The sequence below is a fragment of the Myotis lucifugus genome, unplaced genomic scaffold (assembly GCF_000147115.1).
Source record: "Myotis lucifugus unplaced genomic scaffold, Myoluc2.0 scaffold_2, whole genome shotgun sequence".
NCBI classification, from domain to species: domain Eukaryota; kingdom Metazoa; phylum Chordata; class Mammalia; order Chiroptera; family Vespertilionidae; genus Myotis; species Myotis lucifugus.
Window position 1 is genome coordinate 7,314,549 of NW_005871050.1, and position 103,607 is coordinate 7,418,155.

The 103,607-nt window shown below is 37.0% G+C and overlaps 2 protein-coding genes across 5 annotated transcripts in view; one reads left to right on the forward strand and one right to left on the reverse strand.

Annotated features, from left to right (window-relative positions):
* Nucleotides 1–32,989, forward strand: part of FRMD7 (FERM domain containing 7) — a 62,455-nt gene extending 29,466 nt beyond the window's left edge. The window contains exons 2-12 of one of the 2 annotated variants that reach the window (XM_006082088.3): nt 9,725–9,829; nt 10,787–10,829; nt 13,682–13,760; nt 16,683–16,780; nt 24,700–24,814; nt 25,000–25,147; nt 26,803–26,898; nt 28,270–28,433; nt 29,755–29,823; nt 29,949–30,024; nt 31,027–32,989. In XM_006082088.3, coding sequence (XP_006082150.1) covers nt 9,725–9,829; nt 10,787–10,829; nt 13,682–13,760; nt 16,683–16,780; nt 24,700–24,814; nt 25,000–25,147; nt 26,803–26,898; nt 28,270–28,433; nt 29,755–29,823; nt 29,949–30,024; nt 31,027–32,112 — 2,079 coding nt within the window. In that variant the 3' untranslated portion in view covers nt 32,113–32,989. The remainder of the gene's footprint in view (nt 1–9,724; nt 9,830–10,786; nt 10,830–13,681; nt 13,761–16,682; nt 16,781–24,699; nt 24,815–24,999; nt 25,148–26,802; nt 26,899–28,269; nt 28,434–29,754; nt 29,824–29,948; nt 30,025–31,026) is intronic. The other variant, XM_006082089.3, reaches the window with a different exon arrangement.
* Nucleotides 32,990–34,358: 1,369 nt separating this feature from the next.
* STK26 (serine/threonine kinase 26) lies at nt 34,359–89,141 on the reverse strand. 3 transcript variants are annotated; one of them, XM_006082090.1, is made up of 12 exons: nt 88,946–89,141; nt 88,695–88,845; nt 55,354–55,584; nt 47,580–47,636; nt 42,517–42,625; nt 42,270–42,427; nt 41,240–41,425; nt 40,025–40,173; nt 37,763–37,856; nt 37,263–37,325; nt 37,047–37,183; nt 34,359–36,110 (listed from the first exon to the last, which is right to left on the reverse strand). In XM_006082090.1, exons 2-12 carry the CDS (start codon nt 88,734–88,736, stop codon nt 36,086–36,088), a joined length of 1,251 nt encoding a protein of 416 aa, XP_006082152.1. In that variant the 5' UTR covers nt 88,737–88,845; nt 88,946–89,141; the 3' UTR covers nt 34,359–36,085. The 3 variants fall into 3 exon arrangements, with proteins under 3 accessions (XP_006082152.1, XP_023613703.1, XP_023613701.1); XM_023757935.1 differs by lacking the exon at nt 41,240–41,425 and having other exon boundaries at nt 88,946–89,113; XM_023757933.1 differs by lacking the exon at nt 47,580–47,636 and having other exon boundaries at nt 88,946–89,112.
* Between the last annotated feature and the right edge of the window lie 14,466 nt (nt 89,142–103,607).

The following is a 103,607-nucleotide window of genomic DNA, read 5'->3' on the forward strand; positions in this document are numbered from 1 at the left end:
CAGTTTTGAGAACAGTGGATTTGTAATACAGCTTGATATCTAGTACTGTGATCCCTCCTATTTTGTTCTTCTTTCTCAGGATTCCTGAGGCTATTCGGGGTCTTTTTTTATTATTCAAAATGAATTATTGGAGAGCTTGTTCTAGAACTGTGAACTATGACATTAGTATTTTAATGGGGATTGCATTGAATCAATAGATTGCTTTAGGTAGTATGGACATTTTAATGATGTTGACTTCACCAATCCATGAATATGGTATATTCTTCAATTTATTTATGTCTTCCTCTATCTCTTTTTTCAATGTCCTGTAGATTTCCAGTACAGGTCATTTACCTCTTTAATTAAGTTTATTCCTAGGTATCTTAAATTTTTTGTTGTAAGGTAAATGGGATTTTTTTTTTTTTTTTTAGTTTTTCTTTCTGGGAGTTCATTATTGGTGTATAAAAATCCATAGATTTCTGGGTGTTAATTTTGTATCCTGCTACATTTCCGAAAAAAATTATTACGTCTAGTAGTTTTTTGATGGAGTCTTTAAGGTTTTTTATATACAATATCATGTCATCTGTGAATAATGACAGTTTTACTTCTTCTTTTCCAATTTGGATGCCTTTTATTTCTTCTTCTTGTCTGATTGCTATGGCTAGCACTTCCAGTACTATGTTGAACAGGAGTGGTGAAAGTGGGCATCCCTGTCTTGTTCCTGTTCTTAGGGGAAATGGTTTTAGTTTTTGCCCATTGAGTACGATGTTGGCTTTATGTTTGTCATATAAGGCTTTTATTATGTTGAGTTATGATCCCTCTGTTTCCATTTTGCTGAGAGTTTTTATCAAGAAAGGGTGTTGGATTTTGCCAAATGCTTTTTCTGCATCAATTGATATGTTTATGTGATTTTTTTTTCTCTCAATTTGTTTATGTGATGTATCACATTTATTGATTTGTGGATATTTTACCATCCTTTCATCCCTAGAATAAATCCTACTTGGTCATGGTGTATGATCTTTCTAATGTAATGCTGGATTCAATTTGCTAGAATTTTTTTAAGGATTTTAGCATCTATGTTCGTCAGGGATATTGGCCTGTAATTCTCTTTCTTTGTAGTGTCTTTATCTAGGTTTGGGATTAGGGTAATGCTGGCTTCATAGAAAGAGCTTGGAAGTGTTCCTTCCTCTTGAATTTTTTGAAATAGTTTGAGGGGTATAGTTTTTAGTTCTTTTAATGTTTGGTAAAACTCCCCCGTGACTCTGTCTGGATCAGGGCTTTTGTTTGCTGGAAGTTTTTTGATTACTTCTCCAATTTCCTCCATAGTTATTGGCCTATTCAAAATTTTTTATTTTTGAAAAAAAGTAAACTGCCTGATTGAGTTTTCGAAGGTCATATTTTTCTAGGAATATGTCCATTTCTTCTAGGTTGACCAATTTGTTGGAATAGGGTTGTTCATAGTATTTTTTACAATCCTTTGTATTTCTGTGGAGTTTGTTGTTCACCTCTTTCATTTCTGATTTTGTTTATTTGAGTCCTCCCTCTTTGCATCTTGGTGAGCCTGACTAGAGGTTCATCAATCTTGTTTATCTTTTCAAAGAACCAGCTCATGATTTTATTGGTCTGTTGTATTATTGTTTTTTATCTCTATGCCATTTATTTCCACTCTGATCTTTATTACTTCCTTCCTTCTGCTCACTCTGGGCTTTTCTTGTTGCTCTCTTTCTAATTCTTTAAGTTGTAGAGTTAGATAATTCATTACCAGTTTTTCTTGTGTTTTTTCTTTCTTTGTTTGTTTTTTGTTTTTTGAGGTAGGCCTGTAATGCTATGAACTCCCCTCTCAGGACTGCTTTCACTGTGTCCCATGCATTTTGGATTGTTGTGTTTTCATTGTCATTTGTTACCAGGCTGCTTTTTATTTCTTCTTTGATCTCCTTGGTAACCCAATCATTGTTTAATAACATGCTATTTAGCCTCCAAGTGTTTGAATTTTTTAATTGTTTTTATTGTAATTGATTTCTAATATTATACCATTGTGATCTGAGAAGATCCTTAATATGATTTCAGTCTTCTTGAATTTGAAGAGATTTTTACTGTGACCCAATATGTGGTCTTTCTTTGAAAATGTTCCATATGCACTTGAGAAGAATGTATATTCTGTAGCTTTGGGTAAATGTTCTGAAGATGTCAATTAAGTCCACTGATCTAGTGAGTCATTTAGGATTGCTGTTTTCTTTGGTTGATTTTTTGGGTCCTAGAGGCAGGGGTTCGCCAAACTTGTGGCTCCCCCAAAACCCCGGGCCGCAGCCACTGCCGCTCTTTGGCCCCTTGAGTGTGGCTCTTCCACAAAATACCGGGTCTTCCACAAAATACCGACTTCTGCGCATGGGCCATGAAGTTTCAATTGCACTGTACGTGCACACCTGCACGTGGTATTTTGTGGAAGAGCCACACTCAAGGGGCCAAAGAGCTGCATGTGGCTCACGAGCTGTGGTTTGCCGACCATGGGTCTAGAGGATTTATCCAGTGATGTCAATGTGGTGTTAAAGTCCCCTACTATGATTGTATTGCTGTTGATCTCTGTCTTGATATCTTCCAGAAGTTTTTTTTTAATGTATTTAGGTGCTCCTGCATTGAGTGCATATATTCTTACCAGAGTTATATCCTCTTGTATCAATCCCTTTAGTATTATGAAGTGGCCTTTTTTATCTTTTGTATGGCCTTCACTTTGAGGTCTATGTTGTCAGATATAAGTATTGCTACCCCAGGGTTGTTTTTTTTTTTCATTTCAATTTGCCTGAAAATTATTTTTCCATCCCTTCACTTTCAGTCTGTGTGAGTCCCTTGTTCTGAGGTCAGTCTCTTATAGACAGCATATATATGGATCATGTTTTCTTTTTTAAAAAAATATATTTTATTGATTTCTTACAGAGAGGAAGCTAGAGGGATAGAGAGTTAGAAACATCGATGAGAGAGAAACATTGATCAGCTGCCTCCTGCACACTCCCTACTGGGGATGTGCCCACAACCAAGGTACATGCCCTTGACCGGAATCGAACCTGGGACCCTTGAGTTCACAGATTGACACTCTATCCACTGAGCCAAACCAGTTAGGGCTGGATCATGTTTTCTTATTCATTCAGCCACTCAATGTCTTTTGATTGGAGCATGTAACCATTTATGTTTAAGGTTATTTTTAATAGGTTCTTGTATGTACCCATTTTTATTCTTTATGCCTATGTTCCTTCTTCAGTTTCTATTTTTTTTATTTTTACAACAGTCCCTTTAGCATTTTTTGCATTGCTGGCTTGGTATGATAAACTCCCTTAGCTTTTTTTTTTTTTTTTTTTGTCTGTAATGCTCCTGAATTTTCCCTTCAATTTTGAAGAGGATAGAGTATCCCTTACTGGGTATAGTATTCTTGGATTCAGTCCCTTGATTCAGTCCCTTTATTTATTTTTATTGTTTAAAGTATTACAAATAGTAGTACATATATCTCCTTTTTTTCCCCAATTGACCTTCCCCCAGCCTCCCCTACCACAAGGTACATGCCCTCACCCCCTTCCCAGTGTCTTGCGTCCATTGGTTATGCTTATATGCATACATGCAAGTTCTTTGGTTGATCTGTTACCCCCCCTGCCCCCCTACCCTCCCCAGCCTTCCCGCTGTTGTTTGACAGTCTGTTTTATGCTTCTCTGCCACTGTATCTATTTTTGTTCATCAGTTTATAATATTCTTTATTATCCATAAATGAGTGAGATCATGTGGTATTTACTTTCACTGACTGGCTTATTTCACTTAGCATAATGCTCTCCAGTTTCATCCATGCTGCTGCAAATGGTAAGAATTCCTTCTTTTTTTATAGCAACATAGTATTCCATTGTGTAAATGTACTACTGTTTTCTAATCCACTCATCTGCTGATGGGCACTTAGGCTGTTTCCAAATCTTAGCTATTGTAAATTGTGCTGCTATGAACATAGGGGTGCATATATCCTTTCTGATTGGTGTTTCTTGGGATATATTCCTAGAAGTGGTATTACTGGGTCAAATGGCAGTTCCACTTTTAATTTTTTGAGGAAACTCCATACTATTTTCCACAGTGGCTGCACCAGTCTGCATTCCCACCAGCAGTGAAGGAGGGTTATTTTTTCTCCGCATCCTCTCCAGCACTTGTCATTTCATTTCCCCTTGATTCTTACCTAAGTTGTTGATTTTCAATCCCACCAGTTTAGAAACTGTATGACCCTTACTCTGAATTCTTTTTCTGACATATTGCATGCCTCCATTTCATTTAGTTTCTCTTCTGGTGACCCCCCCTCCTTTTCTTTCCTTTTGGGGTTGTTTCTTTGTCTTCCTATTTTTGCTGTCTTTTTTTGGCCCTGGGCTCCCTGCTTGGGGTCTGAGGTGTTGCAGCCCCTAGCGGTTCAATGATCTGGGACTGGCTAGACTGGAGCCTGGGTGTGCCTTGAGTTTTACACCTTTGTTATCTCTGCTCTGAGTTGTACCCCCTTCTCCCCCAGTTCTGGTCCATTACTAGTCCATTTCAGAATCTTGAGGTCAGTGGGGGCACATGTACAATTCCTTTGGTTTGCAATTCCCTGTGAGGTCCCAGAGCCCTCTGGCATGCAATGCACTGTGAAGCCCAGCACCCAAGGCAGGATGGCATCCTAGGTCCCTCTGGCAGCACACATGCAGCATAGTCCCATGACCTGTGGCTGGGCTCACTAGGTCCCACCAGCAGCTCTGACTTGGTCCAGGGGTAGGGCATGCACCAGGTGACAGCTTTGTCTGTGTGGTGGATGGAGGGAGGTGGAGCCTGCACTAGCCCGAAGGCTCTGACCAAGCCGGGGAGTGGAGCCTGTGGCCTGCTTGGCAGTAGGAGTCCCCAGTCCAAGTCTCACCAAGGGGTCCAGTTGCCAAGTCGCATGGGGCCTATGGCTGAACCAGTGTGGTTGTAAGGAGGAGTGCACTCCAAGACTCACCAAAGGGTCTAGTTGCCAAGTCTCGCGGGGCCTGTGGTGAAGCTGCGGGCTTGGCAGGAGAGTCCCACACTCCAAGACTCATAGATGGGTCCAGGCACGGAGTTGCCTGGGACCTGTGTCTGAAGCAGCGGGCTTGGTGGGAGGGAAGCACACTCCAGTGCTCACAGGAGTCTGCAGCTGGGGAGGCTGGAGTCCCAGAGTCTGTGAGTCTGCAGATGAGGTAGCAGGTCTTTGGCCAGAGTGGCTGAAGGGTCCAGGATGGTGTCTGAGGCCAGTGTGGGTGGAGATGAGGCTGGGCTCCTAGTCACAGCAGCTTTCCCCTTCAAGATGGCATGGTTTCTGTGCCAGAGCCAGCCACCCAGGAGTGCTTACAGTGGTAGCAGGGGCTCCCCATTTAGGAGAGCCTGGTCTGCCATCCCCAGAGACTCTTGTGGGATCTAACTGTCCCTCCCTCCCTCACACACACACACACACACCACACAAGTCTACATATTCCCCTTTTGCTCCCTCACTCACTCACACTCTCCCCATCACTGCCATCCCGCCGGCTGCCATCTTCAAATCCTCCCATCAGCCAATGTTTTAGAGGGGTAATGGAATGCATTATCTGTGCCTTGTTGAGCAGAAATTGGTTAAGATGTTACAGAGAACTGGAATAAATCAAACAATGCTCAGAGAGTTTGGAGTTACACTTTACTCATCGCTGTGGGCTTAGAGAAAATGAATTCAAATTCTAAGCTGAGCAAGCAGAATTTCCCTTTTTATGAAAGAGCCAGCCCTATGTGTGCTTAGTGGTTATCTCTCTGGTAGCCTTGAAAACTACACAGTTCTATCCAATTAAAAAATGCACCTGGCATGGCATTGAGAGTATGGGGTTATCTAGTCTCTGGCCTACAAGGTCAGACAGCTAAGTTTATCTTCCTCATTATTCAAGCAGGCTAAAGCAGGCTAGAAAGCAAAGTTATTTTTTTTTTAGAATAAGAGGCCGTCTAAAGAATAGCAGAGAATTCCAAACAGTAGTTTTACAAAATAGGGGTTAACTTTCTCAAAGAGAGTTTTTACATCCTTGCTCATTTAAAAAATAAATCTAGATATGTACAGAATAAAAAGTTAAAGTTCCCTTTAACTTATCCCCTCTGCAGGGAAAATGCTCTTAACATTTGGAATGTCAGTCCAGACTCTTCTATGCATTTATCTTTACATGTGCATGCCTTAAGTTATATGATTTGCCAGGCACTGTACTAAGACGTTGATGTGAATTATCTTGTTTAATCCTTACAACACCTTTATGAGAATACTACTGTTACCTTCATTCTATAGATTCATAAACCTAGGCTCAGAAAGGTTCAGTAAATTGCTCTAGGCCACATAGTGACTAATTTATTCTTCCTCCTGAGAGAACTGTCTTAATTAATGTATATTAATCAAGTTGAATGTTTGGATCCATTACTTTCTTTTTAAAAATATGTTTTTTATTGATTGTTAGAAAGAGACAAAGGGAGAGGCAGAAAGAGAGAGAGAGAGAAAGAGAGAGAAACATTTATGGAATAGAAACATTGGTCAGCTGCCTCCTGCACACGCCTTACTGGGGACTGAGCCTGAAACCGGGCATGTGCCCTGACTGGGAATTGAACTGGCAACCTCTCAGTGCATGGGACGATGCTCAACCAACTAAACCACAAGGGCCAGGGCCCATTCATTTCTTCAGTAAACATTTATTGAGAATGGCCATTCTTGGCCAGGTACTGAACATAAAGCCAGGTATTCAAACACATGGTTTCTGTCTTAAGGTGTCTGAAAAAGGTGGGTGAATCTGTGACCTAAAAGATTCCCCCCAATCTTAGTAAATAGATAGAGCAGGATTATAATTCAGGTTTTTAAAAACAATTGCTTTATATGATTCCTCTAAGTGCACAGACATTTTGGTAGATTGTTGTTTGTTTGTTTTTTGTTTTGTTTTTTAATTTTTTTTAGAGGTGGTCAATTTGAATATTATTGTTTTCATGAGAAGATAAGTTTGGAGCTCCCAGAAATCAGTGTCCAATTGTGAAGATCCAGTTTGTAAATTGCAGACCATAAATACACATTGTGAAACGTTTTATATATATAACGCTCTACTATAATCCAAGGATGATTGGGATATGATGGGATGCAAGCTTGGAGTTCTAATTCCCTAAGTGGGAGGACTGTGGTAAAGAGTTTAGATCCACTAAGGAGCTTGATTAAAATATTGAAAAGTGGTAGCTTAAACAAGAACAAGCAATTGAAAAGAGAATCGGAAGTCCAGAAAAGAGAAAATAAGAAAGTTGTATATAAAGAGATATTATGAGGAAAAGAATCATAACATAAAAATTGAGGAATTGGATCATAATGTTTGAAAAAATTTAAAGGCTACATGTTGAGACAGAACCAAGACCTTACCTATTATGCAACACATTCCACAATGCTGACCAATTTCAATGTACATTATGGAGGACTAAAGGGAAATGTCTCTCCCCAAGATGGGGGTGGAGAAATTGAGTCACATGAGTGTCTGACCTTCAAATGCATAAATGCCAAAGGCTTTTAAAGCCAGTTGGCAACATGTACTGGGATGGAAGAATCAGGGGATTATTCTTATAAACATATTATGGGATCTTACATAAGGGAGCAAAAAGGAAGCCTTGATTGGAAACCTTACAAGAATGGTTATATATTCTTTGTGACTGCTGAAACATTTACATGTACAAACACATGGAATGTGGTGGCTATGATGGAGAGGATTAAGCACCAGGATGGGGAAAAAATAATAAAAAATGAGGAAGAAAATGAAAAATGTTGAATTTCTTAAATTGTTTGCAAAGAAACTGGAGCCTGTGACGGAATTTAGTTCACATGACTGAAGTGTTTCTTTGGTGTAGGAAAAAATATTGCTGTCATATCTGTCTTTAGAAAAAATTTTTAATAAGAAAAATTTTGTGGTAGCTCCTTGCCTGGAGGACTTTAAAAATAGAAGTGATTTCATCTGTCTGGAATGGTCTGTGTCAGCACTTGCCCTAGGCAAAAACTTCTCCTCCCTCCTCCCTACCAGACGACCCCTCCCCCACTGCCCCTTTCCATGCCCTACAACTTCTGCCATGACACCTTTTTCCTGGACCATAGTTCTAATGTGACCTGCCACATAAAATCAAACCCTTTTTCTTCAGCTCACTCAAGGCGCTAGGGATGCAGTAGGTTTCACCCTTTGTGGCCTATTTGCATTTAAAAATAGGACCTTGGCTAACCCACAGGAATACCCAGTTGGTGGAACTTGGGACAGAATAACCAAGTGGAGAGAAGTCCAGGGGAGAGGGGAGTATTTTTGGTTGCTGGGGGAAGGGGGAGGGGTACCCCGCCTTCCTGGAAGCTATTAAATCCCAGATGTGGGCTTAGTTCAGTGTGGTACTGTCTTGAGGGGAGCCGGCAGGGGGAGGAGAGAGGGTAGCTGGACTTTTTGACCTCTCAAGGTTGCTGTTAATTCTATGGGTCAGTGATTTCCAACTACATTTTCTTGCACTCGGCTTTCTTTGCAGCACTCTAGCACCGTGTGACTTGGCTTTAACTAGGGATTTTCAGCATCGTCTTTGTGGCTAATAGCCTGTGCCCAAATGTGCCATCACAGTCCTCCCTGCAAACATCAACCCCGGGGTTCAGCAGCCACACTCAGCTCAGAGAGATTTTCACAGAGAATTCTTCAAAGCTCCAGTTCTCAGAGAAGCATAAGAAATGGGCTGTTTTGTGCCCACAGTGTGTGTGGGCTTCATGAAAAACAAAAAACAAAAAGCAACAAAACAAAACAAAACATGTGGCTTTCTGTGAATGAAATGAAAAGCTGCAAAAAGAAATCTACTCAAGGAGTTCATATGAATAATTTGGTAAACTTCATATTGGATCAACAAACATTCAGGAGCTCCTACTATGTGCCTGGCTCTGTTAGACCTGGTGCATACCAAGAAAGAAAAAAAAAACAAGGTCCCTTTATGAAGGAATTCAGTCTAACAGACATCCTGTGTAAGAAATGACACATTTGAGGTAAGCAAGTGTGCTCTTGGCTCAACCTGTTGCTGATAGGTTCCAGAGAAGGCTGCCTATCCCAGGGAGATGACATCTGAGCAGAGTAGGAGTAAGCCAAACCAAAGAAATGTGGGAAGTGTGGTCTGTGTAGAAGGAACGATATGAGCAGAAGCATAGAGGAATGAAACTACTTGACATGCGTGGGGAACTAGGAGCAGGCTGTAATTATTAGAGGAAAGTGTTGGGGAGGGGGAGGGGCAGGCGGAGCTGCCTTAGGGAGAGAGGGCCAGCTTATGATGTTAAGGAGAATAGATTTTATCCTGAGGGGAGTCACTGAAGGATTTTAAGCAGGTCAGATCTGCATCTTGATTAAACTGTCAATTTCGGGAAAATCATTCAAATTGCCTGTGTGATGAATTGATTAAAGAATTCTATTGAAAGGGTAGATTTTCAGGTCTAGCCATAGTTAAGTTCAAGGCTCTGTTTTTCCAAGAGGATTTATCATTAGTCTGAGACCTTTTAAGGTATACCCCTAAAACAATTTATAGATAGATGCATGGATCTACCTGTAAAACTCAACATCTTTTGGGGGTGGGGGGTGCAGCACTTCTAAATAGTGCTCAAGGGAAACAGTGTTTGAAGAGTCTTATCACTTCTACCATTTATGCACACTGCAGTGATATCAGGTTAGGAATGCAAATTGTGCTATGGTCTCTTTGTTTTGTTCAGCAAAAGTCATCTGGGAAGGCGCTGTTTAACCTGAGTTGCAGCCATCTAAACCTTGCTGAAAAGGAATATTTTGGACTAGAATTCTGTAGCCATTCTGGAAATAATGTAAGTTGGTTCTTCGTGTCTACAATTGCTTCTAAATGCAGTTTGTAGCTAGGTATATAAGGCTCAAACCGCTGACTGAAAAATGGAAAAAAAGTTAAACCCTTGCAAAATAACTTCTCTCTTAAGTCACCTCAGTTTGCCAAACACAAACTCTTCTGCCCCATGCTCCTCTTTTGTCACTCAGTGAACAGCTATCTATGCTTTGTCTATTTTGACTTTCCAGAGGCTGAACCTCAACCTCCAGAATTGACTCCTAAACTCTCTAATGCAGTGGTTCTCAACCTGTGGGTTGCGACCCCTTTGGCTGTCGAACGACCCTTTCACAGGAGTCGCTAAGACCATCCTGCATATCAGATATTTACATTACGATTCGTAACAGTAGCAACATTACAGTTATGAAGTAGCAACGAAAATAATGTTATGGTTGGGTCACAACATGAGGAACTGTATTTAAAGGGCCAGAAGGTTGAGAACCACTGCTCTAATGAGTCTTCAGGGGACTTTCCTTTCCCCTCTCTAAAGTCTTAATATTCCCTATATTCTTCCTGCTGTGTCCTCCCTGTTATCTGGCACCTTCCCAGAAAGGCTCATTATACCTGTTAAGCTGGCATTTGGGGGCTGTAGGATTCAAACATGGAGCCAAATGCCTTCATTAGTTTTTATAGCTACTAATGAGCCTTGTATATGACACCTCTGTCATCCGACAGGCAGGGGAGCAGTGATTCAAATGTCAACAACAAAGAGGTTATAGATCAATAATGTTCACTGTCATTGAGAAAATACAAGGGGCAGATTGAGTGTGGTGGAGGTACCTCAGCTCAGTCATTGTTTTTCTATTTTTAGAAGTCTAAATAGTCTTGGTATTTATTTATTTCATGTTTACTTTTATCTGGTACCAAAAAAGAAAGATGAATTCAATGCCATGTTCTACCAATTTTTTCATTGATATTATTGCAGGTCTGGTTGGAACTTCTGAAGCCTATTACAAAACAAGTAAAAAGTAAGTATGGAAAATAATTTAAGGAATATAATTCCCAGCTAAAACTTCAAAATATTTCAGTAGTGCCACACTATTCCTCACATTAATATAAGGGAAGAAAATGGCTTTGATGTATTATTTTAATCCTTCATACGTCTAGTAAATTCAGCAATTTAGAAAATCATTTTAACTTTCCCTGAGATGAAGAAAATCATGCTGCTGGATCTTTGATTGAATTTGAAGAAGCCTGGTAATTATAGCACTCCGTGGATTGGCTCTGGGAATATATTTCAGGTTCTAGCATTACAAACCTTTGAGCATCCTTGATGTTAATCTGCAATGCCACTCACCTTCTGCCTGAAGATGTTTTTGTTTTATCCTGTCACAGACATTATTCATTCATTTCAGTTCATATTTGAGTGCCTACAATTATGAAATACACCTCCCCTGTATATCACAATCTAGTGTGGTGGTTCTCAAATTTTAGTGTGTATTAGGATTATTTGGAGTTCTTGTTAAAATACAGATTATTTGGCCTCATTACTGCATTTTCAACAAATTCCACTGGTGTTTCTGATGCTGGTGGATTTCAGTCAACACTTTGTGAAACATTCTCTTATAGTGTCTCTTCTCTCACCTGTTCTTTACATGTTGGTGCTTTCCACAGCTCAGTCTCTTTCCCACCGCAAAATGATAATGTCACATTATTCCAACAGCTTCTGAACTGATTCCCCCTAACTCATCATGTACACTACTCCCAAAGGGAACTATTGAAAATACCAGTCTGACCATATCACTGTTCTGTTTACAAAGCTTCCATGGCTCCATATTGCCCTTAGAATAAAGTATAAACTCATTAGAATGATCCATAAAACACTGAACTCTGCCTGCATTTCTAGCTTTACTTCTGCCACTGATCACTTTGTATCATATTCCTACCCCTCCTGATTTTGGCTAAACTAACTTCATCTGTAGGCTTCTCAGATAAAATAAAGGATGCCAAACTAAGTTGGAATTTCCAATAAACAAAAGATAATTTCCTTGTATATGTATGTCCCATGCAATCACTTATCTGAGATTCAAATTTAACTGGGAATCCTGTATTTTATTTGGTAAATCTAGCAACCCTACTCAGATTTCAATTCTTATAGGAAGCTTTCCTTGACCTTCTCCAAACTCTTTTGTTTCCCTCATGTGCTTCCCCAGTACTCAGTGCTTACAACACTTGGTGGCACTGTAATTGTCTGTCTAGATGTCTGTCTCTTATACCAGAATATGAGTGCTTTATTGTCATTTTATTTCCAACTAGAGGCCCAGTGCACGAAATTGTATGGATAGGGTCCCTAGAGCAGGGGTTCTCAAACTTTTTAAACAGGGGGCCAGTTCACTGTCCCTTAGACCGTTGGAGGGCCGGACTATAGTTTAAAAAAACACACACTATGAACAAATTCCTATGCACACTGCACATATCTTATTTTGAAGTAAAAAAACAAAACGGGAACAAATACAATATTTGTATTTGCATGTGGCCCGCGGGCCGTAGTTCGAGGACCCCTACCCTAGGGCCTAGCCTCCTGCCATCAGGGCCATCTTCTCCCCGATTACCAGTGCCCAGGCTGAACGCCACCTCCGCCACCAGGCTGTCAGGCCTTTGGGATCACCAGCTCATCCCCGGCTGCTTGGGGGCTCTGGCTTGTGGGAAAGCAGGTGCTGGTGACTTCACCTCCATGCGTGTACACTGGGCCGACCACTGATGGAACGTGCTGCCCAGTCGGGGCTGCTCATGCTGCTGCCACCACTGCTGCTGCTGCTGGGGCTTGAGGTGCTGAGGGAAGCTGCGGGGCATGTCCCCGACCTACCTGCCTCAGAGTGAGCGGCCCCGAGCGGGCAGCACACATCAACAGCAGGCCGGGCGCACATGCATGGAAGTGAATTCGCTGGTGCCTGCTTTCCCGCAGGCCTGAGCCCCTGAACAGCTGTAGATGAGCTGGTGATTCCAACTGCCTGACAGCCAGCCTGGTCCTCCCGCCACCCATTCCGATTCCCCTGTTCACCATCGCTGATCCATCAGAGCCTGCAGGCCAGGGGCAGGGACCAAGAGGTCAGCTGTTCAGACCACTCGCCAGTCCCCAGTCCTGCCTGGCCCCGCTTGTGGGCCAGGGGGGAGAGACCGAGAGGTGCTCAATGCACCTCATGGTGACCAGTCATTTGGTCATCATGGTCATCACAGACACTGGCTATATATATATATATATATATATATATATATATATATCTGTCTAGTACAGTGCTTGGCTTAAAAAATATTTGCTGAATGATGCTAAATTCTGCAAGCTGCAGAGTTTCTGATTTTCAATGCAAGTAGGAATGAAGGCAAGCAGATAGATATGTTTTAATGTAGATTTTAAGATACATAGAGGCATCAGACCATACTTCTTCTGGTTCCCTTTATGAGATCCTTCAACTAGGTGATACTCACCTGCTTTTAAAGCAGGATACTTCTCTCAACCAGGAATGCAGAATTCAAAGAAGCAAGTGGGACATTTTTCAAAATGAGGCACTTCTTAAGAGAGGACACAGTAGGCCCCTAAGAGGCACATCTTTAGGAAAAGAAACTCAAAGGGAAGGAGGATAGGAAGAGGGTCAGGAGAATATTCTTAATTGCTATTCACATAGAGACACAATAGAGAAATAGCAGCATCTTACAAATGTGAAAAATTAAAAGTCTGTGAGGGAGTGATGGGGAGAGGAGGGAAGATAGAGGGGAATATGTGTGTGTGTGTGTGTGTGTGTGTGTGTGTGTGTGTGTGTAAACACCTATACCTGTTGTGATGGACATGTAAATAAAACTTATGGAGATATTGTGTTTTAAGATCCTAAGGAGGTTGTTTTCAAATTTATGGTGAAATTTTTCCCAGTGGACCCTGGACATCTACAAGAAGAGCTTACAAGGTTAGTACTTACCTGTGTGTCTGTTGTATGATGTTACTTAAGAATTATTATTCTCCATTTACCAGGGAAGGGGCTTATTGTCTTTGGATGGCTTGGCTCTCAATGTCACTCTCTGGAAGATGGTGAGGAGCTGGAGAGAAGAAGGGCTTGGCTAGTACCCAAAATGTTACTCTTCCAAAGCATGGGGACTTCACAGAGAAGGGGGGTGTTCTAGAAGTGGTAGCTAGCATGGGTGCCCACTTGCGGGTTATGCCATTAACTGCTGCAACAGAGTGCTTGCCTTCATTGCATCTGTGCTCAAATCAGAGGGCAGCTTGACAGCACAAGTGTAATGCCAGCTGATTTTATGGATATTAAAAAGTGTGTGTGTGTGTGTGTGTGTGTATCCCATAGGTAGAAAATGATGATACTATATACTTATAAAAAATTTAAAAAGTAAAAAGTATACATTTTTATAAATTATTTATAATGTTTAATATACATTATTGGCAATTTTATTATTATTATTTAATAATTAAATATTATTAACATTTTACTATAATTCACTTATAATTTATAATGATAAATTTTTAAACTTTATAAAAGTAAAATATTTTTACTTATAAAAATTAAAAAGTTAAAATGTATAAAACATTTTATTTGTTTGTTTGTTTATTTTTTATTTATTTATTTCCTCACCCAAGAACATTATCATTGAATTTTAGAGGGAGGAGAAGGGAGAGAAGGAGAGAAAGGGAGGGAGAAACATCAATATGAGAGAGAAATATTGATCAGTTGCCTCCTGACAGCTCCCAACTGGGGCGAGGGATTGAACCTGCAACCTAGGCATGTGCCCTGACTTGGAAATGAACCCAACCCAGTCCTACTGACTGAGCCACCCGGCCCAGGGCTAAAACATTTTAAAAAGTGTTTTAGTACTTATTTAAAATGCCCTTTAAAATTATAATGTAAATCTACTTCTTCAAAGATACATTTTCAACATAACACTTCCCAAAACCTTACTCTGCTTTCCAGTCCTTAGACTTTTACATGTAGAAGTGATATAACAGATATATGAGATAATCTAGTCCAGTCCTCTTTGTTTACAGATGAGAAACAGGTCCTGGGAGCTAGAGTGACTTAGTTGGCAGTTATTCTCCCTGAATTCTCTGTTTCACCCCTTTTCTACAGGGATGCTTCTTTTATGAGGGGTCTTTGCAGAAGTCACCTTTCACAAATCAGTCTCTCTCTCTCTCTCTCTCTCTCTCTCTGCTAATTCTCTCCACATTTGTGAGTTGTAGGCCACTTTCCTAGATAGCTTGATTTCTTGGTAACTATATTAATTGCCCATAACCTATTTCAGTTGAGTCTCAAATTGTGAACAGTTTTGATGGAGATAAACTTTCTCCCCCCCACCAAAAAAGAATGAGAAAATCAATGTGATGATAAATGATTCATCAGCTGTTCAGAGCAAGGATTTGGTATTTGTAGCAGACAGCTGCCTTCTTAACAGCAATGAACGTGTCAAATGACGAGAAGTTTCATTTTCTTTTCTTGCTAGGAGCAAAATGAAATTCACTTTCCCTTTAGCAATTGAGGCTGATTATTGTATTTACATCTATATTTGAAATCAGGCAGTGGCAAAAGTTAGAATTCCTTTATTTTATCCTCATTGGTCCACCTAAGAATACTTAACTATAAATGACTTGATAAGGATGCTTTGTTTAGGTCCAATACATAAGTTCTGACACTTGTGTGCAGATAATAATTTCTAATTGAATCATCTCTAACTCATTTGGGGAGCACACAGTAGGAAAGATTATAATAACAAATGCTTTTGTAAATTGAATAATTACCTGCTAATTTACTTGTATGTTTTCTAATCTGAGTTGTCATCTATCACCTGAAATTAATTTTGATTCTCCACATTGCCTTCAAGGCTTAATTGGTTTTAAATAAAAGTCCAGGCAGAGCTTTATATAAATAAAGGGAAATGCCCACAGCAGATACAATAAATGTTTTAATGTATAAAATAAAATATTGGAACCAATTTTGGACTATGAGATAAAGCAATCAGTGGTAGAATCTTAATTATATACATCTTTTCAAAAGTTGATTCTCCTTTGATAATGGCTTAAAAGTGTGAGACAAATGCTATCTGTTTGGCAAAGCTCTGGATACCAACCAGCACTTTATGGGTCCCTGATGATCTGTTGGTGGAAAAAGGGCAGTTTGTCTTCCTTCCATTCAGTATATAGTAATTCCTTACCTGCTCTGTACAGAGTGCTACCTTGGCTGTGGTGACACAGAGAAGGTGATCCAGCCCAGCACTCTGCACAGAGCAAAAGAGTGGTCTCAAGTCTTTGATTTCTGAAACACGATCTTTAGAATAGGAGGAGGCCTAAATTCAGTGGCAGATCTGAGTTCTGGCCACAGTTTCACTATCTTTGGGTGATTTAACCTTGCCCAAATCACCTAGTCTCTGTCTTCCCATAATTGTGAAATGGGGTGATTGCCCTGCCAACCTCTTAAATAGTTTTGATAGTGAGTGCTTGATTGTATTTTGTAAACAGAGCAGTACTGGCTTCCTGAGCAGGCTGATTCTTGCTGATTTCCCTTTCTCTCTGGCTGGGTATGTGGCTTTGCTACGTGGCAGAAACCACCAGAGGATGATTGGCCAACTCCTTCAAGTTGGCAGGAGGATTTGGCTAGGGTGATTCCTAATGGCTGTTAGTCCTGCCAAAGTGCTGGATCAACCAAGTTGTGGTCTAGTACTGGTTTGGGGCTGAAGCAAAGCCTGTGCATTACTCACCACCCCCAAAAACATCCTACTGACTGGGGGTGCCGTTTCATTCTTGAAACATATTGGATCTGGGAGAAGGGATATGCTTCTTTTTTGTTTCTGTTTCTTTCTCAAGAGATTTTTCCCCAACTTCCTTGCAGGTATCTTTTTACTCTTCAAATAAAGGAGGATTTGGCTCTAGGAAGGCTTCCATGCAGTGACAACTGTACAGCGTTGATGGTATCTCACATCTTACAATGTAAGTAGCAAATGTTGGCTTTGGGGCATATCAACCAGGCAGAGAACCAAGCAAAGGAGCTGAGCACACTCAGCGTGCCCACCATTATGTTAGGAGAGAAAGCCTAGATAAAATATATGAAAACAGCATGATCCAGTAGAAAGAGGCTGTCATTGTAGTCATGGAAATTTAGATTCAAATACTGTCTCTACTACACTGTAACTGTTGTATGTAGCCTTGGGTAAAGTCCTCTCACCTGACTGTGCCTGAGATTCTTAGAGTTTAAAATAGTGACAAAACTATGTTCTCACAAAGTGGTTGTGTTCATGTAGATTAAAAGTAAAGGCTGATTTTCTTCTGTCTGGGTCTAACTTTCCCCTCCCACTGCCTGGGGCTTACTGTCCAGGAACTGGTTAGGACTAATCCAGGCATGGACTTTGCCAGGCAGGCCCCACTCTCTCTGCTTGCCCCAGGATACATTTCTGCTATGTGCTTTCTGTGGCACATTGTCACGTTTGATGTGATTTCTGTGTTGCTCTGTATCATGATTACAGAGAACAAAGCACAGAGTATATCAGGTAGAGAGAGGCTAAAAAGGAAAAAGGCCCCAGGCATCTGTTAGAGCTCTCCATCTATTAGCAGCTAAGTAGTTGGATTAGGCTGAATAATGAAGGCTGGGAGAAAGAGCCTGGGAAACAGTGGGGGGCATGCTTGGGAGTGGGTGAATCTGGGCAGACCAGGCTGCTCAGAATAGGAGGAGGGCAGGGTTGAGGCAACTAGAGATAGCATTTCTTCTTCTAGGGCTGTATGTTCTTTCTCTTTGAGAGAGGCCTTCCAAGAATAGTCTGTTCCTTACCATTCCTGCAGGATCATACATTCATTTTTTGTTTGTTTCAGAAGTTCATCTGTTTGCCTCTATCCCTTACATCATGACAGTCCATAATGGGTAGATTTCTGTTCTCACTGGGAACTTCAAAATGAAGTGCTTGGATAGGGACAGTTTCTGAATCAGTATTTATCAGTCAGTGACTTCTGACTGGGATAGGTAATGATAGCCCCAGGATCTCAGGAAGGCAGTGAGCAGTGAGGGCAATAGTAATCAGGGAAGGCTTATGGAGGACGTGGCTTTTGTGCTGGTTCTTAAAGGGACACATAGGTATTGGATAGGTAGTAATAGGAAGAGGAAAGAGCATGGAAAAAAATGTAGTAGGACAAGAAGTCATGTATATAGAGGATGCAACTCAAGTAAAGCTCAAGCATACGGTCTGTTTAGGAGAGGTGGCAGAAAGGGCCTTGAATGTCAAGGACACTAACAGTATGTTCACTATTGTGCTTTGCTTGGCGGGGGTCACAGGGTAAGGCAAATAGGGAAAACAGTGTTGAGAGACATCCTTCTCCATTAACTATTAAGGTAGCAATCAGGGGATTGAAGCTCAGTGACAGCCTCTAATGGGGGAGCCCAGTGTCATTCTTAATGGTGCAGCATTATAGATTTGGGCATTCCCTAGTGGCCATTTCAGGCATAGCATGGAACACTTCAGCTTTTGTCAATAGATGCTGTTTCCATAGAAAAAGGCTAAAGTTTCAAGGAGTCAGCTCTTTACAATCCATCCATGTCAGACAATTTCACTGGATGCTTAGGCAGTAAGCAGAACACAACCAGATTTCTCAGTCATTTGCTAATTTATTAATTCATCCAATATTTATGTTCTACACATTCAAGAACCTCCATATTCTGACCTCATCACTTAAGTCTCTCTTACACAACCTTCTGGCTCTAGCCAGACACTCCCTCCCAAACACAATCTGTACATTTCAAATGAAGCCTCATTTTTAATGAATGCCTTTAGTTACTCTTCTTTGTCATTTATTCAACAAAAATTTCTTGAGTACCTACTACATGCCAGGTATTGTTAGAGGCACTGGGAACATAGCAGTAAACTAAGCAGACAATAATTCTTGCCTTTTAGAACTCACATTTTGGCAGTGGAAGAGAATCAGACAATAACCAAAATAAGGAAATATGTTATGCATATTAAAAGGTGATAAAAATGCAGGAGAAAATAAAGTATGAAAAGGAGATGGGGAAATCTGGGGGTGGGTACTGATTTTTTCAATAAAGTGGTCAGGATAGGATTCACTATGAAGGTGACAGTTGAACAAAGAATTAAAGGAGGTGAGAGAGGAAGCCATGTAGAAACCGGGTGGAAGGAACATGCTGGAATGTTCAAGAAATATCAAGCAGACTTTGTGGCTGCCTGGAACTGAGAGAGGGAGAGAATAATCATGGGGTACTTTAAAAGCATGTTAAGACCTAGTACATGACTCTGAGATGGGAAGCCATCAAAGCATTAAAGCAGAGGAGTGAAATGATGTCAATTAGATTTTAACAAGATCATCTTGGCTGCTATGGTAAAAATAGAAACTTGTAATGAGTAGTAAATAAGCCATAGAATTCTAACACACGGTATAATTAATAGAGACCATAAATTGTACTATAATTATGTAATGTGATAATATTGCTACACCACCAATCATATTACAATATATAAGTATATCAAAGTAATAGCCTGTACATCTTAAATTTATGCAATGTTACATGTCAAATTTATTCAATAAAAAGGGAAAGAAAATAGAAATTTGTGAAGGAATGGTGGAAGTGGGGAAACCAGATAAGAGACTATTGCAGAAGAGAGGGATAATGGTAGCTTGGACCCGCGTGGTAACAGTGAGGGTGCTCCTAACATTTGTTACCTTCTGTTACTGATGACATTTACTCATTTGTATGTCATAGATCTCTTCCTAGATTGTCATAGTCTTACATTGAGAGAAAAACAAGCAGTCTCACGTGTTCTTATGTTTTCCATAGGGTCAATATAGGGTCCTACAACTCTGAATTTACAGAGTTGTGCAACCATTAGCACAATCTAGTTTTAGAACATTTCCATCATGCCAAAAGAGATCTCTCATGCCAATTTTCACTCACTCGTTGTTCCCATGTTCAACCTCTGCAACCACTAACTTACTTTATGTTTAAATATATTTGCCTTTTCTGGACATTTCATGTAATTGGAATGATAAAATATGCAGTCTTTTTTATCTGTCTTTTTTCACTCAGCATAATATTTTTTAAATTCATGTATGTTCTAGCATGAATCATAGCAGTTTATTTCTTTCTATTGCTGAGTAGTATTTCATTTTATGGATATAACACATTTTATTTATCTATTTACCTGGTCATGGACATTTGGATTGTTTGTAGTTTAACTAATATGAATAATGTTTTGAACATTCATGTGGACACATGTTTTTATTTCCCTTGGGTAGATTCCTGGGAGTGCAACTGATTGTTTAATCTTATAGTAATTTATGATTAACATTTTAAGACACTGCCAAACTGTTCTTCAAATTATGACACTATAATCAGAAATGTATGTGGTTTCCAATTTCTCCACATCTTCTTCAGTACTTGGCGGTGTCTATTTTTTGTTATTATTGCCATTCTAGTGGATATGAAGAGGTAACTCATTGTAATTATAATTAGCATTTTTATTGACTAATGATGTTGAGCATCTTTACATCTGCTCATTAACAATATCTGTTTCCTTTGTTAAAATGCCTATTCAAATCTTTTGCCCATTTTAAAATAGATTGTCTTCTTATTGAATTTTAAAAGATTTTTATATATTCTGATTAAAATTCTTTATGAGATATGTAATTTCCTATTTTCTCCAAATCTGTGGCTTGACTTTTCATTTTCTTGATGCTGTATTTTTTAGTGGAATAGTTTTTAATTTTGATGGAATTCTACTTTCTCAATATGTTTTAATGGATCATGCTTTTGGTGTAATATCTAAGAACCATTTGCCTAACCTAAGGTCACAAAGATTTTCTCTTAAGTTTTCTTCTAGAACTTTTATAGGTTTACCTCTTAGATTTAGGTCTATGATTTATTTTGAATTATTTTTGTATGCTTACATGGTATATGTTGAGAGATAGGAATCTAACTTCATTTTTTTTTCTTTTTGCATTTGGATGTCTATTCATCCTATTTGTTGAAAAGAGTATTATTATTTCTCCATTAAATTGTCTTGACAACTTTGTCAAAAACCAATTGTCAATAAATGTAAGGGCTTATTTCTGGATTTTCAACTATGTTCCATTAATATATATGTTCTATACTGTATTATTTATATGCCCTATTCTCTTATTCATTCCTATACTATCTTATTTATTGTAGCTTTGCATTAAGCTTTGAAATGGGGATGTGTACATCCTCCAGTTTTGTTCTTTTACAAAATTGTTTTGTTATTTTGCATCCTGTGCATTTCCATGTAAATTTTAAGATCATTTGCTAATTTCTACAAAATGCTGGTGGGGATTACATTGAATTTGTGCATCAATTTTGGAAGAATTAAAATTCTTACAATGCCGAGTCTTGTAATCCATGAACCAGAAATGTCTTTCAATTTATACAGATCTCTTAGAAATTTATCTTGGCAATGTTTTGTACTTTTCAGTATATAAGTCTTATACATATTTTGTTAAATTTATTCCCAAGTATTTTATTCTTTATATATGTTATTGTAAATGACATTGTTTTCCTAGTTTCGTTTTTTGAATTGGTTGGTTGCTAGTATATGCAAATATAATGATGTTTTGTATATTGATCTTCTATTTTGCTACCTTGCTGAACTCATACATTAGTTCTAGTAGGGTATTCTTGTGTGGATTCTTTAGGATTTTCTACACATAGGACCATGTTGACAATAAGTAAAGACAGTTTTATTTCTTTATTTTCAGTACAAATATTTTCTATTTCTTCTTGTTGCCTGATTGCACTGACTAGATCCACCAGTACAATGTTGGGTAGAAGTCTCAAGAGTAGACATCCTTGTCTTGTTCCTGGTCTTAAAGGAGAGCATTCATTTTGACACCATTTAGTGTAATTATAATGTTAGCTGTAGATTTTTAATTGTTAACCTATTTCAGGTTTAAGAAGCTCCCTTCTATTTCTTGTTTGTTGAACTTTTTTTTTTTTTATCATGAATTGGTGTTGGGTTTTGCCCAATGCTTTTACTGTATCTATTAAAATGATAATGTATTTTTGTCCTTTATCCTTTTAACATAGTATGTTACATTAATTAATCTTCACATGTTGAACTGATCTTGCAATCTTGGGATAAATCCCCTTTGGTAAAGATGTGCAATCTTTTTATAATCTTTTTTTATATGTTGCTGAATTCATTTTACTAAAGTTTTGTTGAGGATTTTTGCCTCTGTCTCCATGAGAGTTATTGATCTATGTGTAGTTTTTTTGTTTTTCTTGTGATGCCTTTGTCTGGTTTTGGTATCAGAGTAATACTGGCCTCATAGAATGAGTTAATAAGTATTTGTTCATTTATTTTCTGGAAGAGTTTGTGAAGAATTGGTATTTATATCTTTTTTTAATATTTGATATAATTACTCAGTGAGACAATATGTGCCTGATTGATTTTTAAAGAGATTTGTACATTTATCAGTTTTGCCAATAAATAAATAAAGTCATTGATTTGGTCTTTTGAAAAACTTGTTAGGGATTTTCATTGTAATGTGATTTTGAAATACACATACACATATACCTCACCTGTCTAAAAATGAGTATGCCTTCTGTCTAAAACACAATAGAAAGCCAAGACAAAAAAAAATAATAACTTCCTAGCACCCAATATGGGTGCCCCCATGTCCATGTATTTTATCAAATAAGAGAGCACCACAGGGTTCCATGGAAAGTCTATTTATTCTTACAATTCATAAACTGCTAACAGGTTTGAATATCTGTATTCCAATTTTTAAATGTTACAATGTGAATTTTAATTGGAAGATTAGTTTTGGGTTCCCATTTTATGGCAGATTAGAAGTCACAATTTATTTATTTATTTTTATCTTTTAAAAATATATTTTATTGATTTTTTACAGAGAAGAAGGGAGAGGGATAGAGAGCTAGAAACATCGATGAGAGAGATCGATCAGCTGCCTCCTGCACGCCCCCCAGTGGGGATGTGCCCGCAACCAAGGTACATGCCTTTGACCGGAATCGAACCTGGGACCCTTCAGTCCGCAGGCCGATGCTCTATCCACTGAGCCAAACCGGTTCGGCTAGAAGTCACAATTTAGAACCAAGTGGAGACCTAACTCTTTAGGTCTGAAGCCAATGACCAGGAAGTGATTCATATCAATCTGACAGAGAGGGAGAAGGCATAAAAATTATAAAGAAGACACAAGAATTCAAAAGCAAAATAGTTTGAAGCCATTCACTGTCAGGGCAAATAGTCCTATATGCCTCAATTGCCTTTGTAGACATAGTGCTATAATATAAGTTTCTAACAATAAACTGGAGACATCTAGAAAAGAGTGCACTATGATTAGAGATAAACTGCAAGTGAGTTGAAAAAGCTAGAATGATTCCCAGTATGATTTATCTACCTGGGATTACAGATAGCTCAGGTTTTACTAGATTCCCAGAGTAACGGATTGCTGTGACTGACTTACATCATAGTTAGGAGGCTGAATTAGTTTGCTGGGCTGCCATAACAAAATACCAGAGACTAGTTTGGTTAAATGACAGAAATTTAGTTTCTCACAGCCTGGAGCCTGGAATTCCAAGACTGAAGTTTTGGTTTCTTCTGAAGCCTCTCTCCGTGACTTGCAGGTTGTTACCCTCGTGATGCATCCTTACTTGGTCTTCCCTCTGTGCACCTGCATTCCTGGTGTCTCTCTGTGTGACTAAATTTCCTCTTTTTATAAGGACACAAGTCAGATTGGATTAGTGGACACACATCTGACTCATCTAACTTAAATCACTCCTTTATAGAGCCTATCTCTAAACACAGTTGCATTCTGAGGTGCTGGGGAATGGCATATCAACATATGCTGGGAGCCGGTCCATCCTTGCTGCTTGACACAGTCGCTGCAGGGAAGAAACATCTGCACAGCATATGTTTCAAGGGACCTGGCGTATATGGCATACTGTTCTTAATATGTTTGCTCCCCTTCTTGGCGCTATGTGTTTTAACCAAGGTCACCTCTCCGAGAAAGGTTGTTTCCCCAGGTAGGGATTTTTCCCTGAAGTTAGGGAGGGAATAAAACCCCTTAACTAAGTGCCAGGTGGGTAGTTAATCACTTTAACTAAGAACAATCACGCTTAAGCCACACAATCTTTACTCCCTGGAATGGACATAAGAAACGCCCTAACCTTTGGAATAGAAATTGATAGGATTAAAATCAACTGGTATAAATACATATGTAACAAGACAACAGAACACAGAACCTAGAGACAGAACCTAGCGAGAGAACATGGCAAAAGATCCTGGACAGAACCTGGCTACAGAACTTGGCTGGAGAACCTAGACAGAACTTGGCTGGAGATCCTGGACAGAACTTGGCTGGAGAACTTGGCTAGAGATCCTGGCTAGGCTGCTGATCAACTGAACGCTGTCTCTGTGTCATTCCTTCTTCGCCGACTCCGTCCATACCTTTGGGAACCCCTGGACCTGCTGGGGCTGGACCCCAACAAACGTATGAATTTGAGAGGGGGGTGGGATACAATTCAACTCATAAAGGGATTGATCAGATGTAAAAGAAACCATAAACAGAATGTAGGAGAAGAAAATAACAAAATATTCATCTGTGATCCTGTAGCCTTTAAGACTTACCTTGTGTCTGTGAGTTATTATACAGGGACTTCATAACAACCCACTGCTTCTGATTTGAAAAAAGAATCAGTTAGACACCCTGCCTCCCCCCAAAAATAGACATAAAGCATGGGATGGGAGGCCTCGGCCTGCATTGGCTGCAAAGAAAGGGCTGTTTGTGGGAGGTCAGGGAGTCTTCTGAGTGCTCCATTGCTTAACTCCTCAATGGTAATGTGGGGAAAAAAATGTCACTTTTCTATTATGCAGCAGAATTGGGAGACTTTCATGAAGAAACAGATAGGAAACATCTGTCACAAACCCGGTACTTACCGAACCAAGACTGTTTAGAGAGCAAGATTGTGCACTTTCATCAGAAGCACATGTAAGTACTTTTGGCACCTGTTTTCACCAGCAGGGAGCACTGCAGCTGAGGACAGATTTAAAAGCAAACCCCTCAGTCAGAGAAGCTTGAGGCCCAAGAAAACACTGAACTCGTCATGGAACTCTCAGGGTGAAGTTGTCATTCTTGCCACATTTATTAGGCTCATAAATTCTTTCCCCTTGCAGTGGCAGGAGCCCAGCTGAATCTGACATTCTGCTACTGGACATAGCAAGGAAGTTGGATATGTATGGCATCAGGCCTCACCCTGCCAGTGATGGTGAAGGGATGCAAATCCACCTGGCTGTTGCTCACATGGGAATACTGGTGTTACGGGTAACAACTGTTTCCTTTGAAGTCCTTTAGCTGTGGGAGTTATCTTGATTCAAATTTTAGTGTTTGTTCCCAAGGTAATCCAGCCCCTTAGTCTTACTACCAGTAAGAAAGAGAGGTGATGCTTAGAAGTGTTTTGGGTCAGGCTTCTCCCTTCAATGTGGTTTGCTTCCATTTGCAGTCTATACTTGTTTTGATTCTGAGAAACTCTCATATTAGATCAGGCCAGCATGGTTGAGAGAGGAAGTCAAGAGCGTCTTTGGAACTTTTAGACTCTAAGTAAAGAATATGCATATTGGCATCCTAAAACCTTAGGCTGCGACAAATTCACCAAAAACAACTCAAAGGTTCCAAAATGTGGTGTTCTCATTCAGTTACTGGTTTTATTGGAGGCACCCAGTGTCAGCCAATAGGGAATTGGTGCCCAGTCCTGTCAGCAATTGTTGCTGTTTACTGGCTCATCTTTACCCAGAACTTTGTTTTTTAGGCTAGAAACAAATTCATGGCTCTCTTTGTCATTAATCCTCACTCCACAGAACTTGGACAAAAGCTATTTTTTTTCAGCGTATTTTTTAATCTATTAGGTCTACTCACATCTGTGAATATTCAATGAATTTAGATCTATGTTAAGCTTCAAGAACACTTGCCTAAACTTCGAAATGAAAAGCAGATACCTAGGAGGGTTTGGGAATGAATCACATTTGAGAGAGGAAGGGCTAACTACAGACCTACTGACCCTAAGGACCAAATTAGACACCGAATTAAGTCACAAAGCAGGTCAGGCACAGATTCAGCTAAAAGAATCTTTGCCTTCTCATTTATTTGGTTGTAAACTTTAGAATACAAGGGTCACATTGATGGGCAAAAGACTAATGGATTACAGGCATACCTGTTCACCCAGGAAGGAATTTTACCCATTCCACTCTAACCCCTGATCTTTGGTATTTTCTATTGTATAGGAGCAGATGGGGAGGGTAGGTGTGCATGGCCGTAATGTTAGTTGTGATGTCTTTCAGTGTGAATACTTCTGTGGATAGCTGGGAACAATATAGCTGGTCTATTTTGTCTTACTCAAATCCAGTCAAATAATACTTAGTATTGAGTACCTTCCGTGTGTTCTTCATTGAATTATTCTTTCTTAAAAAAACAAAAACAAAAAACACCCTGTCTTTATCAATATATAATTTTCATACAACAAAAATTCACATGTTTTAACTATACAATTAAATGGATTTGAGTGTATTTATGGAGTCGGAAAGCAATCTATTTATTCATCCTTCTATCAGTATATTTATTGTGCATTCACTCTGTGCCAGGGACTAGAGCTACAGAGGTAAATAGTAATGATCCTGACCTTGTGGAACTTGCATTCTAATAGATGGAAGACAGATAATGAAGCAAGTAATTTTAAGTGAACATGATGTGCTTTGTGCTAGAAGTATGGGGTGCTAAGTAACATGTGAAAAGGGCTTGTGTCCCACCTGTAATGCCTTCATTGGCTATAGCTTCTATCAAGTATAGCAGGATCAGTCTGTGTAAGAAATAGATCAAGGGTAGTCTCATTCATGACATACATTTTCTAACAGGTTTGCATTGTCTTACAAACCAACTTGTGCTGATATTCATCTCCCTGAAATCTTCTGTGTATTTAATTATAGGGAAATACAAAGATTAATACTTTTAATTGGGCTAAAATCCGCAAGTTGAGTTTTAAGAGAAAGCATTTTCTCATCAAACTTCATGCCAACATTTTGGTAAGTAGCTTTCTAATAAATTCTATCACTTTCTGTTCACCTGGGATTTCTTGGTTGTTTCTGCAAATAGTTTGAATGTGAGTGGTGAAAGCTAGCTGGCCCTGAGGGGTGATGTGCTCCCCCTTTTGACTCTACATAAATAAACCAGAGCTTTACTTAGTCATATTTTTACTAAAGGCAAAATACAAAGAAATCCTATTGGCAATTTAGAACGAATAAAGTAATAGGAAAATGCAGTGGTTGGGATGAAAGACAAGTTTCCTTAGAAACCATTTTTCAGGGATCTGATAAGTCAAATAGATGTGATCGGATCTAGAACTATGGACATATTTGTTTTGTTTTCTGCTCCATTTTATAAAGTATTTTCATCTTCTTTCCTTAAGCAAAAATAATCGATCACCTACTACATGCCAAATAATTGAACACCTACAGTTTACAAAAGCAGGATGTCGGGGTTAGGTGTATATTAAGCAAGAGAAACAACTATTGATCAAGGCTGCATTGTACAGGATAAGACAAAGGTGCTAGAAAGGATGTTCTTTTATGACTATAAAGCAAATATGCATCAAAAAAATTTTTGACCTACAGAAGATCCAGTAGTTTGGGCTTCATTCTCTGGATCTTAGCCTTTTATAGAATCACCAGGAGACTGTATCCAGTTTGAAGCTCATGGAGAATCCCAGGGTTCTATATAGGAACATGGAAAGGAATGAGATGGGAGGCACCATCAAAGTTGGGGGGCTGCTGAAAATATGGCTACACACATGTATAGGAAAATGGGGATATATAGTGTATTTAAGGAATGGAAAAAAACTTTTATGTCTGAAAGGCTAAGCCTCCCCCAGAGCAGATTAGAACATGCTAAATGAAAAATACAAACCATCATAGAACAAGGCATCCTAGAGAGGAAGAAGTGCTTCTGGTGGTATATTAAAAAGATTCATATACATGTAATCATACTATAAAGCCTGCCATCTATATGGAAATCTCCTCCCCACTCCCCTTTCCTGTTGGTCATTTATAATTCTTGTTACCTTGAAAGGTTACTCTTTAATGTTCATTTTAACCTAATTTACAACTTCATAAAAATGTTCCTGGCAGAAAAGAAGGGGTAAAAAAATGTTTGAGGTGAGGGGGGTGTGCAAGGTAAAATTTGGTTCTTAGAGAAGGCTCTGTTTTTGAGCAGTGGCCCTGGCTGTTCCTCGGAAGGTTGCCAATAATTTGGTTTCAATAGGTGTGAAGCTTATAGGGAGCCAAGTGGAAAACCAGAAGCTGCATGGGCACCTGGACCAATAGTTTGGAAGGCTTTGGGATTTGAAGGTCTTTATAATCTTGAAGGCTATTTTGCTTGATGGAACTTGGTTTATACAGGTGTTGTGCAAGGACACCTTGGAGTTCACCATGGCCAGCCGAGATGTCTGTAAGGCTTTCTGGAAGACTTGTGTGGAATACCATGCTTTCTTCAGACTCTCTGAAGAGCCCAAATCAAAGCCCAAAACCCTACTCTGCAGCAAGGGTTCCAGTTTCCGCTATAGGTAATTTAATATTACACATAGGCAAACTACACACACAAATTTTCAATAAAATGGAAGGCAGTAGAAGTTTGAATTCTAGAAGCAATAAAGAATTTATTTCAATCACTTAAACAATGATACTCTTTACTACTCATTCTCTGTGTGACATATTAAGTCAGTATTTTCTAAATGGGAGGCAGGGGGAGAGAAACATCTTACTTAAGGGGTTAGATCAGAAATCTGCAAGGATGAGGGGACATATGCAGTTTGAGAAAATATATTCAACGAACCTATTGCTTTGCTTATATGCAACTTACGTGCAAGTCATGGAAAAGAAAGCTCAACAACATTCTTTTAGTGGTGGTTAGGCAAAAGATAGTGTGAGTAAGCATGAAAGAGGCCAAGAGATTAAAAAGTTTGAGCAATATTGCAGTAGAAGCTCCTTATTACAGGTAATACCTTGGAGAAATTGAAACAACGTCTAAATAAGATCTTGTCTCTACTTGAAGACACCAAACTAGGAATTCTTAGGAAAAGCCTTTTAAAACTCTTTGCTAAGAGAAAAATATACTAATCAAATGCTTCCCATAAGGGCTTTTTCAAATAGTGGAGGCCTGCACCAGTAAGAGCTGAGATTTTTTTTAAACATACATGTTTTTGATGGAATCTTTCCAAAATGTATTCTATAATTCCCCACTTTCTTAAACAGATAATACTGATCATATTTTGCCTTTTTAAATGCCTAAGTAATTATAAATATCACTTATTATCGTCTGCAGGCAGCTGTAGTAAGGTGATGGCCTCAGGGTGGGGGACACATGTCAGACCCTATATCTCAGTGATAAATGGCCCAGAATTGTTAGGTTTTATTATTCTTGTGATTTCTTTTTTGACTCGTGTTTCTTCCAGCAGTCAGCTGGCTTTTTTGCTAGTGTATGTCTGACTGAAGCAACCATCTTCTACTGTTTAATTAGTTGTTTTTCTTCTGTCATGGGTTAGGAAACCAGTAAAATAGCCTCATTAGAAATCATTTGTAAATTTGGAAGTAGAGAGAATGCCTATAAAAAGAAAGCATATTAGTTTCCAAGGCCAGAATTTTCAACTGTTATAGAGCCCTGTTCCGAGGCTTTTTAAAATTTTCTGGGATCTGAGTAATTGAGGTTGTCTATGCCTGCTGGTTAGTTAAGTGGGTATTATCATTAATATGCTGGTCAAAGATTCATGACATATGTTAGTCATCCAGACTCTTAATATTTCAACAATTAATGAGGCTTTTGAGTGTTAGTAGCCTATTCACTTACAAATAGCATTAATAAAATGTTTACCTTTTTTCTTGTAATAGTGGAAGAACCCAAAGGCAACTTTTGGAATATGGGGGGAAAGGGAGGTTGAAGAGCTTGCCATTTGAAAGGTACAATGTTCTGTCTCTCTCTCTCTCTCTCTCTCTCATTGAATTTGACTTGAATTTAGAGATTTATATGTATCCTGTATTCACATAAACACCATTTCAATACATTCTTCATTTGGCAATTTCAGGAAACATTACCCATCTCAGTACCATGAACGACAGTGCAGGTCCTCACCAGACCTCCTCTCTGATGTCTCAAAACAAGTAAGGTTCTGAAAATGCTTTTTTAAAGATAAGTGTAATGTGTTGTTTCAAAAGCTTCCAAGAATTGATTCTGCCAGAATCTCCCAGTTACTGTGTTTGAGTAGGTTAGCCTCCTGTGGAGGTCTGTCAGCTCCATCTTTCTAGCCAATAGAAGAGCATTTAGTACACTACCACTGGTGTGTATCTTATAGACTGGAAGGATCTGGCTTAAATTGCCATATGCAATGCTAACATGTTGAAAAATGTAGTCAAATGAATATATATGACTTTGTATTACCTATAAAAACTTAGGCACAGAGGAAGCTATAAGGTGTTGGGTTACAGTTTTAAAGTACGTTTGCTGTATAATTTTGTAACTCAATTTAAGAACAAAGTGCTGTTATCCTGAAATTGAGATGATGGCTTCATTTGAGTGTTATAGTATGAACCATGTTGTCTTTTACTCTCACAAAAAATTAATTATAGGTCTCATAAACTCTTATGTCTTCACTCAAATCACAGGCAGTTTTTATCTGAAAGGCATCACAAAGGTATAATGTTGAAAGGTACCATATAATATATGACCCTCTCATGCCAGTCATAGGCCTCCTCCTCAGCATTTTACAGAAATAGGCAGGAGGCTGGAACAGGGAGGTTAGAAGACTTACCTAAGGTCACACAGCAATGAGCCAGGACAGAAGTCAGAATTCCTGGCTCATTAATATAGGTACTAAACCATACTGTTTGAAGTACAATGCTGGCTGAAGTACATAGAGAACTTGGAGCCCGAGAGTGGGATGGAACTGAGAAAGGATAGTGTCATGTGTGTTTTTTGCACATGAATTGGGATATGGTACAAGTTATTACCCTTTCTGAATATATTTATCAACCCTGGAATAGAAGATGATTTGAAATAACTTTGTGACCAACCACCTTTGCAAAACTTAAGGCTAATTTAGATTCCTGATTCCACCCAACCAAATGACTGTTTCCTTCTTTTACCAACATGTCCTTTCTCTCAAGGTGGAAGATTTGAGACTAGCATATGGCAGTGGGTACTACCGAAATGTGAATGGAGTGCACGCATCTGAGCCTGTGCTAGACAGTAGGAGGAGAAACTCTGCAGTGGAGGTGACATTTGCAGCAGAGCTGGAGCGTTCCAAACCAGAGGCAGATCCCACATTGTTACATCAATCGCAAAGCAGTTCCTCTTTCTCTTTTTTTTACACTGATCCTGTCTTTAACACTAACCATGATCCTGACACTGATTCTACAGACTATTTTGAGGAAAGAAGTCCTCTAAGCTCCTTCCGAACAAGCTGTAAGTTTGCTGACAATCACATGAGCACATCTTCTGGCCTTACAAGCAAAGTGAGTCCAGCAAAGAGGCTAACATATACAGATGTGCCATATATTCCTTGTACTGGTCAGCAGGTTGATATTATGCCTCCCCAAGTCTTTTTTTATATGGACAAACCACCCCAGGTGCCCAGACGGTCTCCAATTATGGTAGAGGAAAGGGAAAGTCTAGACAGCTGTCTAGAACCCACTGCAATGAAGCCAGTCAAAAGAAGCCCAAGGAATATCAGAATGAAGAGCTTTCAGCAAGACTTTCAAGAACTCAAAGAAGCTATGGATAGGACAAGTGGTAGGAGTAACTTCAACGTAGATCTAGAAGACCCAGATTTAGAAGATGCATTTGCATATAATATTCAAGAGCAACCCCCTAAACGCTCCCACAGCCAATCAGACATGAAAACTATCCGTTTTCCTTTTGGGTCAGAATTTAGACCTTTAGGGCCTTGTCCTGCTCTGAGTCGTAAAGCTGACCTATTTACTCATATGTTTGCAGAGCAGGAGTTTCCAACAGTTCTAATGGATCAGGGAGCATCAGAAAGGTATGTAGCTAATGAATCCAGTGATTCTGAATCAGAGATTCTTAAACCAGACTATTACTCTTTGTATGGTAAAGGAACGAGGTCACCCATGGCCCGAATTCGCTTGTCTTCTGGTAGTCTACAGCTAGATGAAGAAGATGAAAATGTTTCTTCCAATACAACTGCTGAAGACAGGACTTTGTTAAAACCATGTAATTACTTTTTAGCTTAAAAGTGTAAACTCTGTGACCATATTTGGACCAGTTCTGTTACCAACTTAGGAAAAAGAAGGAACCTTCTGCATAAACCATTTTCTTAGTTCCTATTCATTGGTATTTAGGGAATCTTCGAAGTTTAGGCATGTGGCTTATGAAAGATTCAACTGCTGCCTTGTTTATCAACTTCTACTCTTCTATTCCCTCTAAAAGAACTGTGGAACATGCCCTCTCCTCATTAGCACTGTGGTGAAGTGAGGTGGGTATTTGTCATCTCCATGACACATTTTCCCATAGAGACATTATATATGAAGATCAGGCTCCTTAATACTGAAGAATGGTGACAGCATGGGTTGGCATATAGAACTGGCTTCTTATGTCATTTAGTGATTTAGTAGATCGTGACTGTGTTAGTCATTTTTGTTCTTAAATAGTACTATGACTAAAAGTTTCAGTCCTCATTATCTGTGTGGGGCCCAGTAAAAATGGTCCTGTAATATGTTAAGAACTTCAATTTATATAAGATATGTTAGGGGTATCGTGGCCCTCCTGAAGCTCAGGAACAAGATGTGCCATAGATTCTCTCAACAGCCACAAGTTTATAATTTTTCTAGGACTTGGCAGAATTCTAATCTTCAGAAATGAATGAGTTAATGATTTTCTAAAGCCAGATATATGCCTGCTGAGGATATAATAATGTTTAACTTATTACTTCTTTATTCTTAACTATCTATTATATGTAGTGAAAGAGAAAAGCTAACTGTTGGTTTGTTTAATCTCCTGTAAGACTTTTTTTGCTATATCTTGTTGCATGTATGTAGGCAAGGAAATGAGATGAATAGTATTTTAACAGAGTGACTGAAATCCATTTATTAAAAATGCTATAAGTATTATGTTCCTTTTGTTTTAATAAATTTCAGGAGTGATTGGTTTGAGCCTGTTACAAAGGAAAAGGACTGAAGAAGTGAAAGGAGGGAGGCCGGTGAAAATGTATAGTCATGGATAAAGAAGTGGTAGAATTAGGATAGCTGAAAAAAATGATAGTACTAAAAGCAGACTGAGTTAATAAACCAAAAGTCTATTCTTAACCCATTCAGAATTTTTCTACTATTCCCCCTGGAAGGCATAGCATTTTATTTAAGAACATCATTTTGTTTACTGATTTTAATTTTGAGTAAAGCATATAAGATAATGTTAAGTACTAACTTTAAAAGTGTTGCAATTATATAAGCAAGCTATTTTTATATATGACTTAATGAGAAAAGATGGATAGAATAATTTCCTTATTCTCTTAGTCTTTACATCAGAAAAATTGCTTTAAAAAAAAATATACTTTATTGATTTTTTACAGAGAGGAAGGGAGAGGGATAGAGAGTGAGAAACATTGATGAAAGAAAAACATCGATCAGCTGCCTCCTGCACACTCCCTACTGGGTATGTGCCTGCAGCCAAGGTACATGCCCTTGACCGGATTCAAAGCTGGGACCCTTGAGTCTGCAGGCCAATGCTCTATCCACTGAGCCAAACTGGTTAGGGCAGAAAAATCCCTTTTAATATATGTTCCTTTACCCCTTTCCCATAGTCTAGCACTTTCTTTCCTGCTCCTGAAATTGTGTCCAGTAACTCACAAGTATAGAATAGCTAGTTTATAATAAGAATATACAGGGATGAGCAAAAGTATGTTTACAGTTGTTTGTATGGAAAAAGACATGCAGGTTTTGATGATTACAATAGCTTTATTAACTCTGTTTCACATACTCACAATTGTAAACCTAATTTTGCCAACCCCACTATTGAAGTCCAATCACCTATACATTAATCCTAAACATCCTCAAACCTATATTAATTTCATCTTTGACTTTTCCTCTAGGAAAAACTCAAATTCATTTAGGCTTATATGTTGTTTCTTGTTTCAATTTCTGTAAGTCTTTGTAAAGTTTGTTTTCCCCAGAGAACTATAGGATTCAAATCTTTATGAGATTTCCTAATAAAAACTATGATCAGGGGGAACATATAAATTATTGTTCAACCTAGGACATTTTTGAGTGAAAGAGTACTCTGTTAATAATTTTGTCAGGATAGAAGGCAGAAATAAGGACGTATATTCACTGTAGCTATAATCAATGCTTAATAAAATGTGAATAATATCTTTTAGGTCCCAATTAGTATTAAAATTCCCACAAAAAATTAAAGGAAAAAGGGGAAATGATCTGAAACAATTAAAATACCACACCATACATTCCTCAAGAAAACAAACATCGAGGACCATGAAATTTAAATATTTATTTTACACCCCCGCCAAACACTGGAGTACGCTTCACCTAGAAACAGTTTACAGGACTAATAACTACAATGAATAAGCAATACAATTTCTATTTATGATGCAGTTGTGGTGTAAAGTTTTAAATAATCAATTTATAAATTGGTTGCTTTTACTTTTATAAAAATATTCTTTTAACTCATGATATGAGTGGCAAGTTTATTTCCTAACCTCTACAGATTATAAATTGTAATTGAGTTTCAGTTCCATAGAAGGTGAAAATTTTAACTGAGCCATTACTTGAAAATAAAATGTGTTAAAAGTAATCTTTAAAGTGTAGGCACCAATGAAAATAATTTTCTTGGCACATGACATGACAAAAACTTAATTGTCTTTATTCTTACAAAAAGAGGAGGTAATGGCCACTTTGATTAAAAACTATATTCTTTACTTGAAGAATATTTTTCTTCTAATATTTGGCAATTATTCAGATTTTTAAAAATGACTTTTGTGCAAAAACAAAATTGTGCAGTTCCAAACAATAAAACGTCAACCATCAAAATTAACTAATATCAATAATTAGACAACTACAGTTCAGAACTTAGGCAGGCATAATATATATACTGGGCTTAAAAAAGGTATTACCCACATAACAGTACCATAAATATAACTGAAAATTAACTGTACAGTCTAACTTACCTTTGTACAGACAGAATTCATCCTGTACTATGGTTACTTTCATATGAACCAGAAAATTCCTATTTAAATACCCTTTCAAAAATGAACAAATGATGCTTATGTACTAGATAATTATGAAGAGCAAAAATGTATAAATAGTTTATAGCATATTTTACTACCATGATAAAAATATGCTGGTGTAAATTATATTCCTACCTGTTGATTAGGTTTCAATCACATGAAGAGCAGCTTTTTAAGCTCCCCAAATCTAAGCATATAATATGCTATTTGAATTGAAAATTTAAAAAAATGAAGACTAATTCCTACAGTATTACCAAAAACCCATCCTTGGCATTGCATTAAATCTTCAACCATGTTAAATAAGGGTTAATTTCCTCTTCTAAAAGAGATGATAAATACTGCACACCAAGAAGTACCCCTGTTGCTACATGTTGCCTATAAATGCTTTAAACACAGGGCTCTTCAATGTGATCGTCATTGAGCTACCTGGAATATCATACCAACTTTGTAGGAGAGTCTATACTTTTCCAGGTACCATTTCCAAGAGTTTATTAAAAACTTCTCTTTTAAGAAGGTATGACTTGTTTGCATCTCTCCACCAACAGTAATTTTTAGAACATGCTTATGTTTTTTTAAGCTTTTGGAGATTTGATAATTTACAAAAGTTGAATATTTAGAATGACTTTGAAAGACCTGTATGTTTCATCAGTGTATAGTTAACTAAAGATCGAAACATGAAAGGTATTCATCCTAGTAACTTAATAATGATATCTAAAAGCAAAACTATATCTCAACATTTACTAGAAAACAGATGAAACTATAGTATTAAAAGTTATTCCTTACAAAATAATCTCTTTAAAATATAAAATGATAAACACCATCACAAAATAGTTGAATAGTTTCTTTCACATCTTCAATGTTGCAAAGATCCAAAAGGCACATGGAGCTCATGAGTTAAGCATTGTTAAGCTTGAAGTAACTTTGGTGGGTTTCTCTGGGTCCGCATGAAATGAAAGCCAATATTAAGTTTCTTAGGGGGATTCATCTGCTGAACACCTACAAAATTAAAAAAAAAACTTATATTGATATACAACTATGCATTTTTATATTTCACATCTGTATGAAATCTACAATAAAGAAACTGATTCAGCAAACTAAATCCTTTCCATTGAATCTTAACATGTAGATGTTAAAGATTTAAAGAAGTTCAAAAATCCCTTCCACATTTGATTTTACAACTGGCAATTGATTTTCTTTTATAAATTGGAAAAAAGGGGGGAGTTTTCCATTAAAATCTAAGGAGTTTTAGGTTATAAGTACAAGTAGGCTTTATCAGATCTAAAGATGTATGAGAGTTTATGCTTTTACAGGCTTTATAGTTTGTTCCTACTTGATGCCAGGGACATCACCAAAGAAATATAAAGATGCACCAAGAAGCGATATAATGGGATTAAGGCTAAAATTAGTATTGCTTTATACTTGCTTGAGCTAAGGAGCTGTGTATGTCCACAAAAGCCTTGTTCAAAAGAGCATTTAAAAATTAAATGTAAGGACTTTGTTGAATGTTAAAAAAAATTAAACCAACAGTTTAAGACACAGTATAGAAACTAAAGTTAATTATAAGGAACATTTATAGTCTTCATTGAGTTCCTCTACCTAAAATCCATTCCTTAATTTTTTAAATGGGGGTTAAATTTATGGACTTTAGCACTAGAAACTGTAAATAGTGGTGGTCTGATGAGAGTAGTGGAAGAGGGTATAGGGGGAATAAATGGTGATGGAAGGAGACTTGACATGGGGTGGTGAACACACAACACAATATACAGTTGATGCATTATAGAATAAAAGAGTTTTTAAGCATACAACTATAAAAAAGTGATTTTGTAAGGAACAATTGAAATGATTGAATCAAGGCAATTATATTGCATTATAAATTAACATCAAACAGAAAAATGTCAAAATAGTTTTTAAAAAATGACATTTCAAACTTACTTTTGGAATTTTTCAATTAATTTCTTCACCATTTTATCTGTGATGCCAGGACAGGCGGCTTCAGCCACAGCAATACTTTTCTCGAGTTCTTCAATTGCCTGATTCCTGCTAGCATTATTCTCATCCTGCTGTTTAAGCTGAGAAAGATCAATAGCTATAACATTTAAAATTACTATACTTCTTAAGATACATAGTCAATGATGAATCTGTACTTACTTCAGCAAATGCAGGTGTGATTATCATAGACAAACAGCTCAGGGTTTGCACGAGGTCTTTCTCCTTTGAACAAATAATATAGATTATACACATGAATTTAAAACATTCATTTGTATTTTTCTTTGTTTTTCTATGATAAATGTGCATTAATTCGAATCCCCTCCCCAAAAAAAGACTCCATGCTTTCTTCCCATCACTAATTTCATCCATCATCCAGAAGGCTTCTAACTTCTAGGATTACAATAGATATCCATGATTCCACTGGATATATATGTATCTCTAGGTAAAATACATTTAACATTATACAAGTGTCCACATAAATTATTTCTATGACCTTTTCTTAATTAGCTCATAACTAATGACAAATGAGGTATAGTAGGGACACAGTGAAGTAGACAGGCATTTAGGGGTATTAAATTCCAATAATTTTGACCATCAAAATCTCACTACATAGTTTGAAAAAGTCTATCAAGAGGAAGTGATCATTTCCATGTACATACTGCCCCATTCTGCAGTTTCTTTGGGTCAGGCTTCTTTCGCACGGTGGTAAAGCTCCATTCAGGATGCGTATTATTTTCCCTGCTGGTGGATTCCCTAAAATGATTGCCAAAGATATTTCAATAAGTTCTTAAATAATTCAGCTTGGTGAAAATGCCAAATCAATGCAATCAAACTCTTAAGAGAGACTGTCCCAATGTATAAAATAATATAGTATAAGAAAGCATTTGATTTCAGTTCCAGGTAGATAACACATTTTATTGAAGAGTAGAAATGGTTCTCAAGTCTAAGTGTGCATCACAATCACATATGGGAACCTCTAACCATATATAAAGCCCTGTACCTACCCCTCCTCACTGAATGGATTGGGATCTTCTATAGGGTGCCTTATTTTTTTAAGGCTCCATGGGCAACTCTCATGGGCAGCTAAGGCCAACAACCACTAGAACAGGTTACAAAAACTATCCTGGCATTTGTTTATCCCTTTCAAAAGTTAGGCAATTTCTCATCAATGCAGGACTCTGAGAGTATTTCAGCCAGTGGAGTAGTACATTCTGGTGCAGTCTGTAGACTTTTCTAGTCTAAGTTATGGACTTAGAGCAGTGATGGCGAACCTTTTGAGCTTGGCGTGTCAGCATTTTGAAAAACTCTAACTTAACTCTGGTGCCGTGTCACATATAGAATTTTTTTGATATTTGCAACCATAGTAAAACAAAGACATATATATATATATATATGTTTGTTTTTAAATATATTTTTAAATATATTTTATTGATTTTTTTTACAGAGAGGAAGGGAGAGGGATAGAGAGTTAGAAACATCTATCAGCTGCCTCCTGCACACCCCCCACTGGGGATGTGCCTGAAACCAAGGTACATGCCCTTGACCGGAATCGAACCTGGGACCCTTGAGTCTGCAGGCCGACGCTCTATCCACTGAGCCAAACCGGTTAGGGCAAGACTTATATTTTTAATATTTATTTTATATATTTCAATGCCATTTAACAAAGAAAAATCAACCAAAAAAGTGAGTTCGCGTGTGACCTCTGACACGCGTGTCATAGGTTCACCATCACTGACTTAGAGACTAAAAGGTTAATGTAAATGCAGTTAAAAAGCAGTGTAACTTTTTTGGGGTATAAATCTATATAAATAAATTTAGTAGGTCCTCAAATAACATCGTTTCATTATAATGTTGATGAGGGTTAAAAAAACAAAAAGATTCCCTGTCTGGGCCACTATTTCTGTGGAGTTTAACATTCTCCCCGTGTCTGTGTGGGTTTTCTCTAGATTCTCCAGTTTCCTCCCGCATCCCCAAGATGTGCATGTGAGGTGAATTGCTGTGTCGAAGTTGTCCCACTCTGAGTGAGTGTGGGTATGTGTGAGGGGCCCTGTGATGCAAAGGCGTCCTGTCCACAGTGGGTTCCGCCTTTTGCCCTGAGCTACTGAAAAGGCTCCATTCACCCATGACCATGAACTAAAAAAAAGCGGGCTAGAAAGTCATTATTTGACTCATTATTCATCTTTCTTAAATGTATGCATAGCTTATATTTATTTCAATGCTTTATTTAGATGCTTGGTGATGTTTTTGTGACCATACATATATCATAGGAATTTAACTCTTGTTTCTATTGATTATTCTATGGTAAATTTGGTTTCATTATAAAACATTTTGTTTTAGTTTGCAGTTTCCAAGAACCTATTAACGATATTAAGTAAGGACTTACTGTATTTGAATGTACCAGTCTGACTATGGTTTGGTTCAAGGTCAAGAGGTGGGAAAGACCTGCAGGTCATTTTCCAGAAGGATTTTGTAGGTTGACATCAAAGTATGTGAAGACATAGCCCCTTATCACTTTGGGCAAACTAATACAGACAATAGGGGGGTGAGGGCGTAAGTGTGGGGGGGGATGGGGGTAATGTGGGGATAAGGACACATATGTAATAACTTAATCAATAAAAAAAAGAAAAGAAAAAATAGCACCTTTAATAAAATCTTATTCCAAAATTTTGTAATATACTCAAGTATCCACTAGGGGTTAGACTGAGACCATTTAAAACCAGAGCAACTCAATTCTAAGAAAAACATGTTTTCAAACTCACTGTACTTCACCGACTGATTTTAAAAGACTTTCACAGTTTCTAACGTAAAACTTTAAAATACAGTTTATATTTTATGCTAGACAAAGCACATTGGATCATAGTTAAAAGATATACAATGTTAAAACACGCTATGTAAATAAAAATGAAATAATTTGTACATACGAATCAGAGCCCTCAGAATCAGATTCATCATCACTGTGTCCTTCTGCCTTCCATCTCTTAAATCGATCAATCAGTTCAGTGAGATAAGAAGTCTTCTTTGAATTTTTTACAATGAATTTGTGTTTCAGAAGTTCTTTAGCTGTAGGACGCTAAGGAAAAAATGAAGCATGCATAAATATTTCTAGGCTCTTTATGACTGAAGGGGATAAGAAATCATTTCAATTAAGAAGTTGAAAGGTGTGAAAGTATGTCTGTATACATGAGGACAACTAAAATGCTGTAGGACAATAGCTAATTCTATTTTTGAAGTGGCTCAAGGCAACCAAATTAAACTCATTGCCTTGGTACTAATTTGTTAAAGCTCAATGGGCAAAAGATGGCCTATCTACCAGCAAACTGGCAGGCAGGCCTTCAAAAACAGGGAAAAACATGGCAAGATTTTGAAAATAAAATAAAAATTTAAAAACATCAAAATAGTGCTTTGAAATACTTTTATTGTGTTAACTGTAAAATAAAAAAAATGGATGAAAACTAGCAAGGCTGTAACTTTATTATTAGCTGCACACAATTTATGACTCTCAGATTATTTTATATTGCATCTAAATACAAATACCAGGGCTACAGGGGATATTTTCCCCTTAGTACTTTATTAATATCAGAATACAGTTCTTATATGTTTCTAGTTTCTAGAAGTTACCAGGCAGCTTTATTTTAAAAACAGTAAAACAACTGTAATCAAATTTCTGATTTGAGTGGAGCTTACTAGACTTCAGGAAAGGTATGTAACTTCATTTTGGAATTTCTAAATTTAAATGTAAAAATAATTAAATGAAAATATAACTTTTCATGAAAAGTGAAAACACAGTGAATAAAAATCATTGTGAATAGTCACACATATACTTTAATAATGACATCCTATTAAATAAATTTTATTTCTCAAATTTCTTTCCCTCTGAAATAGGAAATGATCAATAGAATAAGGAAGAAGCTACGAACCATGAAAAAAAAAGATAGAGGGCGGGGGCGGGGTGGGAAAGGGGAGAAAGGAACTAAGGATCTTGTTAAGAACTGAATAGAATTAGCAATATAAAGGAAAAACCAGTTTCCTGAATGGACTTTTGACAATTTTCACATGCACTTTATTTCCTCACTGTAGGAAAAACATATTTGTTCTATGTAGATTTAATAATAGACAACAGTGCCTCATATACTCACAAATGATGGATCTTTGTTCAGGCAAGCATCAATAAACTCCTTAAAGGACTTAGTAAACTCCCCGACAAGAGTTGGAGGATTGCTTTTTGGAATAAGAAACAAAACTCTCATTGGATGCATATCGGAGTTAGGTGGCTCTCCCTTGGCTAGTTCAATAGCAGTAATTCCCAATGACCAAATGTCAGCCTAAGTTTAAGAGAAAGAAAAAAATATCTTGAAATTCCATTCCAAAATACTGCCACAAAATAGCCTGTGGAATTTTAATGGTCACAACAATATTAACGTGTCTCAAGAAATGTGATCTTAATAAATGTTTTTTAATAAAATTCATTTATTTTTAAAAAGTATCAAATTCTCTATATTATGCCAAGTACCACAGTCTAGGCACTGAGGATTCAGGTGGTAATAAACCAGACAAAAATTCCTGCTCTCAAGGGGCTTATGTTCTAGTAGAAGAGACAGATAAATAAATAATATGATGTCAGATGGTGCTAAGTTCTGCGAGGAAAAGAGATCAGGATAAGGAAATAATGAATGATGGTGTTGAGGGGCTGCAAATTTACACAGGATAGCTAGAGAAGACTATTCTGTGTAGGTAATGCTTAAAGCAGAAAACTGGTCGGGAGAAAGGTTATTCCAGATAGAGGGAAGGTAAGTACAAAAGTCCTGAGGCCAAAGTATGCTTGCTATGTTTGTGAAACAGCAATCAGGCCACTGTGGCTGAAGCAGATAGAATATAGAGGAGAGTGACATGAGATGAAGCTGGAGAGCTGGACAAGGCCAAGATCTAGTGAGCCATGTGTGTGATACTACGGACTTTGGATTTTACTCCAACTTGTGTGGAACAAAATGGAAGGTATTGGGGTCCCAATATTATCAGCATCAGGGAAGTTATAATTTAGCAGCAACATTTGTCATAACTCTAGCTTTAGAAATACTTTAAAATGAAGGTAAATTAAGGCAGTTTATTAAATAGGACAGTATGTTATATAAAACTTATTATAAAAAACAAAAGTAGACAACGCTTTACTTTTGAGTCATAAGCAGACTGTTGAATAACTTCAGGAGCCATCCAAAATGGTGTTCCCACAAAAGTATTTCTTTTAATTTGTGTATCTGTCAGCTGGCCAGCAACTCCAAAGTCAGCAAGTTTAACATCTCCTTGTTCTGAGAGCAAGACATTAGCAGCTAGGAGGGGGGGAAAAGACAATGAAAAAAATCTCAGCTTCCTCAGAATGTACCTATTTTTCTCATGTTCATATTAAATTTTTGTATACCTTTTATGTCTCGGTGGATTTTCTTTTCTGAATGCAGATAGTCCAGACCTTTCAAAATTTCCTTTAGCATGGTAGCGATCTGGAACTCATCAAATGGACCAGCTCGCAGCTTAGGGGGGAAAATACACACACATACATGTATGAAAATTTAAAACAATAAAATTCAAACTTGATATTATATTCGAAATAAGGGAACCACCTAGATGTATGAAGCAGTTCTGTTTATTAAACCAATATTTAAATAAATGAGAACAAATTAAAAGGCGAGGGAAGAAAGTAAAAAAGTTAAGTCAAAGGAATAGAAGGGCTTTTAAATGATTACGTTTAATTGTGAAAGATAATAATACAAGCAGTGTGACCTATATACTAGTTCAAAATCCTGAGGTTTTTAAATATTTACATCAAAAATTTAAGATACACTTACATAATCACAAAACTAGCTTTATTTTTTTATCTGAGAAAAAGAAAAATAGTTACTTAAATTTTTACATTTGTTCAAAAGTTATTAAATATTGCCCGGTTGGTGTGGCTCAGAGGTTGAGCGTTGACCCATGAACCAGGAGGACATGGTTTCAATTCTCAGTCAGGGCACATGCCTGGGTTGCTGGCTCGATCCCCAGTAGGAGGCGTGCAGATGGCAGCTGATCCATGGTTCTCTCTCATCATTGATGTTTCTATCTCTCTCTCCCTCTCCCTTCCTCTCTCTGAAATAAATAAAAACATTTTAAAAATAAAAACATAGCCCTAGCTGGTTTGGGTCAGTAGATGGTGAGAGCATCGGCCCTCAGACTGAAGGATCCTGGGTTTGATTCCGGTCAAAAGCACGTACCTTGGTTGCAGGCTCGATCCCGGGCTATGGTTGGGGCTCATGTGGGAGATAACTGATCTATGTATCTCTCTCACATCGATGTTTTTCTCTCTCTGTCTCTCCCTCTCCCTTACACTATCTCCAAAAAATAAATCAATATGGAGAAGTATCCTGGGGTGACGATTGATAAAAATAAAAAATAAAAAACTACATTTAAAAAGTTATTAAATATTTACACTGAACTTATTTTTGGCATCAACCCAATTTGATCATATAGGTCAGCTGATGCATAGTTCTTAGCATTTATGTGTTTTAATAACATTGTAAAAGCATAGAGACTTTTGGGGACTCAAACTTAAAATTTAACCAGGAGTATAATAATTAAACTATTCAGACTTTCACAGTTAAAAAATGATCAAATCATGGAAGAATACGGTTTTTAAAATAAATGTAACACATTTCCCTTTCTTTCTCCATCCCTGTACCAAAGCCAATAGTTTCAACTGGAATACAAGGGAAGCAATGATTAGGTTTCAGGAGAGGTTGTAATGGAATAACTGAAAATCTCTCTTTAAAATAAATGGTTATTTTAAAATTCTGCTACCTCATAAAGCACAAATAGTAGACTGTACAACATTTACAGGAAAGGGTGGGAAACTAAAGTCAGAGCTGAGGTAAAGTTCTGTTTGCTGGAAGGAGGGAAGAGGTGGTGAAAGTCAAACATTGCCCACTCTGCCTCACATTGGTAGGGATTCACAGCCCTTTGGCACCTTGTGTATTTCATCTTTCATGAATGCCATATTTATTCCGAATAAAGGGTACTTTCATGTTGAAATTTAACAGCTTAAAATAGAACCCACACTTCGGTCTCACCATTTAATATTAACTGTGGTCTGGATATAGAGTATACTCCAGGCATATCCATAATTCAATAGAAGCCTTTCCTAGGTAACATTACCTATTTACTTTCAAACCTATCAACTTCTACCCCAGAAATTTATATTTAAACAGTAGTGATTAAAGTCATTGTAAATGGTAAAAATTGAATATTATTTTATTGATTATTGGCAATGAAATTCTGATGTACTACCAAATAACTGAAAGACAAACATCATACTACTCAAAATTAGTACTGAGTATCACTGGTCACAAAATGTTGACAAGGCCATAAGAGGTATACTCTCAGTTACTTAAGAAATTGGGCAAGGTTCCTATAATGGATACCAGCTATCTCTCTGAAGGACTTCTAAAAAGTCGTCTGGATAAGCCAGTGTACTACCTAAAACGGGATTTAAAAATATATTTAAGTAAAAACAAACAAAAAAGAGGTCCTAAAAATCCATTAGCTTATCTGGGAGGGGAGATTCCGTGGCAGGGAAATGAGAATGGGGTAGTGGTATACTTGAGTTTTTATGGCTCATTCCAAGATAGAAAACTATCCCAAACCTTGTGGTTAAAATGTTTCCTTAGTCATCTTAATAATGATTAGACAAAGAGGGGGAAAAGGAGTTGGAAAGAGAAGAAAAGTAAAGTAGATGGAATAGAGGGTTTGTTTTTTTTGGTGTGTGTGTGTGTCTCCCAATGCAACCTTGGGAAAAAGAATGTCTACTGTACTTGGAGTGCATTTGAACTTCTCTCCAATGACTGAAGATTGTGCCATGTCTCTAATAGCTAATACCTCTGCCTCCAGGGCAGCATACTGGCCTTGGGTAATATGCCTCTGTTGTCAACTGAAGATATGCAAGAGAAGGACATTTGTTCTTTCAAAGAATGTATACTTGTGCATTTGGGGATTTTCCCCACAATCATTTGACTTCCAATAACCTGTCCCCGGTGCAACATGTTATGTTATGCTTTCTTACAGTTAGCATATTGTTTCTTTTTTTCCTTGGTGCTCATATTTTATTCTATTAACCTTATTATATGTGCTTTTGTTGTAAACCACTGCAATTCAATATATATCATATAGTATGCTCAAAGTCTGTTGACATACAACACATTTTTTTCAAGAATGGAAGAGAATCTTGAGGTATAGACTATATAATGTTGACATAAATTAAAAGTCACAGTCATATTCCATTAGTCAGGTACCAGCTTAATGTTAACGATAAACTCTTTCTGTTCAGCATCCCTCTTTTTTTTTCTCTTGTTCCTGGTAGCCTAAGCCTCTAAGCCTAATCCTTTATTAGATTCCTTAAATGATAGTATTCATTTGTACAGGACTATAAATGGAGAAGAAATAGCACATTTTCTCGTTATTTGCTCTCTTTACAAAGTCCAGTTAAATTAGATTTATACATAAATCACAATATTATTATATTTTAGAGCTAGAAAAATAAGACTAGAGACTACTAACTTAATTTCTTCAGTTAAGATTTGAGTAAATTAAGACAGCTAGTCAATGGAAGAACCAAGACTGGAACCTAGGACTTTTGATATTTAGCCACTACAAGGCTAAGAAAAATTTAAGTTCATTGAATTTGTGCTAATTCGAATTTGATTAGGCAGAGGGCAGAATGGCAGGATAAGATTAAGGTCTCACAATCATTTCATTCATAGATTTCATAAAACTGACCAAACTATCACTGGGGGATACAGACTGTGTTAGGGTTGGGCCAGTGTCTAATGTGTATCATTCTTATCAGTGATCCTGATGAAATCAGTGGACTAGCTTTGTCAATGCTAACTAAGCAGGGAAGAGACATTGTGAGCACCATGGGAGACCAGATAACTTAACTGTGATAAATTTGGAAAGGGCTCTTAATGTATAAAAAGTGGAAGGAGGATCATGGAGCAACTGTAGACTTCTTATGGAGCTAATAAAAAACAAAACAAAACAAAAACTATTGTATAACAAAATTGTGACAAGACGAATAGAAATGAGATTATTTAACTTTAATACAAGAATGAGATCTGACTCCGTATATGAAGGATTATTATACAAAGAAACACCACTTGTGTTCTATCACTAGAGAGGGAACAGAAAAAAAATGAACTTTAGAATATAAGAATGTATATCACATATTCCACAAGGAAGGATTATTTAACTCAGCTGATTAAACTGAGATGAATTCCTAGGAGGAGATGAAACTCTCCATCAAGTTTAATTACCATTTCTTTAGAATGGTTTAAGAATGGTTCTTTAAAAAAAAAAAAGAATGGTTCTGTTTAAAGGAAAGAATCTCTTATGGCTATTTCTGTTCATAGGATTATTGGAAACTTTGAGTTACCGACAGTCAGGATTAAATCCTATTTAAACTATTTAATCATTTTCAGTTAGGAAAACTCATCTCCACAGAAAAAGTAAGAATTAAAATAGTACTTGATGATCTTATTTTTAGAAGTAGCATATTCTATAATTTCAAAAGCAGGAGCATACTAATAAAATATGTCATATAATATTAAATATAACTTAGAAGTAACTTAGTGCCACTTCTTTGTTTTATATGACATCAAAGTCCAAGGATTTTATGTGTTTGGTTCACAATGATTTAGTTATGAACAGAGCCAGCTCTATAAACTCAAACTTCCATAGGCCATCCCAGTAGTCATTCTACTACACAAAGCTGCCTTTAGTACTTCACATTGAATTTTAAATACAATGCCATTTTAATAAAGATTGTAAAGGGGCAAAAAACAACATTGATAGAATCACAGTAATTTGGCAAAAATAACCAGTATTTCTCAAAGGTGTTTTGGGTGTGAACACATCTTCATTGGGTGGAATTTCTGCACACTGGAATTTTAGCATCCTCATCCCTGTCCACTAAAAGTGCTGCAGCACTTCCAAGTCATTTGACAACCACAAATGCCATCACATTTTCAAATGATCTATAAAGGAGAAGAGAAAACTATAGAGAATGGGATCTATAGGCCTATGTGGTCAGAACCCAAGAACCACTTTTAGTGACAGTTACTCGAATTACATTATATTTAAAAATCTAAGAACATTCAGTCTTTTCAGGGATAACCTTACGAAGTAAAACTCTAAACTGACAGCATCTGTCACACACTCATTCCTAAATTGGGGGGTTTGATTTTATTAAGCTATTTGCACTTCTTATATACTCTAAGAAGGTGAGCAACGTGGTCAATCCTGCAATACAAGTAAATCTACGTAAGGGTAGTGGTCCTGAAGAGTTTAATGTGAACATATTAACTAAAGCAATCACTTAGCTTGCCCAAAAGCTGTTGTTTACTCCAATTAAAAAAGAGGTTATAGCATGGATGTGTGTGTTTATTTAAAAATACTTACAAGATCCAGCGCTGAACCGCCACCTAGGTATTCCATTATTATCCATAATTTTGAGCCCTGCAAGAGCCACGAAACAATGTATAATTACAAACCTGAGCATAACCAACATAAACGTTAAATCTGATATACTAATGTACTGGTTTTAAAATACAGTATATTAAAGTTCAGTGTTTGGAATCCTGAATATTATTTTTCCATAGAACATTAAAAATGAAAGTAAAATTCTGAGACTTGATCCTCCTCGAAATTTAGTTAGCTTATGATATAGCTAACTAAGTAGCTATTGTTTCTTATTATGGAACTATTAGCAATTTTTATAAAACCCAGAAAATATAAACCATAGCTTTAAATTATTATTTCGAATGATAATATTAAAGGGAAAAGAAAGATGCATTACAGAATGAGGAAATAAATGGAAACCTGAAGAAATTTTGAACAGGAATTCTGAGTGTTTTCATTCAATTTTTGAGTTTAAGGACACCGAATATTTTGCCTTCTTTTAATTTTTGCTTTTTGTTTTTATTACTTTACAACTTTATTCAGCCATGATTAATGACATGTTTTATAAACATAGAACCTAGAAAGAATACTGTCCCCTACCCAGGTAAATAGATAAGAGAAGGGAGTATACAGTTTAAAAAGAATACAATCACTCCAGGTAGAGATAACTTCACTGTAAGTTGTACAAGAGCAAATGGGGTGCATAGAGAGAATGCATATATGTGAATTCCAAAACAGTTGTGTGCGCGTGCGCGCGCACACACACACACACACACACACACACTATTCAGCTCTATCAGATAAAAGTTGGAATAAACTATTGTATCTTTTTTCCTCCTTCTTTCAACTATAGCTTGAAATACTAGGGACGTCACTCTTTCCATACCATTTCATGAGTGGTATCCTCTGAATTTTTGTGGGACCACAGAGTTGACTGGAAGAGAAATGGTTGGTTTTACTATACTGGCAAGTGCCAAGTTGAGATTGGATTGTGTTTCAAAAGTATATTTTTAAGTAAGATGTTTGGAATTTATAAAGCAAGCATTTTCCCATAAAAATAATGTCTAGTTTCCTGGGGTATTCCCCCAAAAGACAATTTAATGTAAAGGTATCCATAGTATAGCAGGAAGAGTAGCAGAGAAACTAACTACTATTTATACCATAACAACGTTTCTAGAGGAAAATATATATATTGGGAATTTATATATATATATATATATATATATATATATATATATATATATATATATATATATATATATAATGGGAAATATGCTTAACTTGGGATGCTAGTTAACACCTTTCTCAGCTTTACAACCCCAGCTGTGGGATGAAGATTCTCAAACTATTGTCAGTAGCCCTCAAATTCTAAAATCCCTGGGAGTACTCATTCAAAATGTCTGAGGAGTTTGAAAATATGCAAGCATCTTCATGAGGCTGGGGCTTTATCATGGCAGAGAATGGATTCCAGTAATATGATGATGAGTGTTTAGGTGACATTACAGTGTGGAGAACGGGATGTGGCCTAGGGTTAGTTAGAGACCAGGGATGGCGGGCTCCGTTAATTTAAGATGAAAGGATTCCTCCTTTCTCTCCTTTCTTTCTTTCTTGATGCTGACACTATGTAGGATGTACAAGAGAAAGAGAGGAACAATGCTCCCTCCCCCTAGTCTTGACACCCACTCTCTCCTGTCACAAAGGGCCAGCTTGACCTGAGGAAAGAAAGAGCTGAGAGTCTTTGATAGCAAGTAGTGTCTATAGAAGGAGAGAGAGGAAATAAATTCCCATTATGTTGGGAAGGAGATAGGAATTCCAGGATTGGGTCTTGTAACTCATTTTTATGTATAGAAACCAGGTATTCTGAACCTCAAAATTATGAACGTGATGTGTATTTTATATTCTTTTCAAGAGAAGAAAGGGCTTCTCACAACACTGGATAGCCTGAGATTTTTCTTTTGCACAAGTTTATTTCTAACAATTATTATATTCTACCTTATGAATTCAGAATGCTTCCCATTCACCTGAAATTTAAAAGAAAAATGAAGAATCTTATAAAACATTTTTATCTGTTTCTGCAGTTCTGCATGAATGAAAGCATCTGTTTTCCAAGTTAAAAACAATGTGTTTGGTACAAATTCAAAACAGAACCTTACCAACTTCTATTCTTCACCAAAAATATTCATATAAAGTTTAAAATGTGATTAAAGTTATGACTAATTAACTTCTCGATCTGAAAAGAAGGCTTCCTCTTAGTCCCCACAACCCAGTGGAAGTAGGTAGAACTCTTCTGACACCGGCAGAGAACCAGAACTGCCCAATAGCTTTTCTGTTTGCTTCCTTCTGATCACCATTTCCAGAGACAAGATTCACTGGAGGATGGCCATAGGTCTGGATATTCAGAAGATTGCTAGGCAGGTATGAGTACTGAAGCAAGGACTGAGTGGGCATAGGCATAAATGGTGAGCTAGTGGGGTTACTCCCTGCTCAAGGAAGCTTAACCCACAGAGGCTCTGTTTACCAGTTCCTCAGCCACCGCAGTTCTCAATAAAAAAAACACCAATCACAAGCAAAACAAAATAAAAAAATCTATATCCTATGTTTTCCTTCTTTTGGAGGGACTAAAGCTTCTATCTTTGATTTCTGGTAAAAGATGTTTGTGTTGGAGAAAGCAAATAAGTATGTTTGGTTTGCTTTTAAAGAATTTAAGAAGCTAAGATGTCTACATACTGGTTTACAATTCTAAAAGAGCCAAGTGACTGAAAACCATAACCATACATCCTGTACATGTAAGCATTGGAAGTCTCTGTAGGAAAAACTCCACTTCTTCACTTATAAAATGATCCACACATTTTAAAAAATGGGTCAGAGGAATAAGTTTAAAGTCCTGCATCAACATAGTTTGTCAGCTAAGTGTTAGGAAGTAGCTCTCTGTTCCAAAATTCAAACTGCCTAAAGAGCAAGTATTCTATAATTGTACTATTTACTGAGGAGTGGTTGGAGTCTAGTGTTAAAAAATTACTGGTGTCTAGAGTATCAACTCTGTTACCCCATGAGGCCTTTGAACCCCACTGTTTGTTGCTAAAGGCGACACTTGGCCAAAGGGGAGAAAAATGCTGCTGTGGAACTTGGAATGCATTTGTTCATAGAAAATAGATTTAAAATACTCATTTTATGTATTTGAGAGATCATTATTATATATCAAGTACATGTTGAATGAAGTGAGCTGGTCTATAACTCCAATAGCCAATCATGACATTGACCAGATAAACCAGCATGTATAAGTAAAATAAGCTAGTCACCAAAGAACAAATACTCTATGATTTCACTTATATAAGGAAATTAAGGTAGTGAAATTCAGAGAGACAGAAATTAGGATGGTGGTTACCAAGGAGCGTAATGAGGAGAGAATGAGCACTTACAGTTTAATGTGTACAGTTTAAGTTGAGGAATATTAAAACGTTCTGGAGATGGATGGTGGTGATAGTTGCACAACAAACAATGTACTTAATGTCACAGAATTGCACACTTAAAATTATTAAAATGGTAAATTTTATGATGTATATTTTACCAGGATAAAAAAAATAGAATGTAGCATAGCCCTAACCTGTGTGGCTCAGTTGGTTGGAATGTTGTCTCATACACCAAAGAGTTGTGGGTAAGATTCCCAGTCAGGGCACATATCTAGGTTGTGGGTTCAATCTCTGGTTGGGGCATACAGGAGGCAACCAATTGATTTCTCTCTCTCTCTCTCTCTCTCTCTCTCTCTCTCTCTCTCAAAATTGATGAACATGTCCTTGAGAATAACAACAAAAAAAAGAAAGTAAAATTTTATAGAACTTCAACTGACAGTAGAGATCATGCCAGATACTTTACCATCTCTGAACTGTTTTATTTCAGTTTAGAATTCTTGTCTATACCCCACCTTCACATCCCAACCTCCCTCAAAATCATACTCAGGACTTAGCTCAAATACTACTCCCCAGTTTTGGGGTCATTGCATTTTATGTACCATAGGTAAGTGGATAATATGAGGCAAATTAGATGTACATATCTGGACCTAAGGAGAGAGGCTGGAACCAGAGACACGAATTTAGACGTTGTCAGAATAAAGTGGATGAGACTGACCAGGGAAAATATGCATAATGACAACAATACACATAAGTAAATGGCTGTTGAATTGAACCTTATATGGGGCTTTGTAGAAGTGTGTTATGTGAAGTTGAAAGCTATTCTTATTTTGAAAAGAAAGAAAAAAGTAAGGAGAAAAAATTTCCCTCCTCAATTTCCTTCATGTATTTTTTTTAAAGTCCTGGTCATGGACAACAGTATGGTGATTGCCAGGGTGAAGGGGGTGGGAGGAGGTAGAGAAGGGTATATGAGGTATAAATGGCGATGGAAGGAGACTTGACTTGGGGTAGTGAACACACAATACAATGTACAGATGATGTGTTGTTGAATTGTGCACCTGAAACCAGTATAACTTTGTTAACTAGTGGCACCCTAATAAAGTCAATATAAAGGAAATGAACATAACAAAGGAAAACTCATACTATTTTTAAGGAATATTCCGGAAACATTCACCCAACCCTGGAATTATGTACATTATGCACACACAAAAGTCTCAGGAAAAATGAGACGGCTACAAAATTGTACAGACTCTATTCTGGAATATTTTACTTAAACCATTCAATTATTTTTTTAAAAAAATAAATATTGGTGGTAGTATCAGGAGGGGAGCATATTTCCTTAACATAAACATAAATCTAAATCTAAAGGCATTTTTGAACAGCAAATAAAGGCATGATTCAAATTCTATTCAATGCCTGAGTAAGCTTCATTTTAATATTTACATTGAACTAGAAAAATATTTAAAGATTATAAAATATTCTTCCAATATTATGAGATCAGAAAGGAAGGGTTCGCTTATTTTAGTACACTTTATAAAGACTAACTTTGTTTCTCAAGAAAATCTGCAGTGAACTAAAATGAAAGGAAAATACTGTGGTCATACTGATGTGTTTGTCTTGTTTTTACTCTTGTTTTTAAAAACGAAGTTATACAATGAGCTCAGTCAAAATGAACACCAGTACATTTTTTCATGTCTCAAAAAAAAAATCATTACAACTACATACAGTTCCAAAGAGAATATAATTTTCTCTCGAAAGCAATAACTTTTCCTTCAGCATACAGTGATTTCTTGGTTATGTGAAGTTTAAAGCTATTCTTTAAACTCACATATCCTGAGTAGGATATGTAAACCACATATTCTACTCTACTCAATTGACTTGACCCACAAAATTCCCCATGTCATCTGAAATGGAAGGATGGGTCACAATAAGAATATAAGTTGACTGATAATGCAGTTCCCAGATGGTATTTAAAGGATGCAGCCTTGAATTACAGTGACTTCATTAAACAGAACCCTGTTACACTTGATAGGATTTTACTTAAAAAATACAAGCCCACAGAGCCACACTATGTTTTAATATAAATGGAAAATAAACAAGTTGGTCGATTTATGAAAATAATTTAAATAAAATATATTAGAAAAGGTTATAAAATAATAGGACATTTCTTTTTTTGTGTATATGTGTACATCTATATAGAGTTAATACATATATGTTTATTTACTTTAAGGTAAATATATTCAGGATACAAATAATATCAGCCAGCTGTGAACTTCAACAATTTTATCATGAAATGACATGTTTCTTAAAGTAACCATCATGGACTTTACTTACTGATGGATAAAAGAAAAAAAATAATTCTGTTTAATCCTTGAAGAAGACATCTTAGATAATGGTTTTATGTCACTAACTGGTGTGAGAACATTCTACAGTCAAGATTTGGATAAGAATTATCAGTTTTATTTGCTTAAAAATTAAGTATTTACTGGGTGACTGGTACATGTGTACCATGAGGGAAATTTAATACAAAAAGACCTACAATTCATTTTCCATGAGGATATTGAATATGAACAAAGACTATAAGCAACCAATAAAACAGTCAATACCATTTCAGTACCCATTTTCATTATAATATAGAATAGCCCATTTTAAATAGGGCTTATTTAATATTTTAAGTTAGTTATCAAAAATAGCTTATCTATGCCTAAAAATAGGAAGGGTCTGGAATTAGCAGGATTCAATCCAGGAAGAGTAAGCCAGAACAAACAAACAACAAGGACAATAACAACACACACATACACACAACAAATTCTTGGGGCTGTCTGTAACCAAGGCTGCTATGGGAATTAGGGGGGAGACATAAAACTACGAGATTGAGTGTCCCTAGGATTACTAAAAAAGAATATTACCACTAAATAAGCTTCCTATATAATTATTTACATAGTAAAATGGAGTAATGGCTCACTGTAAGAAGTAAATTGAACAGAAATTTCCAGCAGAAACACCTTTTCTTGGAAGCCTTTCTTGAAGCCTTCACCCTCCCCTCCAAAATAAAGGATAGAAGTGACTACTTGCTTATTTGTGCTCTACTTATACCTTGTACATACTTAATAACAAAATTGGCCCCTTTTTAGTGCAATATGGGATGGTGAGCTCCTTAATGGCAGTGGTGAGTTGTTCATTTTTATAGCTAGCACCTAGTAAAATGTATAATACATAGTGACTATTTGGCTGTTTAATGATTCATTCTACTATGCATTCTTTGCACATTCATCTAATTCATGTAATATTAGAATAAATCAAACTTTGTAAAAAGGCAGGAAAATTGTTGGATGAATTCCTGTATCTTTAGATAGGTTATCCTAGGGCTTACTTGGTCAGCAGAACATAAAAATATAGCATTAATTTTTATGCAGGTCAACAGCTTGAGAAGTTATAAACATACCCCTTTTGGCCTAGAAATAAAGAAAAAAATTGAACAAAACAAATCCTCACCCACCCCATGTAAACCCTAAAAAGCAAAGATCTAACTAATAGTGCCTTCCATTGAAAAATTTCAACACTAGGAAAATAAATTTTAATTTTAACATAATTTAAACTCTAACCTAAGCTATTTTTGTATTTATGCTTCACATGCAATAGACACAAATTGAACTACCTCTGGAACCCAGGAACTCGTGGATTTACTAACTAAAGAGTTTTCTGTTATGCAGTAACATCTCCATCTGCTGGAACTTTAGGTGTCTGCTAATTCCACGATCCTAGAAACTAAAAATCCATTTTTTTGGACGGGTGTAGGAGGGAACAGATATTATTCATTTTAATTTCATTTAAACAAATATTTATCAGTTGCATAAGATATGCCATGCCCTCTGCTAAGTGATGTAAAAACCAAGACCAGTTGAGCTAATCTCCCTCCATCACAGAGCTCACAATCTGGAGGGAAAGAGAGGTGTATAAATAATGACCAAACCTCAATGGAATAAGTTACAGACTTACATAGTCTATAAATTCTGAAGTTGAGACAGACCGGACCACTGAGAATAATGTGTGAAAGCACTGGGGGAAAGTTCTTTCTTAACAAAGGATATGTCTCAAGGACCAGCTGCATTTCTGCTCCTCCATCAATCCAAAGGTTCAGGTGTGGGAAAAATGATGCAGCTGAGTACTGGGATGCATTGAAGATACAGCTGCTAGATCTATACAAATTCTATTTGGCACTATAAATGGGGCTGAATTCTGCCTGGAAGCTAAAGACTGCCAAATCCTAATTTAAGACATTGCATTTCAAAAAAAAAGAATTTAAAAAAGAAAGAAAAACTTATAATGAAAATACATTATGACAAATAATACAGCACACACATTACCTTTAAATATGATCCATAGTATTTTGTTACATATGAGCTGTCACACTGACTCAAAACAGTTATTTCTTGCTGAATGTCTTCAATTTCATCTTCAGCTTCCTCAAGGTCTATAATTTTAATAGCAACCACTTGCTGGGTACGGTTATCAATTCCTTTGAAAACTTCTCCAAAGGAGCCTTTTCCAATGCGTTCTAATTTTGTGAACAGTTCTTCTGGATCAGCTATATTATTCTAAGAGGAGGGAGAGAAAGAAAGGGAATAACACAAATGTTTTGCATCAATTCTTTTAAATGAAGGAAAATAAATCATATAAGACATTAACACATTTTTTTAAAGCATACAAATTCCCTTGACTCTTCACATGTGCTTTGTTAGAACAACAGTAACTCCAAATGGTGGGCTAGTCCATATTCTACTGGATCACACACATTCACTAAGCTTCCTTGATCCTGCTACCATAAACAATCCTATACAACAAATGTTGTCTCTGAAGCCTGCCAAAGAGCCAGACATGTTTTAGAGTAAAGCAGCTGGCTATAGATAGGTTGCACATTAATGTTATGATAGCGATACTGAGAGAACTCGTAAACTAAGTTATAGGTAGGTGAATCATTAAAAATTCTAACATTCCACCAGCAATATGTTACCTTTTAATTCTCCTTTTACCTCTCCAACTTGGAAAACTCAATCAGCCCCACCTACACTTCTAAACCACCATGTAAACAACACAGAACACAAAAGACTCAAGAATCTACGAGTCTCATTTTTTTTGTTTTAAAAAAATCTTTATTGTTGAAAGTATTACATAGGTCCTCCTTTCATTTTTTTCTTTACTTGAGATCTTATCCACATGCAATGTTCTCATCAATGATTGAAATAACATTCTATCCCTTTATCATCATAATTGCTAGTACTCATGAGGAAATAGTAATATGTTGAACTTTCACAACTTATCTCACAGTGGCAATCCAGAGTAAGTCCACATAAAATTTATAGTCAAGCATATATTTTAATAAATGTATAGGCATGACTTAGATTTATAAATCACTGTCCTTTCCTGGTTCAATATTATCCTTTATCTTATCATATACAACTTTTAACTAAAATTTTATGCCCACAAGACAACCTTTATATGCCTACTTAAACTCATATTGCTTAATACTGTACATACTTCTAATCAAGTAGAACACAAGATCTACAAACCTCCCCAAAAGGCATGTTATTAATTTATATTTAAGTGATTTATTACTCTGTACCTAAAACTTTACTTTTAGATCCTTCAAATATAGGAGAATATTAGCTAGTTCTGGTAGCTATCTATATTTAATTTGACAGTTGGACCCAGATCATCTGTTCATTTACAACTTTACCATCAAGTCATCAATTTGAGGAGACAATTATAGAGTTAGCATGCTCCCTTATGTCTTCTTTAATTGGACAAAGTGATCATTAAAGTTTACTTTTTTCTCTCATCAAGTTCTCTGCACCATTATGACCAAATAGATCCAGTAGCACTCCAGTAAACTAATTTTGAGTAATTTGAAAACTTATAATTGCCTTAAATTTTTTTCACCAACTTTTCTTTTTTCCAACCTGCTTAAATACAGTTTGCACGCGACCTGCTTATTTTATAAACTTCCGCATTTTCCTGGGTTGGATATTTTCCATTTCTAAAAGCTGCACTTTCCATGTAGTAGTCTCTTTGATGTTGCAAGCTACTCATTATTGATGTCATTGGTATTCTCTTTCTTACCAAGACATTGTACTTCATTGTGATTACTATTACATAGTAGCTAAACCAAAGGTACCTCTCTTCCTACTTTTGGTGATGGTTCTTGTCTTTCCAGTACCTTGTGGCAAAAACAAAACAAAACAAAAGCTTTGTCAAACAGCTTGGTGACAGGTTCACCATCCTATTACTTCCTAAATTCAGTAGATTTGGGAAAAGATAAAGAAAAAAGCTTTCAGTCTTCCTGACATAACTATAAACAAATCTAAAAATTGGAAATATGCCATGATTAAAAAATACATAGTATGTACTTTCTGATACACTGTCAACTAGGAAGTAGATTAATCTTGCTTGTAGAGAACATTTTATGCTCTACATAACAAAAAATGTATTAAATCCTAATCTTATTTCTTTATTTATAGTTTTAAAATTAAATTTATTGGGGTGACATTGGTTAATATGATCATATAGGTTTTAGGTGTGGGTTTCTATGTTATAAAATCTGTATATTGCACCGTGTGCCCATCACCCAAAGTCAAATCTTCTCCTGTCACCTCATATTAGTACTCCTTTCTCCCCACCCACTTCCCTCTGCCAACCAGCACTCTGCTGTTTGTGTTCATAAGTTTCAGTTTTATATCACACATATGAGTGAAGTCATATGGTTCTTAGCTTTTTCTGTCTGACTTATTTCACTTAACATAATATTCTCAAGGTCCATCCATGTTGTTGCAAATGGTGCTATTTCATCCTTTCTTATGGTTGAGTAGTATTCCATTGTGTATATGTAGCACATCTTCTTTATCCAGTTCTCTACCACAGAACACTTTGGTTGTTTCCATGTCCTGGCCACCATGAATAATGCTGCAGTGAACATGGATACATGTTCGAATACATGATTTACATACCCAGGAGAGGGGTTGCTGGGCCATATGGTAGGTCTATTCTTAATTTTTTGAGGAATTGCCAGACTGCTTTCTATAGTGGTTGTACCAGTTTACATTCCCACCAGCAGTGAATGAGGGTTCCCTTTTCCCACAACCTCCCCAACACTTGTTATTGCTTGTCTTGTTGATAATGGCCACTCTAATAGGTGTGAGGTAGCATCTCATTGTAGTTTTGATTTGCATTTACCTAACTGCTAATGAGGTTGAACATCTTTTCATATATGTGTTGGCTGTTCACATGTCTTCTTGGGAGAGGTGTATTTTCAGGTCCTCTGCCCATTGTTTGATTGGGTTGTTTGTTTGGTGTTGAGTTTTATGAGTTCTTTATATATTTTGGAAATTAAACCTTTGTTGGAGCCACCTTTGTTTTGTTGTCATTTCTTTTGCAGTGCAGAAGCTTTTTAGTTTGATATAGTCCCATTCATTTATTTTTGCCTTTACTTCCCTTGCCTTTGGGGTCAAGTTCATAAAATGTTCTCTACAACTAGGGACCATTAAGTTTGGTGCCTATATCTTCTTTTATGCAACTTATTTTTTAGGGTCTTATACTTAGATTTTTGGTCCATTCTGAATTAATTTTTGTACATGGGGACAAACTGTAGTCCAGTTTCATTTGTTTGCATGCGACTTTCCAGTTTTCCCAGCACCATTTATTGAAGAGACTATCTTTACTCCATTGTGTGTTTCTGGCTCCTTAGTCGAAAATTATCTGTCCATATACATGTGGTTTTATAGCTGGGCTCTCTATGCTGTTCCATTGGTCTGTGTGTCTGTTTCTGTGCCAATACCATGCTGTTTTGGTTATTATAGCTCTAGTATAATTTGAAGTCAGGTAGTGTGATACCTCCAGCTTCATTCTTTTTTCTCAGGTTTGCTTTGGCTATTTGGGGTCTTTTGTGGTTCCATACAAATCTGATTATTTATCGTCCTATTTCTTTAAAATATGACATTGGGATTTTGATGGGGATTGCATTAAATCTGTATATTGCTTTGGGTAAAATGGCCATTTTAAATATGTTGATAATTCTAATCTTTCTAGTTCATGTTTTAAAAGGATTTGACTGCAACAACCAACCCCAGGGAGAACACAGCTATTCTTGCTTTCTATAATAAATGGGTTCCTGAAAGTATGTAAAACAAAGATTTAAAAATCAAGTCACACTGTGCATTTTAAAGAAGCTCTGAAGTGAATCCTAAAACTAGTCAATATACTTTAAGATTTTAAATCAAGAAATACCAACTTGAAGAAAGAAAAAATCCATCATTTATCCAATATGTGCACTTTCAACTTTTTATTTGGAGACTAAAACTTCTCATACAGAGTAAAGGAAATAATGAAAACAATTTCACTAGTAGTATAACCTCACCTACTTGACTACCTGATGATAGAGATTTCTGCTCTATTTGCCAATTCCTGAATTTTGGGTAGGTAATACCTAAATTCTAATCCCCCTTCAGCATCTCACCAGCTTCTTAAACCAAAGTATCCTAAGTCTTAATATTAAGACAGATTCCTTTCTCTTTTTGATGCAAGGGCAAAAGTCGAGTAAATAAATGATAAACATCCTAAGTAATGCAATTTAAAAACCACCTATATATAGAAGCTGATTAGTCCAATCCTTTATTATTATTATTACTGGGGGCGCAAACTTAATGATTTATTATTTTTAAATTCTTTATTGTTTAAAGTATTACACAAGTCTCCCTTTTTTCCCCATTGACCTCTCCCCAGCTACCCCCCCCAGCACATGCCCTCACTGCCCCTGTCCCCACTGTCTGTGTCCATTGGTTATGCTCATATGCATACATACAAGTCCTTTGGTTGATCTCTGACCCCCTCACCTCCCACTTTCCCTCATAGGTTGGATAGTCTGTTCAATGCTTCTATGTCTCTGGTTCTATTTTTGTTCATCAGTTTATGTTGTTCATTATATTCCACAGATGAGTGAGATCATGTGATATTTATCTTTCTCTAACTGGCTTAGCATAATGCTCTCCAGTTCCATCCATGCTGTTGCAAATGGTAAGAATTCCTTCTTTTTTAGAGCAGCGTAGTATTCCACTGTGTAGATATACCACTTTCTTCTAATCCACTCATCTGCTGATGGGCACTTAGACTGTTTCCAAATCTTAACTATTGTAAATTGTGCTGCTATGAACATAGGAGTGCGTATATCCTTTCTGATTGGTGTTTCTGTTTTCTTGGGATACAGTCCTAGAAGTGGGATTACTGGGTCAAATGGAAGTTCCATTTTTAATTTTTTTTGAGGAAACACCGTACTGTTTTCCACAGTGGCTGCACCAGTCTGCATTCCCACCAGCAGTGCAAGAAGGTTCCTTTTTCTCCATATCCTCACCAGCACTTGTCCTTTGTTGATTTGTTGATGATAGCCATTCTGACAGGTGTGAGATGGTACCTCATTGTTGTTTTGATTTGCATCTCTCAGATTATTAGTGACTTTGAGCATGTTTTCATATGTCTCTGGGCCTTCTGTATGTCCTCTTTCAAAAGGTACTTAAAGAGGTGTGTATCTAGATCCTTTGCCCTTTTTTTGGATTGTTTATCTTCCTTTTGTTAAGTTGTTATGAGTTCCCTATAAATTTTGGAGATTCAACCATTATTGGAGATAACATTGGCAAATATGTTCTCCCATACAGTGGGCTTTCTTGTTGTTTTGTTGACGGTTTCTTGATCTGTCCAATCTTGTTCACATCACTCTTCTTCAGAGCCTCTAAGAAAGTCAAGTCAGCTTCCTTCCCACTCAAATCAAATATTCTTTTAAGACTATTAAAATTTCCAAATCTTTCTATCACTACTGCAAGATTGCAGTTTACTATTATATCTGTATTTGTATTACCTTCTCAAAGCTGTAGCTCAGGAAGGAGCTATAAGTTCTGCAGCAGCAAATAGGAAAAACGGCTAATTAACGTCGTATTGATTTACAATGAATGGTAGACGATTTATTGCAAAAACAGGTCTGGGAAAATAAAAATCTCACAGATCTACCTCAGAACATTATTATTCTTTGACTGTCTATCTTTCCTTTGCTTGAAATTGATCTCTTCAGCTATAAGTACACTGTTACAAATTTAAGTCTGAAGCAGAGGTATCATTACTATTAACAAAACAACAATGATAACAATAACCTTTTAGTATGGAAATACTCTTAGGAAGTCCAAAAGGGAAAAACATAAGATGATCATTATGTTTGTCTCCTGTGTAAAGTCAGGGGCAGATGAAAGAAAACTACTTGCATACTTAAAACACAGAATCAGCGGGTGGAAGAACTTTTGAAGGTTCTCTAAGTGCCCTCCAGTCCTGGCTGCACGTGAGAATCACCAATACAACTTTTAAAATGCAGATACCTAGGTCTCATTCCAAAACTACTGATTCAGAATCTCTGAAATTGGACCCAGCAATCAGTATGTTTTTAAAAAGTACTTCAAACTATTTTCCATATATTCATTTTAGCCCCAGTTTTAAGATTAGCATTTGGGAACCAGTAAGCAGACAGATCTTGAATTTGTATCCTTGATTATATGGAACTCATTACCACTATTTTTTCCCAGGCAAGCCTGTGGCTCTCTTCTAACTTTGAATACTAAGAGGACAACTTGGAAATTAAAATAAAACCAAGAACACCTTAATATTTACATATATGTACCTATATTTTAAAAATTAGGTCTTCAATACTTCTTCTATGAACACATCTCTAAAATTACCCTCAAATAAAACAAGAAATAATTTACCAAAACATATACAATGTGTTCTCTACATTTTGTATATGTACTCTTGAACTTTAAAAAAAATTTTAATTGCTTTCAGAGAGGAAGGGAGAGGGAGAGAGAGATAGAAACATCAATGATGAGAGAGAATCATTGATCGGCTGCCTCCTGCATGAGGATGGAGCCCGCAACCTGGGCATGTGCCCTTGACTGGAATCGATCCCAGGACCCTTCAGTCCACAGGCTGGTACTCTATCCACTGAGCCAAACCAGCAATGACTCTTGAACTTTTTTTTAAAAACCCAGCAAAGTATCTTAACACGTTAAGTGCCCTGTCAGTCTCCAGTGACTGACACTATACTTTCCGTCTGGAAGACAAAACAGGGTGGGCGCTTAACGTGTTAAGATTTAACGGATGATAGTTTTGAGGTAACAGTCAACATTGACAAAGAGTAAAAGTTTAGTTCTAGTTAGCTAGTGAAAAATGGGTACAAACTGTGGAGGGTAATGTAGGGGAGGAAAAAAAAGGTCTTCTCAACCCTATTAGTTTCCCTGGTTGGATCTGAACATTAAACTGACAAAGACAGATGAACAGAAGGAAAGTATATAAATCTATTTAATATAAGTTTTACATGACACAAGAGCCTCCATAAGGAAATAAAGACTCAAGAAATGGTTAAACCTGTGTGTTTTTTCTAGGTTTGATGAAGACTGGAAAGTTGTAGAAAGATGTGAGCTAAGTGTCATAAACTGAGGGAAACTTAGCAAGGCCTGTTTGTTCAGATTCTTCCTGGTGTCCACCTGTCTTTGGAGATATGGATGCTTCTTTCCTCCTGGTATAGGGAGAGTACCTCTCACAGAGGGTCTTAAGACCAGTTTCAGGAAGAAGAGCAGGGGGCATGTGGGGAGGGTGGTGTGGGAGAATAAGTCAAAGTAACCTTTCTTCTTCTGTCATTTTCTCAAACTCCTTCAGTTTAAAATATCCAATATGCCATGGTGCCATACTTTGAGGTAGCCTGTCCTGAACCCCATCAGGAGGCATTAAGAATAGGCAATCAGGAGAAACAAGAAAACGTAGACAGAGTTAGAATTCTCCCTGGGGTTCTAAGCAGAATGGAGACCTGGAGAGCCAAAGGATGGCAAGAACAAAATGTAACAAATCTAGTTTCTTTGAATCTGAGGTAGTTTAGCCAGACTTCTAGTCTGGAGCTGAGAGTGAAAACATAATAGATTTAGGGAAGAGGGGTAGATTTCTCAGAGGATTTGACCAGAAAAAGTTGACCTCAGGTGTTCCAAAGAACCTTGCAGAACTATGAACCAAGCTGAGCAAGGCTGACCTCAAACTACATTTTCCTATAGCCTTCTTACCTTGATAAAACCCATTCTATGAATGTTCTTGGCTATAAGGCACTGTTCGCATTTTTACAAAGACTGATTATGTGTAAAGGCCTACCAGTGACTCACTGTTGAGGAGGGGTATACAGGAAATAATGAGCAAAAAATGTGCTAATGACATCAAAGCTTAGAAAGGAAGACCTCTTATCTATTTTAATTCTCAAGAGGTAACAACAGGGGTAACCTGCAATGAACTCAGGATGCCCTGACAATCATGGAGAGCAATTAAAAACCTTATCCTAACAATGTACTAAAACCTTGAGACACCCAGTTAGCTACATAGTATTTATATTACTCAGATTAGTTCTTGCAAGATAGAGAGAAAATACTTTTCTGGGTTACTTCCATGTCTATACTATTACCTGCCATCTAACAAGTAGAATGCATATAGATAAAAGTCATTCTCTAGTGATGCCATGAGCCTCAAATTCAATTAGGTCTATTATGATTACCTATGTTAAGATTGTTCAATTGCCCTATGAACACTGCCTTATAAGTCTGTTGAGTGCTTCCTAATCAAGATACTGCCAGAAGAAAAACAAAGGTTAAAATCAACAGACATATACCTCTCAGCACTGCTTGTATTCAAGATTGCAGGATAATAACTTTTTAAAGTATTTTATATGATCCAAGCACAACTGAGTTCTCCCTGGATAGAACTATAACAGTCCCAGGCTTTTAGAGTGAGAAGGAAATTTAGGTCATTTGATCCAATTCCTTATCACCACCACCAACAAAAAGCATTTATTGTGTGCCTGCTGTGTCCTAGGCTTATACTACCAAGTGGAAACTATGAGATTTAAAGCTATTTATGTCAAAATAATGGTAGAAGTAGGGAAAGGTAATGGAGGGAAAAATAAATCCTGGAATTAAAAGAATTATAGACTCTTTGAGATAAACAGGTACTTAGCAAACATGATACAAAATTTATTTTTATAGTGAAAAAAAGTAAGACCTGTAGCCTAGAGAGGTTATAAATTGTTCAAGGCTCTAAAGTGGTTCATTAGTGGCAAAGCTCAAACTTAAACCTAGGATTCCTTACTTTTAAGGAATCACTACAGCTTGGGTTAATTTGTAACTTAAATGATATTCTTTTTCTATAAAACCAAAATTATTTTCTATCATAAACAAATCAATGACTGTTCAAATGTCTACTTAGAAATAGCCCTACATCTCAGGAATTTAAAAATTTGAAACATAAAATTTTGAAAAACGTAGAAAAGGACTTTTCTTATTCTTTGAATGATACGATTACTTACAATTATTGAACCACTATGTGATTGGTTGGTCCTTGTTTATATGCACAATTACCAAATATTTCATATTACAGTCTTACAGAGAAGTCAGCTATATGCTATCTTGACTTTTTGTCAAGATTACTGTACTCGGTCCATTTTTTTCCATGTCAATAACTAGACTGGAATGGGCTAACTTTTAGAGTATGGGAGGCAAGGAAGGGATGGTATTCCACACCATAATTCCCATAGGATCCAATGTCCAGAAGCCAATAGCTCCAATTCCAGCTTCATCAGTGATTTACTGTAGACTTCAGTAACCCTTAACACTAAGATTTCCAGTTCTGTTCTTTAAAAAAGACCCTCAAATTGATCAAATTTTACAAGAATAAAATATTTATGTAGCAGGTTTTATATAAGCAAAGAATTGTTCAAAGGACCAAGTGAATACTCAGATTTTTTTTAATGAGAAAGATGAAAAAACTCATTAGTTTTTCTAAACTTTTGAAGAATGTGATATTAGAAGAGTATTTCTCTACTTTGTACAATCTCATGTTCATATTACAAGTATGTGATAAAATTTTATGGATTCTTAAGAGACCTCTGTGATTCATATTTCTGAAATAAAATATGTAGCCTCACTATATTTTGCCTATAATAAAATAAAACTTAAGATAAAAATCAAGTAAGTCTGTACATGTTTCAAAATTAAATATGAAGAATTTGGCTTGTAGTCAACTTTCTTTAAGTTGTTTTTTTGTTTGTTTTTTGTATTTCCATGTTCATGAGAGCTCAAAATATTTATCTAAACACAATAAAATAAATATCTTATTTACTTATTTCATGGCATACTCACATTTTTACATATCTCTCAAAGGTTATTATAACTTGCTTTTGAAACATAAAGTAGAAGTCAAATTGTCTGATTTTATGTATATGCAATGAAATGTAGTTACAACAGCCTTATGTTTCCTTCTGGTAATCAGAAAGTGTTTTATCAACTCACAGTTGAGTTCCTGTCTTTACTCACTCACTTAAAAGACAGTTTTGAGATGGATGAGGCAGCATCAAGGTAGCTCTGGTCTTCATGGTAAAGCATAAATTCAAAAGTCTCACACAGTATTATTTTCTACTCTTAAGGCAGTGTAAACTTTCAGCAGTATTGTGCATAGCAACAAAAAATGTGTTTATAAGGCAGAAATAAAATTAAATTTATAAGTACTTTTTCATCTCTTTATTTTATTATTCCTATTTTTAAATGCACATTAGCAAAAATACTTAGAATGCAAATGTTTTAGTAAAGGATAACATCATTAAATTTATTACAAAGATTTTGACATAGCTGTATGAATAAGAGCATCTTGAGGAGTTTCTCCTGATTCATTATTTTGAGCCTACTTTATCCTTAAGAACAAAAGAATAATTGGTAATATTCTTCATATTAAATCCTCCTACTCAGGATAAGAGAAGCACTTCCTCTGTCTCCTAACTTGGATTCTTCTGTTTACCCAAGCTCAGATCAGATGGGGGGTGGGGGGGGACAATGCAGTAAGTGGGACACACATTCTGGGATGTGAAGAATGCATTTCTTTATATATTTTTGTAAAATAGTTCAATTTATAATCCAGTAAAGAAGAATGGAACATTTCTTTGATTCTATTATCACTTTACATATACTACATTTTTCTACAGAAAATGAAATACAGGCAGGATAATAAGGAATTTAACCATAAAAGCCTCCACCTTAGAAATCCTCAAGCAAGAAACCACGTCATAATAGGCAGCACTTTCATTAGCTCCATTTCCCAGATAGATCTTTAAATTCCTGTTATTTTAATTGAAAGTAGAAATGTCAGATTATTTTATTTTGCCATGTAAATTATCTTTGTATCTAAGACCTCTTAAAGGAAATAAATAATTTTGTCTTTTTGACTAAACCTTTAATTATATCCATGGGGAAGGGGAAGGAAACATCCTGTAAACAACCACATTCTTCTCTCAATAAACCAAAATTCAGGGCTATCATCACAATAAATGCTGGATGCAAATTCCATTGCATCATTTAACTTATTTCTCTATGACCTTACAATCATTCCAAACGGAAAAGGAGGCCTAGTTTCTCATATGTATTACAGAGGTAAAGAGAAGAGTGAAGTCAGGCAAAATTTACTTAATTTTGCTTATCCCAGAAATTAGAAGAAATCAGTGATTAAATGTCAACTTCACCATCAGTATGATGAGGGAGAGAGGTGGTATCGACGATCTCTAGTCTAAATGATCTACTATTCTCGCACTGTGAATTTGTGAAGTATTAGAAACCAAGATCCTTTGCTCCCCTGCTTGTATCACTAGCAATTGCCAATTCTATTTCTGAAGCAATCATTAAGGTGAGGGATGAACTGGCATTGACCACAAGGCCAATTCCATAGTGGAATACAATGGTTCAAATTAAAAAGTACATACTACCTCATTGTTCAAGTAAGAAATTCAGAATCACTAGTTGACTGCATTCAAGTCCCAATTCTCTGATACTATAGTGAAGTAGGCTCAGAAGCCAAGGATGGAAAAAGAGGATCAGAATGAGTACTGTCCAAAATGACCTCTCCCCCCTCATACTGGCCATGTTCCATTATATGAGTGGCTGCTGCAAGGAAGTCAAGGGGAGCCAGAGTTTAGCTTATACAGAGCCTAAGCTTCTATTAGTCTCCTTCTCCCGCAATTGTAAAGTAAATTCATAAAGGAAAGCATTCAGAAAGTAACCTGGTTTATATCTGACCATATACAGAAGCACAACATCCAACAATTAAGTGCCCAAAGGGGAAATTTCAGGGATGCCTTAACCATATATCCAACCCAAGGCTTCAGTGAGTAGTAGTTAGTCATTCAAACTTAAATGCAATGTTCCACTGGAGAACAATTCTACTTTTTTACTTTTGAGCCTTTGGGTCATGCCATTTTCTCCATCGACAATAACTCTCTCTCTCCTCCATCTCTGAAAATTCTTCATCCCTATTTTTAAATTAATTAATTAATTAATTAATTAATTGTTTAAGGTATTACAAATAGTATTTAAAAAAATACCTCTCCAACTCCAAAGGGGAAGCTGATCACCAAAACAGAGTCAATTGCTTCTTCTTCTGCCCTCCCACAGCCCTTTGCTTTAACTTCTATTACAGTACACATTTTATTATCCTTGCATTCTATTTAATTGCCATGACCTTTCCATGTTTTTTTCTATTTTCTAATGAGTAAGCTCATTAAGGATGGGGCTCTCTCTTACTAAGCACCACCTACCCTGAGCACTACAGGACCCAGTATAGTACTTTGTATACTGTGGGTTGGATATATGCTGGGTGTTTACCTGGAGGCCTTCCTCAGATGAAGTCATTGACATGAGGTTGTCCTTTCATTTATTATTTGATTTCTGACTTTTGGTGCAAGGGAGATTACATTCAATAAACCAAAGGATATTAAAATAGGTATGAAATTCTAAGTCAATACCCTTTCTCATGTGTGATTGACATAATAAAAACTTTCCAAAGTGACAACTTTGAGATTATTTTCTTTCTACTGAAGAGCTCTTTTTAATATCTCAAGAAAAACGATTTTAAATATAATAATGTTACACACAATAAACACCAATTATTCAAGAAAAATTATCTTAAATATAATATTACATGCAATAAACATTAATATTTTAAGAAAAAAGGATTTTAAGTATAATATTACCAAAACTGTACTAACATAGTATGATATCACAAAAGTTGTAGGAAATATTAAAAATCTGCAAATAACAGGATTACTTCTATTATATTCTAAAATATTTTTTCCTCTGGTTTGAAGAGCTCTTTTTAAATTAAAATTATTGGGGTGACATTAATAAAATTATATAGGTTTCAGGTATACAAATCTATAATACATTTTCTATATATTATATGGTGTGTTCACCACCCCAAGTCAAGTCTCCTTCCATTATCATTTATCCCTCCTTTAACCTCTTTTACCTCCCTCCATTCCCCTTTTCCTCTGGTAACCATCATACTGTTGTCTCTCTGACTGTTTTTTTGTTGTTTTTTTTTTTTTTGCGTAATCACTTCATCTTTTTCACCTACCCCTATCACTCCTCCCCTTTGACAGCTGTCAATCTGTTCTCTGTATCTGAGTCTATTTCTATTTGGTTTGTTAGTTTATATTGTTCATTAGATTCTACATATAAGTGAAATCATATGGTACCTGTCATTCTCTGACTGGCTTATTTAACTTAGCATAATATTCTCCAGCTCTTTAGTGTGCAGAGAACAACAGGTCTTGAAATAATATGGAGCTACACCCAAAAGAGAGTTGGTAGTAACCATAAACACAAGGATGCATATCAGTGCTATATGCAAATCTGAGTTTGAAAGCACATCTGCAATCACTATTAACCAGAGCCACGGGACTCTTCTTTGTGCGGTAGAGCCCAGTAGGATTTCATACTCGAATGCAAAGATTAGAGGCATCAAAGAGCCACAGTCTGTGTATCACTCTGCTTTACATTTCAATTTAGTTGGGCTAAACACATATAGAAATCCACAATTCAATCAGGGATCAGGTTTAACCATAAGCATTAATGTTAAAATTAAAGGGATTATTTCTGACTAGACAGGAAGTTACATAAATATGACCTGGGATTGATAACAAGTTCTAACTATAAAATATTAATTTGGAAAGGGGGCAAGGTCATACAATGAAAGGAAGACAAAGATTCTACTAATATATAAATTATAAAACAGGTATCCTAATTTATTCAGGCCATTATTTAATCAAATCCACATAGGGCACTTTAACATGATGGACACTGAGAGCTTGATTTTACGCTATCCATACTGGAGGATGTCATTAAAGGATGTCATTCCAGTACTTTCAGAAATAAATACCTTTGTAGAGAATCTAAAGCAGAGACCCCCTAATAGCAAATATCGAACTATCACAGATAATGTCATGGTGAATCTTTAGCTCACTTATTAAAATGCATTGGATTGAAACAAAATTGATTTTTTTCACTGCCCATCTTCCTTCTAGATGCAGAACTCCAATTAAAATCAATAGATTTGAAGCTTGTAAGCACAGCACTAAATTATTAACACCATGAGTTCTTTTAGAAAATTAACACTGATTGAAAAAGTGGGATTTTACATAGACTTACCTTTGCATTCTTAATGAGAAAGTGGCTGCAGTATAATTTCCCTCTTTAATCAAATCTATACTTTGAACAAATTTAATCAAATAGTATTTGCAAGGAGTTACTGAATGGAATCTTAGGACTAAGGAAAATTATCTCTTGAGTTCTGCTGGCTTTAACATTCTATGATCCCAAGAAAATGATACTGATGGCATGATGTGGTCAATAGCAAACAATTTTAATCTTGGCAAAGACTAATAATGGAGCAAAGAGGAGATTATAGATTATTCTAAAAGAATGGTCTCTAATATTTTCAGCAATCTACTTTTCATTTTTCAAAAGTGAAAAATATCATCAGAGTGTCTGTTTATGTGTACATATGGGTGCAGGGTTAAAAAATAATGCTTCTTTAAGAGGTTTGAAAAAGTACAATAATAAACAAGAATTAACTCAGAAACCAAGTAAAAAGGGATATGTGGGTGTGTGCACGCGCACGCAATAGTTGAACCTGAAACCCTAAGCTAAGAAGTACTACTACTACTAATGGGAATAAAAGTTAGCTCTGCACTCAGAACCATGATGCACCGAACATATATGAGAAATAAGCTTACATGAACAAATTTGTTATATTAACAAAACAGGGGCTAGATTTTTAATATTCTCACTAATGATGATTTTATTATTGTTATTCCCTTTCCCTTGCACAAAGAATAAGTTCATTGGGGGGGGAGTACTAAATATTGTCATATTTCCATTTTCCCAAAGAATTCCAGCTTAGATAACTATTATTTTTGTTGTAAATTAACCTCCTCTCAAAGTTCACCAGCTTTTCCTGAACTGGAGTTTCTCAAATTGATCTCCATCCTACCCTACACCTCATTGTCAATAGCACTTGTGACTATCCTAATCCCTATTCCTAAAGGTACAAATTCACCAGTTTTTACTCCCACTGATCTGTGCTAATATTGCTGAAATCTATTCATGTTGCCAAAGCGCAACATTTGACAACTTAAATGTTCAAATAAAGGGGGAAATGTTATTGAAATGATGAGATATCTACTAATATGAGTTGAACCTTTTTAAAAAATATATATTTTTATTGATTTCAGAGAGGAAGGGAGAGGGAGAGAGAGATAGAAACATCAATGATGAGAGAAAATCATTGACTGGCTGCCTCCTGTACGCCCCCTACTGGGGATCGAGCCCGCAACCTGGGCATGTACCTTTGACTGGAATTGAACCCGGGACCTTTCAGTATGCAGGCTGATGCTCTATCCACTCAGACAAACCGGCTAGGGCGAACCTTTTAATTTTTAACAGATATCATTATGAATATAAGGTTGTTTACATATTCTCCACAAAACTATGGCTAGGATATATTTTATTAGTTGAAATTTATAGTCCTTGCTCATTTGCTAATCAACTTAACAAAACTGTAAGGATAATCAACATCTAGTACCAAATGTGAATATAGGTACAAAATCTGAATTTTTTTCTTTTAAAAAATTCTATAAAATCTGTTTAAGAATTTTAAAAGACCATAGGATTTTAGGACTGGAAATGACCCTTATAAGGTGCTTGGATTTCTTTGACTGTATAATGAGTGATTTCTAACTGGGGGTGGGATGAACAATGATAAACAGGTAACCTCAGGATGGAGACAAATGACCAAGTTCCCTAATTAGTTCTTGAATTGCCATAGCCAAAATAAGCATTATGAGCAATGCAAAGTAATTTAAATGATTTGAACAGTGTGCTACCCAAAAAGATCTGTGATCTACAACTGGAAATCACATACCCTATCATTCACAGCCCTGACCAGAGAGAAAGTACCATTCAGCAAACAAATCCTCACTGTCCACCCCAAAAGGACCTATAACCATTTTGAAAAACACAATCTTAGAACTCCCTTTGTCCTTTCTTGCCTTGGCTAATATCATTCCCTTCCTTTCTCTTCTTTTTACCTAGTCTCAAAGCCAGTTCAGCTAGCCAGTGATGCCTTTCCTGCCCACCTCGGTAGCCTGGCTTGATTCATCCTTCCTAGGAATTTCTGGTCAGGCTAGTAGGAAGCCACTGAAAGCGTTCATTAGAGGAGTCTGAAAAAATAAAGTCTGTATTTCAGGCAGCTGCATCATGTCTGCATGTTGCCTCGACTCTACACAGTGACAAAGGACAGAATAGCATGATTTAAAAAAGGTATGATGTCTGACATTTTCCAGAGAAGAATACTGATAGAACTTCATGATTAACTGAATAAGGAGATAAAGGAAATCAGTAGTAGCTAATTATAAATACCTGCTATCCTTTTCCTCCTTTCATAATTTTCTGATTTACCAATATATATTTTATGGCTGATGGCACTTTCCCCACTAAATCAAGTAGATAAGTGGCATTTGGTAGAGCCTGATTATTTCACATTATGATCTCATAATTTTAATGAATTTTTGATTAAGTACTATTCTCTTTACTGCTGACAAGGTACCTGAGATGTTAATTGTAGGGTGAAGACACTTATTCAGCCCAGGAGGAAACAAATGTGATTATATCTGACACTTAACAGTCTCTAGTCACTGTCCTTCTCTAATAGATATGGCCTTTTAATTTAAAATAGTGATCAAAGCAATCAATGCCCTCCTTTATATTCCTGCATAAAATTTGTCCAGTCTTATTTCTTGCTTCAGAAACTACAAAAAATGTTAAAATGTATCTGTACACATACACACAAATTACCACTCACTATAGTTACCAATACAACTTTCCATATAATTCAACCATTAAAATTTATGTCTAGAAAACAAACAAAAATATATCTACCTCTTTACTATAATCTGGAGTCTCTCCTTGAATTAAGCATTACAGTAATGGGACCAATATACATTGTTCATTAGATCAGCAATTCTCAATAGGTTCCATGCCTTAAGACAGGGATCTACAAACTTTTCCTCTAAAGGGCCATAGGGTAAATGTCTTGGGCTTTGTGGGCCAGTTACAGTCTGCGGTCTCTGTCACATATTCTTCTTTCTAAACAACTCTTTAAAATGTAAAAAACAAACAAACTATTTTTAGCTTATAGGCTACACACAAACAGGCTGTAGGCAGGATTTGGCTATGGTTTGCTGTCTGGTGCTCTAAGGAATGCTTTGTATATAATATATAAACATCTCCAGTGAATCTAGAATGGTCTTAGTTGTGCCCTTCTTGAGAGAATTGAGAAACATTAAATCATTTTCTCTGTTTTGTGGTTAAGATGAAAATTGTGGTTGAGAAAGGGTTGCATTAAATTAGCAAAGCTCCAAAAATACTACTGGAGGAAGGTGATCATCATTATGTAAAAAATACAGGCATTCAAAAATTTATTAGGGAAAAGTTAAAATCCAAAATTCCAAGGAACTGTCATTTTTGTCTAAAGCATAAGTCAAATGTTACAGCCTTACTGCCTCTTAGTAGAAAATTAATTACATGTAGTAGTAAAGTAATTACACATTCATTGCCTCAGTATAAAATTAATTACATCTAATTCAAACTTTGCTTGGAATGGATACCTGATCACTTTTATATATAGTCATGTGTGCCTTATCTTTTATAAATACCAGCCTAGTTTAGACTCCTTAGAACAGCGGTTCTCAACCTGTGGGTCGCCAACCTGTGGGTCACGACCCTTTGGGGGTCAAATGACCCTTTCACAGGGGTCGTCTAAGACCGTCGGAAAACACATATATAATTACATATTTTTTGTGATTAATCACTATGCTTTAATTATATTCAATTTGTAACAATGAAAATACATCCTGCATATCAGATATTTACATTACGATTCATAACAGTAGCAAAATTACAGTTATGAAGTAGCAACGAAAGTAATTTTATGGTTGGGGGTCACCACAACATGAGGAACTGTATTAAAGGGTCGCAGCATTAGGAAGGTTGAGAACCACTGCCTTAGAGGAATACTCAAGGCTTAGTTTTAGAGTTTAAAGGTTAGCTAAACAATCTCCTCACTTTACATTTGAGGAGATGTATACAGGCATTATTTCATAGTATAGCAGTGGTCGGCAAACTGCGGCTCTTTGGCCCCTTGAGTGTGGCCACGAAGTTTCAATCGCACTGTACGTGCGTGCACGCACGTGGTATTTTGTGGAAGAGCCACACTCAAGGGGCTGCAGTTTGCCGCACTGGTATAGAGCAACAAAACACACCTCATTCTGCATTCTAGTAGTTAGGAGAAAACAATTTAGTGGCCTACCAGGAAAAATAATTAAATTATCAAGCTCTGGAACCACTTGGCCATATTAAATAAGATTATTCTTTCACAATATACAGATCATCTTTTCAGTTAAAGGAGTTTTTAAAAATTGTCCAAAACTGTGCTTCATCTTTCATTCAGAATCAAACATTATAACTGCATGGCATACTGTAATAAAAAGTACACAAAAGAGTAATCAAATTAAAATACTTTTAAGTTATACAAGTTGACCCTCCCAAAGAACCCAGGCTTGTGAATGGACAACAGGAGCGAGCTATCTCTATCTTGGAATGTGGGCAGGGGGCTGTAATCCCTGAGCAGAAAACAATGCTTGTTTTTTAAGTCTGAAGACATTTATATCTTTTAAATTACTAGAAAGTCAAAATCCAACAACAGAATTAATACAGTATTTAGTATCCATAAGTGTTATTAGAAAAATGTAACTGGACAACATACCACTTAGAACTCCTCTCTCAGCCAAGACATAAATCAAATAGTGCTAAAAAGTCATTAAGCAAACTTATTTTAAAGTAAATCTGAGATACTACTCAGCATTGATGGCTCCAAAGAACTGTTTTAATCATTTCCTGAGAGAGAATTTTAAGGCCAGAACCTATTGGAAAAGTAACAATAATAATAAGTCCAGTCATATGGAAGAACAATTCCTTCCCTTTAACCTCCCTCCCCCAATAACAGTCTAAATTAGCCAAATATAATCCAGTGATAATCGGGCACTTTTCCTTGTTAATGGAAAGTATTCCTTTTGCCTACAGAGAAAAAAAGGCCACCCAAAATGACTCCAAGTATCTAGAAACAATTTATTGGTCCAGTACACATGCCACCAAAATTGCACATCTTAAACAGAAAAGCAGCTGAAATCACCATTCCTATGATGTCAGCTCTTTCCCCTGGTCTTTCACAAGCTTTCTCTCAACCAAATATACTCTTTACAGACATTTTCTTGCCATAACAAAGCAATTATGTACACATAATTCTTATCACAGAAGTCATAAGAAGAAAGAAATTACTATTACCTCCCCAATTTCCTTTTCTGTTAGATTTTTCTCCTCTCTGCAGAAAGTAGAGAAATTTCCCATTCTAAAAAAATAGAATTCTCAAATCTTTAAAGCAAAATACTACTTTTCTCCTTCCTTGGAAATACTGTCTTTCTCTTCTTCCAGAGTCCAACACCTTTTCCCTCACCTACATTTTCTGTTTGCTCATGAGGCAGCAGTAATCCTCTGGTATCATGAAATTCTACCTTCCCTAAGCAGGGTTTACACTGCAGCCTCCAAAATGATGCCTAAACCTCACCAGATAGAAGATCCATAGCAACAGCAGGAATAGTTTTTTTCACTTGCTATTACCAGAAATCACAGTCCAAAAAGATGACCATGGAGGTGTCACCTATGCGAAAACCTCAAAATTGACTCATTGTTTAACTACTCAAACCCCACGTTTTCATTTTATGTGTCCTTTGGGAAGCCTGTGACACAGTAAAAAAAGATCTTTCAGTGACAGTCACCATTTTTTTTCATAAAGAAATAGGTTTTGTTTTTTTTTAAAGCAGCTCTCTGGATACAAGATTTCATCACTGTAGGAGAATCTAATTCCCCATCCCTTCCATTCTCTATCACCTTAGAATAAACAGTACAACATACCTATGACAATATTAGCTTTAAAATAAGAGCTTAGACAATGATCACAAGTTTCCGTTAACTATGAGTCATTTGTATAATACCCATATACCACTGATTATACTAACAGGTAAACTGGTTTATATGTATCAAAAACAGTTCCTTTGATGTGATGATATTCTGTAAGGCTACTGTATGGGAGAAATTAAGCAGAAAATTGAGAATCTTGAAAAATATAATTCTATGTAATGTTCAATTAAATTCTAATTCACTAAAATAGCTCAACAGTGTTATTCAATTTTATTAAAAGTAATTTCCCATTATCTGCATCCTGTATAGAGTAAGACTGATGTGAGTCCAATTTTTTCAAGAATAATAACAATTTATATATATTAAAGTCAGAAAGAACTAGCCATGATAAAAATGCAACATGTATAAAACCCTGATAACCCTATTACATATTTAGACCGAGGTACATATTTACATTGGAGTAAATATCCCTAAAAAGGGTAAAGAATCCTATATATTTTCTACCTAATAAAATATATTTAGCAAATCCATGGATACCATAATTTTTACTGAGTACATAATTTTTACTGAATTCTTGTTATATAAAGATCTTCTTAAATGACATTGTCAAATTGTAATTTTCTGCTTCTTGAACTTAGTGATCATCTTATCTTTTACCCATTTTTATTACTATAATTCACTTTTCTACTAAAAAATTATGTCTAAAATTGATAGAGTTGATTAAAAACTCTATAGGCAAATGTTGAGCCTTATTTTCTTGATTAGATTAAAAGTGTCTTCAGACATAAAATATATTTCATGCACAATATACAGTTGACTCTTGAACAACAACTAGTTTAAACTGTGCTGATCCATTTATATGTATATTATTTAATAAATATACACTCTGCCCTCTGTATCCATGGAATCAACCTACAGATGATGCAAAACAGTATTTTCCATCCACAGTTGGGAATCTTCGGATGCGAAGGGCTGACTATATGCATTCTATATGCACTGCTCTACACCATTTTATATAAGAGACCTGAGCATCTGAGGATTTGAGTATCTGCATGGGAGGTTCTGGAAACAATCCCTCACAAATACCAAGGGATGATTGAAGTTAGGTTTTTTGGGTGTCAATAGTTATACTCAGACTTTTGACTGACCAGGATTCAGTTCTCCTAACTCCCAGGGGTCAACTGGACATTTTGTGTGCATATATATACACCCCCATCAATTTTCTCCCACAAAAACTTAATCTACCACTCAGAATAATGAAAAAAAAAGGGTCACAATAGTAATTATGTATCCTGGAAAACAGACAGCTACCACATAAGCGGTGAGAGATATAAAATAAACATATCAGAATTTTTACACCCAAACAAATTGTATTTCCTAAAGTCTCTTAGGGACTCAAGGGATTTATTCTAATGATAATTAAACATCCTTTAAAATCTAGAGGTACATTTCTGCACATGCTTTTGAGCATCCTCATTGGTGGCAAACCTTTGATTATCAGGGTTAATTTTGTTTTTATTGGTTGTGTGTTCACTTTAGAAATTGAAAGTGATTTAGGCCCAAGACCGATGAATGAAGTGGGTAATCAAGTTTGTTCACATTGTTTGGTGTTGGCAAACTCATTAAGTAGGCCCTGTTTGCTTTTGTCATTTTCAGTCCTAATCCTTTGTTTCAACTAAGCTCTGAGCTCTTCTACATGGTACCTGTTGGAAAACAGTAATTAATTAATCTGATAATATGGAGAATATTTTAGAGAGCTGAAGCTGGAGTCAAAAAGGTCATTTAGGAAGTGACTTGATATTTCCTAATGGTTCAGAAGTAACTTCCTCTCCTCTGCAGGAATTTACATATGTAAACACAACTTTCCAAAGTTTTTACTGTGAATGGGTAGTTTTCACATAATAGCAGTCCAGGGTTATTAAGTCCAGGACTTGGAGGGGGGAGGGGCAAGTAATAACAGCATGAAGAAAAGGAATTATAAATAATAAATATTGGCGATATATCAAAATTGGGAAAAAAGTCTTAAAAATGTCTATGCTTGGGGGGAAATATTGCCATTTACTGGCATATAGGATACTGGCATTTTATTTTATATTAGCCAAATTGCATTTTTATAACTCTAAGCACAAATAGATTTCATGTTCTTAATAAAACTGTTTTCATTTGAAGATATGAACATTTACTAAGTGTTCAAACCTACCTGGATCAAAGAAACAGAAGTTGATGGGTGACCGAGATTTTGGAAGTTGTAGAATTTAACACAATGTTGAGCTTGGCCTCTTAGAATGATAATTGGAAAGCACGTTATGTTATGTTACTTACTTACTAGAGGCCCGGTGCACGAAATTTGTGCACGGGTAGGATCCCTAGCCTGGCCAGTGATCAGGGCCGACCTGTGGAGCGACCAGTGGGGTAATCGAGGGGCCCCTGCTAGCACCCACCTTGGCTGGCCTGGGGCCTGCGGGCAGGGGGCAGCTCCTCCATTGAGCGTCTGCCCTCTGGTGGTCAGTGTGCATCTAGCGACCCATTGTTCCGCCTGTTTTCTGCTGTTCAGTCAATTTACATATTAGGCTTTTATTATATAGGATTTGTTTATCTATTTATTTTAGAGAGAGTGGAAGGGAGTGCCAATGTTTTAGCCACTGAGAAACACCAGCTAGAGCAGAAATCATGTTATTTTTATTTCTCACAATTTCATCTATCTATTTCCATGCAGCACCTCCAATATCAATCTTCACTCTTGAACAAACCTGTAACTAATTACTTCTGCTGGGATGTGTGGCACTTAAAAGTCAACATTTCTAAAAATGAACCAATTTTCTTTCAAACTCAGCCATATCTTTGAGTCTTTACTCTCCCATCAAATTTCTCCCCTTTCCATATTGAATTAGTCACCAAGGTGTTAGTCTTCCTTGAGTGGTGCTCAGAGTGATCCTCAGACCAGCAGAACATCTGGGAACTTATAAGTTATGCAAATTCAAGACCCCACTTCAAACCTACTGAATCAGAAATTCTAGATCTGGGGCCTGGCAATCTTTGTTTTAACAAACCCTCTAGGTCAGTGGTTCTCAACCTTCCTAATGCCACGACCCTTTAATACAGTTCCTCATGTTGTGGTGACCCACAATTTCATTGTTACAAATTGAACATAATTAAAGCATAGTGATTAATCACAAAAATAATATGTAATTATATATGTGTTTTCCAATGGTCTTAGGCGACCCCTGTGAAAGGGTTGTTCGACCCCGAAAGGGGTTGCGACCCACAGGTTGAGAACTGCTGCTCTAGGTGGTAATTGTGTATGCTCAAGTTTGTCCATCACTGCCCCACATTAAAATCCTTATTTCTACAGCCTGAGCTATTACAATATTTGCATATTATATATAGCCTTCCACTTCTCTAACCTAGCCTGTTGGGTTGGAAGCCTAATGCAATCTCCAAAAACAAACAAACACACAAACAAACAAAAAAATTGATCTCATCAGTTTACTTTCTTGCTGAAAAACTCCTTGTTGTAGACAGGATTAAATAAACTGTCTGGAATTCAAGGCCTTTCATAATTTGGTCCTATCAGTTCATGGCAATAAGCACCTACCTCAAACCTCTGTTATAGAAAGAACCTTGTGTGTGCTCTTTGTCCTTTTCTCTTATCTATCTTGCATTCCCCTTTAAGGGTCTGTTGAAGGCTAGAAGCAATGTAGTGCAGTGGTATAAAGCATGAGTACCTAGCAGAAAAGTACTCCGTAAATGAGAGTTATTTTCCTTAGTCCAGTCTTCCTTGGAATGCTTCTATGGCAGTTTCTATCCTATTTGGAATTCATCACTATTGCTCTGTGTTCTTAGATTTCTATATGTACCCATGTCTAGTTTCTCCAATCTATATATATAATCTATATATATATATAAAAGGCTAATATGCAAAATGTCCCCTCAGGAGTTTGACCGGGAGTTTGATTGCTCACTATGACGTGCGCTGACTACCAGGGGGTGGTGTGGAACGAAGGAAGGTCCTGGCCAATGGCCAGCAGCCAGGGGAGGGAGACCCCGGCCAGCAGCCAGAAGGCCCTGATTGGCCCTGATCACCAGCCAGGCCTTGGGACCCTACCCGTGCACAAATTTCATGCACCTGGCCTCTAGTTATAGTATAAACTTCTTGAGGTTAGGGACTTTTATACTTTTTGTATCTCAAAGATAGACATTGAGCACCTCATTCTATACAAAGTAGACCTTCCAAATTTTGCTGCAAATACTTTTCTAGTTTAAATCACACCATTATTTCATGCAGACTAAGCATGAAAAACATTAAACCTGAATCACCAGTGTCCAACGTGGGAAAGTCAATATATTATTACTTACTGACAGGCATATGGGAAGGCTCAGAGTTAAATTGAAACAAAGGATTTGAACTAAAACTAGAGAAGCAAACAGGACCCTAATTAACGAGTTTGCTAACTGTCCTTCCCATTAGGTCAGTATCATTTAAAAAGCATACATTTGAAATATGCTTCTTTCCCTGAAGCTGCCAGACACACTGACTATACCCTCCTTAACCACAGAGGTCAAAGTTATACTTTCTATCACCATACTTAGTAGCATATGTGCATGGTTTGCTGATTGGTTTCTTTTGTGCTTCTGCTTAAAGTTAAGGCTGGCAGCAGGAAATTGAGACCAGAGAGTCGAGAAACTTTCCTAGCTATAGTGGGCAGACATAATCATGAGGCAGAGGCTTTGGGAAGAAATTATGACTATGATTCCTATTGGCTCAGCTTCCACCAAATTTCTTGCATTAATAACAACTTATACCCCACCTAATTATCTATGTTGCTCATCCCTTCCCCATCACCCACTGTTGTGTTATTTATACTATTCTGCATCAACGAATTAAATCCCAGTTTGATATAATATACTGCAAAATGATATGTCCAAAGCCAATGGTTTAATGGAAAGCTGGGGGAGAGGATAAAAAGGCACTAACCACATGACTCAAAAAATGCATTTTCAAAGAAAAATCTGGATTGTCTAGATGTTCTTGAAGTATTTCTTCCACCTGCCAAAAATTCACTCCTAGGATTGTGTTACTAGGCACTCTTGAAACCTGGTAGAGTAATTCACTAGTGTGCTTAGAAATTCCCTAACACATCTAGTGTGATATGGATTTCATATCCAGGAAAACTTCATTAAGATGATAGTGGTAAGCTGTTTCTATAATTCAAAGCAACCGTTATTCTTCAGCAACACACTCTATTGTTCTGTAATAAACAAATTGAAAAATCCAACGATGGTGGATTTGAATCCATATTTTTTTTCAGTCCTTTGCATTTTAAACTAATAGAGTTTTACATATTTATTTTCCTTACTTTTTTTAAACAGATGAAAGGGGCTTGGAAAAAAATCACTAAGAACACAATCTCTGTACAAGTATCACAAAGAAAGGTTGAAAAGTTTTTCTGTAAACATTTTTCATAAGAAAAAGACAAAAACATATTTTTTTTGATTTCCTTAACAGCACATTTTTTAAGTTACTTGACCAGAAAGAAGTGGACACTTAAATATAAAATTAGAATATTTTCAACTCTTTCATCTGAGCTGTCTACAATTTTGCTTACTCTAGTCCAAAAGAAGTATGAACCATAATTTTGTTCTTATTTTGCTAGAATATCCAGAGCTATGTCAGACCAATTGGCTAATCTGCCATTTTAGGACATGGATCATTCTAATCCATGACCATATGATAAATGAAGGAAAGGAAAGCCCAGTGGGATGCTGTCAGGAAAATGCTGGAACAAGTCCAGAAAAGGTTGAAGGGGAGGGTACCTCTATCTCCAGTGAGGTAAATGCTAGTGAGAAGTGGTGGGGAGAGACAGGCAGAAATAGAGGAGATAGGATCTCCTTTGTACTAGGTTTCCTAGTTTCTTTGAATGTGCAAGTCAGGTGATCCACATATAATCATATAATTCCTCAATTATATGAAATTTTTGGAAGGGGCAACAAAGAGAATGGTGGTTAGAGTTGGCCAGCAATTTGCTATTTTGTTTTTAAATCCACATTTGAAGGCCTTTTCCTATTGGATAACTCTTCCTATTTCATAGTATTGTTGAGAGGAATTAGTCGATATCTTTTGAAAATGTTTGATTTCTATAAGCATTAATTCAAAGATGTTGTCCCTACCATATAACACCTTAGTCTAAAATGGCAGGCAACCATATGAGCAATGTACTTCAGATGCAGTCAAAATGTTATTTGAGTATATTTTATTGATTTTTTGTTCTTTTAAAAATGAGTTACCACATGGCATTCCTCCAGAGACACGTTGTTTTATATGTTCCTGTGGTGGAAAGTCTTTGGGACTTAGTGATGAAAAATGAAAAGGAGTTTGTTGCATCACACTTAATATTGGTGTTAATTTTTGTTCTCCTAATCCCATTTTTCTAGCAACAAATAAAACGAGTAAAACTACCACTCTTTCAAAAGACATCATTCAGTCAAAAATGATCATTAAGCTGTCCAAAATTTACTATTAAATTTCCTTTTTTAAAGGCACTATTCCCTGTAAAATATGAACATCCATGGGAGAAGTCATACACTAAGTCATTCATCAAAAACACCTTACTATGAATGAAATTTATCAAACTTTTCTAATGTGACAGCTGAGAGAGAAATGTAGTTTCTTTTTTTATTTGTTTGTTTTGGAGGGGTGGAAACAGAGGGCAGGTACAAGAGGTTCTTTTTCTCCCAAAGACACAAATTTGTCTGGAATCAGCCCTAGTTACAGAAAGCAATGAGGCTCCTTATTCCCTCAAAGGCCTTGGAAGGTAAGGGAATGAGAGCTTTTGTGTGAATAGCTGATTATTTACAAGTATATTTTCTTAGATATAATACATATAATACATAAAAATCATTTCAATAAGTAGAAAAAATCTACATTGTGTACATATAGACAAGCCTTTATGAACTACAATAATTTAAACATCACACAATATGTATACTTAAAGAAACAGAATGGAAAAAAGTTAGAAAAGTCTAATCTATACTGCACTCAGCCAACACTTTTACATATAATTCATACCTAATAGTCCTTGCCTTTAAGAAATTTACAACCTAGTTTGGAAGACAAGTATAACATATATAATTAGACAAAATCTAAGGCAGCATATAAATCAAGGACTGAGTTGTCGAATCTATCAATAGATAAAATAGGTGCTTGGAAATAGAGATTTCAGTAGCCTGGAACATTCAGAGAACGTTCATGGAGAAAGTAAGATGAAGACCCTGAATATCAGGTAGGATTTTGTCCGTCAGTGATTACTAAACTGTAACTGGCATAGTATAACAAAATGGATTTTTTTTTCCTTTTTTTAAAAATATTTTTTTTATTGATTTTAGAGAGGGAGAGGGAGAGAAAGATAGAAACACCAATGATGAAAGAGAATCATTGATTGGCTGCCTCCTGCATGACCCCCACCGGGGATCAAGCCTGCAACCTGGGCATGTGCCCTTGACCGGAATTGAACCCGGGACCCTTCAGTCTGCAGGCCAACTCTCTATCCACTGAGCCAAACCAGCTAGGGCAAAAAGGGATTTCTTATTGAAAAGTAGTGATAACTAAGTTTATATATGTAGCAAGGAGCCAGATAACAGAATGTCTGGAAAGTTGAGCAGAGGATTTGGGGCCTGGTGGTGGTAATGGCATGTGTATGTGTATGGAGGGGTACTGGATTTCAAAAAATGTGGGTTATCGCACAAAGGATAGATAAAATAATGACATGAAAACATTGCTTGGCAGGATTAACTGTCCATATACATCATAAATTTTATAAAGGAGCTTAAAATATATTCTACAAATGATAGTTAATACATCTTAATAACATTTCTTTGAGGCAAAGGAAATTTAGCTTTTATTATTCCTCATTTCATAAATAATTTGTTCAAGGTCACTAAATAAATGAAAGCCAGAATAAAAAAAACACAGTATCACAATGCTCAATGTTTCTCAAACACCTTCTAAAAATATTCTCTCATTTTCTATGACTCAAGCAAGGGAGGTAGATGATGGACCTTTGTTGTCAAGTGCCATTTCTAGACCCTGATTAGTGTTCAAGGCACATGTCATACCACACCTAATTACTGTTCACTCTTCCTATAGCCTCTAGCCCCCTGACACCATACTTTCTAACCACCCCCAACTTTCCCAGCTAACAGTTGTCTTGAATTATCCTGTCCCAGATGATCTTCTGCCATTATCATTAGCATATTCAACATCTCTGTATCAACCACTCACCAACTAGGACAATGGTTTGAGTTTAATCAATGCAAGGCAATGCTTTCCACTTTTACCTCAAATTGCAAAACTGATTATTACCTTTGGAAGGTACAAGGGAGGGTTAGAACTTCACATACTAGATTCTGGCACCAAACCAAAATCCTTTTCTCCAATTTAGGTTTCATGATGAGAGTGAAAGTTAAGGAATTCCCCTCAGTTAACTCCCTCTGGATCCTGACACATTTTCTCTTCCTCCCATGCACCTTAAAGTCACTGGTCCTTTCCTTACAAGCTGGTCCTTCACCTATACTTCCTATCTCATGAGTGCCCTCACTTAAACATTCTCTCTGTCATTATGACCCTCTCCGTCCTTGGTGGCTCATATTCTTCAGTTTCAAGAAAAGAGACTGGCATATAGTAAATGCTTAGTAAACGTGTGATAAATGACTAAAGCATCAAACCTACATTTTCAAGTATTTGCTGAACATTTTTTGAAAACAGCTTAATTGAGGCATATTGATATACAAAAATGTATACAATTTGATGAGTTTGGACATAAGCATGCATGTGTGAAACCATCACCACAGTCAAGATAATAGATGTGTTCTATATTTTAACTTTGTCATCCCATTGTTACCTCAAACCTAACAGAAACTAAAAAGTAAAGCAACGAACCTATTTCCACTCAAATATTTACTCTTTTATGATGTAAGACATGTTTTTCTTTGAAGTTTTCAGTTATAAACCATACTTAAATTGAAGATATTTCCCCTTAAACAGAAATCACTAACTTCCTACTAGATCTGGCTCTTCTCCATGACTTTCTAATTATTTAAGATATATCATAATTCTCCCAGTTCCCCATATTAGACACCACAAAAGTTTATATTCCTCTTTCTTTAACTGGCTAATTATTAAATCTGGTAATCATATATTTTTTCTTCATAGTATTAGGCATATGGAAGGCAGGTAATACAAGGTCCATTGCATCTGGACATACATGATTGTCCCACTGAAATAGCCTCAGTAGATCAAATGGCCTCAAGTCTCTCAATTCTCCAGGTCACCCATTCATCCAATGTTGAGGTTGCTCTTCCTATATATAACTTTGTTCATTGCATCTCCCTTATTCAGAAATGCATAATGGCTAGTCCAAAGGCCAAAATCCTTCCTTAGAAGTCAAGAACCATTATAATCTGGACCTAATAATTTTTTCCAATTTTACCTTCTATTATTTCTCTAGAGGAATTCTTCATCATAGTCCAAGTGATTTTATCCCACTCTCAAAGATTGTGTGCACACACATACTTGGCAGGTGTGCCCTTCCCTGTCTACAAGCATTTTCTCAGAATTTTTCTCTGCTTGGAAATGCTTTCCCCAATATAGATCCTAACAACAATCCTTTGGGGTCAGTTTATCATCTGTAAATCTTCAACTCTTCCACTCAGAAAATTCTATTATAGAGTATGTATCACATATTTTGCATTAGTTGATATTTCATGTGTTAGATTTAACTCCCTGACAACATTGTAAGATTTTCAAAGGTAGAGAGCATTTAGTATATATACTTCTGTATCCTTCCCAGAACCCAGTAACTAAGTTCACCAATGCAAGCCAATGTTTTCTACCTCTTAGAAGCCTTCAATAAAGTGTTCATTAATCCTTAAACATCATTTCCATCTCAAACCTCAAAGCTCAAACCATTCAAAAATAGTACCAACTTGATCCCATTTAAAGATACATGAAAGCTAATTTTTAAATTCTTTAGCAAGAACTTAAAAATTATTTCACAAGAGAAATAACATAAACACAACATAACAGTACTCCAATTCAGCATTTAACTTTATTCTCCTACTTACATTTTATAAAATATTTAACAACCAGTGTAGAATACTTGTCTTTAGAAATACCAATGCAGGTTCTAAGAGGGGAAATAACTTAAACTTAAGTATGATTTATAACTAAAAACTTCAAAGAAAAAAACATGTTTTAAATCATTAAAGAGTAAATATTTCAGTGGAAAGAAACAGGTTTATTGGCTCATTTTTTTTAAAGTTGTGCTATAAAAAAAGCTGTGCTTTAAATATTTTTTCAAGAGTTTAGCTCCTGGCATGGAAAATTCCTTTAGTTATATACTAAAGAAGTAAAGCACAAATTAAATACAAAAAATTCATATCCTCGACATTTGGTGTAATGTGGCAAAAATGTTCATTACCACAATATTAAGAAATATCAACAATGAGTTTGAATAACTAATTCATAAGGAAGAGTTTAAACTGGACCAAATCCTGGGTTTTCTTTCGTCACTCCAAGTTTCTTTTCTATTTTAAACTAGTCGCAACAGAAATTTCTTTGTTTGAAAGTCAGGAATGCTGGAAGTCTTAAGTGATAGAACAGGTAGCTCAGCTTCTACTTCACGTCTCTCCTGGAGCGGGGGGTGAGGGGGAGAAAAACACTGTGGATAAAGTAATTTTGTTTTTATTTCTGGAAAAATCATTTTTTCCATCAATCTTCATAATTCTCTAAAATAAACTGTTAAAAAGTTATAGGCCAGGCGACCACTTCATCCTGATTTGTGGAAATACTTACTATACATTAATTTCAAGAACACATGGCTAATCCAAGTTTTCTTACTAGTCTAAAGGTCTAAAAGTTACTCCTAACTCTTTAACAAAACTCTAGGGGAATTTCAAAAGCTCATGATATATTTCTGCATCTCATCCGCAATATTTTTGAACAAAAGAATAGTAAAAGAAATCTAGGCTCAAGCCACACTGCACGCCGTCAAATTTATTTTTAGAGTACTGTACAATTTTAACTGTGGAAAACATTTGTGTTGCACCAAATGCTTAAAAACCACCTATACAAGAAAATGGAAATAAGAAGTTAAGAATTTACCATTTTTATTAAGACAGAGAAAGTGACAAAAAATATTTTTCTCTTCTTTGCTAATATTGAGATGATTGCCCTCTCCAAATTAGTTGAACAAAGTAATCACAACTTTGGGAAGGCGTAAAGTGAAAGATAGAATTTGTCATTTAAAATACATGATTCACATTCTAAACCATTTTAATTAACATTTAGAAATTCCAGAGATAGGGAACTCTGATAATTCAACAAAGCTGGGAGCAGTAAGAAATACTGAACAGCAAGCAGTTCCTAAACCATATAAATCAAATAAAGACAAATCAAATAAGGACCAGAAACCATATAAATCAAATAAAGTCAAGACAAACGAAAAAACCCCAGACACTATTTTCTCCTTAGTACACAGATTTTTCCAGCACACAGAGTTTTTCATAATCACAAACTTGGTGAAGGGGAGGCACTCACTCTGGTGACAAATACAAGCAGACTCTCCAGCACACAGTGGAGAGAAAAGCTTGGAAACCCTCGGAGACAAACTACCTCTGTAAAGATCTTCTCTCCACATAGTGGAAAAAAGGGTACTGTGAGAAAATCTTCACACTTTCTTCCACATCAGACAGAGCAAAACTGTAGTGTTGCAAACTACTAATTCCCTTAATACAATCAAAGGCAGAACTGAATGAATGGGGTGTGGGGCAGGGCCCATGGGGGAAAGCGGGAGGGATGAGGGGGTGTCTTGAAAAGAAAAAAAAATGGGGGGGGCATTTTGTAAAGCTTGAATGGATTAACCTTTTTAGAAGCCCTAATATTTCTTATTTTCCCCTTTTCTTCCTCTCATTTTCATTAAATACACACGGACTTCCTGGGACTCAACTTAGACTTGCTCTATACTTTATTCAGCTAAATGGCCTGGTGCTTAGGACACACTGGAGCCCTTAGATTAGATATATGTCTAACACAAACAGTCATTTTTTGGGGGGGGAGTATCTTAAAAATAACTTTTTTTGTGATCGTGTATAAAATGTGACCGATTGCTTTTAAAAAAAAGATGAATTTCATGCATCAATTAGCAGTACATTGAGGCCCTAATGAAATATAAGCTATTTAATAATGAAAAAAATTTTTGAACTTGGAAAAAGTTTGCTTTCACATTTTTAGAAGATAATGAGAGACTGAGGCTTTAGTGTTTCTGGTCTCTATTCATCAGTAGGTTGTTTAGGCTATGTGACAAAGGAAAAAATAAAACGTGAATGCTTAAAAGTTAGTAGACTTGGATAACATTTAGAAGATAGCTTGAAATGCACCGATTAAAAACAGTAATAGCATAAAAAGTATGGATATAGCTATTTCTTCTTTAATAAAATGAAAATATAATAAGTGGGCTGGGTAGATCTCCAGTAAGAAGTTGGGTCCCATGCAACAGTCCCTTATCCAGTACAAAAAGCTTCCTTTAACCACATGCAACAGTCATCTTGTGGGAAAGGCAGAGGAGGGGGCTAGAGAGTCATCTCCTAGGTGACTCTGATATGGGATCCTGCATTTCTCACACCGAACTATGGGTTGGGCCAGGTGGGGGAGCGAGATACAACTTCGCCTTTAAGCTGCACCAAAAAGGGAAACGAAGTCACCTCGCTCTTCACTCTATGCACACAGGAAGAGCCCAATTCAATGTCGCTGCCAACAACACCCCCTAGTCTTGCTCCGCCCCAACTTGTATGTGTTGGGGGGGGGGGGGAAGGGGAGGAGTAGGCACAACTTGCGTTTTATCCCACAGATTCGGAGGCACCTCCGTCTTTCCCAAGTTAAGTTCTCCCTCCTCCAGTGCCAAGGGTACCACCCTCAGCAGGCGCAGGTGTCTCACTCTGGCCTATTTTTATAACCGACCCCCATCCCGACATCGACGAGCGCCCCAGTCCTTCCCCGCCTTCCCAGCACAGTGCACCGCCGAGCCTGAACACCAGAAAACACTTAGAGCCCAATGCCCAGGTCACCTGGCCAGAGCGCCGGCCCTGCCTTCAGGGGAGCCCTGGGGCCGCCTCAAGGCCAGTGCCCAAAGCGGAGCGCGCCCAGGCAGTCACGTGGGTGCCGGGGGCGGCCTGGGCTTCCTCACCTGCATCCCGGGCACTCGGACAGCCACCGGTGAGTGGGCCATGAAAGCGACTGCTGCTCCGCACGGCTTCTGTGCTGGTGGCGCCTTGGGCTGGGACTGGCTCCTCCTCCAGGGGTAGCTCTGCGGCCCTCCCAGGCTTTTCGACCCGGGCCTGGAAGGACACACAGAAGTGGGGTTACTGGGCTAGTGGCGCGCGGCCACGGGCTGGGAGGTGGGCATTTCGCCGCGGGACTCCCTGGGACTCAGTCTACCTTTGTGGCGCCCCCCGGCCGCTGTTGCCGCCGCCTCTGCTGGTGCTCCTACTCCTTAATTCGGGGCGCTGTGTGTGGCGGTGGCTGGGACCTGGGCTCCAGTGATGCCGCTCGTCTGCGCCTCGCCGCTTTAGGAAGAGGAGGTGGAGGCGCCCCAGCTACCCGCCCGCTCGGCTGGGCTGGCCCGGGAGGCGGTTGGGGGCGGTTCCACCACTGGCCCTGCCCCCGCCCCACAGCCGGGCGGTGTCAGAAGAGCTAAGACTCTGCGTGAAGGGGTTTGCCTGGGGTTGCTGGAGCCTGAGAGGGTGGAGACTCTCCAGACACGCGGAGGGGAGAACCCAGGGACTGGGGCACCTGGAACACAGCTCGGCCTGGACAAAGAATGGAAGAGTTTGGGTGACTCTGGGAGTAAGAGGACGTCCCAGACGCGGCCACGTTGCAGGCAGGCGTGCAAGGCTGGGGCACACGAAGCCTGGGAGACCTCTTGAGTTGAAACTTGGGGAGTGTTGGCATCCTGATCTGGTCAAGGGTGGGGGGACAGAGAGCCACCGATTTAGCGGACCCTTGCCTAGTCCCGGAGTCCGGTATCCCCAGCTTGGGGCCCTCACGCCTTGGGGCAGATCCATAGCCACTCTCCTGCTTTCCGGATTCCCTGCCCCCAGACATGCTTCAGGTGACTTAAATCTGAGGCTACCCCTACCTCTTGTGCTATCATTTGGTGGGGGGCAGCCAGACTAGGGGTTCTCTTCACCACAAATTCTGCAGGTGTAAGAGAGAGGTAAGTTAGAAAACAGATGATTCATCTGCAGAAATTTTAATGAGAATAATAGAGGTATGGGAAATGAGATTGGATCAGCAGCAGTACATATTACTGAACTCAGCATACACAGCAGTGGTTTTAGCAACTCCCTGCCTCACCCCATGTTAGGTTCCACTCCAAGAGGGAGTAAAGCTCGTTTGAGAGTACCCTAATAATAACAGTAACAATGATAATAACAATTACAGGAATCTCCTTCTGAAGGGACCTCTGAGAACCCACAGGGGTTACCTATATTTTAAAAATGTAATATCCAAGTGCTAGTTTAAAATGAGGATGAAATTCCCTGTCTTGAAAGTTGTTATAGGTCTGTACACAACATAATGTTGGGGCTCTATAGACACTCAATATTCCTTTTGTTCCTTTTGAATCTTTCTCGAAAGATAGCCTATTATGGTTTTCAAAATTATTATTAATGAATGTCATTGTCTTTATACCAAAGACTGCTAAATACTATAAGTGTTACCTTGCTGAATCTTTACAAGGGCCCTCTGAGGTCATATAGCCCCCACCCCTGACACACACACATTTTACAGACTTTTTAAAAAGGCTCAGTGAGGTTAAATAATTTTATTTTTAAAAAATATTTTTTATTGATTTCAGGGAGGAAGCAAGAGTGAGTGAGAGAAACATAAATGATGAGAGAGAATCAATGATCAGCTGCCTCTTGCACACTCCACAATGGGGATCAAGCCCACAACCCAGGCAGGTGCCCTGACCAGGATTCGAACAATGACCTCCTGGGTCATAGGTCAAAGCTCAACCACTAAGTCATCCTGGCTGGGCAGGTTAAATAATTTGATGTAAAATTTCACACAATTAAGAAGTGGTAAAGCTTGGAATTAAAACACAGGTACCTCTAACTTTTAAGATCTATTCTGTTAGCAGATTTCAAGTATACAAAATAGTATTGTTAACTATAGTTACTGTGCTGTACATTAGATCCCCAGAATTTATTTATCTTATAACTGGAAGCTTGTACCCTTTGACCACCTTCACCAATTTCCCTCATCTCCTGCCCCTGGCAACCACCAATCTACTCTACTCTCTGTCTAAATTTGGTATTTTTTAGATTCCACATATTTGTATTTCTCAGTCTGATTTATTTCATTTAAGCATAATGCTTTCAAGATCCATTCATATTGTTGCAAATGGCAGGATTCCCATCCTTTTTATGGGTGGGTAATATTTCATTTAATGTATATACACCACATTTTCTTATCCATTCAGATGATAAAAAATATAATTGTATTTCCCTTACTCCTTGTTTCCCAAGTCCAGGCCCTCACTACTTCTAATATGATGATAGTCCCCAATCCAGTCTCTATTTCCACTAGCTCAGCATACACTTAATAATGCCACACTGACAAGAAACCTGCAGTGTGACCTAAACTTAAATGTCCATAGAAATTCCCTGGGATTATCTTTAAAGTGCAGATTTTCACTTAGCAACTGTGGAGTGAGCCCGAGATTCTGCATTGCTAACAAGTTCTAGGTGGTGTCAATACTGCTGATCCTTAGACCGCACTTTGAGTAACAAGGGTCTGAATCAAGTTCCATCAGGTAAGGCTCATCTCAAATCCCCTCCCCATTGAGGCTTCCTTGTTGCTCCATGCCCTCCCTCAAATTTCTCCTATTGCATGTCAGTGGAAGCAGCACTCACATTGTAGTTTTGCTCTTATTTTATGCATTTCATTTGTTTAGTTTGCTTAACACGATTATTAGGTCCCTGAGGCCAGAGTTCCAACTTCTCTTACATAAGAATTATTCAGGTAGGATGCCAACACTCAGTGGGCAACATTCTTGTCAGTTTGGATCATCGCTGTATCCTCAGTGTCTAGGACAGGGTGATACTTGTAGTGGGCAGAGGCCAGGGATGCTACTAACCATCCTCCAATGCACATGACAGCCCTCACAACAATGGATTACCCAGCCCAAAATGTCAATGGTTCCAAGGTTTGAAAATCCATGTTTCACACTCTTTGCATTAGGGGTCACTAGCCAAGAAATAGACTTAGGGATTACTGTTCCCTGAGGATTTCAGTTCAATGTGGTGGCTGTTCTTCTTCCAAAACAACAATAACAAAACCCACAAGATACTGGGCTGCATCAAGGGGGTACTGGAAACAAAGTAGTATTTTTATATTACTTTTGTATTAAATCAAAGATCACCTGCCCCAAAGAGTGAATACTACTTAATGAAAACTAATATTGAACAGAAAATAACTTTAAGAAAATGTAATGGTTTGTTTAAAAAATGTTTAATCATGGAGCATATTCTAATGTACCAGGCATTAGCTAGGAACATTCAAATGTGATACCTAATTGAGATAAATTTGACTTCTTATTCCACTTTACAAAATTTAAAGGTGGGTTTTCACATTTTGGACTTTCATATTTTGAGCCTAATAACTACTTTGAGTGTACAAATTATATAAATGTATGAAGTTTAAGAGCAAATTGATACAGTCATTTGGATTTCTTTTAATTATCTGTTTATTTAAAACTAAAGGAACTTATCTGAGTAATTCTAGAAGCTCATGATCCAGTCATAAGAATATTTTCATTAAAGTTACTGGACTCTACTAACATTTGGAAGGACAACATTTAAGAGTCCCTTTTATCTATCTATCTATCAATCTATCTATCTATGCATGTTTGATGCCTCAGATCTCCTCTTTACTCTCTGTGGGTATCAAATTGGAAACCATGATATAATAGTTCTTGCAGATGTTGTATCCTTGCTATTGTTCTAGCAAAGCATCCCCAGGGAAAACCTATTGAATCGATTCTTGGTGAAGGAGCATTAAACCTATGTGATTGCTTCTCCTGAGTAACCTTGCACCTTTTTGGGATTGCACAATACCAAAGTATAATTTAAAACAACAAAACAATTTTATAACAAAATTTTTCTTGCTAACTTTACTTCCTGATGTTACTGAGGTGAATAGAGCAACAGAGGAGGTGGGGGGGAAGCAGATGCTGCTTAGGTGGTTTCCTGCTTATAACATTTCTTTACATATATGCTTACTCACTTCGAAATATTTGCATTTAGTGACCAAAAAAATCGAGGCGCTCATAATTTCTTGCCTTTACAAATTGGTTGCAAAACTGAGAGAGGAAAAGATGGTCCAGACAATTTCATTCAGATGTAGAGGTAAGAGTCAAAAGATGAAATGTTAAGAGAATCTTCCTGGTTTCAGTTTTCTGCCTGCTTAAACTCTCACAGAATTGCACTGTTGATCTTTAAATGCTGTGGGCCCAAGGTAAGCCTTCAGAAGCCTAAATGTACTCATAGTTGCTTCAGTGGTGACAAAACCACTGTCTGTACACCAGTCATCCCATAATGATAGTTTTGTGTTGCCAAGGAGGGACATGAAGAGACTGGGGAGTTTCTTAGAACAGAGTCTTTGGGTGACTAGACTCCTTGTAATGAAGTCAGGTAACTTCTTTTTGCTCTTCAGTGTGCAGTTTTTAGTCACAGGAGAACCTTTCATGTGCTTCCATGAAATGATGCTAAGCAAACAATTTGGGTGATATTTTCCCCTCTGAATTAACTTTTTAAAATGTCTTGAATTGACCACTTGTTCTTTAATTTGTAGGCTTCTCAAGAAAACAGTTCTAGTCAAAGGTGGCAGTTAAAAACAGGAAAAAAACTGGCAGTTGAGACCAAATAGGAAGTGACTATGCCATCAGCTCACACTGAGGAAAAGGAAGTTGTTGCCAGGACCTCTAAGAAAGGCAGTTGTGTAAAATTACCACCCTTCAACTTGCTTGCTGAAGTTCTGTCACTGTGGTAAAAGCTCTCATATTACTGCTGTACTCAAAAGAACATGAACAGAGCAGGGGAGTAACAGGCACCCCTTACAGGACTGTTATCAGGGACTACCAGAAGTTTCTGGGGCAGAAACTCAACATTGTAGACAAGCAAAGCTTCCACCCTACTCATTTTTTCCACTGTGCTAAATAGATATTTTAAGATTAGTTAAAATTTAATATATTATACCATGGGAACCTCCATAGGATCCAACTATAGACGGTAACAGGGGATTTTTGCTAAGAAATAGAAGACAGAATGTCTTTTCATATTTTCACTTGGACCCCAGAGCCAACCTAGGCCACACCACATTTCCCTTTTTTCCTTTCCTTTCTCCTCCCTTCTTTTCCTTCTCACATATTTCTTGAGCACAGTGCCAAGAACTGTGCTAAGGGCTGGGAATACAAATAAACACAGGAGCTTGCTTTCTCACAGGAGAACACAATAAAAAATAGGGAGCACTAAAAATGATACATGATTAGCCTGACCGGCGTGGCTTAGTGATTGAGCATTGACCTACAAACCAGGAGGTCATGGTTCGATTCCCAATCGGGGCACATGCCCAGGTTGTGGGCTTGATACGCATTGTGGGGTGGGGTGGGGGGTCTGCAGGGGGCAGCTGAATGATTTTCTCTCATCATTGATGTTTCTATCTCTCACTCCCTCTCCCTTGCTCTCTGAAATCAATAAAAATATGTTTTAAGGAAATGATACATGATTATAGTAGTAGTATATGAAAAAATGTTATAGCAACAGGCACAAAAGAGAAATTCATTTTACCTCTGTAGATCCTGGATGGCTTTACAAAGGAGGTGATGTTTGAGCTAAGGCTTGAAAATGAGTAGGAGATAGCCAAGTAGAGAAATGGGGAGAGAGGGTAGAGAAGAGAGGGAATTCCGGATAGAAGAAACAACATGAACAAATGCCTAAACCAGGCATGTGAATCACTCATTACCTGATGACCTGATTAAAATACAGATACTGTGCTCCATTTGTATAGATTCTGATTTTGTAGGTCTGAGATTGAGAAAACAACAGCTCCCAGGTGATTATAATATGTCCTCTTAGTTATGAACCACTAGCTTAGAGAAATGACAGCTTTCTTTCAGGACTAGCTATTTGGTTTAACAGGCAGAAATAGAGTACATGAGGCATCCATCAACAATGAGTTTGGAAGGAGAAAAGTTTGAAAGGAGAAGATTGTGAGCCTTGTATGTCATTCTAAAGACTGGACTTAATGCCATAGGCTCCTAGAAGTACGGAATGGTTTTAAAGAAGTGAGGAATTTGCTTCAGATTTGTATTAAAAAAAAAAGAAAGAAAGAAAGGAAAAGAAAAAAAAAGAAATCGACCAAACAAGCAAAAACCTCTGGTTTGTACATAAAAGATAGATTGGATATGGAAGAGACTAGAAGCAGAGGTACCTATTAAGAGGCCATTAGTAGGCCATTGTAGAAGGACAGGAGAATGACTGAACTAAATGAATGGCTGTGAGAATAAAGAGGAAGGGATAGATTCCAGAAATGATTTGGAGGTGGAATCAACAACATTCAATAAATTGGATGTGGACAGTATCAAAGGGAGAGGTTTAAAATGCCAGAGACATCTAATTTAGGGAAATGAGTAAATGTTGATGCCTGGAACTAAACCAGGGAATACAGGAGGACCAGATTTGGGGGAAAGATAAGGAGTTAAATCTGGGTACACTGAGTTTGAGGTGCCTAAGTGATGATATCTAAGTGATGATCTCCAGAAAGAAATTGAAAATATCAGAAGTCAGATTGCAAACATAGATTTGAGAATTGTGGAGAGAAATCCTTTGAAACCTCATAGCAAGGTGTCAATAAAGAACATAAAAAATAGAAACCAAGTAGAAACATTCACTTCCTATTTAGAAGATCACTATTTAGAAGATCCTGTGTTTTAGTCCAGTCAAATGCTGCCTGTGCCCACTGACATCCTACCTATCTGCAGAGAGCCTACCATTTTTTCAAAGTAATAATTGTTGGTCTCATGTCTATAAGAGTGTATTACTAAATATTTCTGCTGTGTTCCTGTATACATAGACTGCCCTTTGCATGCATGATAATAAAGGATATAAATTATGTGAAAAGATCTGAATGCTATCTTTCCAGGTTTTCTGGGATGGTTTCCTTGGATGCAACTGTAAAATAGATTATTGTGCAACGGAACAATTTGTATTATATTTCCCCTCCTACACTCAAAAGAAAATGAGGTGGGAGATGACATGCGTGCCTGGTTTCATGAAGCCAAGTTAGTGTCTTCCACATGGAAAAACAGGAACAATTTATTGCAATATGAAGCACAGATTACTGGCAAAGCCATGATATTTGCCTGCTGTGAAAGTGCACAGCAACTTTAGTTAACATTTCTCCAGTTTTTCAGAATCATTCATGCCGTTCTGGTTCTTCCATTCTTTCTGTGCTGTTGACTTTTTATGAAACTTCACATATCCCTATAGTTTACCATATGTGAAGGTAAGCATTAAAATGGCTAAGTGCCAACTTGAAATTAACATAGATAAATCATGCTTTCATATAAATTGGAAAATAGTGGTAGACATTTACAATCTGAGATCATGAAAGCAGATACAAATAGATTGTATTTTAAATGTTTGTACAACGCATTTTATTATGTGTTTGGGTTTTTCTAAGGTGTTACAAGAAACTGAAATATACCAGCTCTTAAATTTTAATGTTATTTTTGCATGTTGTCAATATAAAGATTCCTGCTATGCAAATATAGAGAAATGAGTGCTTACTATGTTGTGAAGGATAGATTTAGTTTGTAAAATAAATATAAAAAAGATATTTTCTTATGTTTTCAGACTCTCAAAGCATAAAAAGGTTATTGCTGTATGGATAGGTAATTTCTATGAACAATAACAGAAGAAACTGTTTCTGGGTTGTAAAGTGCAGGTTATTGAACATGTTTCCTAATAAAAACATAAGGTATTCTATGTGAGCATACTAGTATGTAACAATTCACTTCAGTATCACTCTTCTACTAGTACTTTGGTTCTGCACATAGTAAATGAGGTATAAAGTAATTATTTAATTGTCCTATTTATAGCAGAAGCCCAAACCAAACTCATATTAATGTAAATAGAAGGATTAGCTAATTATAAGAGTTTCACTTACATAATGCTTATTCTGTGTTCGGAATGGTTGCAATTTACATATATTCCCATGTAATCTTCACCAGAACTCCATGAGCTTAGTACTACTATCATAATGTCACTCCCATTTTACAGTTGACCAAACTGAGGCACCGAGAAATTAACTCATCCAAGGTAGGGTTGCCAGATAAACTATAAGATGCCCAGTTAAAATTGAATTTTAGATAAGTGATGGATAATTCTACATGAGACATATTTATATTGAAAATATTATTTATCTGAAATTTAAATTTAACTGGCTCTCCTGTATTTTTATTTGCTAAATCTGATAATCCTACAACCCAAGGTCATATGGTTATTAAGAGGTGGAGCCAGGATTTGAACCCAGGAAGTGTGATTATAAAGAATGGAGCTTAGAGTGCTTCATTATCCATATGTGGAATATTAAAAAAATAAAGACTAATGGATACCTCCTGAGCAGGATGATAGGTCTATAAGTTTTAATTTATTGTAATTTACTCTAGTGGTTAATTATTATTTGGTCACAGTGTTTATAGCGAGGACTTTTGTTCTAAAAGTGAAAAGATCTATAACATTTTAAAATTTTCTTCAGTGATTTCTAAGTTGGGAGATTACAGAAAAAGTATGATTCACTGTAATAAGTGGAATTAACTGATCAGTACCATTGTTGAAAATACTTTTTTCTTCTTTCACAAAACAGCCTTGTGTTGTTGATAGAGTAAGAGTTTGCTTTTAGTAAGAAGTTTTTAAAATACAAGTATATATTTACTTATACCATTTTCTTCTCTCTTCCTTTGATATTTTTACTCTAAAGCATGCAAAGGGCATCTACTTTTTGATGGGCACTGCAATTTAATGGGTAAAAGGAAACAAAAGAAATGGGCTTTGGAGCCAGACAGACCTTATGAGCTGTGTGAACTTGATGTCTGAGCTTCATATTCCTCAGCTGAAAAATGGGGATTATTAATACCCCCTTAAAATGGTGATGGTGGAGATTAAATGAGATAATGAACATAAATTGCTCTAATGCAATATCTGGCACAGAATTGACACTTCAAATATAGTGGTAGATCCTTCCCCCTGTCCATTTACCTCTTCCCCTGAGCCACCACTCTCAGCAATCTTCATGAATCTTTGAAAATCTAATCCTTTTTTACAAAAGCATTTTGACTTGCCCAGAAGTTACATAGGCATCAAGGGGTAGAGTCAGTTGGAATCCAGTGTACCTAAAATATTTCCCTTTCTTCTGTGATTTTTTTGAGTCCCTCAATATTTAGGTTAGAACAAAAGACTACAGTGTGATTTCTGCTCTTAGAGATTAGTTGCAAGGATTTTTAGAGAGTTTTTTTTCATTGAGAACGTTCATCTCTGAGGAACACAGAGAGGCATAAAAAGAGATGGCAAGGGCAGAGAGATTGTATCATTAAAGTATTTTCCTGTGTATATATGTGTGCATGTGCATTGAATCAAGAGGCCATGATATATAATCAGGGGAAATACAAAAGTAAGTGCAGCTAGGGTCAAAGGCAAAGTTATCATAAGGTTAGAAAGCAAATAATCTTGTTATTGAAAAAAATCAATTCTGAGAGGTGGTATATAGTGTGCTAATTAAGAACATGGATGTGGAGCCAGACTACTTAAGTTCAAATGCCAGTCTTGTTTACATATCAACTCTGTGATCTTCAGCAAGGTATTTAGTTTCTCTGTACCTCAGTTTCCTCATCTGTCAAATGTAGGTAATAAAAATATCTACCTAATCAAGTTTATTTATGGACTTAACTTATTTTTTCTTTAAACTTTTATTGAAGTATGGCATACAGAAAGGTGTACAAATCATAGGTGTCAAACAGCTGAATAGATTTTCACAAAGTTAACACACTCATGTATCTGTCACCCAGATCAAGAAGTAGAACAGTACCTGTACTCCAGAAGTCATCTTGACACCCTTATGCAGTCACTACCTCCTCCAACCCAAATGTATCCATTTCCTTGTCTTCAAACATTGTGAATTCATATTGCTACTTTTGAAGTTTAAATGAGGATCTATGTCATATGCTCAGAACAGTGCCTGGCACATAACAAACACAATATAAGCTTAACAATATGATTTTAACAATAACAAGAAAGCAGGTATGTTTTGGGGGTAGAATTCTTAACAGGAATAACAAAATAAAAAGCAAACTTGAGAGCTAAAGTATGGCAATAACTTAAGTGGAATAAGCCTGTTTAAAAAAAATGATTGAGTTCTTAAAAACATTTTGCTTCCATAAATTATATCTATTGCATATTCTATGCTAAGACAAATACATTGAATTTGAAACATCAGAGAAAACATATGCCCTAATGTTTTTGCATAATCCAGAATAAGAATTAAAATAATTAAAGGACTAATAAAAATAAAAAATGAGTTTGGCTGAAGCCATTTTAGGCCTCGGTTTCTTCGTTATAAAGTGAAGAGAATTAGGTCATCTCTAAGGTTCTTTCCAGCACTGACATTTAATGATTATGTGAAAATTTTCTTAAAAAGCAAAATCTGGAAATATCTGAACCATCTTTTTATAGCCAAATAATATATCTAGAGTCACAGTAAAACCTGACCTTTTGGAAGAAAGGCAGCTGGGTTTATGTGAAGGGTAATCATGTCTGACTAATCTGTTAGTGCTCCTCAAGAGAGTAAATAACATATGGACATGGAAGAACCAGGGGATATAATTTGCATAGACTTTTAAAAAAGCCTTTGACAAGCTTCCATATTATTGACATTTTTTGTTGTTAAATGAGTTCTTATGGGATTTGGGGAAACATGTTGTCATGAAAGGTGAGCTAACTTACAGAATGAAATAGAAGATAGGAAAAATGGGTGCTTCTCTGAATGGAGAAGTGTTGGCATTAAGATTACCATAGTCCTAGGCTTATTTAAATATTATAGGTGATGTAAAATAAGGTATACAAAGTGGCATTTCTGTATTTGTAGCTGGCACTAAGCTCTTCTCAGTAGAGAAATGCCAAGTCGCCGTAGGATAAATGGCAAGAAAATCTCTGAAAATTGAGGGAATGGAGAAAAAAAAGGAAGAGTAAGTAGATTGTCTCAGCAAGGCAAAGCATTTACAATAAAAAATCCTAACTATACAAACAAATAATAAGATCTGGTACTTATGGCTCTAGAAAGAGATCTAGGAGTTATAGATATTTCTGAAACAATTTCAGCTCTCTGTGCCATTTTGGCTGGAAAGATCAACAAAATGCATCAATAGAAAATAGACTAGAAAGAAAATAAAACATTATCCTATTTTGAAAAAAATTAAAACCTGGAGCAGCCTTATCTGGACATAATGTTTAATATAGAAGGCCATAAATCAAGGAAGGCAAAATGGAGCTCAAGGTGGTATAGAGATGGGCAGTATGAATGAAAGAATGAGAAGGCACCATACTGAGACAGACTCAAAGTATTAGGATCCTTTAACCCAAAATCATGAAAATAGAGCCAATGGCCAAAGTTAATAATAATACTAGTATTACTGATAATTACCACTTATTTACTACTCATTCTGTGCCTGGCACTGGTCTAAGCACTTAACATGTATTAAATTATTCAATATTTATTAACCCTATGAGTTAGGTATCACTATTATGCTCATTATAAAAGCATCATGAAGGGTAGGTACAGAGAAGTAGTCAAAGTTATTTATTCACTGCCTAGAGCTCAGCACAGAACTTCAAACTCAACTCAAAAGAGTAAAATCCAAGACAAACAAAAGGAAGTGAGACTTTACAAGTGGTCAGTAAACCTAGGGAACTCGCCACCTCAAGCAACAGTACAAGTTGAGCTGAAAAGAGAGTCAAGGATTTAGAACTATATTTGTAGAAGATAAACCAAGATATCTTATGAAGAAAGTCTTGTAAATTTTATTTAAACTTTGATGCTGTCGCTAAGAAGATAATCACACTCTCTCCACTCCTACTTGCCAACATATCTCTGAACCCCCTAAAAAATTCTGGGCTGGATGGACCAGAAGTTTGCCCAAATGTGGCTTTTCTTTTTACAATTTGACATAAGTAGTGGAATAGAATGTGAATTCCTTGTGGGTATTTCAAGATGAAACTTATATTCTATGTGGATCTGTTTTCATTGATAGCTAAATTACACAGAATCCTATTTAAAGCAAAGTTTTTCCCATTATAAATGGAAACTTTTTAAAAAATTACTTGCAGAAGAATGATTTGCCATAAAGAGAGCAGGTAGTGGGTTTTCCCTTCAACATCCATATTCCAGTCAGCATTTATTTTGGGTTATTTCAAGCCCATATTTCTTTAATTATATTACAGATAAAATACATTTCATACAAGGAAAAATTGGAAAGTAACTTAAAACAGTGCCCCTGTGTAAAAAAAACCCTCCCATGAAAACGTACATAGTGCCTTCTCTAACACATCAGTCCTCACAAAACCCAAGGACAGACTCATCCAGTGTTGCTTGGGGATTCTTCTGTCTTGTTGGTGTAATACTGCCTGTTTCCACAAAATGTCCTACTATCCTCCCTTGGCTTGGTTACCTCTACCTTATTGGAACATTGTCAGTGCTCTGGGCACACCATGAAAAAGAAACAGAGAAGAAAAGAAAGGCTATGAGTGAACATCTAGTTGACAGAGCTAACCTTATCTTTGGGAAAGAAGTATGAAAAGAAAAAAAATTTTTGGAACCTAAGAAACAGAGGAAGGAGAAAGGGAAAATGAAAGCACAGGATTTTCTGAAGTAGAGTATGATACAATTTTTAAATTATTTAAAAAGAGAGATAGGATTAAGTGTGGATTTTAATGATAATATAGATAATTGGGCCATAGCAAAATGGTGAAGCTGCCCAAATCCTTTGAGCTCTTCTATTTCTCAAAGCACAGAGTCTCTGCTCTCTGTGTCCCCTGACCCTGACCCTGTGTCCTCTGGCTGCCCAAAGTCTGTTTCAGTAGCTCAAGTGGCTAAGCCAGTACTTCCCCAGACAGACCCTGGTTCAAAACCATTCTCAACTCTTTTGTTTAAAATATATTTGTGTTCTTCTCATTTTAAACCCTGGCCTGAGACCATTTTTATCTTAATAGAGAATACTTATTAAATATTGTTTCTAGTTGCAAGTAGCATTATTTTGGGAGCAGAAGCTTCCACATAGCCTCAAATAAGAGGTGGAAAGGCAACAGTTTTTGTCTAAGTCAGGTAACCACACTGACCTTAAGTTTTCTCATCTGTAGAATGGCGATACATAATACCTTTCATTTCTATTATAATAGACAAAACTTTCACATACATTTACCTACTTGACCCCCACAGCCACCCTCTGAGGTAAGAATTATTTTTCCATTTTACAGACAAGGGAACTGAAGCTCCGTGAGGTTAAGTAACTTGTCTTGGGATAATATGTGAAAGGGTCTGTGCATAAGAAGAGGAGTCAGAATACCAGGATAGTGAGTTGACATACGATGACAGAAGCTGCCCAGACAATGGGAACTATATAACTGTGTAGCGATAGTATGAAACCATGGTTATGGGTATGGGCTTTGAAGTCACAGACATCTAGTTATAAATCCTGGCTCTGCCCCTTACCTAGCATCCCATGAGCAAGTCACCTTCTCAGAGTTACTTTCCTCATTTGGAAGATGCAGATAATAATGCCTACCTTATAAAGCTGTTGTGAGATTTAGGTAAAACACTGAATGTAATGTGCTTAGTACAGTGCAGAGCATATGAGAAACAGGCAAAAATGTGGAAGTTTCTGAAGTGATTATTAGTAGTAATACTTGGTGCACCTGCTAGCCCAAAACATGGAGTAACTGGACCAAATGTAGAGTTAGCCAGTAGTGACCAGGCCATAGGAAAACCAAACACAGTAGACACAAGGAAAGAAAGAGTAGTCTGTGTGTTCTACAGGTAGGACTGGTCAACACTACTCAGGAATAGGTTGCAGTTTCCTTAGAACAGTGGTTCTCAAACTTGAGCCTATTTTAGAATCATGTGAAAAGGTTGTTTGTTTTTTACATTTAGTTTTTAGTATTTTTTCAATTATAGTTTACATTTAATATCTACACTAATAAAAGAGAAACATGGTAATTAGCGTACAACCGCTACCCTTTTCATTGGCTAATCAGTGAGTATATGCAAATTAACTGTCAGCCAAGATGGCGGCCGGCAGCCAGGCACTGAAGCGAGCAGGGAGGCTTGCTTGCTGCGGACTCCAACGTTCCCCGCCTCACTTGCCGGCCTCTCAGCTGCAACTCTAAACAATTATGTACTATGTTGCAAATAAGAAGCTAAACAAAACACCAGAAATCAGCCGGACTGAAAGCCAGGCGGACCGAAACTTTGTATCGATGTTTTCAGCAGCGAGGCCTCAGAGCTAAAGCTGGCCCAGAATAAAAAAAAAAAAAAAAAGAAAACAAGGAGCGGGTTGGAAGCTTCAGTCACTCGCTTCAGGAAAACAGCCCTCAGCCCCTCAGCCACACTGGCCAGGCACCCCAGTGGGGACCCCCACCCTGATCCAGGACACCCTTCAGGGCAAACCAGCCGGCCCCTACCCATGCACCAGGCCTCTATCCTATATAGTAAAAGGGTAATATTCCTCCCGGCACCGGGATCAGCGTGACAGGGGCAGCGGCCAAACCCCCTGATCGCCCTGCAGCTCTGTGTGTGACAGGGGGCGGGGCCACAACCTCCCTATCTGCCCTGCTCTGTTCGTGACAGGGGAAGGTGCCCCAACCCCCTGATCACCCTGCTCTGTGCCTGATAGGGGGGAGCTCCCCAATCCCCTGATTGCCCTGTGGCTCTGTGTTTGACAGGGTGCAGCACACCAACCCCCATGATGCGCCCTGCTCTGTGTGTGACA

Coding starts and splice junctions, on each gene's coding strand:
- STK26 (XM_006082090.1), bottom strand. CDS start 88,736: ATGGCCCACTCACCGGTGGCTGTCCGAGTGCCCGGGATGCAG. Junction 41,426..42,269: donor AGTCTGCTTATGACTCAAAA/GTAAAGCGTTGT, acceptor TCTTAAACTTAG/GCTGACATTTGGTCATTGGG. Junction 37,184..37,262: donor TCACACCTGCATTTGCTGAA/GTAAGTACAGAT, acceptor GATCTTTCTCAG/CTTAAACAGCAGGATGAGAA.